The sequence below is a fragment of the Rhinolophus sinicus genome, chromosome 10 (assembly GCF_057876585.1).
Source record: "Rhinolophus sinicus isolate RSI-liver-muscle chromosome 10, RSI-T2T, whole genome shotgun sequence".
Classification (NCBI taxonomy): Eukaryota; Metazoa; Chordata; class Mammalia; order Chiroptera; family Rhinolophidae; genus Rhinolophus; species Rhinolophus sinicus.
Window position 1 is genome coordinate 9136987 of NC_142510.1, and position 138178 is coordinate 9275164.

At 44.0% G+C, this 138178-nt stretch overlaps 1 long non-coding RNA gene and 1 pseudogene across 1 annotated transcript; both read left to right on the forward strand.

Moving 5' to 3' along the window:
• The first annotated feature begins 1862 nt into the window (after window positions 1–1862).
• LOC148756833 (uncharacterized) lies at window positions 1863–49512 on the forward strand. The gene is made up of 3 exons (XR_016022566.1): window positions 1863–2069; window positions 48188–48312; window positions 49014–49512. It is a non-coding gene; the product is annotated as an uncharacterized LOC148756833 (long non-coding RNA).
• Window positions 49513–50824: 1312 nt separating this feature from the next.
• Window positions 50825–88981, forward strand: LOC109438770 (thioredoxin pseudogene; annotated as a pseudogene).
• Window positions 88982–138178: the final 49197 nt, after the last annotated feature.

Consider the following 138178-nt stretch of genomic DNA (forward strand, 5'->3'; position numbering starts at 1 on the left):
CATCATAAACATTTCTCCCCTTGGATTGCCTCGAATTGGAAAGAGATTGGGGAAGCTTGTGACATCGCATGTAAAATCTTAGTGACTATTTCCCGTTTGAGCCAAACTTGGCCTAGAACAAAGGTGGCTCTTGGAGAAGTAAACAAACATCTTTGGAAGGTGAATCACAAACCCAGTCATTAAGTTATAGCTGGAACAACTTTTACCAAGGCTTTACAAAGATTCATTTCTATAGAGCAAGTGACAAGAGAGGCTCCACGTAATTTTTTACAGAGTAGCTTGTTCGTTTCCCCTTATTCACCCTTTGAGGAGAGAGTTGCATAGGGATGGAAGTGTTCTAAACTTGTTCTTAACATATGCCACTCCAAACAGAACACAATGTTATAAATACTAACTAATCCTAATTGCAAAGACAGTTTTTATTTGATTCAACAAACATCCATTGGGCATGTAAGAGTTGTCTGTGTGCTGGAGATAAAAGGGGAATAAATATTTTAATAATTATAATCACTAATATTTCTAATTATTAATGTTAACAAATTTAATACATTGTTATTAATATTTCTATTAATAAGCAATAAATATTGTTTTGATCCCTGCTATCAAAACTAATGAGGTAGACACACCCAAATAATATTAAAGCTTGTAAGTGCTCAGTATTAGAACTCCAGCTGAAATTCTTTCACCAGAGTCCGTAAATTCACATACGTTACTGCACCTCTGGTCCAAATCCATGGCAGGCATCTCTAATTGATCGCAGACTCTTTGGATGAACCAGACTAACAATTGATTAAGGAGAAACCATGGGCACCCCAGCTATCAGATGGTTCTCATTCTGTTGGTTTTCTTCAGCCTAAACTCAAGCCTTTAAACAGTTTCCACATCCAAAGTACCCTGGTTGATTTCATGCCATTTAATTCTTTGTTTGCTGTAGGCAGATTTGACTGTGTGTCTCCCTGCTTTTCTTCATCCAATTATTGCTGTAATTGTCAGTATTGCCATTGTATATGTCATCACTGTCACCATCATCACCATCATCATCACCATCACCATCATCATCATCACCATCATCGCCATCATCATCACCATCATCATCATCACCATCATCACCACCACATCATCATCATCACCATCATCATCACCATCATCACCACCGTCACCATCATCATTATCATCACCATCATCATCATCATTGCTGCTGTTTTCTGAACACAAACTATGAGCCAAACTAAATATTAAGGATATGTTAAGTATTTTCCTTGCTTTGTTTCAAGTTCTTAGAATATTCTGAATGGCTAGTTTTATTGTCATCTTATAGATTTTAAAAAACTGAGATTTAAAGGGTTAAAGTGACTTGTCTAAGTTCACCTAGTAAAAATTAGAATTCAAACCCACAGGTTATGACACCACAAGAAAAATTCTTTCTACGTCATGATGGAAAAAAAAATTTGTTTTTTCCATCTCAGTCCAAGTTTCCCAAACCCCCTGGACAAACACTGGCAGAATGATTATTTATTTTCTATTATTGTGACTTGAATTAGTGCAACATTTTGCTCATCAGGATTTGGACCGTAAGCCTAGAAGTCGTTTAAGAATATTGAAAAATCCCTTTGTTCCAATTCAGAAACATTCAGCCAGGATTGAAAATATGACTATAGCTTTGTGTGGATGTGTATTTTTTTTTCCCATGATAAATTCTGGGTCATGAGGGTTTCCTAACAAACTGGCTTCCCAACGAGCATTTCCATTTGGGTTTCTTTTGTGGTGTGCAGATGGTAATAAAATAAAGCTGCCACTCCCATCCATGCTTTTAACTTTCATCACTACACATCATAAATAGTGAAGGAGTTCTCACAAGGGACTCCTGGGGTATATATAAATTGCTGTTATTTCTGTGGTTTACCACTTGGACCTGGAGTGATTTATCTTTGCACAACAAGGGGCTGCTGTGGCATTCATCATCCAAGTGGAGGCAGAAAGCCTGTGTTCACTGAGCAGCTAAATGTGATGTGTGGGGCTGGAGCATTAAGCAGCTAAGTGTGAAAGGCATGGTACGCATGGAGGTCAAGGTAAGGCTGAGCAGCTCATAGGTGGGTGTGCCCACTGTGTGCATCCCTGGAAATCACAACCGCGAATGGAACACTCCAAAATGCAAGCTTCATGAGAATGGGGACTGTTATGGACTCAATGCTTGTGTCCCCCCAAAATCCGAATGCTGAAATCCTAACCTCCAATGGGACGCCATTAGGAAGTGAAGCTCTTGGGAGGTGATTCGGTCATGAGGGTGGGGCCTCATGAATGAGATTAGTGCCCTTACGTAAGAGCCCAGAGCGCTCCCTCACCCCTTCCACCGTGTTGTGGGTTCAGTGAGAAGGTCCCTCTATGACCCAGTCAGCAGGCAAAGCTCAGTGTACTGCCTTCTAAATACTTGAGCACACACATCGTTAACTTTGATCTTTGTTCTCAGTTTTTTTTTCCTTTTGATTGATGGAAATGTGCATACAGTATAGTATGCAAATCTTAAAAGTATATTTGCTGGTTGTTATGGGCTGAGTTGTGTCCCCCTCCCACCAAATTCATATGTTGAAGTCCTAGTTGCCAGCACTCCAGATGTGACTGTGTTTGGATATAGTGTCTTTAAAGACGTAATTTTGTTAAAATGAGGTCATTAGAGGGGACACTAATCAAATATGACTGGTGTCCTTTAAAGAAGGGAAATTAGGACACAGACACGTATGGAGGGGAGACCATATGCCTAGACTCTGCCCAGAACTGCTGTGGGGACACTGCCAATGGAAGAGCCAGGTGTCTTTGTCACAGAGTAGAGAACATGAAATAATGAGACTATGAGCTTTGGAGACGGGTCATCTGTGTTCAAATCCCAATTCTACTACTTAATAGCTGTGTGATCTGTGCAAGTCCTTTCAATTCTCTGCTTCATTATTCTCATGTGTCACAAGGATATAACACTAGCATCACGGGATGGTAAATACTAAGCAGGAACTGTATCTACCAGCGCTTAGCACGAGTCTGCTCATGACAAAGTCAGGAGTTGACACAGGATACATACAGATCAGTTATGTCTCCTTTCACATCTTCTCTCAGAGCTTCTCACTCTTTTCTCCCATCCAGTTTGCCCCTTAAACTCCTTCTTGCCTTCTGTAGAGAAACAGAATCACTGGCTACAACAGGGCACACCCGTAGCCAAAGGTATCCTTTGAAAGGCTCAAGGGAACCAAGTCTCAGGATAGACCGAAATTTGAAATCAGCTCCACTTCTCATCAGCTGTGATACAGGGGACAAAGAAGTTTTCTTCTCTGTAAATTAGAGATGATAACACCTTGCCCCACGGGGTTGTTGGGTGAGCCACGTCAAATGTCTAAAACACCTAGTGCCCAGCATAGAGTAGGTGGTCAGGAAAGGGAGTCCCTTTTGCTCCCCACGGCCTGAGGTCAGAAGGCATTAGGCATACCTGTCCCTCTGCCTACTGTCAGCTCTGCCCCTGACTCATCTGGGACCAATGAAAGCCTCTTAGTCTTTTGCTCTCACTCTTTAGACCATGCGACTCAGTCCTTTGACAGTCTGTTGAGCATTCAGGAGTCATGACTCCTTGTGTGTGATCAGGCCCCTGGAGAGAGTGGGCAAAGTGTAAGGTGGAGAAAACGACGGGAAGAGGAAAGAGAGGAAGAAGGATCCATTTAGCACCTGTTTCCATCCTAAGCCTCAAAGAAAACTATCCAGAAAGCGCCCTCCTCAGTGCCCCTTCCCTGTCATCATGTCACTAAGGCCTTCGAGATACATCCTGGGCCTTCCTTCTCTCTTCAGTGAAAGATAAAAGCCGCTTCACATTTAACAAATGATTCCTGTGAAATGAAAATAAAAACCTTTCATCCAGTAATCATTCCCTTTTATTATTATTATTAACCACTGGTTGACTCATGCTAATTGAGCTCCTCTGGATAAAAGGTTAACATTCCTTATTACAGGGCAGCCACTAACCCATTTAGCAATTCTGAGACCATGTTCTCTGTGCTTTGCCTAATTAAGGGAACCTCAGAGAGAGGGGCTCATGCATTGTCAGGGGTCATCTCGGAAGGGGGTAAGTGGCCCACCACCACTCATTGCTCTGAATTCCCCATGTCCATTCTAAATGAGTTCTCAAACCTCCACTTCTTGAAGCTGCTCAACTTAAAACTTATGCAATGATGACAGCTTGAAGTCTCCCACGGATTTTCACTGGATAACTAGGAAATGGGGCAGATGGATCTCTTCCAAATTGTACTCTTGGGTAGCCCCGATAGTTTAAATTGCTGGAGAATTGACATCTGTGGCCGGGCGGAAGTTTTGAAACGCAAATAAAACTACCTTTGAACTTCACCAGCTGTGACTTTTCTAGCTTGTGACCTCAAGCATGTAAGCGCTCAGAGCCTCAGTTTTCTCATCCGCAAAATGTAAATAATAATGCCAACTTCAAAGGCTTGTTATGAAGATTGGAGATGATACATGTAAAGCATCCAACACAGTAGGTAACAGGTACTCTCAGTGGAGATGCTATCGTCATCATCATCACCATCATCAGCGTCACCATCATCACCACCATCATCATCATCATCACCATCACCGTCATCACCATCCAGCAGTGAGTTCATGGGCTTTAACTGGCAACCATGTTGAATCCATGACAGTATGTAAAAACATTCCTTTGGGACTTCTCTCCAAGAGTGGGCCGAACGCCACATTTAATTCAAGAAAGGTAGAGATGTACATACACGAAGCATCTGTGTAAGGTTGATTTCTTTGTCCTTCTGCCTCCCCAAGGACTGGAAAGCCTGCGCAGCGACTTAATACGATTTATACATTATTTATGTGTGGGAAAGACAATGCTATTGTAAGCTGTAGCACATGGAGACATAAATAAGCCTTGTTAAGTCAGAACTCTGCAAAGGAGGGCGCTTGAACCTGGTTTTGCTCCCTCTGGGCACCAGAATTATGGCTGATAGTCAGGGGGGCTGACCCAGACCTGACAAGTAGCGTAATAATACCTGTAGGAATTCTGAAATTTGGGACTTTGAAGAGCTAAAGGATTTAGAGAGAAGGCCTGAGCCTTTTCACTGGCTTGTAAGGAGGTCCTGATTCCTGCCTTTTCTACACACCTCAGGGCACAGTGATGGGCAGTGAAGTCTCACATCCTTGTGGCCCAAGGAGGAGCTGGTCAAGTTCAAGGTCAGATTGGGTCATATTGCCCACGAGTAGAGGATTCAAAGGGAATAATGTTCATAACACATGTGGGCATTGTTCTCTCTTCTCTCACTCCTCACGTGCCAGAGTGGTTTTGACCAAAGGTCAAAACCTCAGTTACCTACAGGAGCCAAGCAAGTCACATAAATGAGTGACAGCACTATCCAAAAAGGGTAGCTATTACTCAGCGTCAGCCAATTGTTGCCAGGTGAGAATTTGCAGCATTACCAGATATCTTTTTTATTATTATTATTGGGGAAAGAGTGTGTACTTCCAGGATTTTTCCCAAGTCAAGTTGTCCTTTCAATCGTAGTTGTGGAGGGCACAGTTCAGCTCCAGGTCCAGTTGCCATTGTTATTTGCAGGGGGCACAGCCCATCACCCCTTGTGGGAGTCGAACCGGCAACGTTGTGGTTGAGAGCCCACTGGCCCATGTGGGAATCGAACTGGCAGCCTTCGACATTAGGAGCATGGAGCTCCAACCGCCTGAGCCACCGGGCCGGCCCAGATACTCCTATTTTTTAAGAAGAGTGAAAAGATCAAATTTTTGTAAAATCTTAAATTTTTTAACTATTGGCAAAAAAAATTTTTTTTAAACATGGTACAGGTCAAGCAAACATATTCAAGTGCCAGATTCAGCCTTTTAGACGCCAGTTAAGAGCTTGGTCACTGGAGTTCATCAGAAGCAGTGTCAGATCTCAGCCGTACACCTTATTTACGCGGTGAGCTTGGAGAAACTGCTTACCTGCTCTCAGGCTCAGTCTCCTCACCTATAAAGTAAAGGTAGCGGTGGGGCCCACTTCATCAGCTGGTATTCAGGTCCACTGAGATTATACTCACAAAGCCCTTCGCGTAATGCCTGGCACATAGAGTTATTAAACAGTTGATTAACACTAGTTTAATAAATCACATACAGCAAAATGGGGGGACGGAATTCAAGAACACCAGACAAAGGGAATCTCCCCAGACCCTACACGATGATTACTTGTGGAATGTCCAGTTTTATTTCTTAGTAACTTGACTCATATATCTCCAAGGTGGCAGAAATTCTGCGCCAGCATTGACCCCAAGAGCTGCCCGTGAAAAATGATCTTTCCCTCCTCAAATCGAATGCAGTTCCATACCAATCAATGTGGCTTATATCTGCGCCTTTGGAGATAAAAGGAAGGAATGAGTCAGTAGTGGGTCAGCTTGAAAGGGCCCCAGAGTCCTGGATTTCCTCCGGGAGCTTTTTCTGTCCGTGTTTTCATTCCTATTTGTCCCTCTACCTTCATTGACCTCTCTGGAAGCAGAGGTGCTGGATTGGAACAAGGGACAGTCCCCCTGGCTGTCCAGGCTCCTCTGCAGACACAGAGAAGAGGCATGGCGGGGAGAGGCTGCTCATGGGTCAGGCAAGGGGAGGAATCTCTCTCCATCAGAATTCCTGAAGCTCAGTACTATTAACATCTTGAGTCAGATAGTTCGCGGTTACCAGGGCTTCCTATGCATGTGGGATGTTTAGCAACATCTCTGACTTCCACCCACTAGATGGCAGTAGAGCGCGAGAGAGCGCACAGACACCAGTCATTACAAACAAAAGTGTCTCCAGACATTACCAAGTGTCCCCTGGGGAGCAACCTTGCCCTTGGTTGAGAACCATTGCTCCAGATACACACTCCTGCCATTCCGGAGAAATCACTGGTCAAAAAACCTCCCTGCAATAAAACTACCCCGCTGCGTGTGCTCCCTGTGGAGACTCTGCAGTGGAGTTCCTTCCAAAAGGAGACAAAGATCATAAGAGAGCACCTTGGAAAGAAGGATGTAGGGAAAGACGTAGAGTGGGCTTTGGGGTGAGGCTGGGATTCTGGTTCCTCCTCAGCTGAGTGACTTTGAGCAAGTTCCTTCACCTCTCTGAGCCTCACGTCCTTCCTCTGTAAGGTGAGGATGATGGTTATTGTCTATACCGGATGTGATCGTGTCAGGAGTATGAATATCTTTATATCATTGCGTCCTATAGTCCTGCTAAATAAACAGAAATGACTATACCCCTTCATGGGGAAGGTGCAAAGGCACTTTAACCTTCAAAAAGAAGTTAGAGGATTCTGTTCAGTGTCTTATGTATTGGGGGGATTTAGACCTGGTCCCACCAAGTCAACAAATGGCCTAGTCACAGCTAACTTGAAGGGCTGTCTCTTCAATGAGATACCGGGGATGCCAAAAAAAAAAATGTATACACATGACTTGTATTCATCTTTTGTTATTGGTATATATTATTACAATTTTAATACATTTTTTCCTTATAATGTGTATACATTTTTTGGCACCCTCTGTGTATGTGTTATGCACACTAATCTTACTTCTGACTTCCTCTTCTTTTGCTTACATTTACTTTTCATTTCCACTAATTTACTCACTAACATAAAGTTGTAATCTTATATTGACTCTAATCATATTTTTCAGCAGAGGGTTTTTTAATGATCATAGTGTATTATAATTGACATTCTACTTATCTGTTTTCCCTACTGGTTTGTAACTTTATGAAGAGAAGACAGTGACATCTTTTCATTTCACTGCCTCAAATGCCTGGCAGATAGTAGCTCCTCAAAAATACCAGCGTGCCCAAAAAAATTGTATACGCATGACTTGTATTCATCTTTTGTTATCAGTACATATCGAGTATTACAATTTTAATACAGTTTTTTTTTTTTTCTTAAAATGTGTATACATTTTTTTGGCACCCTCTGTATTTAACAGGTTACTGGTAACCTACAAATGGAACTCTGAGCTTCCTAGTGGCCAAAGCAAAGAGAGAAATAAGAAGTTACTGGACAATTTGTTGTGGTCAGCAGAGAAAGAGTATATAATCCTTCAGGGGACTCAGGGAAGACATCCTATAGGAGGTTATGTCTGGGATGACTCCCAAAGCACAAGCAGGAGTTATGCATCTAGATAAAGCAGGAGTGGTTGATGTAGGCAGACATCATGGCACGTGCAAAGGCCTGGAGATAAGGTAGAACATAGCACACTCTAGGTTTGTGAGCAAAGCTCAGGATTCTCTTACTCTTGCCCTTTGCCTTCGCTTGATGGGATGGGCTTAGTACCAAAATTCCCTAAAGAATCATGCCAGCAATCTGCCCTTGCTGTTCCCACAGCAAGTCACTTAAAAAGGTGAAATTCAGCAAGAGCTGCATTGGTTGCAGAAGAAATGCACATTCTGAAATTTTGATTTTTCTTTTTTGTTCCTGGCTCGGCAGAGTAAGAGTACACAAAAATCAATTGAGAGGGAAATGTCCTGCTGACGAAGCATTAACACTAAGAGAAAACCACTGGCAGGCTCCTCTGACTGTCCCCTGTGCTACCTGGATCGCAAGTTCCCATCGTTACTGAGGGAAACATCTACATGGGTCTGCGTTGCCCACTGACTGCCCTGCGTGTCCTCTACCCGTGCCCCTGAGAGCCCCTGAATGAAAGCCGTGCTGATCGTGTGACAGAGACTTCTGCACCTCACTTCATGTGCGTGCATGTTGCCCCAGCCAGCCAACCAGCGAGTCCACCCCTGGAAGTCACTGACGCCTCCTTTACGCCAGGTGTGGTGCTGTACCTGGATCATGGAATCCTCATGTCATGGATCAGCTTCCCCAGGAAACAGACTCTGAGCAGAGATTTGCATGCAGGAGGTTAATTGGGGAGTGCTGTCAGTACAACACCTGGGAGGAAGAGAGGGGAGCCAGAAGGGAGGGGGGAGCAGGGGAACAGCAATGCAGTCACGACAGACCTCAGCTGACCCCACACGGGGCGCTGGAGCTGTTCAAAATGGGAGCAAGGGAGCCAGACCTTTGTACCTCCACACTACCGGTCACTGGGTGGGGTCTTCCCCTGCTGAGGGCCATAACCTTGGACAAGGCAGTGCCCTGTCTTATGGAGGGACTCAGCTGTGTGCTCCCAGCAGCCAACACTCCCAGCAGGTGGAAGAACGAAGGCCTTGGTCTTGCAGGCGTGTGGGGCAGCACGCCACAGCGTCCATTACGCCATACTCAGGAGCTGGGATCTTACGCTCAGAATAAAGAGGTCATTGGGGCCGGCCCGGTGGCTCCGGCGGTTGGAGCTCCGTGCGCACCCTAACTCCAGAGGCTGCTGGTTCGATCCCCACATGGGCCACTGGGCTCTCAGCCACAGGGTGTCGGTTCAACTCCTGGAGTCCCACAAGGGACGGTGGGCTCTGCCCCCTGCAACTAAGATTGAACACGGCACCTTGAGCTGAGCTGCCTCCCGGATGGCTCAGTTGGTTGGAGCGCAGGGCTCTCAACCACAAGGTTGCCAGTTCAATTCCTCAACTCCTGCAAGGGATGGTGGGCTGTGCCCCCTGCAACTAGCAATGGCAACTGGACCTGGAGCTGAGCTGCACCCTCCACAACTAAGACTGAAAGGACAACAATTTGACTTGGAAAAAAGGCCTGGAAGTACACACTGTTCCCCAATAAAGTCCTGTTCCCCTTCCCCAATAAAATCTTTAAAAAAAAAAAAAGAGGTTATTGATGTGTTGTAGGCAAGCAAATGGCATGATCTGATGTTTGTTACTAAAAGATCACCCCAGCTGGGAGCTGAAGTGGAGGTGGGCAAGGGTGGCAGCAAGGAGACCAATTAGGAAGCAACTGGAGACGTCTGCCCTGTGTCCCCAAAAATAAGACCTCGCCAGAACATCAGCTCCAATGCATCTTTTGGAGCAAAAATTAATATAAGACCCGGTCTTACATTAAGAAGACCGGTATTAATATAATATAATATAATATAATATAATATAATATAATATAATATAATACCGGATCTTATATTAATGTTTGCTCCAAAGGACGCATTAGAGCTGATGGTCTGGCTAGGGCTTATTTTCGGGGAAACACAGTGACCAGAAAGGGTGATGATGCAGTGGGAGCGGATGGTCTGAAACAGCGGGACACAATGAATGGTTCACTGGGCAAGTGGGGGACGCTCTGGCTTAAGCACCTGGGTGGATCACAAGATTGTTGACCTTGAAAAGTCAGATTTCAGAAGAAGGCTATGTACGCCTCTGGGGCAGACTGAGTCTGAGGTCCCTGGGAGAGGTCCAGAAGATGTCATGTAGTTTGAGTATGGAGGTCAGGGGGAAAACCTAGGCTAGAGACATAAAAGAAGGGAAGCCCTCAGCACAAAAATGATACCTGAGGTTCTGGTGGTAGATGAGCCTTCCTTGGAAGAATGCATAGCTTGAAATGGAAAGGGAGCCTGTGAGAGAACCCTGGGGAAGCCCAGTTTCTAGGGAAAGAGCAAAAGAGGGGAGGCCAGAAAACCAGTCTAAGAAATAAGCTGTTGGTATCAGTCACACACCAGGAAAATGTGGCAATAATACTTTTTTTCTTTTAAAGGTTACCAATCTTTCATTTTATTTTATTTATTTATTTATTTATTTATTTGAGATTTTATTGGGGAAGGGGAACAGGACTTTATTGGGGAACAGTGTGTACTTCCAGGACTTTTTTCCATGTCAAGTTGTTGTCCTTTCAATCTTAGTTGTGGAGGGCGCAGCTCAGCTCCAGGTTCAGTTGCCGTTGCTAGTTGCAGGGGGCACAGCCCACCATCCCTTGCGGGAGTCGAGGAGTCGAACCGGCAACCTTGTGGTTGAGAGGACACGCTCCAACCAACTGAGCCATCCAGGAGGCAGCTCAGCTCAAGGTGCCCTGTTCAATCTTAGTTGCAGAGGGCGGAGCCCACCTTCCCTTGCGGGACTCGAGGAATCGAGCCAGCAACCTTGTGGTTGAGCGCCCACTGGCCCATGTGGGAATCGAACCGGCAGTCTTTGGAGTTAGGAGCATGGAGCTCTAACCGCCTGAGCCACTGGGCCGGCCTGGCAATAATACTTTTATTGAATGCTCTTATGCTGGGCAGGTGCTGTGATCCTTGCGAGGATTATTTCTTTTTATGTTTGAATTAGGCACAACTCCAGTCTTAACCTGACAACGGAAGTAACTGAGGTTTAGACGGGTGAAGGAGCTTGTTCAGGATTGTACCCGCAGTGAGAGTGGAGTAGGAGTGTCTCTCAGCCTCCATATGCAGGGCCCTGATTGGCTCCTGTACGGATGCGAAGACCGTGCAGTTTCTCAGGAAGGAGGGCACAGGTGGCTCAGTGAGGGCACTTCTCCTGGGATGGCGGACACAGAAGCCAGACTAGACTGGCCAAGGAGGAATGAGGAATGACTCAAGCCTTGTTTGGGCATAAGGTTCTGAAATGTGTTCATCCATCTTAGTAGATTTCCCAGTCAGCCTTTTACTTTTGTTTCTGGTTTCTCTGTACGTGGCTATCTTGTTGGCCAGAAAGTTCATATGAACCCTATAGGTTCATTTAACAATGTGTGTGTCTACTGAGAGGACGAGGGTGGGCACAATTAGTTCAGAGGACGGAAACTAATGACGACATTCAACCCCTCCATCCTTAGGATAAGGTTAGGAACTGGCCCACTGGCAATGGATTTCATAATAATATTCAGGCTCCCGTTCTATTGCATCTACTGTAATATTGCTTTGTTGTTTTCAGTTTGGAGAAAATTCTTATTGTTCTAATAATAGTAATAACACCACCATATGTGTTAATTCAGGAAATATTTCTAGAACTCCAATTGTATGCTCGCTGCCGGGATACGGGTTAAATCAGAGAGACTCTGTCCTGGGTGAGCTGATACTCCTTTTGGAGCAGAAAGGAACAGCAGCAAGTAAATGTAATACTAAGTGATAAGACACGGTGAGGTGAATTACGGGTTTGGCGGGGAGCTCAAAGAAGAAAATGAAATCAACTCTATTGCAACAGGGAGTAGCTGGACGGAGAAAGGTTGTTGGGGAACCAAGCTGGGTCTTGAATCATGGAGATAATACGATAGATGGAAAGGGGGAAGTGTGATGTATTTGGAACCTAAGTGGATCCACGTGGCTGAAACCCAGGATTGTGTAAGGAAATACCAGGAGATGAGGGCCCAGAGAGATGCCCCTCCCTGAGGAATAATAGGGTTTCCCAGTTTGAGAAGTTCCTTCCCCTCCATTATGTAAATGATTCTCCAAGGAGGAAGGAAACTTACATGGATTGAACGGCCTAATATACACCTAACATTGGGCTTGGAATTTTTAAGGTGCCCTGCATAAATCCCACCACATGCCTAACATGTAGGAACTAGTGGTTCTGCTTGAAAATTAAAGAACTTGAGGCCCAGAGAAGGTAAAGCCTTGTCCAAGTTCTGAACATGGAGATTTTAACCCAGGTCTCCCTGACTCCGAAGTCTGTTCCCTTTTTATTGCACGATCCTGTCTCCTTTCTATGCCTAAATATTCTTAAATACAGGAGGGAAACATAGTATTTTTTGCCTAAAGAGCGTAGTGTATCATTTATGGAGCTATAGCTGACCCATTCTTAGCACAGCTTGATTTCCTAACTAGTCTTTTTAGACAGGCTGATCTAGGAAACAAATGCTACTTCCACATTGATTTTTACCACCACTGAATATGAACAGTCAGGGTAGGGGCTGGAGGCAAGAGGTGGCAGGAGGGAGACTAGATTTCAATCCCCCGCCCCTTTTTGTTTGTTTGTTTAATTGGGGAAGGGGAACAGGCAACCTTGTGGTTGAGAGGACGCGCTCCAACCAACTGAGCCATCTGGCCACCCGGGAGCTCAGCTGCAGCTCAGGGGCAGCTCGTTGCCTTCATTCTAGTTGTAGAGGGCGCAGCTCGCTGGCCCATGTGGGAATCGAACTGGCAGCCCCGTTGCCCAGAGCTCGCGCTGTAACCAACTGAGCCACCCCGTCGCCCTTCAATCAGTGTTTGAACCTTGAATCTGAACGTACAAACTTGTGATATGGACTTTTAATGATACGGACGTAGGCCGAATTCCAAAATCTTTTCATTTTAATAGTCAATTTTGGGGGGACTATTTCTGAACAGGTTTGTTACATTCAGTTTGCCAGCCGAGAAAGAGAAAGATTGGTCAGGAGAGAGGACTCCATTAAAATGTAAAGTATTCCTGATATTATAACCAAGTCAGTAAGGAAGATTCATCATTCATTCATTCATTCATTCATTCATTCACTCATTCATTCATTCTTTACCATTCACTCATTTTCTCTGAGTCCTCCTGTGCACCTCTCAAGGGATCATTCAGTGGACAAATCGGACAAAAGTTCTGCCTCCCAGAAGATATACATCATGGCATTGCTGAAATGTGATGCTGTGATTCAAACAGTGGAAATGAGAATTAATGAGAATTCAGGGTTTCTTTTTTTTTTAATATATATATATGTTCCCCCCTTTTTTCCACCTACCCCCCTCACGCCGGTTCAAGCCGTTGTTTCTCAGTCTAGTTGTGTAGGACACAGCTCCCTGGCCCACGCTGGTGTTATGAGCCTTGCACTCCCCCGACTGAGGCAGTCAGTCGGTCACCAGTCGCGGCAGCACACAGCAGCCGGTGACAGCTGATGCCAACCTCCTGCTGCTCATGGCTGCCCAGCTCCAGGGAGAGCTGTTGTTCACAATCTTAGCTGTAGAGGGCGCAGCTCACTGGCCCATGTGGGAGTCGAACCTGCGACCTTGGCTTTAGGAGCACGGGGCTCCAACCTCCTGAGCCACTAGCCTGGCCCTCAGGGTTTCTTATCTACTTGCTAACTAGCTGCTGCCCTCTCCTGGTAAGACTACCTAACGTTTCCACTAGTGCATTTCCTCATCTGTACAGCAGTAACAACGCAATTTCTCTTTCCTATTGCACTGACTTGTCCGGCCACTAATCTACTTGAAAAACATGGATTGCTTTAGTCCTGAAGGTACCAGATAGAAGGAGAAGGCGGAAGAAGGAACAGTGGTAGTAGTAACTACACGAGCAGCAGAAAGACTGGTCATGATGGTAAATGCTCATCTTAAATGTCACAGGTTTAAACCCCCAACTTGGGCTTGGTTCCCTTTCACTTGTTGGACGACTGACTGTCTCCCAGTGCCAAGAACAGGACTTGGCAAAGGGCATGTTGTCAACATGTTTCGTGAGTGAACCAACAAGTAAATAATCCCCATTATGATTGTTGCAACATCATTCGCCCTCCTGGGGTCTCAGATCCCCGATACTAGCACCCCCTTCTGTGGGATTTTGTTCTGTTAAAATTTCTGCTCTGCTGTCTTGAACCTAGCTTGTTTAAATTTGACTTCCCTTCCACTGTCCCCAGACTCGTGTGGGACAGAGCGTAATGAATGTACTGGACTTGAATAAGCTCGATTCCAAAGCAGCTGAGGTCCCTTCAGTAGCGGGGTAGCCGTGTTATGAAGGGAGTCGCTGTGCTGTAACAATTAGTAGTGCTGTTATTACCATGTGAGGCAGAAGGCACCCAAGCCATTGCTGGGAGTACGGCAGATACAGAGCCTAGAATGTATCTGAGTCTGGTCCTGGTTTTTAAATTTTGCTCTGAAGCCTTCCGCTATCTGATTGCCCTGAGATGACAGAAGGGCCCTTGTGAAACCTTGTCAACCCTGAGGTGCCTCATGACTGACAGCTCTTTGCAGATAAGGACCAGCAGCCATCTGCCAAGTGGCCTGTGAGGCCTCCTGCCAAGAGAAGAGAGTCTCGAGGGAGCAGGAATTGAAAGGAACTGAGTTTACACACACACAAGCCCACACACATACAGTCTTACCAATACCCTTTGCAGGACTGAGATGTTGAGCTATAGAGACAAAATCCTCAAGGGTATTTCAGAAATAATTGCACTGAAGCAAGCCTGCTGGGTCCATGCCCCTTAAAGATAAAGTATACGTTGCCCCATCACGTACATCCTTATCCATAAGCAGTTGGCAGGGAGCTCATAGAAACCCAGCCTATATTTATACTGATGCTTTGCTCTTAACAGGACTCTCCATTCCCTGGTAGCATTTTCCTTTCCATTAAAATTGACTCTTGGGCTTGGGATGTCTGAGAAACAGCAGGAAAGATGGACAGGACTTTCTCCAACCCTTCTGTGCACTGTTTCCAATTCCCCTGGGCCCCACTGAGGTGCCCACTGCAAATGGATCATGCTGAGTGTTTTACAGATGTCCTCGTGGCTGCCACCAAAACAGTGGATGGGCCAGGTCTCTTGGGCTCTTCAGACAATGCTGAGAACACAAACGAGTCACTTTCATATTTTCTGCAGAGTTACTGACCTGCGTTCAGTACTTCCTAAAATCATGGAGGCAGACAATTCCCCTTCTCCAGCAAGACCAAGAGAATCAGGAAAATAGTATTATGTACTTAATGCTTCTAGGGTTCAAGCAGTTTCCTAAGCACTTAATAAACTTTGCCTTTCGTTCAAAAGAGCCCTGCAAATTATATATTTATTGTTGTTAATGTTGTCATTTTATAAGCAGGGAGACTGAGTTTCAGAGCAATTAATTAACTTGCCCTTCCATTGCCACGCAAATGACAGAGCTTTATTAGAGCACATATATTGTGACTCCTTAAACTGAGCCCTTAAAAGTATCATAAATAACAATAGCTGACATCTAATGTTTACTTTACTATATGCCGGGTGTTAATCTAAACAATTTCACATGCCTTTCTCACTTCTTACCTACAATTATCCCAGGAGTTATGTATCACTGTACCCATTTTAGAGATGAGGTCACTGAGGCCCAGAGCCGCTAATCATGTGGCCTAAGGACTCATGACTGGTGAGTAGGAAAGCAGGTCTTCAGAGCCCCAGAATCTAAGCTCTTAACCACAGCACTGTGGAAACTTTTACAAAGGTTTCATAGAGCAAGTCTGGCCCACACTGAGGGGTTATCTCAGACTGTCTCTTCATGAGGCCCAAATCCTATCACCAAGAAAGTTACATCCGTTAAAAATATCAAGTCAATAGCAAGGGAGGCAGAAAGAGTTTGCTACTTGTATTCTCAACAGAACAGTTCAAATCCTTGTCTTAGTCTTAAAACATTTGACAATATTCAGTACCCTCCAACGGAGCTGTCTAAGCCCCCAACAGACACAGCTGTTTCCATACTTCTGCCTTCCAACTATAAGTCTCAAGGACACTTGCCTTTTCCTCCAGCATCTCCTATGAGAATCCCAAGTGACTCGAGATTTCTGTAACACTCAGGAAAGCAAGGTACCTCTCTTCTTTTTCAAACCTATTACCCAGTCACAGGTTCTAGAACCAGTTCCCAATTGAAAGAGGACACCACATATCTCCAGACCGTGTCTTGGGTGAATAGATGTCAGCCTCATGCTGTGCTCCTCAGAGTTCCAGGAGCCCCCCCAAGGTCAAGAACATGTACAAGCCTTGATAGACTTGAAAAGAAAGGAAAGCAGTTTAAATATCACAGGTCTGGCAGTTTCTTGGAGCAATGGAAGTCCTTTGCACTGACACAGGTCTAGCGCCAGCAGCTGCCTCTGCTCGGGCTGCTCGGCAGGTCTTGTCTCCCTCTTCGCCTCCCCTCCTTCCTCATCCACTTGTGAAAGCTCCTGTCCTTGCACTGAGGAGCAGGGACCAAGGTCTCCGCCATCAGACAGACCTGGGGTCAGTCTGAGGCTCCACCACTTCCCACGTGTGCATCGTTGAGTTAGTTACTTCATTTCTCTGAGCCGAAGATGCTCAGTGTAAACACACAGAGCATAATCATGGCATCTCCCTCTTGGGTTGTTGTAAGGATGAGATAAAATACGACTGAAAAGTTGGTCCTTCCTAAGGGTTAGTTTCCTAAGCACCCCTCCCCCCCCCGCCAGCACAGTGCTCGGTAACCATGAGAGTGATGATAACAGCAGTGTCACTAAGTAGCTCCTGGGTACCAGGCTGTGCGCTAAACGCTTGTCTTACTAATCCTCTCACCAGCCCTGTGACAGAGGTAATATCGGTGCACTTTTAGAGGTGAGGACACCGAGACCCAGAAAGCTTATGTAATGTATCCAAGGACACAGTTGGAAAATGGCTAAGTGGGGCTTCACACCAGCTGTGTAATTCCAGACCCCTGCTCTTCACCACCAGCATCATGGCCCACAAGGAGACAGGACTCTCTTCTCAGCCCTTCCTTCATTTTCTTTCATCCTGGTGATTTCCTCTAAGCTTCCTTCTTTCCGCGTGGTAACTATTGACCTAGTAGTCCTTTATACCTATAAAGCTCTTTGGGATTTTTTTTTTTATGTAACATTACCTTATTCATCATTCATTCAACATACGCACTTGAAGTAAACATCTCCACGCTGCTGGGTGCTGTCCAAGGTCCTTAGTGCCATCTCAGCCCCCACAAGTCTGTCAAGCAAGCAGAACCAAGCTCAATATCCCCACTGAACAGAATTTAAATAAAAGCTGAAACTCAGAGCATTTGAGTGTCTTACTCAAAGCCACACAGCTAGAATTTGCCAACTTTATAACAAACCCGGATGCCTGGCTTTCCTCTCGGCATTTGTCATATCCAGGCCCACACAAATGAGCAACAGCAACATAAACAACAAGGTCAGCTAAGCATGTTCAGCATTTGCAACGTGTGAGAACTGTTCTAACTACTTTAAATACACTATTCTCCCCCAAAAGAATTCCAGGAGTTAAGTACTCTTTTCATCCCCATTTTGCAGAAAAGGAAACAGGCTCAGAGAGGTTAAAAGCTAATAGGTTACATGGCTAATAAGGGATGGAGGGAGTATAGTCAATAATATTATAATCACTATGCATGTAGATGGGCACTAGCGTTATTGAGGTGCTCACTTCGTAAGGTAACAAGTATAACTGTCGAATCACTACATTGTACACCTGAAACTAATATAACATTGATGTCCACTGTAATTGAAAAAATTTAAAAATCAATAAATACAGTACATATGAATATTTTAGGTCAGAGTAAAAAGGTTTTTTGCATTGTCGATAAAATAAAAATAACTAAGTATTTAACAAAAAAAGGAACCAGGGTTCAAACCACATTTGTCTGATTCAAAAGCTTATCCTTTTAACCTCTAAACTCTGCTGCCTCTCCAGAGCAATTAAATAAAAGGTAAGGCTACCACTTAGTAAGTGCGAAACGAGGAAAGAGGCAATTTATACTCTGAAAGTTCAAAGAAAGGAGACATGAGTGAAAGATGGAAAGAGCTGGAGACTTGCTCCATTCCCTGGGAAATTTTATTTCACCTCAATGATCCTCAATTTCCTCAATCAAGAAATGGAAATAATGGTGTCCATCTCAGAGGTGAACTCTAGGACTTAGGAGGATAAAATAGGAAGAAGCACAGAAGGGCCTGATGCATGATTTTTACAGAGAAGATTGGCATCGTTGGACCCTCGCTCTGGTGTAAGGAACAACTTTCCTTTCGCCTGCCTTTCCCGTCCTGTGGTTGAGTCCAAGTTCAGGATGAAAGGAACCCTAAGATGCGTCTGAATATGGAGATGTGCCGATTGACTTTCTCAGCTCGCCTGCGGGAACAATCTGAAGGCCTCAAATAATTGTCTCGAAAGAACCAATTCAGAGAAAGTACATTACAGGAGGCAAGAGAATTGCCTAATCCCGGTGCTGCTGAGTCCTCAGTTTGCAGGCGCTCAGAATCAAAATAATGAGGAAATGAGCACTGGGGCCTTTCCAGGCCACTTCCCCTGTGAATGCCTGACTATCAGTCACTTACTGGGGGGCTGCACCTTTCAGGGTGGAGAAGTCCTCAAGGCCACCTGGGAGCAGATATAAGGTTAAAAAAAAACAGAAACAGAGTGAGAGAAGCACACATAGGGACAGCAGAAAGATTCGGAGTCCTGGGGGCTAAAAGTCATCCCTCAGCCACTCGCCAGCTGTGCGATCCCCAGATAATGCTCTCCACCTCTCTGGGCCTCTCCTAGAAAGGGTTCTGGTGCTAAAACAAACGAGGACCCCTAGCACAGGGTTCTGGTGGCTGCTCAGTGATTAAGAAGAGAGGCGCTCAGGGCCACATTCTGTTCCACCCCCGATTCGTTATCAACTTTGGGCAAGTCACAAACCCCGCTGTGCCTCAGTTTCCTCATCTGTAGAAGGAGGGGATGATAGTAACTACCTATGGGTTGTTGACAGGACTAAAGGAGAAAATGCCGGTAAACAATTGATCACAATGCCTAGCACATTACAAGCAATCACTAGACGGTACTTACTGTTGTTGCTGTTGTTGTTTTCATTAACCGCGGCATCTAAATTTCAAGTACGTTCAATTAGTGGTAAGTACACTGATTTTGACATCAGATCAGCCCAGGTTTGACTCATCACTTCCTAGCTGGGTGGATAACTTGGGACAGTTAGCCTTTTGGGACCTCAGTTTCCTCATCGACAGGGGTGGAAATGATAATATTCTTACTACATTGTGGGGTTGCTGGGAGACTTTCATGGGACAATCTGTGAGAAACCCAGTGTCTACGACATGCTTACTGCTCAATAGAGGGTGGCTGTTGATGAGAGACGGGCTGCCGCAGGCGATTCAGACCTCCTAAGCGAGGTTCCATGATGAGGGGAGAAAATCCAAATGACATTGGGGTGGGACTCGGGAGGGCTGATAACAGGGACAGGGCCAGAGCGCCTGTGCTTTAGGAAGTAACCACACTGCACGGCGCATCTGCAGCTCAGGTCAGCAAACATGTACTGAGCCCTGACTGTGCCTGGGTACAAAGACGGAAACAAGAAGCTCTCAAGGAGTTCCCAGAAGCTTATGGAAGCACTGAGACCACTACAGACTGCAGGGCGGAGGCAAACCGGCACATGCTGGGGCCACTAAGTGCCTTCACCCTGCGAGGTGCTTTATGTACTTTGACCCCTGAATTCCCATCACAACCATTGATGATGGTGAATTCTTCTCCTGGGGCTGTCATAACAAAATATACCTGGTGTGGCTTAAACAACAGATATTTATTTTTCCACAGTTCTGAAGCCTGGAGTCTAAGATCCAGGTGCCAGAGGGCCGGTTTCTCCGGAGGCCTCCACCTTGGCTTGCAGACGGCCATTTCTCACGGCGACTTCCCGTGATATTTCCTCTGTGTGTGCATCCACAGTGTCTACTGTGTCCTCTTCTGCTCAGGACACGAGTCAGATTGGATTAGGGCCCACCCTCGTGACCTTGTGGAACCTAATGACTCTTTACAGTCCCTGTCTCCAAATACAGTCACAACCTGAGGTCCTGGAGGTTAGGACTTCAACATGAATTTGGGGGATACATATAATAGATGCATCACAGGAGATGGTAAATACTGTTATTCCCCCATTTTACAGATTGAAAACTGAGTCTGGGAGATGCATAGGAACTTGCCTACAGTCACACGGCTGGAAGTCACAACCAGGTTTTTTGTTTGTTTTTTTCCTCACAGCTAGGTCTTTTTTGGATGATTTCAACTCTCAGAATTGTTCTCTCACTTCCTCACTGTCCAAGTATGAAGGTGAATGAGATAAATGTTCTAAGAGATGTGTGAAGGGCTCTGATCTGAAAGGGACCTGAAGAGCATTTCTTCTCCCCAGTGGCTAAACATGGGACCTCAGACACTTCCGTTACTGTATTTTCAGGGACTTCTAATTCACTGGGTGATATCCCAGAGGAGGCACCAGAGGGCTGTCCATGATTACTCCACGGACAGAGAGCTCATTTCCTCACAAGAAATAGTTCTGCTATCTTATCCCAGAGCCCCCTGAGAAATTATAGCGTTTAACTAGGAAACTCGCCACCCTCAGCAGGTTGTCACTCATCAACACCCCACACCTCATTCAGCAATGGTACTTTGTCATCTACCAGGGAAGTGTGGCCCCAATAAGATTGTACAGAGCTGACCATCAAGCCCTCCTCATGTGAGAAAAAGCAGATGCTTGGGAGCCAGAACCACTTGGGACCAAATCCTAGCTTTCATCCCATGACCTTCCTAAATTTCTGTTTTCTCACCTGTAGAATGGAGCTCCTACCTCCTGGAATGAGAGAGTGAATTAAATGATCTATTGGAGTTAAAGAACTTGGCAGAAAGTAAATACTTCCGCCTCCCCCACCATGCAGGCTCTCTCCCTCCCCTCTTGCTCTTTTCTTTGTTTTCTCCCCACCCCAGGCTCTCTCTGCCATCACTTCTCTGCTCACACCACACGTGCGTATTTCCTCAGCAATCCTATTGCGTTTCTACTTTCTACTCTCCGATGCTATCTGAACATTGTGCTCGGCTCATCGAGAACCATTTTAATCTCTCTATCACAGGTACCTGGGCTGAGATATGAATTTTGGAAAGTAAGTGGAAGCAACGGGGATCCAAATCACAGAGGTTTGAAGGAGGGTCTTATCTTTTATCATGTCACAATGACAGACATTTGAAATAAAGCTAGGAATGTATTTTTTAATTCCGTCAACAGAGATATGAAAATTGATTTAGTGTCCAATTAAAACCCCATATGTTCAAAGTCCTACTCTTTACGGGGAAGTTTTTCAGATGTGTATTTAATGCATAATTTAAAGAAGAGTGGTATGATTTGTTTGTGTTTATCTGTGAGAATAGGCTAAGAAGGAGCTACTTTAAACAGTTTTACGGCCTTGAAAAATAAAAGAAGCTCAATTTATATATTCATCATTAAAGGGTGACCGATGGCTGAGCATAATGGAGACACAATTCGGCCCATTCCTGTGGTTTGTGAGGAACAGACCTTCAGGATTCCTAGGAGTTCGGAGACAGGTTCCAGACGGCTCCAGGCTGACAAGTTACCAACGGACATCTTGTGGTGCCTTGTCAAAGCCTCTTTACCAAGAACTCTGGGAGCGAATTTCAGAATCTGAGGCAGGCAGGTATAGTGGTTAGAAGTTAGGTCTGCAATAGTAGTGGTGCCTGGATCTCGTAGAGCAGTGGTGAGGATAAATGGCACAGCCTAGGCGACGCGCCAGTGAGGAGCAAGCATTCAGTAAGTGTAACATAGCACTTGGAAAGCTGGTGGCAGTACCAGCAGCACCGCCCCCTTACCCCACCATCGTAGCATCATAGTCAAGGGCAGTGAACATGTCCCTGGACTTGAGCAAGTCCGGGATCCTGTGCCGGTCCTTGAAACTCCCTCAGTGTCAGTTTACTCATCTGTTCAATGGGGTAATAATAGCACTTGTCTTGTAAGATTATTGCAAGGTCTTATTTTAGGTCTCCCAACAGCACTGTTATTATCCCCACTTAGCAGAGAATCAAGCCCAGCTCATGCCCACGGTTCTGGAATAATTTTTAACATGGTACTCCTCCTGCCTCCTGTGCCCCTGGCTGGATGATAAATCATATCATATGAGTGTCCTCCAGAGGAGAAATCTGAGGTGAGAGAAGTAACTTGCCCCAAATCACATGTCAGAGCCAAGGCCACACCCTGACATTCAATTCCACTCTCTCCCCTACCCACTAGACTCTCCTGCCTCTGATTCTGACATTACCTCCCAGGGTTCTCGGTACAGAAGCTCTGGCAGGGGGCCATGCAGTGCCAGTCACCTGGGAGCCACGCAAGGCCATTCTCAGAACGGCTGGGAGTCTAGACGTTTCAGTGCTCACAAGCTACAGGGATGGGCTGGGTCATGCCTACATGATGCTCCGCCATTTCTCACCATTGAATTATGGACATGCAAACCAACCCTGATACAGGATCTGGCTGCAATGCCTTTATTTGGGGGATGGTCTCAGGAATCTCCAGTGGGAAGTGAGGAAGTGACTTGGGGAAAAGAGAAAACCAACACAGGGTGCGTCCGTGTGTGAGCTGTGATGGGCTTCTGGGGCTCGTCCCACTGGGGAATGTCTGAAAACCACATCAGAGTGAGCCCACTGAGCCGTAAGGGAGCCGGGCTGTTTATCCACCAAACTCCCATCACTCACCCATTGGGAACCGCTTTTTCTTTTTAAACAACCCGCATTGTTCAAGGGTCAAGTTCCAAAGCCATACTTCAAGCGGGGGCAAAGTTGCCTAACCCCTCGGAGACATTTGGCGATGGATATTCGGATATCGTTGGTCATCACAGCTCTGAAAAGGAGTGCTGCTGGCATCTAGTGGGTAGAGACCAGGAATGCTGCTAAATATCCTACAGTGCACAGGGACGCCCTCCTAGCAACGCATGATCTGCCCAAAATGTCAATAGTACCAAGGTTGAGAGGTCTTTCTCTACAGAATTATAGACCACAGGCCACCTGCCCTGCAGACCCCAGACTCCCGAGCGGAAGGGATCTGAATGGTATGAGGCAGTGGGGTGTGACTTCCTGGTCAAGAAGACCTTGGCAGGACTAAAAGAGGGGGGTGCCATACAGAGTCCCACAAAAGGAGAAGGAAGGAGATGAGTGTGAGACAGAGGTGGTCAGGGGTCCCCAAGTCATGGGTACAACAGCAGCTAACAGCCACGATGGGACAGAGGGACATAATGCTGGATGGGTGACAGCATAAGGTAGGACTTGAAATATCCTAAGAGGCAACCTGGTCTTTTTCTGGGTCCAGCAGAAGGCAAATTGCTTTCATCTCCATTTGATTCGTAATGACTGCCTGGCTCAACGGTTGAGGTCACCAGGCTAGTGCCAGGATAGATTAGTGATGCCTGTCACAGGCATTGTGCCATTTCCTTGTCTCTACATTCTTAAACAAAGTTCATTTTCCCTCTTTGGGCAAAGGGCAGGTGTAAGAGACGGGACAGTGGTGATGACTTCACTGATTTATTGAGAGGATCCAATGAGAACATGCATGGGGAAAGTACACTGTAAGCTGGGCTGTAGAAGTGCTGAGTTATCCTTACTAGGAACATTCCAGAATCTCCCACCCTCAGATATCAGGGCAAATAACAGAAACTGGGAGCCGTCATGGTTCGAGATGAGTCAGGGTAAGATGAGCATGTCTGCATCTCTGCCTCTGTGCCTTCTGAATTCTGCAATAACACGGAAATGCCACCTCACTCCAGGCTTAGGAGAAACGGTACCGCTCCTGAGGAACCACTGAACCTCTCTTTCCCCTGCTCTCCCTTTGTAACTGTCCACTGCATCGTCTCTCCTTTCTCTGCCACAATCGCTCCCTCCCCTCCTCTCCCACCTCCAGTAGCAGAATGTTTATCATAATCTCCCTGGGCCCTCCTGGGACAGGATCATCTCTGCTTCTTTTTGTCTAGAATTAGATGCAATACGTTTGGAAAGATAGTCTGTTTGATCCTACATACGAAATACTTTCCACTCACTCGTTAAGTTCAGAGAGTGTGAGCGAGAGAGAAGGGCTTTTTTTGTTTAATTGCTTGCTGAGTTCCTAAAGTGTCATCCACAGACCACCTGCCCCCTGCACCCCAGACTCTCCAGGGTGGGACTCTAAATGATTTGTCTCTGACTTTTCTGGCAATGTCCAAGCCCCCCACCTCTCCAGAACACTCCCCAGGTTGAGGATTTCCTGAGACCATTCTGACTTCATTCATTCATTCCTTCTTTCCAAAAACCAATATATGTATCCCGTGCTCCATTCCACACTCCCTACAGGGTGCTGGCCTCAGACTGGTCCCAGCCAATTCCTCCTCAAAGAGCCCACAGGTCAGCAGGGGTTCAGAAGCTGACACACCTCCCCCCTGGGAAACGTGCTATGGCAGACAGAGGCCCAGAGGCTGTGGGAGGAGGACGGGGAGCTGGGGACGGTCCCTCGAAGAAGCAACTACATCCGGCCCTCAGGCATGCCCAGCACTTATCCAAGTGAGGAGAAGCAAGGAGGAAGGAAGTTGAGCAGGCAGAGGGAGTGGCACGTGTAAAGGCTCTGGAACATGAAACCCCATGGCATTTGCTGCCTCTCCATCACTATGGGACACTCATATGCGGAAGACCATTCAATATACACAGTCGCCAAGGGGCCGAGGGCTCGGGGGAGTGAAACACCTGGTGATGACCCCCAGACACTCACACCTCCACCCTTGGCAACACACTCGCCTTCCTGGGACCCAAAAATCAGGAGGGTGAGTTTGGGCCTTCCAGGACCTTCTGGAGAATTCATTCGTTCATTCATTTACCCAACAAATAAATATTCACTGACGTTCTCCTACGTACCAAGCCCCATGATAATTCTGGGGATACAATGGCAAGATGCGTCTTCAAGGAGTTTACTGTGTGTCCTTGCGTCCCATCCAGGACAAGCGCATGTGCTATGCCAGACCCCTCTGAGCTCCCAGGAGAGGGGAAAGGGTGGTGGCCCTTTGGGAACAAACTGCTAGTGGCGCTAATAGGCTTTGTGTCTCCTGCTCCGGCAGCATATCCTGCTGACTCAGCATTTCGGCCAGAGAGGGATCAAAGGCTGCCACAGTGGGACCAGGCGTGAGGGACAAATCCTGCCTCAGGGGTGTCCTCAAGGTGTCCTGTGTAAATGCAAAGGGCTCAGGACAGGCCCCTGCTCCGAGTTCAAGCCGGAAATAATTAGTCAAGTCCCAGGCAGCCCCCAGCCTAGTGAGAATGCAGAATAAAACTGCCCCGAGGAAAATAAAACGGCACATTCTAGCTAGTTCCAGGAGTGTTCTCAGCTCCAGAGAACCATAAACCCGAGATGGTTCAGACGCAAAATGGCTTTGTTCAAACCTCTGTTTCCAGCGTTTCTCGCTTGCCCCTTCAAAAGCAGAATGGTTCCTTTGTTTGCAGAGTTGGCTTTTTTAAGATGCAAATCTACTGTCAGCATCTCTGCGATTAGAGGCTTTGCAAAGGCGGCAGAGGCAGCTGAACTCTCCAAGGATTGTTATTTCCTTGCAATTCCCCAAACCTTAAGGTGGCTTGGAAGTCACTCGTGGCTTCCTTTTATCCATTGAGGGAATTCACTGGAGGGACTCATGCATGCTTCTTCACAAATATTCTTGAACTCAGAGTAATCATAATTATCATAATCATAATAATATCATCAGGGACCATTTATTGAGAGGCTAGTATGTGCCATGCTCTGTCAACCACTTTGTGTACCTTATGGCACTGAAGCCTCCTAAGGACCCTGGAAGGCTGGTATTTTTCGTGGATACTGTGGTGTGTGCTCAGATCTCTCCACCAGGACCAAGACACCCATTCCTCCAGCTACTAGGAGAATGGCTGGCTGACAACTCGCAGTCAAGTTCATCCCTGGCATTACACCCACCTGGTAGAAGAGAGCTGCCTCTCCCACAGGCACACGTTTCCTCCCTGGGAGCAGCCTGCTCTCAATGCCTGGCCCTGGCCTCTTGCTTCCATGCAGGACAACTCTGCAGTCATGGCAGCTCCAGGCAACTGATGATACTGGGATTGGCTGAGGTCTCAGTTGCAACTGCCCAACAAGTCCCGCAAGGGATGGTGGGCTCTGCCACCTGCAACTAAGATTGAACACGGCACCTTGAGCTGAGCTGCCTCCTGGATGGCTCAGTTGGTTGGAGCACGTCCTCTCAAGCACAAGGTTGCCGGTTCGACTCCCGCAAGGGATGGTGGGCTGCGCCCCCTGCAACTAGCAACGGCAACTGGACCTGGAGCTGAGCTGCACCCTCCACAACTAAGGCTGAAAGAACAACTTCACTTGGAAAAAATCCTGAAAGTACACACTGTTCCCCAATAAAGTCCTGTTCCCCTTCCCCAACAAAAAATCTTTAAAAAAAAAAAGAAAATGCTCTGCAATCCTCAGGTGCAAAATGGTCACCGAGAATGTTTAGGGCAGTGAAGTTACTCTGAATGATACTATGATGGTAGGTACATGTCACTGTGCATTTGTCCAACAAACCCAAAGAACGTCCAACACCATGACTGAACCCTGTTGCAAATGTCAACTGGCAAAAATAACTCTCGAGAAAATCCACCAAAAGGGTGGTTTATTCGGAAAAAGAAAAAGAAACAAAAACCACCACCCCAGTGCGAGAATGTACACCTCCAACCTGGGACTCCGCCGGCTGCCCACATGAAGAAGAATAATCCCAGTTCCAAGATTGCTACTCTATTTATTAGCACCCCTCCCCCGGAAGTTACCACAAAGTTTAACAGAAAGTCAGGGCTAGAGGGTTAACAAGGGGCCCAGCTCTGCCCATAGTCCTCCAAGCTCTATGGCTAAGCATCTTAAGATGCCAGTTTACTTTTATCACAAACTATGGACTTTGGGCAACTATGATACATCAATGTAGGTTCATCAATTTGTAATAAATGTACCACTCTGGTGAGGGACATTGATGGTGGGGGTGGCTGCGTATGGTGGGGCAAGAGGTGTATGGAAAATCTCTGTACCTTCCTCTAAATATTGCTGTGAACCTAAAATTACTCTGAAAAATGTCTATTTTAAAAAAAAAAAACTGTAGAAAAAAGAATGAAGGGTATTTCATTGATAATGTTTTTATATGTTGACTCCATGTGGAGATGATACTATTTTGGATATCTAACGCTAACTAAAATACATTATTTAAATTCATTTCATCTGTTTCTTCTCACTTGTTTTCATGTGACTACGAAAACTTTTAATTATGTAAAATTATATAATTGTATACAGTTATATTCCTGTTGGGCAGCACGAGTCTGAGCCATTGGTTTCTGCAGAGGCTTTCTAACCACCCCGAGGCCCTGCAGAATGCTGGCTGTCTCACTCATCTGTCACCCAGATTCAAGCACAGTCCTGGGCACATAACAGATGTTTTAGTCATTACTTGCTGACTGAACGAGAGTAAATGGGCGAGCGCTTGACCAGGTTGGGAATGGCTCTAAGATGCTGCAGCTCTCGCCCTCTCCCCTCTGAGCCCTCGGTCCTCAACTCATGTCCTCTCTGCAAAATCAGCATTCTGCATCCGGGGGGATGGACGGATATGTTGACATCCTCCTCAGAATCCATCCTGGAAACATGTCCCCCACTGCTCTGCCCCAGGAGCTTCCCATGGACATTGCTGAAACCCACCCCCCACCTCCAACAAAGCAGCTCCCCAAATGACTGTGTAGCCCCTTCATACTCAATATTCCATCAATGGTCCTTTCCATTCTCTTTACCTTTATCTTTAACTGCATAGAATTCATAGCTCTGCTTATAGTAGGTAAAAGGCCTAGGAAAAGAAATATCAAGGAGCATACTGCAAGATCACAGAGGATATTGATTTCCCAGACCCCCCGCTCCACTTAGAAATGTGGTCATCTTTACTCATCCAGAGAAGGTAGAGTGTAGTAAAATCAAGATTCATTTTGCTTTATTGGATTTGGATTGATTTTATTTTTCTGATTATAAAAGTAAGACATCATTCATTATAGAAAATTTGAAAGGTAAAGAAAAATGTAAGAAAGCAAGAAAAAAATATACCCTCAATCCCATCATCCAGTCACAGTTAAATAATGGCATATTTCCTTCCAATCTTTGTGTTTGGGGCTTGTTACATAAAGTATTTTTCACAAAGCATTTTTCACAGTTTCCCTGTCCTATTTTTTTCATTCACTAATGTAGCATAAATATTTAGAATAGAATTGCACATTCTTTATGGGACATGTGAAATGCAGAGGAATCACAATTAATATCATTTCATCAAGATTGTGGGTCCCAGAGTTGTTTCCAGCTGACCAGCTTGATAGAGCCTAGCTCAGCACCTTTATGGATAAATCTTTGTTCCAGTTTGTTCTTTTTTTTCAGAATAGAGATCGAGAATTAGAATTACTGAGTCAAAGAGTAGTGATAAGTGTGAGGCCCAATAAGCCTTACCAAAATCTGCTGGTTGTCACTTTCTCGCCTCCATTTCCGTCGTGGAGGAGGCCCTGGAGCCTCAGAAAATGTGTAAGAAGCCACTAATTCTGCCTTGTCACAGGCCACACACAAGTCTCCTGAACTGCTGGGCTCAGAGCAGATCCTGAGCAGAGAACAGTGTGGGAGGCAGTGTCCAGCCACTCTCAAAATCGACAGGGAAATTTGTCAGAAAAATCATCTTCTTTTTGCTGCTGGGAATAGAACAGTTAAGTCAAACCATCCAAAGGGGAATGGAATTTATTGATTCAAGTGGTTTGAAAAGGATACTTTGGAAAGAATTGAAGGAAAAGCTACAGGGATGAGGCCCCCAGGCAATGACTGGGCCTTGGCATGCCAACCTCTCTCTCTCTCTCTCTCTCTCTCTCTCTCTCTCTCTCTCTCTCTCTCTCTCTCTCTCTCTCTCTCTCTCTCTCTCTCTCTCTCTCTCTCTCTCTCCTTCCCCCATCAATTTGTCACCTCCCTTTCCTCTCCATAGTTTCATTTCATTATCTTACCCTGCAGACAAGTCTTCTCCACACGAGGGGAAGAAAGATACCTCCCAGCACCTGCAGCTTCCAGCTTCCTTTATATTTCCAGCCAAAAGCAAGAATGTCTTTCCTCCAGCATATACATCAATTCCAGGGAAGAATGCTCATTGGCTCTGCTAAGGTCACATGCCCACCTATTCAGCCAATTACTGATGCCTGAGGAATAGAGTTCAATGATTGACCAGACAAGAGTCATATGCCAATCTAATTGGCCAGATCTTTTGTCAGAAGAAGCGACATGCAAAAACTTGCTGGATAGTCTTTCTTAAAAAAAAAAAATAGCTATTTCAGTTTAAAATGCTCATCTGCCCCCAGAAGCTCCAAGAACACCAGGTTATGAAAGTAAGGGCATGGACATTTGGTGAGAGCTGTCAAACCTAGAAGCCATTTTTTCAGGTAAATCTGAATTTCTTCTAAAAACAAGAAGATGATGGGGAGATAACTGATAAACGTCAGGCCACCTACCTTTGATTGATTCCAAACAGATACACATAATTATGTTTTTACCTAGAGATCTCATATGCCAGACGACAAATGTTTCTCTACAATTATCTGAATTTGCGTTGCCTAATTTAGATGTTCAAGTTGTCAGGAAAGAGCACTTATCCATAAATATAAAATTATGTATGTGTATCATCCGGGTATAAGGCAATCAGTAAACAGGGTAGTTAAGAAAAGTGTACAGTAATTACTAAGGCACACTGTTTGGAGCGTATTACCTAACCAAGTAATGAAATAGCTGAAAACTAGTCTCTATTTAAATGTCATTCATCAGCGGATAGGAAGATATTCTGCAATTTTTAATTAAGTCATGGAGAGCTCAGCTTTGCTGTGCATTAGGTGGAAGGTAGTTCTAGTTCTTTCTCTTTTACAATGGGATGAACTGAGGTTTACTTCTCTGGCCTGGAAACTGGAAATAAAGGTTATGAAATCAATAGAATTTCCCACATCCCTTTCACATCTGCCTCATATGTCAAATGAAATAAAATGTATAAACATAAAAATTCACTTATAGGTGACCTCAGAACTTAGAAACTAATGTTTATTGAGTGCCTACTATGTGCTAGGTTTTGTGCAAAGCACTTCCAATATTTTATCTCCTTATAACCACCCTGCCTTTTGTAAATGATGAAACCAAGCCTCAGAAGCCTAGCTTTGTGTGCCCAAGGTCACACAGCTTGAGTAGCAGAGCTGGTATTTAAAATCAAGCCCATCAGACTCCACAGTCCACGTTCTAGCTGCTACAGCATGAACTCAGAGGCTGGCAGCTGAAAGGGAGAGATGCCAAAGGTCCCTTCTAACTGTCGGGTTCCGTGATGACAATTTTTGTGGCTCTACTCATAAATGGCACGAAAATAGCATCTGGTGAATCAGTGCTCAGGGGAAACAAATTCTGCCAGATAGTTCTGTCGTCTGTTGTATTTTGCAAGGCAAAACCTGTAGGAGATATTTCATTTGCTCCTTCCATTGAGGATGGCAGGAAGCACAGCCTACTATGTGGACCAGAGTCCATAGAGTATGGATTATAGACTCACACCATCCAAATACAGATTCCCCTATTTCCCAACTGAGGCTACAGCTGGGAACACAGGCAAGTAATTTATGCCCTTGAAGCCCCAGAACTCTGGCCTTTAAAATGAGATCAAATATATTAGCTCACATTACTACTCTGAAATTACTACATTTTATTAAATATATTATGAACTTGTCACAGAGCACAGTCCTGTCTTCATGAAGCTTACAATCTACCTGGTGAAAGAAATGTATTGGTTAGAAATGTATTTGGTATTTGGGGGTTTTTTTAAGTCTAACACTGTCTTAAACTATAAGTGCATTTGTGGCTTGCAAAATTAGAAGTCCATAATAAGGAGACGTAGATTTGGTTCAATGGATCAGTGATATCGTGAGGATCCCTGGATCTTCCTGTCTCCTGTTACTCTCAGCGTGAGAAGGGTACCTTGCCTCTTGGTCACAAGAAAGCTGCCACAATGCCTAGCATCACATCTCCACATAGGAGTTTTCCCCAAAATATAATCTTTCTTTCATGAAGGAGAAAAATCTTTGCTAGAAATTCCTAGTAGATTTCTTCTTAAATGTCACCGGCCAGAAATTAGTCAGATGCCCCCCCCTAAACCAATCCCAGGCAAAATGAAATGGGATTTCCACAAATAACTTGGACAAATTTTGATTCATCTTCTCTCTCTCTCTCTTTTTTTTTTTTTTAGCAAAAAGAACAACAACAACAAAAAGATGGAGGAATGTTTGTTGGGTGAAAAAAACCCAGCCTGCCACAACAGGCTGATGAGAGGTGTCGGATGTATCCTGAGTTGGGAATAAAGAGTTTACCTGGAGATTCTGAGAAATGGGCTGGCTGAGGTGCCAAACGCCCAGTGAGAAAAGGAGCCAGAATAGGTACGTGGCAAAAAAAATAAAAATAAAAATAAAAGGTAATGAGACATAGAAGCAAAAGAATAACACATGAAATCTCAAACTGAAATGCCCCCAAGGGGTCAGATTAGTAATTAAAATGGCAAAGCCTCCTGGGTAGAGGTCAAGACAAATGGGAGGGTTCATGCCCCATCTGGGTAAAGGGGACAGCCACCACTCAATAACGGGAATTCTGACCTAGGGCAGCTAGAGCTTCTGAAGTTTCCAGAGAAGTCAGAAATCTAGATATCTAAAGGAAGTCTCCCAATTTTTCAATGTTGGCAATGAATTTAAAATAACGTTAATCAAATGGTGGCCCAAAGCAAATACGTGCCAGCCAGCTTCTCTGTGGATCTCCAGTTTGCAGCTTCTGGGGTGATCTTGTCTTATCTTTTCCAGAAGGTACTCTCACAGCAGAGCTGAGTGTGTGGGCGCTCATTCCTGCTTCCTAGCAACTTAAATGCCTCGTCGTGTTCCTGCCCCGATTGATGGCCCTGCGGTGACCTATTTCCACTCTTTCTAGCACCTTCCAGCCACAGAGCTACAGGTCGGACAATTAAGTTCGCGAACTCATCCTAGAAAAGGTACTACATACCTCATTGCTGAATATCACTACGGTCACCTTTGAAGTACTCCCCTTGGGAAGCTATGCACCGACGGCAGTGCCTAGTCCACCCTTCAAAGCATTTTTGGAACTCTTTTTCTGGAATGGCCATCAGAGCTACCGTCATACTACCCTTGATGTCCTGAATGTCATCAAAATGTCTTCCTTTCAATATTTCCTTTATCTTCGGGTAAAGAAAGAAGTCACTGGGGGCCAGATCAGGTGAGTAGGGAGGGTGTTCCAATAGTTATTTGTTTACTGGCTAAAAACTCCCTCACAGACAGTGCCGTGTGAGCTGGTGCATTGTCGTGACGCAAGAGCCATGAATTGTTGGTGAAAAGTTCAGGACGTCTCACTTTTTCACGCAGCCTTTTCAGCACTTCCAAATAGTAAACTTGGTTAACTGTTTGTCCAGTTGGTACAAATTCATAATGAATAATCCCTCTGATCTCAAATAAAAAGGTGAGGAACATCTTTGCAACACGTTCACGACCTTAATTGTCAGACCTCGCACTCCAGTTCTGGATCTTGCTTATGCTTACACCCAGAAGGTCCAAAAGGAAAGTCCTGGAGGCCAATCATAACAAACTCCTGAAAAGCAAAGAAGTTTTTTTAACTGTGTTCATCATTCATTTAACAAATACGTATACTTGCAGTGCCCACTGTGTACCAGGCACTGTCCCGGGGGCTGAAGAGGCAATAAAACTGAGACAGATGGCCTCTTCCCCAGCAGAGATTTCCTTCTCTCTCTGTTTGGGGTCCCCTGCCTCTGTCTCTGCTCCCTCTTTCCCATGTGGTATGGTGCCCACCCCGGAACCCCAGGCGCTGGTCCTGACTGTCTCCTTGCTATCCCAACTTGACTTCCTGAGTCTGATTTCACGGAGAATTCTTCACCTTCCCGGCCACCTATCTGTTCTCTTCTTCCTATCTGGGAAAGCACGAAGTGAATGTTTAGGCAGGAGGTGAAGTTTCTTCCGTCCACCAGGCCTCACTCCTGGGTGATGCCAAGCCACGGGGGCCATCGTTATTCGGAAAGGACGTCCAGCAGAGTCTTCGGAAGAGGCTCCATGGTGTGTGCTCCGTGCCAGCACCGCTACAGCTGTGCGGGTGTAGACCTGCCACCCGCTGTCGATTTAGTAGAGTGCTGCTGGCAGAGTGTTTGCATCTCACTGGGGGCTTCTCCTAAGTAGGCTTATTCCTAAGTACTTTATTCTTTTGATGCTCTGGTAAATGGAATTATTTTCTTTATTTCTTTTTCAGATAATTTGTTGATAGTGTATACAAATATAACTGATTTTGTATAGTGATTTTATATCTTGCAACTTTACTAAATTTATTAGTTTTAATAGTTTTGGGTGGAATCTTTACTTCTAGATAAAAGATGATGTCGTCTGCATGCAGAGATAATTTTATTTCTTCCTTTCCAATTTGGATGCCTTATATATTTTTTGTTGTCTAATTGCTCTGGCTGGGACTTCCAGTGTTGTGGTAGATAAAAGTGGAGAGAGAGAGAAAACACATGCTTTCACGTCTTGTTTCTCATCTTAGAAAGAAGCCTTCAGCTTTTCACTGTTGAGTATGATGTTACCGTGGGGTCTTTATTATGCTGAGGTTCATCTCTTCTGTACCTAATTGGTGGAGAGTTTTTATCATAAAGGGATGTTGAATTTTTGTCAAATGCTTTTTCTGCATTTACTGAGAGGATCACATGATTTTTATCCTTCATTTTATTGATTTCCTTGTGTTCCAGGGGAAGATCCCCCTCATCGTGACGTACGATCCTTTAATGTGCTGTTGAATTTGTTCTGCTAATATTTTGTTTAGGAGTTTTGCATCTATGCTTATCAGGGATATTACCCTGTAATTTTCTTTTCTTGTGTTGTACTTATCTGGCTATGGTATCAGAGCAATGCTGGCTTTGTAAAATAAGTCTAGAAATGTTTCCTCATTTTCAATTTTTTGGAAGTGTTTGAGAAAAATAAGCATTAATTCTTCCTTAAATGTTTGGTAGAATTCACTAGTGAAGCCCTCTGGTCCTGAACTTATCTTTGTTGGGAGATTTTTGACTACTGATTCCATTTATTTACTTGCTTAACTATCAATATTTTTAGATGGTCTGATGTTGGGTGCATATATATTTTAAATTTTTATATCCTCTTAATAAATTGACCCCTTTATAGTTATATGATGACCTTCTTAGTCTCTTCTTAAAGTTTTGGATTTAAGGTTTATTTTGTCTGATATAAATATTGCCACATCTTTTTTATTATTATTATATTTACATATTTACACGGAATATCTTTTTCCATCCCTTACGTTTATTCTATGTGGGTCCTTTAAGCTGAAATGAGTCTCTTGTAGGAAGTAATGGTCAAGTCTTGTTTTTTAATCCATTCAGCCACTCTATATGTCTTTTGTTTGGATAATTCATTTCTATTTAAAATAATTATTAATATGTCATGACTTACGATTGCCATTTGTTAATTGTTTTCTGGCTGTTTAGTAGTTTCTTTTTTTCTTTCTTCCTCTCTTGCTGTCTTGTTTTGTTATTTGATGATTTTCTGTAATGGTTTGCTTTGATTTATTTATCTTTTGTGTATCTACTATAGGCTTTCGTTTTGTGGTTACCATAAGGCCTACATAAAACATTAGTTATAATAGTCTTTTTTAAACTGATGATAACTTTGATTGCATACAACAGTTCTATCCTTTTTCTCCCCACCTACATTTTATATTTTCTTTTTTATATATATATATTTTATTAAATTTATTGGGGTGACAATTGTTAGTAAAGTTACATAGATTTCAGGTGTACAGTTCTGTATTACATCATCTATAAATCCCATTGTGTGTTCATCACCCAGAGTCAGTTCTCCTTCCATCACCATATATTTGATCCCCTTTACCCTCATCTCCCATCCCCCACCCCCCTTACCCTCTCGTAACCACTAAACTATTGTCTGTGTCTATGAGTTTCTGTTTCTCATTTGTTTGTCTTGTTCTTTTGTTGTTTTTGGTTTATATACCACATATCAGTGAAATCACATGGTTCTCTGCTTTTTCTGTCTGACTTATTTCGCTCAGCATTACACTCTCAAGATCCATCCATGTTGTCACAAATGTTCCTATATCATCTTTTCTTACTGCCGAATAGTATTCCATTGTGTATATGCATCACAACTTCTTTATCCATTCATCTATCGAAGGACATTTTGGTTGTTTCCATGTCTTGGCCACCGTAAACAAAGCGGCAATGAACATTGGAGCACACGTGTCTTTATGTATAAATGTTTTCAGATTTTTTGGGTAGATACCCAGGAGAGGGATTGCTGGGTCATATGGCAATTCTGTTCATAATTTTTTGAGGAACCTCCACACTGCCTTCCATACGGCTGCACTGTTTGCAAAAATCTTCTCCCATTCAGTTGGTTGCCTCTTTATTTTGTCGATGGTTTCTTTTGCTGTGCAGAAGCTTTTAAGTTTCATATAGTCCCATTCGTTTATTTTAGCTTTTACTTCCATTGCCTTTGGAGTCAAATTCATAAAATGCTCTTTAAACCCAAGGTCCATAAGTTTAGTACCTATGTTTTCTTCTATGCAGTTTATTGTGTCAGGTCTTATGCTTAAGTCTTTGATCCATTTTGAATTAACTTTGGTATATGGTGACAAATAGCAGTCCAGTTTCATTCTTTTGCACGTGGCTTTCCAATTCTCCCAGCACCATTTATTGAAGAGGCTGTCTTTGCTCCATTGTATGTTTTTAGCTTCTTTGTCAAAAATTATCTGTCCATATTTATGTGGTTTTATTTCTGGGTTCTCAATTCTATTCCATTGGTCTATGTGTCTGTTTTTCTGCCATTACCATGCTGTTTTGATTATTGTAGCCCTGTAGTACAAGCCAAAGTCAGGAAGTGTGATACCTCCATTATTGTTCTTTTTTCTTAAGATTGCTTTGGCTCTTCGGGGTCTTTTGTGGTTCCAAACAAATCTGATGATTTTTTGTTCTATTTCTTTAAAATATGCCATTGGGATTTTGATGGGGATTGCATTGAATCTGTATATTGCTTTGGGTAATATGGCCATTTTAACTATGTTGATTCTTCCAATCCATGAGCACGGAATGTCTTTCCATTTCTTTGTGTCTTCTTCAATTTCTTTCAAAAATGTCTTAAGTTTTCAGCACATAGGTCTTTCACGTCCTTGGTTACGTTTATTCCTAGGTATTTTATTCTTTTTGCTGCAATTGCAAAAGGAATTGTTTTTTGTATTTCTTTTTCTGAGATTTCATTGTTAGTATATAGGAAGGCAATGGACTTTTGTGCGTTGATTTTGTAGCCAGCAACTTTACTGTATTCGTTGATTGTTTCTAATAGCTTTTTGTGGAGTCTTCAGGGTTTTCTATATATAGCATCATGTCATCTGCAAAGAGTGATAATTTAACTTCTTCATTCCCAATTTGGATGCCTTTTATTTCTTTCTCTTGCCTGATTGCTCTGGCAAGGAATTCCAACACTATGTTGAAAAGCAGAGGTGATAGGGGACAGCCCTGTCGTGTTCCTGAACGTAGAGCAAAGGGCTTCAGTTTTTCACCGTTAATTATGAGATTAGCTGAGGGTTTGTCATATATGGCCTTTATTAGGTTAACGTATTTTCCTTCTATACCTATTTTATTAAGTGTTTTAATCATAAATGGATGTTGTATCTTGTCAAATGCTTTTTCTGCATCAATTGATATAATCATATGATTTTTGTCCTTTATTTTGTTTATGTGATGTAACACATTGATGGATTTGCGGATGTTGAACCATCCTTGTGCCCCGGGGATGAACCCCACTTGGTCTTGATGAATAATCTTTTTAATGCATTGTTGTATTCGATTTGCTAGAATTTTATTTAGGATTTTTGCATCGGTATTCATCAGAGATATTGGTCTGTAGTTTTCTTTTTTTGTGCTGTCCTTACCAGGTTTTGGTATCAGGGTGATGTTGACCTCATAAAATGAGTTAGGGAGTACTGTCTCTTCTTCAATTTTTTGGAAGTGTTTGAGCAGGATTGGTATTAGATCCTTTTTGAAGGTTTGGTAGAATTCACTAGTGAAGCCATCTGGTCCTGGGCTTTTGCTTTTGGGAAGGTTTTAATGACTGATTCAATTTCGTTACTGGTGATCGGTCTGTTTAGATTTTCAAGTTCTTCATGGTTCAGCCTTGGAAGGCTGTATGTTTCTAAGAACTTATCCATTTCTTCTAGGTTGTTGAATTTGGTGGCATATAGTCCTTCATAGTATTCTTGGATGATCCTTTGTATTTCTGTGGTGTCTGTGATAACTTCCCCTTTTTCGTTTCTGATTTTGTTAATTAGTGTCTTCTCTCTTTTTATCTTAGTGAGTCTAGCCAAGGGTTTGTCAATTTTATTAATCTTTTCAAAGAACCAGCTCTTTGTCACATTAATTTTTTCTATTGTCTTTTTGTTCTCTATTTCATTTAGTTCTGCTCTAATTTTTGTTATTTCCTTTCTTCTGCTGACCTTGGGTTTTACTCGTTCTTCTTTTTCTAGTTCTTTAAGGTGTAACATGAGGTTATTTATTTGGGAGTTTTCTTGTTTCTTGAGATAGGCCTGTAATGAGATAAATTTCCCTCTTAAAACTGCTTTCGCTGCATCCCCAAAATTTTGGTAGGATGTATTTTCATTCTCATTTGTTTCTATGTATCTTTTGATCTCTCCTCTAACTTCTTCTTTGACCCAGTCGTTCTTTAAATGTATGTTGTTTAATCTCCATGTATTTGTGTTTTTCCTGTTTTCTTTTTGCAGTTGATATCCAATTTCAAAGCCTTGTGATCAGAGAATATGCTTGGTATGATTTCAATCTTCGTAAATTTGCTGAGGGTGATTTTATGTCACAATATATGGTCTATCCTTGAGAATGTTCCGTGTACACTAGAAAAGAATGTATAGTCTGATGTTTTAGGATGAAGTGCTCTATAAATGTCAATTATGTCCATTTCATCTAATGTGTCATTTCGGGCTGCTATTTCGTTATTTATTTTCTGTTTGGATGATCTATCCATAGCTGTCAATGATGTATTTAAGTCCCCTAGTATAATTGTGTTTTGGTCAATTTCTCCCTTTAGTTCTGTTAGTAGTTGCTTGGTGTATTTCGGTGCTCCCTGATTGGGGGCATAAATATTGATGACTGTTATGTCTTCTTGTTGTATAGTCCCCTTCACCATTATGAAATGTCCATCTTTGTCTCCTGTTATCTTTTCCACCTTGAAGTCTGTTTCATCTGATATCATTATGGCTACACCTGATTTTCTCTGGGTACCATTTGCTTGGAGTGTCAATTTCCACCCTTTCACTTTGAGTCTATGCTTGTCCTTGTAGCTGAGATGTGTCTCTTGGAGGCAGCATATGGTTGGGTTTAGTTTTTTGATCCAATCTGCTACTCTGTGCCTTTTTCTTGGTGAGTTCAGTCTATTTATATTTAGGGTGATTATTGATATATGAGGATTTCCTGTCATTCTATCTTTAGTTTTCTGGTAAAGCTGTCTCTCCATTGTTTGTTTGCCTTTTTGTTGTTGTCTGTTATTTCTGTGTGGTGGTATTCTATGATGTTTCCCTCTGTTTCTTCTTTTATTACAGTATATATATATATATATAATTTTGAGAATCAGAAAACAAAATTGCTTGCCACTACATTTTTAATTTAAAAAGCTTTGTTAGACGTGATTTGAAAAAATAATGAGCAATAATGATAGTAAATGAAAAGCCCCAGAGCGTAAAAAATATTCCTGTAAAATTTAAATGTGCATAGTCATAACATTACCCAGATATACAGTTGGAGGAAGGATGCATTTTGACAAGAGAAATTTAATTAAGTGTTTTTGTCTGGAAAATATGCTGCAAAATAATACTTCTACTGCGTCATTCCACCTTGCATTTTTGGGAAGTACATGATAAATAAAAGTTTAAAGTTTCGCATGATTTATGTCATAATATCCACAAACATTTTTCACTCTCTTATTTAAGTTTAAGTCCAGAAACACTCATTCCATCTTCAATTAAACAAACGTGCATGCATAATGCAATGGTGAATCTAAACTGAATTGAGCTCCCTTAATCTGAAAACATGCCTCTTATTTTCCCAGTTAATGCTTTAATATTTTTCTGAAATAAAAAATTGAGACTAATTTATAAATTTTAATGTAAAACCATATCTGGAAGCTTTTTGTTTATGCTTTCCCTAAACATCCATTTTCATTTTTCAAAGAAGTATGATTCTCCCGACGCATTCTCCTGCCTAAGGATGTAATTTATAAGTTTATCAGTAATTGTTCTAATTTTCCGTTATAGTTTCCTCCTCAGGATGCAGCTGTATGCAATGGCATCAATTCTTCCATGACCTCAAAGCATCCTTCCAAACTTTCAGACTACCCCTCCTACAAAATGGTAGCTAGAAAAGCAGAAGTCACTCCCTGAAGAAAATTGAAGGTATTATTATCAAATCATACACTGATGTGAAAATGGATACAGACCTGTTTATTCTTCCTTCATACACAGCTAGATTAAATGGATTTTAGGCACGGCCATGCACTACGAGTGAGTCACAAAATATGAGTAGAAGCGCTGGGCACTATTTCTAGGCTTGACCCATGAACCTTCCTGTACACAATTCTCCATATTTTTTTTCCTTTCTTTGGACATGATCTAATGTACATGAAGCCCAAGGGCCAAAAATCAGAGACTCAAAAAGGAAAGAAACGCTGATTTGTTAACCACTACTAGGAAGAAAGACACAGGCCATGCTAGAACACCAATTTTGGAATTTACCTGAACAAAAAATAAACTTTGCTCACATTTTGAGCATCTGCACATTTATTTATAAGAGCGGCTAGCAGTACATGAGCTTGTACCGAAACTGGTAACTGGAAACGGCTCGCTGCCTTTACAGGCACCTAGACTATGTGACATTGGATTAGCGGTGGGATGAAGGAGATTGCAAATCGTAAAGCTGAAGATCTGTGTTATGTAATGGCAAAATACTTGGTAAAACGATTGCTCTGGATCGTTGGAAATTTTGAAAACAGACTATGTGCCAACTAACCCTGACTTCAGCGAAATATAGTTCAAACAAATATACTGTGTATTAGCTATGATTGGTAGTTTTTAGCAAGGCATTATGAGATAGGAGATCAAGCAAGGATTAACTGGCTTTCAACTGTACATGTGAGTAGAGAAATAAAAGAAAGTTGTGGGTTTTAAGAAGGCTTAGCAATCGAGGTGCAATAAGATTCCTTCGTTGGACAAGTGTCTCAGTCCTGAGATAAAGATAACTCAAGATAACACTGCCCCACCTGAATCTTTTCCTTCAGTTTCCCTCAAATTAGCAATTAAGTGGGAAAAGAAACATAACATTAATGAAACAAATAAATAAAGCAGTCCTGAGAATTACACACTGAGACAACTTTTTTATGAATTTTCTGGCACATTTGAAATGCCTGCAAGCATACAGATCAAAAACGTACCATATTTTGAGGGAATTGTCACTGAAACAACAAATCCAGAATAAAAAAAACCCCTTTGACTTTTTTACTTCAAATTGATTCTTGATGTTCAGTGTTGCACAAGTAAGAACACTGTAAAAACTGGACACTATCACATAGGTCATTTTCTCCAAATTACACCCACTTCAGATGTAACTTTGGAGAGGAACAAACAAGGAAGAATTTGCCAGAAAGAAAGAAGGTTGAGAGAGAGAGAGAGAGAGAGAGATCAACAATCATGAAAAACAATATACAAAGAGGAAAATTAGGGTCTGATTAAGGTAATTCTCTAATAGTAAAAGCAGAAATTCTTACAATGCCTGGTCTGTAGGATTTTATTATTTTATTGCTCCAGAAAAGTGATTTCAATGTGTCTCTCATTCTCTACTTATCCAGATGAGAATTTCTATTATGGTTATCCAACCCCTGCTCCTTGGGTATATAAACTGAGACATGTAAAAATCAGATATCTTTTGGTTTACAGGTTGTCAGATAATTAGGAACTCACCAAGGCCAAATAGATAGCCTAGATATCGTGAACTTTGAATTGGGTGCAATAATTGGATGTTTTTACTTATCTTCTTTGAAAAGGGACGGATTTTGTTCTCTATTTGGGAACAAGGGTGAATCTGTTTTGTGACCAGTTCGGTTGTCTGGTGGCAGAGAGAAGATATGTGTTTACTAAACCCATTTCCTCCTCTTGGAGAACCCATTATAGAATATCTGCTGGACTTCTTTGCATTTGGATGTAATTGGAGTATAGCCAATGTAATATACACAGCACTAATGTGAATCAACTTTAGGACTGGACTATAGAAACCTTCTGTGTGCATTCTCCATAATTTTTCTCTTCTTCTGTCAGGTTAAGTAAGAAAAGCATGACAACCTTGAAAACCACAGGTTGAAAATGGTGGGCCTAAAAAATAGAAACATCTTGCTCCTTGAATTATTACTTTAAGAAATACCCATTGTAGTCTTTACACACATAAAGATAAATAATAAAAATAAAATATAAATGCATAATTAAACAAATTATAATTTTAAAAAAAACTATAGTTCTGTGTTCTTACCTGTGATTCTATGTTCTTATACATGTTTAAGTGTACTTACAATCTTCTTGCTTTACTTAGCTAGCTTACATACATAACTGCCAGACATATGAAACATAAAAATGTAATATATGATGTGTAGTTATGTCAAAATTGCCTCCTGATAAATGTATAGATTTAATCTAGTTTGTTGTTCCATAGATTATCTTACATTAACCCATGCAATTAAACAAATAACTCTGAGTTGCTATTTATGTCTGATGCCAGGATAGTACTGGAGATAAAGCACTGAATAAGACAGAAATCTTGTCTTGAAGAAGCTTAGAGACCAATGGAATTCAGAAAAATAAAAAATAATAATAAAATCTGAAAAATGCTACTGTGAAGTGAGTAGGAACAGCATCAGAATAAGTGCGAGATGGTAGAAGAGCTTCAGAGGGAAATGACTAAACCTGAGCATCAAGAATGAGTAGAATGGGGGCGGCCGATGGCTCGTTGGTCAGAGCGGGAGCTCTTAATGACAAGGTTGCCAGTTCAATCGCCACATGGGGTGGTGGGCTGCGCCCCCTGCAACTAAAGATTGAAAACAGCGACTGGACTTGGAGCTGAGCTGTGCCCTCCAATATTCCCCAATTGAAAACAACAAACAAAAAAAGAGTTTAGAACAAAAAAAAAAATGAGTAGGAGTTATCCAAGCAAGGTTAATGGAGAGTAGGAGGGAGACAGTAGGTGTAAACACCTGTAAATATAACAGAAAATTAGATCATGACATATTTTATGCCTTATTAAAGAGTTGTGATAATTTCTAAAGACAAAGACACCATTTGTAGGTTAAAATCAGAAAAGCAACAATATTGAATTAGTACTTTAGGGAAAACAATCACTTAAACTTTTTGGATTAAAATGTTAAGTCTGAATTCTGGATACAAGAGAATGTTAAAATTCCCTGTGGGAGAATCTGCATCTAAACTAACATAAGAGTAGAGGGTAAAAGGAAAGCAGCGATATTCAAGAGTTGTAAGGAAGAACTGTCAATGGGACAAGGTTGTTGTGTGTATAACTGACGGGCATGCTCAGGGTGGAAAGTAATTAAGATGTTCTTTCCGGCATGATGTTACTCATTGAGTTAGAGAAAACAAGAAGTGGAAATGGTTTTGGGATAAAGACAAGGTAAGTTTGGGGTATACTATGGAAGTATGTATTAGCACTCTGGAAGAGCTTCTGGAATTATTTTACAGTTGCTCTGTGTGGGGACAGAGCCCCAAAGAGCAATTTCCAGGCTCTCTGCCTCATATGGAGGGGTGCTGGCTCGGGTGGTCGATGGCCGTCAGCTGTGGCTGGTTGGCCGTCAGCTGTAGCCATTGAGCCATTGGCAATTAATATAACTGCTGCGGCTACAGAGGAGGAGAGCCGAGGAGAGCCGAGGAGAGTGGAGGAGAGTCGTCGGTCGGTTGGCAGAAAAACAGACAGCAGGTCGCTCGTCCGGTGGGCCCAGCCTCCAGTGAGACCACAGAGGTATGACTCCCCTACCTATGGTCCGTGGGTGTTCCTTTTTGGCCTCACCATATCCTGCGTTCTTGTGTGGGGAGCGTGAGCAGGGACCCCGCAGGCCTCCCTGCATGACACTCTGGAACTTAGAAATTGCTCTTGATTGAAAATAACTATGACCAGAATTGAGTACACCAAGGGTATAGAAAACAACAAAAAACTTTCACAGTATATTATCCTGTAATGTAATATATGTGACATCCTCAAAATCAATGTTACAAACGGTGCAACTAAGATGATTTACTGTTAAATTTAATACTTTAATTCTCATTCCTCTGAGGTTAATTCCATGAAAGTGTCAAAGTTGAAAAAGTACATTTTTTTAAAAAAGGAATGATATAAAATTATGCATTTCTAACGGTTTACAGTTGTGGACCAACCACTTGAGGCATTAAATATTCTCAGTAAGCAAATTTATTGCTCTCACTCCTGAAATTTCTGTGTTTCAAGTCCACACTGTTTTCTCTCAACTGGGTACTTCGTGTTCTCTTGAAGTCAAGTGCTAGATGATCTGTTAGAACTGTGATGCAGAGTTGTTTATTTGTATGTATAATAACCTCAAAGGAAAACCCATGGAAGTGCAGTGTTTCTATCTTGTGAAAGAATTACTAAAATTAACAAAGTCACTGATTACATGTAGTAACTGTGGTCGTGGCACAGTATGTCTGTTTACAAAAGGTTCATATTAAATAACAATAAGGCAAAGGAGAAAATTGTGAAGTTTTCATTGCACAAATGCTAACAAGTCTACTTTGATCTGAAATCCAGTAATAAAAATATGTAGATATAGTTCAACATATTTTAAATTAGATATCATTAAAGTAACTGTCCATGCACAGCACAGGTATTACTTATTTAAAAAGCCTAATGCATTAATCAATTTCAGATATAATACACAAATCTATTGAATGTAATTTTGAAGCCATATAATAGTCTAAAAACAAATCCTAGCTAATATAACATTTGTGACTGCGTTCAAACCGTGAGAGAGTTCAGATAGATCTATGCTGACTCCCCCCTTGTCTGGTTTCTCTTCCCAAACCAGGGGAAAGATTTCACCATTAAGATTTATTTTATGTGGCTCTAGAGTATTTTACTACTTATTTATTGCTGTGGTTCTCATTACTGTACATTTATTATTATCAACATATGCTTTTGCAAGTACTGCATTTTTATGTTTGGGAATGCTCTATGTACGTAACTAATGACGTTTCTCAGGTATATTATTCATAGGAATTTCTATCCTTACTGAATGGCAAGAGGTATCTCTAGGAAAGATAGAGACCTGTTTATTGGTATCATTCGTAGAGTTGCCTCCAAAGAATGTCAGAGTAAGGTTAGTCCATGTTGTATAGACTACAGGAAGGCCTTAGACTGCATAGCTCATGGAAAACTATCAGTTGCTCTGAAAGAAACGGACAGCCCTCAGCATTTCATCGTCCTGATGCATAACTTGTACTGTGGGCGGGAAGCCACTGTCAGGACAGAATATGGAAACAGAATGGTTTCCGACAGGTAAAAGTGTCAGACAAGGGTGCATTTTATCTCCCTGTTTGTTTAATCTGTACACAGAACATATTGTATGAAAAAGTGGGCTGGACTCAGAGGAAGGAGAAGGGTAAATTGATAGAAGAAATATCAATAACTTAAGATATGCAGATGATATCGTCTTGCTGGCAGAAAGTAGCAATGATTTGAATCAATTTCTGATGAAAGTGAAAAAAAAAAAAAAAGGAAAAAAAAGATGCCAAAGCAGGACTGCATTTAAACATGAAGAAGACAAAAAAAATCATGATTACAGAAGAAATACACAACTTTAACATAGACACGAAGACATTGAAATTATTAAAGGTTTCGCTTGCCTGGTTTCATTTATCAATTCAAGTGGAGACTACAGCTAAGAAATCAAGAGAAGTCTGAGGCTTGGAGGCGAGCGATGGAAGAATTGAGCGAGACCACCAAGAGCAAGGAGGTGCCATTAGAAACCAAAGCTAAGATCATTCACACCCTTGTATTCCCAACTAGTATGTATGGACGCAAAAGCGGGACTGTGAAGACAGGAAACAAAATAATTCACTTGAAATATGGTGTCGGAGAAGAGCTGGGTGGATATCCTGAAGCACCAGGAAGATGAACAAGTGGGTCCTACAGAAAACTAGGCCCGAAACATCACTGAGGCAAAAATGACAAAACTGCAGGCATCCTACATGGAGCACATCATGAGAAGGCAGGGTTCTTTGGAAAAGACAGCCATGCTGGGAAAAATAGAAGGCAGCAGGAAAAGAGGAGGGCCAAATATGACATGGATTGACTCCATGAAAAAAGCCAGAGGAGTGCGTCTCCAGGAGCCCAGCAGGGCTGCTGAGGAGAGAACACGCATTCACAGGGATGCCAGCAGTCAGAGCTGACTCAATGGCATTTAACACACACACAGTTGCTGAGAAGTTGCGATTTTTACTAAATCCAATTTTTCAAAATAATAGAATGTAAGCTCACACTGTATTTGTGCAATTGAAGGATTCTAGAAAATTCCTGAAATAACGTATACTTTTAGAAACAAGTATGAAATATGAAAATTATAAATATTAAAAGAGTTTTAAATTAAAAATAAAAGTTAGAAAGCTGTATGTCAGACTCTGTACTTTGTTTATATCTGATTTCACTTTTAGGTACATTAACTGAAATATATTATTTTCAAAGCTACAATCATCGATATTGTTTCATTATTTTAAACTACTCAATTTGTTTCCAGTTTTTTCCATCTTTGTGTGATCCAACCTGAAGTATACCATAAAGTTTTTAAATGACCATATTAAATGTAGAACAACAGTGCGTCAGTTTTTGTGTCGTAACTATACATTTTGCATTTTTGAGATAGCTTGATATCCTGTGATGATGCTAAACTCAGAAGTTAGAATAATGTTCAAATAGCCCTATAATGAATTCATAAATTACTATTGGACATTTTCCTAATAATGTTTCTCTTACCAATGTTACAAACATGCATATTCTTTTGTGTATCCATTATTATTTGCTATTTAAGCTATAAACTGATAGTTTCTACAGGTCTTCTCTCAAACTTGAATCTGTATAATAAAAATTTAAGAAATCAATACAGAATCAAAAGACAGGGCCAAGTGCTCGCCACGTTGGCTGATTTGGTTGTGAACGTTCTTATTTGCTGAGCCTCATTTGTCAGTAACAGTGACAATTACTGGACTTAGTGAAATAGAATATCAGCGTGAAGATTTCTTCCAATTCTAAAGTCTCTATTTTTTTTTCAGCTGGAACTCTCCATACATTTGTTTTTAATCTGTTAATTTATGGACACATTCATTATTTTTATAATTATGATTGTTATTTATTTTCTCAGTGTTATCTTTCATGAGATGATGCATATCAATATTATTTTAGATGAGAATACATACCGTGTTTCCCCGAAAATAAGACTGAGTCTTATACTAATTTTTGCTCCAAAGACGCATTAGTTCTTATGATCAGGGGATGTCATCCTGAAAAATCATGCTAGGGCTTATTTTCCGGTTAGGTCTTATTTTCGGGGAAACACGATATTATTCTATACTGTATAAGTTATGTAATTATTTTACTTCTATATAAATTTACCTGTATGAGAAGCTGGATGAGAGAGAGGGAATCTCCAACCAAATTAGACATGTGCTCAAGGAGCTTCCACAGTAGCAAAAATAGATATGGAAACACAGCACACGGAATAAAATATATTTATGTTGAGTATGATGCTAGTCTGCAGCATCCACTATAATTGTACTGATAACACAGAAAACAGTTCAAATATGACTGAAATCGCTGAAAATATGTTACAGAGGAGAAGATAACTTTTGAGCTGCAACTTGTTGATAAACTTCTAACATGCAGGATTCTTTGGGACAGTATTTTAATGAGAGAAAATGACTATGTTCAACCTTCACTTGGTCTTTCATTGCCAAAAATATTGTGACAAACTTCCTAAGTGCAAAGTCACTAATGACTTTATATATTATTGATAATGTCAAAACATTGATAAGTGTGAGATTGTTTATTAAGATCTGACAAGCCACACCTAAGTGAACTAAGTTGTCACAATTTTCAATGTAGGCAAATACAATGAATTTACCTGGGAAAGGTAAGCATGGATGGTTAGAATTGTAAGAAACCAGAGAAATCACCAGGTTTAAAATTCAATTCTTTAGTAAGGAAATCTCCACACCCTTGACACTTCCGTCTTGTGTTCTTACTCTTCTCACCTTGAATATTTTGTCCACTAAACGTAATTGTTCGAGGTCACCATGCAGTTTTCTGACAATTTTGTGCTGCTTTATGACTCCATATCTCTAACAAACTAACTCTTTAGAATATAGTAGTAACATGGAGGCAGAGGCTCTCGGGAAAAATCATAAAATTTTACCGGGCACATTTTGAGCATCATACCCATAAACGCCACCCAATGGACTAAATTTGTCACAGAGAGTATGATTGTCTTCTCTAACTTCCTCTTAAATACTGTTCTCACCCATCATGGCAAACCTTTATGAAAAGTGGGGGGAAATTTCTGTTACTGACCACTATATTAAATAGTAGAGAGCTTTGTTTATTTTATTTATTTATGTTTTTCCAGGAACCATTCCAGGAAAGTAATGTCCCCTTCTCCTCCCTAAGGAAGATTTGTTTTCCTTCCAGCATAAATATAAGGCCTCTTTTTCTCATTTGCGGGGAGAACAGATAAGTCACCAGCAGGTCTAGGTAAGACCAGCATTGCCTAATTCCTGAGTTCTTCTGTGATGCACCCCACTTCATGTGCAGGTACCATCAGTCTCTCACCGAGTCTCTGTGTGGAGATCCAGGCTTTAAAAAACAATGTCAGATATTGCTCTGGCTACTGCTTTTATCAGAGTTATAACTGGTCTTTGTCTCTGACACAGGGTTCCCATATTTTGTCAGTACAGTTGACCCTTAAACAACACAGGTCTGAACTGTGGATGTCCACCTATATGCAGATTTTTTTTCAATAAATATATTGGAAACTTTTTTAGAGATTTCCTTACTACCAATAAGCAATCGCATCAATTACACTAGGCAATCATTAAGCAATCATATTGCTGCTTTTTTGTTATCGGTTCATGAATTGCTATACTTGTAAATAAATATGAATTTGTTTTTCACAATTATTTTTATTTTTCATGTCTAGTGTTTGTAATAGTTATAACATAGTGTTTTGTGTCATATAAGACAATATTGATGTAGGTATTGGCAGACAATTCCTCCTCTAAACAGGTGATGTAGACCTGTAGTATCAATAAATATATACTGTACATAAATGAATTTTCTCTTCCTTATGATTTTCTTAATATTTTCTTTTTTGGAGGGGGCATATTGGGGAACAGGGTGGTTTTCCAGGATGTCAAATCATTGTTTCGTGTGTTTTCTTTTTTTTTTCAATCTAGTTGTGGAGGGCACAGCTCACTGGCCCACGTGGGAATCAAACTGGAGAACTTGGTGTTAGGAGCACCGCACTCTAACCACTGAGCAAACCAGCGCCCAGCATTTTATTTTCTCCAGCTTACTTTATTGTAATATAGTGTATAATACATGTAACAAATAAAATATGTGTTAATTGACTGTTTATGCTATCAGTAAAGCTACTAGTTAACAGGAGGCTATAAGTGGTAAACTTCTAGGGGAGTCAACAGTTAGTTATACATGGATTTTTGGCTGCACAGGGGATCGGCACCCCCACTCCCCACATTGGTCGAGAGTCAATTGTATACATATATATCATTCAGACAGGCTCACATGTTAACTTGCAAGTAAGCCAAAATCTCAGACCCTTCAGTTTTTTATTTAATACCTACGTTCAGGATGCTTTCCAGATCCTTCCAGGTGTGATCTTTAAATCCTCTGGGATTTTCTCTCTTCATTCGCTAATCTATTTTTGTTGTTGTTAGATATACTCTCACTGAACCTCTTTCCCAATAGTAAGCTACTGGAAGACAGAATTATATTGATGATGAGAAATACGTCCTTTCTCTTGTCCTCCACACATTTTCTGGCCCTTAGGAAACATTCAATAAATGTTGAGTTTTCTTAATATAAATTGAACTTGACTTCAAAGTGTTTTTAGAAGTCTGAAATTTTCTCCTATGTTTTTTCCTTATTTTCACTTTTCTTTGAGTTTTAAGCATTTCAATGTTATATTCAATGTTATATTTCTTTATATCGAGTACTTTTTCCGCAATTAAAAAGTTAAAAACAAGCAAGGAGTTTTGCATTTAGTAACATTTGTTTCGGAAGATGAATGTCTGGCACATTTGTTCTTGTTTTAAATAAAAGTTAATGGTTTTTCATCCTAATCAATGTTTTCTGACGTAGCTGTAATGTGGACCTGACTTTTATCATTTTTTAAATTATCTAAACAGGTTATATGTTCTAATTCTTGTATTGTATGCATTGTTTAAACAATCTGAATAAAAATCCTCTTATAAACCAATCTGTTTGTATGATAAGGGATTGAAATCATTTATGACAATTCTTACTGACTTCAAATGCTTTGTCATGACATTTGACCAGAACAGTTGGCTTTATGATCAAATATATCATTATGCAGAAAGACTCTGAAAAATAAATAAATGTACTTAAAAGTATTAAAATTTTCCTCTCAAGATACTTTTTGTTTCATTTTTAAAGGAACCTATTCCTTATATCAGGTCTAGCAAATCCAGGTCTGCTGAAGTTGTTTTTTTTTATTTTCACTGCCCATTTCTAACTTGCTCCCAAAATGAGAAAGTAATTCCAATTCCAAAAGTTCCATCTTCCTCCGCCATTTCTAACTTGCTCCCAAAATGAGAAAGTAATTCCAATTCCAAAAGTTCCATCTTCCTCCGCCATTTCTAACTTGCTCCCAAAAGTGAGAAAGCCAATTCCAAAAGTTATTCTTCTCCCCTTTTCCTGCCTCGGAGTTCCCAAAAGTGAGAAAGTAATTCTTTTTTCCCCCCTTTCTGCCTCCCTCGGCTTTCAAACTTGCTCCCAAATGCAATATCCAAAAGTTATCTTCTTCTCCCCTTTTCCTGCCTCCCTCCAGTTCGGCTTTTCAGTTTAAGCCATTGTTTCAGTCTAGCTGTTGTAGGACAAGCTCCCTGGCCCATTATGGGCCCAGCCGGCCATTTGCTCTCACAGCGCTGCCCACGCTGCCGCCGCCCAGTGGCCGCCCAGGGTAGCGCAGCAGCAGCCGCCCAGCACCGCACAAGCACCGCACAAGATGGCTGCCGGGCCGGCCGCCGGCCACTCAGGGCAGCACACGGCAGCCCCGGAAACACACAGTAGCACAATGAAGGCTGCGGCCGCACGGGTTGCCGGCCACTCATGGCTGGCGCACGGGAGCACTCAGCAGCCGCTCAGCTGCACACGCAGCGACACACACTGGCTGCTGGGCCACTCGTGGCAGCGCACGGTAGCTCACAGCTCCCCGGCAGCTCGCGCAGCTCACTGGCTCTGTGGGAATCGAACCAGCGGCCTCGGCATCAGGAGCCGGAGCTCCAACCACTGAGCCATAGGCCCACCTGGATACTTGGGCCCTTTTTTTTTAAGTTTTATCATGAAAGAACAAGCAGAAAATGAGTGCATAGGGCGCATATTTAAATGTGCGACCTCTGTTGTCTTTATATCCTCCACTGTTGTGAATCTAATGATAAAATAGGATCACTGAGATGTGATTGTGAAAGCATTCTGTAAACGTAAATTATTATGGAAATATGTTTACTGAGAGCAACAATAAGCTAGTGCAAACAGTGCAGGAATCGAACCGGCGGCCTGGGCATTAGGAGCCAGAGCTCCAACCACTGAGCCACAGGCCCGCCCGGATACTTGGGCCCTTTTTTTTTAACTTTTATCATGAAAGAACAAGCAGAAAACGAGTGTATAGGGCGCGTATTTAAATGTGCGACCTCTGTTGTCTTTATATCCTTTACTGTTATGAATCTAATGATAAAATAAGATCACTGAGAAATGATCACTTGGTACGTTCCCAAGCAAAGAGTCAAGTGATCCATCAAATTAGGGATGGAAGGCAATTCCCCATAGTCCACGGTCATTCACCAGGGCTGTCCTGGGGGTGAGGGACGACCTTGACCTCACCCGCATCTCCCATGGAGGACTCAGCAAGCCTTTCCTCCTGGGACAAGTCCCGCTTCTGGGCTACCTGAGCAGGAACTTCCCGGCCCACAGGGTCGCAATGACCTTTGCTTTCTCCGGCCTGTGCTGGTGGGAGAACCGTCCACGTCCTCCCGCCCCTCCACGGGGGTCCATCTCTCCAGCAGCTGCATGGCTTTTCCTGTGCTGGTGGGAGAACCGTCCACGTCCTCCCGCCCCTCCACGGGGGTCCAGCTCTCCGGCAGCTGCTCCTCCTGGTCTTCCAGAGACTGAGTGTTCATACACACAAACTGCTCCACCGTCCTTTGGAGAGCTTTGGCTGGCACCATACCCTGCCGACTATGCCATGTGTCATGAGGGAGACCCTGCTCACTGCACCATTTGTCATGCGGGGAGGCCTGCGAGGTCTCTGGTCCCGCTCCCCACAAGAGAACGCAGGATACGGTGAGGCCAAAAAGGAACACCTGCAGAGCCATAGGTAGGGGAGTCATACTAGTATATTCTTACTGGCGGCACTATACTCTCACTGGAGGCTGGATCCACGCTGTCCACAACCAGCTATCCTATCTGCAATCTGCGCTTGCCAGCCCAGCCACCATCTTCTTGCTAGCCCCCTTTCTTTCTCTTTCTGCTAGCATAGCCACAGCAGTTATATTAGTGGCCAATGGCTCACTGGTTACAGCTGACGGCCAACTAGCCACAGTTGATGGCCATTTACTACCTGAGCCAGCACCTGTCTATGTGAGGCCGAGAGCCTGGAAACTGCTTTCTGGGGTTCTGTCCCCACAGACAGCAAGAGCCCTTTCATGGGTGGCTATCCCCTCTGGATGTGACACAAAGTGTCAAGTCATGCATTTTGGGGCCACAAGGTCTTTTAACCTGGAGTACAGAGTATCCACCCTTAGAAGGGCAAGTGAAAAATGGAAGGAACATGGGTCCATTTTCATGTTGTTGAATCACTGAAATAAACAACCCTGGAAATAAGAGATCCATCCCTTGTTCGGTGACATAATATACAGCAGGTCTTTGGATAATGTCATTTTGTTTAATGTCATTTTGTTTTAACGTGGATGAGGCACTGTAGGAACTTAATGTGTGTCTATATAAATTAGCTTGTGGGAAATGGCTCGTAACACGTCGTGTCTGCATCTCCAGAAACCACGTCCTGGCTGCAGGACGTCCTGTGTGTCCCTTACCACTTCTGATCGGAAATTCCGTTTTCTGCTCCTTTAAACCTAAAGAAGTTCCAATTTTTTGCACTGATGCTGAAAGCGTGTCCTTTAGCTACAGTAGAGTTTCTTTTTTTTTTTTTTTTTAATAATTATGACGTGAGCAGTTTACAACCCTGGAAATACTCCCAGGCAGCTCCTGTGTGGGCTGGAAGCCCCAGCTTTTTTAAGCGCAAGAGAAGAGAGAAATGCGTTAATTTGTTCATTCAAATACAAGGAGCTGTTGCGCTTCCACTGTGTCCCAGACACTGTTCTAGGAGACAAAGAGACAAAATGCCCTGTCCTCACGAGAAATAAAGCCAGGAAGACAGTGGGATGCGGAGAAAGTACGTTACGTTTGACGTCTTGGATGAGATGGTCAGTGAGGGCTTCACTGAATCGGAGACTCGATTTTGTGAAGAAAGAAGAAAGCGAAGGAGACAACCACTTAGGTTTCTGAGGAAGGACATTTCAGGCTGGCCAACCCACGTGGCATATTGGTTACTTTTAATAATTTACTTTAAAAGCAGCCAGTGCCTAAAAGGCGCTCTGACCCTCCCGTGCCTCTGAAGGCAGGAACGGGCCCCTTCCCACACCAGGAGGAAGGAGAGGATTATCGCCAGGCAGAGGGGACTCAGGACGAGACGCCAGATTTACAACCTTGTTACCTGTTACCAATTCACTACCCAAGCCCAAACTCTACTTAAGTCCTTACTGTTGAAGCCCCCGGACCTGAGTTTCTTCATCCTGTCGAATCCTCACGCATTTACTGTTTCTGCGTCTTAATGTATAAAAGCTGCTGGCTTCAGTCATTTTTGTTTCGTGTCCATTTAATTCTTAGGCTAGCCAGAAGAACCTAGAAGGTAGAGGAAAACTTTCTCCCCTGCAACGGTCAGTAGCAAGTGTAAAGGCCCTGAGGTGGGCATATCCTGATGCCCAGGCAGAGAGAGACCACAGGAGCCGCCTCAGGTTGGGCTCGGAGGTCGGTCAAAGGACTCTGTTTCCACTCTGAGAAGGAAAACTATTGGAGGGTTTTGTGCAGAGAAGTGATAGCTCTGACTTCTGTCTTAACAAGAGCACTGTAGCTGCTGCATTGAGAAGAAACAGAAGCGAGATGAGCAGAAGCCGAGGCCAGTGAGGGGACAGTCCTACTGTATATCGAACGTGACAGTGGTGTGGCGTGTGAGGCAGCCGGGGGGGCCGCTTACGTTCTGGTTACCCTTTGGAGGTAAAGCTCATAGGATTTCAACTAGAGGAAGCAAGAAAGACACCAAATTTCTGGCCTGATCTAAGGAGGTGCCAGTTCTTGAGCTCGGACCCAGTTGTCAGGGAGCAGGTTTCGGCCGAGTATCACCAGCTCAGGTCTGGACATTTATTTTGAGATGCCTCTTGGGTCTGACTGTAGATTTCAAGTCAGGCAGTTGGATACCTGTGTTTGGAGATTAGGGGAGCATCCGGGCTGGAGGTTTAGTTGAGTCATTAACATAATTGAACGCCACCGAGATTGGATGCAATTATCATGGGGAGTGAGTGACCATAGAAAAAGAGTCCCAACATTTAAATCAGGCTGATGAAATGGGAGCAGTTAGAGTGGGAGGGAGTGTCTGCCATTGCAGGAAGAAAACCAGGCCAGCGTGTTGTCCGAAAGACGGGAGAAAACAGTGTGGACAACCGCGAGACGCTGCTGAGACAGCGGGACACGGGGACTCGGTCCTTGGCATTTGCATGGCGGTTCCCAGCGAGTCGGGGGACTGTTTTGTGGTGTGTGGGCACCTGGTGGGAAGAGAGAAACTGCAGACGGCCCTCACCGGGTCCTGAAGGAGAGAAAAGAAATGGGCCCTGGGGGAGAGGACAGTCCACCATAGACGCTGTGACCGGGGTGAGGGGCATGTGGCCTGTGCTGGAGCAGTGACCTTCCATCTGCAGCCAGAGCAGCGGGAGCCAAAGGCGGGACCGCGGGAGCGAGGCGCAGCCTCCCTGGAGTGGGGATGCGGAAGGCGCGTGGGGTGCAGGACAAAGGCAGCCTGCACTGGTCACTAGTGGGCAGGCGGAGGGCGGCTGGGCGGGGGGCGAGGTGGGGGTGCTTGGGGTGTAAGGAGGCTGTGGCTTTCCAGGTGAGTGGGGAAGGGGAGGACCAAGGCGGAAGCTCTAACCACGCGGTGAAGGGCTCATCTAGGTAAAGCCCAGACTGTGCCATGTGCTGGCGGCTGCATTTGGCGCCGCCCCCGCCCGGGGGTCCCCCAGGTCCGCCAGCATCGGGCTGGAGGCAGAGCGCTGCCAGCCTTGAACAGTTCACCCTGTGTGGCCATGTCACGCCTGCAGGAAACATCGTGACAGTTTTCCGGTGAAGACTCTGAGGATGGCATAAACTACAGTCATTTTCCATGAAAACTGCAGCTGATCTTCCTTTAACAAATCAAAGGGCACCTCACAACATTTTGTGGTTTGGGTTCATTTTTGGGGATCTCAATTTTCTTATCAAAATGGAGTTAAAATACTTCTGGGCCCTTTAGCCGCACAGGCCCAGCAGGAAGTCAGCGGCCTGAGTGTATGCATGACCCAGGGGTACTCGGTCTGAGAACCAAAATGCCCACGGTGCCAGCAGCAAAGTTGAGAGTGAAGCTTTTGGGGTCGGGGCCATACTCTCCTCAAGGAGACATGGGCTTTTCTGATTGCTGCCATGGGCACACAGGACCAGTGTGGCTGACCCTTTTCAGATGAATTAATCCAGAAAGCATGACTTTTATATGAACTATCCAATTTTAAAATGTTGGTGGCAATAAATGAAAGCTAAAAACATTTTTTTTTTTTTTTTTTTACGGACACACCAGAAATTTCTGTTGTAAAGCATTTATAAAAACCTTTAAAATGCTAATCCTGGGGTGAGATTGCTACTTAATCTCGGCAATGTTTCCTCCTAGAGACTTACTTCTGAGAACTGGCTCTGCTTGGTGGAAAGTAGGAACACCATGACACTTTGTGTGGCTGTCCCAGGCCCGGTGGGCTGACTGTCACGTCCTGGACACAGAGTCTGCTGTGCTGACAAAGGAACCCAGGGAAACGCCCCTACAGGCCAGCAGATTTTATTTACAGAAATCCCTCAAAGGTTGTGCTTCTTCCGTTCACCCTTATATTACATTTCATTCTTTTATTTATACAGAGATTCAAAATTTCAGTTACGTACAATGAAGCGTCCTGAGCATTTTCCTAGAACAGACTGACTGCCTCTATTTCCTGTGCCCCACTTTGGCTAGAGGACTATCTCATTTTCCCGCTGAGACATCTGATCACCAGTGTATCCTCAGCAGTGTGAGGACATTAGAACAGCTCCCAGCAAAAGAGTTCCATGCTCCCCGAGTGGGAGTAAAGAGCAATGGGCATATGAAGGTGAGCGGCCAGGCGGCTACAGCTGCAGCCCGTCCACGCGCCAGAGGTATTGCATGTGGCAGACCGCTTCCTTAGGGTACCTGCGTGCCAAGTCCGCATAGCTAGTGGGCATGATGGCTCAGGGGGCCCTCGTGTCACCACAGCAGGCCCGGCAGCAAATCAGTCTTTTTGTACCAAACACGATGCTTATTTTCATATCATGACTGGCAAATTCTGCTTAACAGCACTGGCCTAGGGGAAAACGTACCCTAGTACATGTCAAAAGAAATAAGACTACTTACTGCACTAGGTTTTAAGGACATTTACTCATGCACACTGCAAGAAATCTCCTTTGACACAGAAGAGAACTGCAGTGCAAACAGGGGAAAGGCACCAGCAGACGTCACGTCACAGAAGACAACAAGGCTGGGAGCGTCTATGAAACGAGCCTTCGTAGCCTCCGCCTGGCTTTCCAGACCTGGCACACAGAGGTGCTCAGTAATCCTTAGAACACCTGGGCGAATCCAAGTGTTTCGTGTAGAGCTCTCCTTGGTGGGCTCTCCACGCACTGCACACACCTGGACTGTTCTGGACCTGCTCACGTGCGACTGTCTGTGGCATGTCATTGTCATGTGTGTGCTTAATGCACATGTCATCCCTTGTCTTAGAAGTAGCTGGACACCGGCCAGAAACCAAAGGACAAAATTAGGATGTGCCTCAAAAGGTGGGAAGTAGGACGTGAATACGTGGCCTTGGAGAAAGAACACGGTGGACGTAGCCGCTTGTTAAAGGGAAGCTGGGAAGCTGTCACAAGGCCCTTGGGACACTGTGAGCTTGGAAAGGAAAATGTGATTGTAACCAAACGCCGGAGGTTTTTCTGAAAAACAAGATAAAGGATATTGAGACGTAAAATCTCATGTTTTCATTAAGTCTTCTGGATGTTTGCAGAATTAAATAGGAGAAATGGCTAAGTCATAGCCTCAGGGATGAAGCACGGACAGAAGGCTTAAGACGAGCCCACAAGAGCAGATGTGGCATCTGCAGACGGCACACTCACTGCACATTGCTGGACGGAGGAAGAAACAGACGGCCCGGAGCCCGGTCAGGAACAGCGCCCAGCTGGGGCCTCCTGAAGCCACAGGCCACCCCACGCTCCCCAGGCTGGCCCCTCGGAGCGGGAGGCCCCGACTTCCCGCAGCGTCTGTGCTCCTTCTCTGAGCGAGGTGGCCTGTCTCCCTGCCCCCAGAAGACGCCTGAACAAGGTCCTGTGCTGTTGGTCCCCCTCCTCCCTCCTCAGGTATTAATTTTGCCCGTGTTCCTTGGCAGCGAGACCAGGGAGACGCTACTACTGGCTGAAGCTTGTGCTGTGGTACTCGTGGGGTCACTGGAGGTCGGGTGCTGGTATGAGGGGGACAGCCAGCAGGAGGGGGCTGCACGCAGCAGAGCACGGCAGGCACACACCTTGAGAGAGCGCTGAAAGTGTGGTTTCAACCGCACAACAAGGTCATGTGGGGGTGCGGGTGGGGAGCGTGTGTGGAGCCCAGACACGCCGTGCTTTGGGTCGGGTTAAGGAACAGATGGTCTCCATGAGTTCCTAGGCGTTAGGTCCTGAGGTCAGCCCACGGTCTAGCAGAGCAGGGTCATGGACACATCCCGACCCAGCGCCAGAGCGACAGCAGACAGACAGCCGCTCCCAGGCAGGAGTGTGCCTGGCCCAGTGGATGGAGAGGTTCCCGCACAAGCAGACCAACAGCCTAAAAGTACGCTGAAAACACCGATGACCATTCTCTGTGCCACCCGTCCTGCAGTCAGGACGATGGCCGGGGTGATCCTCAGAGAGTCTCGAGGCCGCAAGCTTCCTGCTGTCACTTAGAGTTTCCGTGTGAGCTGCCCAAGGCGGCGTGGATCGTAGAGAACACACTGAGGCCTCGCGTGTCACACGTGTCACATCGGACTCTGATCACGCCCACACACATAACAGCAGCAGACACTTACGTCACCTCTTCACTGACCTCAAGGGAAGAAGCCACAGCACAGCGGGCTCACGGCCAGCTGGGCATTTCTCTGAGCTCAGGGTTGGGCTTTTGTTGGTGTCGACACAGTGCAACTATAAAGGCCGACGCCTCCCAGTCTGGGGTCCCCGGGGACATGGGACTGAAGGGCTGCTTCTGACAACTGCTGACCTAATCTCTCTTCACACACACACAAAGCACATACTGTTAGGTGTGAGTGGCCGGGCTGCTGTGCACAGTGACACCCACAGCGGCCACAGGACTCATTCTGAACCAACACTCAGAGGAGAGTCGAGGTGGCTGGGAACGGCCCTGCTGAGCCTGCTGTGGTCACCAAGGAGCAGGCTCACGCCCTGGGTGCTGGCATTCCAGTTCTGTCCAGTTATTCAGACACTCAGTCTCTCCAGCGGATAATACACAGGTTATTTCCTCTTTCCAATTCTTGCTCAAGGGAAGATGTAAAAATCATATAAATACACGGCTCGGCTGAAAGAGCTAATGAGTGCAACGTACATACAAAGATGACTCTTCCTGAATCATTGGGAAAGCTTAACGGCACACATGCTTGTTTGGTTAAAAAAGGAATCTCTTTATCTAATGGGGCTAGAACCAGTGATGCACAAAATTTCTTTAGTTCAAATTTTAGCTCCGGGGCAAGTGTGTGGTGAATAGACCTACTAAACAAAGGCCTGACACAGCTCCCACTGGTGGAGGCGACTCAGGTCAGGGTGCCAGCCTTACGGGGAGGGCGCCTAACAGAATAAAGTTGGCAGCTGGCCGGCAACTTGGCTCCGCTGCCATTTTTATTTCCTATATTACCTGTAAGTCTCCTTGAGCTGAGAGTTCCTAGGTTCTTTCTTCTGTGATGTGAAGGCAGATTTTCAAAACTATCTTGCTAATGACACCTATGTTTATACCATTAGGTAAGTAATCCTTCCAGGGGAGGTTTCATTAACTGATGCACCAGTTCTCTGAGTTTCTTTTATACTTCCTTTCCTTTCATTCTTCTGCTTTCCCTATTGTGACAAGTGGCCTGTACAAGCTGTTGCTACAGACACTGATTACAAAAGGCGAGTAAGACCTGCAGAAGCAAGTGAGGGGAAACAAGCCGCCCTGGGACGGCCACGGCCCCAGAGAGAGGGGCGCTGGGAGTGGGGGGGGGGGGAGGCGCTGCACAGCACGGGGGCCAGGGCACATTAGGAAAGTACACGAAAACCCACGATTAAAAGGCTGCCAAATGCAAATCCACTGACACCCAGGACAGACGACTGGAAGTTTTTAAAAAATAGTTACCGTCACACTCCGTTCTTGAACATAAAACTGTTTTCTAGAAGGTTTCAGGAATGTGCGCAGTGCACATGCATTTCATGTTTCCTTTTGACCGACACACTTACAATTGGGTGTTATGTTTCTAAGATTACGTCATTACTGGTTTCAAGTCACACTGTGCTCCAATAACCACAAATGCACAGTTAAAACAGGTACATGGTGTGTGCTCCGTGCCAGCACCGCTACAGCTGCGCGGGTGTAGACTTGCCACCCGCTGTCGATTTAGTAGAGTGCTGCTGGCAGAGTGTTTGCATCTCACTGGGGGCTTCTCCGAGTCAGCAAAGACTTAACACAATAGATTTCAATGCTGACTGCGCGTTGGAATCCATAACCAATGCCCCCAGCCACACCAGTGAAATCAGAACCCCTGAGGGCGGTGCCTGGGCATCAGCATTGTGCTACAGCTCCCCAGATTGAGAAGCAGGTTGTACACCCAAGAGAATGAACCTGGGATGAAGCAGAAGCTCCAGTACGAAGGAGACATTGACAGACTGGAGGTTTTCCATCACCAAGTGCAGTTATGAGGTCTCCGCTGGCTTCTCATGGACTCAGTTTTACCATCTGTAAAGTGGGGATAGTGATAAATACTAACTACCTTGCCAGATTAAATGAGATGATGAATGGAAAGGTCTTGGCTCATGATGGAAGCTATTATTAATTGTTCATTAATTGCTTATCTTGTTATTCTCTTTATGAGGAATTATCTGCTGGGTAAGACCACCCCTGATTCCCACCCACATGACTTAGGTGTGAGTTCCAGATTCTGTGTGTGTGTGTGTGTGTGTGTGTGTGTGTGTGTGTGTGTGCGTGCGTGGGGGGGGGGCTTTTATTCCTCTCTCTCTCTCTCTCTCTCTCTCTCTCTCTCTCTCAGTCCTCAACCAAACTTTCATCAAGTCCTGTCACAGGGAGATGTTTTGACAACCTGGACGATCCTCGTAATTTAATATGGCCACTGAGATACACAGCAGAATTAGGAATGCCTGTTCCCCTCCATTCAAAACTCTTTCTAGACTGTGATTGTGTTGTCTTTAAAGTGAAAGGTGTAGAAAATAGCAGCTCAGTTATTTGTAGTCACACCTACTGTCTGGAGAAACCGAATGCCTTTGTCACCTCCAAGCAGAGCTAAGAGAAACTGGTCCTCTTCCAGAGTGTCCTGTGGTGGCTGGAGCTGACAGTTTATAGCCAACAAGGTCTCTGCAAGTGTGTACTGAGTGACACAGTTGGGAAAAATGCCGTTATGAGAGGCCTGGTGAGGGAATTTTCAAAAAGAAACATAACAGTGTGAAATAAAAAGAGGAAAGGGAAGACTAATAGACAAGTTTTCTGGACTCCCCACTGCCTCCAACGACGACTCAGTCCATTTGGTGAAAAAAAAAAATCAGAATTTGAAGTTGGCATTCCAGAATTTCCATAGTCTAAATGCAGAATGTCCACATCCCAGAGAGCCACATGGGGTGGTGAGAGGCAAAAAGCACGCTGCCCTTGGAGACAGACAGGCTTGGATTCAAATCTCAGCATAGCCATGGACTAGGCCAACCAACTCATCTCTCCAGACTCAGTTTCACCATCTATAAAATGGGGTTAGTAAAGGCATACCTACTTTCCTGGATTAAATGAAATGGTGAACATAAAGGCCTTGGTGATGATTAACTACTCATTTGTTCATTTAGTCAACAGATAATATTGTGGGCAGAGGAAGAGCAGGGAGGGGGCTCATGAAGCCAGTTGGCCCTTTATAAAAATGTGGGCTCTGCTCTGAGTTGGGAGCCAGTGGAAGAGTTTCAACATAGGAGCAGCGTGATCTGCTTACATTTTCATGTGGTCTCTCTGGCAGCTTTTGGAGACTAGAAAGAAGGTAAGTACGGGAGGAAACCATTCCAATAATCCAGCCGACAGACGGTGGGCTGGACCAGGGTGGTAACCGAAGAGGTGACAAGAAGTGGCCCAATCCTGTCATCTCTTTGAAGAGGGAGATGACAGACAAAATATGAGATATAAAAAATAAAAATTAAAAAAAAAAACAGAATAGTCAGAGATACAGAGGAAAAACTGATGCTTGCTTGTTGCGGGGGGACATGGGGGAAAAGGTGAAGGGATTAGAAAGCACAAATCGGTAGTCACAAGATTGCCACGGAGATATGAAGACAGTTTGGGGAATATAATTAATAAAGTTGTAAAGATTTTGTAGGGTGTCAGAGGGACACTTGTCTTATTAGGGAAACCACTTCATGGACAGTGTAGATGCTTGATCCCTGTGCTGTTCACCTGAAGCTAAAGCTGAATAATATTGAATGTCAACCATAATTTATTATAGTCACGGGATATGGAGCACAGCATATGAGTAGAGTCAATGGAATTGTAACAGCTGGATACGATGTCAGAGGGGTAGTAGATTGGGGGAGGTGGTTTATCACTTTGTGAGGGGTGTAAATGTCTATTACATTGTTTTGTACACCTGAAACTAATTTTTAAAAAAAGTTTAAAAAAAGAGAGAAGTCAAGGTTTAGGGGCTGTTGGTGTTGTTGTTGTTGCTTTTTAAAGTATTATTCAGAAAATGCATAACCTCAAAATAAAGGACAGTCCTTCCCAAAGAAAGTTGGTAGTCTTATGCTAGCATCCATCTGTTCATCTATCCACTTACATACTTATCTGTCACCTGTTTATGTATCTGTCGATCTATTTATCATCTATCTATCCATTCATCTATTTATCCGTTCATTCATCTATCTATACCTATCTATATCTATTTGTAGATATAAATTATTTTTCTAGTTGAATTGTGAACTTCCTGAAAACCAACAGTAATAAACTAACCTTTAATAAACTAAAATTAATCAACAGACCACCCTTCTCCTAAACCTAACAATATTTTTTTCCTTGAGCAGTAGATTCTAGGTGGAAGAGTTGAGTGGTTTCCCCTGGGTGTAGCTTTCTCTCTGAGTGTGAATTTCCGTAGAACTCCCTACAGGAAAGTTAGAGTTCTCTGCTATTCCAGTAACACCTTTAGAAACCCTCATGAAATAGTTCTGAGTGGAAGAAAGGGCACCTCAGAAGGCAGCCACAGGCCCATATACATCTCATTGCACGACTCCTGGGTGCCTCACTCAACCTCATGCCTCACTCTCCTCTTTGGTAAAAAGGTACCAATGGTGTAATTCCTCATCTTAGTGGAAAGGTAGTCAGCCTCCAAGATGGCCCCAATGAATATCATCTCCTGATAGTCAGGCTCTTGTGGAGTCCCCTCCCACACTGGATAGGCTGGCCTGCGTCACCAAGAGGTTATTGCAGAAATGACAAGTGTGACTTCTAGTGTTAGGGCATAAGAGACCTTGAAATTTCAACCTTGCTCTGTCTTCGATCACTTGCTATAGGGGAAGTCAGACATCATGTCATAAGGACATCCAAGCAGCCCTAATGCGACGGTCCATATGATAAGGAACTATGCCCTCCAGCCACGTGAGGGCGCTCTCTCGGAAGTGGATCCTCCAGCCCAGTCCGGCCTTCAGATGATGGCAGCCCTAGCTGACATCTTGACTGCAGCCTCCTGAGAAACCCTGAGCCAGAACCACCTAGCTGAGTCACTCCCAGAGTCCTGACCCTCAGAAACCCTGAGATAATAATAAAGATTGATTGCTATTTTAACCTACTAAGTCTGAGGCGTAATTTGTTAGGCATTAATAGAACCAATATAGGCTTCCATCAATAAGCAATGAAGACACACTTCTTAGCCTGAGACAGAAGCCTCGTCCTGAATCACATCCCCTGCCCTCTTCCGTGGCCTCATCCCCCAATGCTCCCCATGTGTGTCCCCTGTTCCTGCGCCACCACACTTCCTCAAATTTTCTGAATGCAGAGAGCATGTCTTACTCACCTCTGTACTCTCTCAAATGCTACTCCCCACCCTCTGCAACTCCGTACCCCAAGCCAGGGAGCTCCAACTCTTCCCTCACAATCCGGCTCAAATGACACCTCCCCAGAAAGCCTTTTCCAGGAGAAATGCATCTTTCCGTGGTCCCCTAGCACTCCGTAAACACCTCTATCGTGCCCTGATCACTGAATACCATAATTATGCATGTCTGCTTTCTGCACATGATAAGAACTGTGTCTTACCCATCTTGGTATCCCTCCCCAGGCCTGGGGAGTGACAGCCAGCCACATAGTGGATTCTCAGAAAATGTCAAGGCTAAAAATATTCAGTTACCCCTTGCTGAACGCCTACTGTGTGCCAGCACATAACATCTCCACCCCACAACCCTTTGAGGTAAGACTCTCATAGGTAAAGAAACTGAGGCTCAGAGAGACTAGCACTTTGTCCAAAAACTCACAGCTGCGTGTGTGATGCATCCAGAATTGAAACCAACCGAGGGAACAGAATGGATTTTCTCCAAGCACTCTCGGCTTTCAGGATTTTACTCTGATTCATCTCTCTCCACAACAGCCCTACTGTTAGCTGGCAATCAGATGAGAGAAATGTATGCACAAAACATTTGCAACAATAAAACCTGGGCAAAGGCAAAGGGTGATAATTGCCCTTGACAATCCCAGCCTTCTTGGTACAGACCCAGAGGCTGGGATCTGAATTCCCCAAGGCCTTGTGTTTCCAAATGTCTTCAAGCCCCGTCAGGTTCTATGTTGCAGCGACCCCTTAAAACAGGGCACTGTGACATTTTGGTGCCACCCATCAGATGAGTTCTCTGCCTCCACGCCATCTGCAGACAAGCAAAGGGAGCCAGAGGGAGGCGTCCCGTCAGGGCGAGCACTGTTTGTGTAACACTAATTTATTGTCCTGCCACTGTAGTTTTAATTGGTATTCACCGTGATGGCCTCCGTCCTAATGGATTCATCTGGTAATAATGTGGATGTCATCTGCACCTATGCTCCACAGTGCTGCAGCATTTCTGCCAGCAGCGTGGTGACACGCTCACCAGGAATGGGGCCAAATTTACAAGAGGTTTTGGAGGGCTTTTTCCACCTTTTTCAGATGACGCAGGCATTTCTACTGAGCAGCTGCTTCTTCTGCCTCTCTGACCCATAACCATTTTTATTTTCATCTTTCGTCTGACAAGGCCCCTGTGCCCACCTGTTGGTCCACAAAGAACGTACTTTGGGTGGCTTCTTCTAAAATAGTGCCGCCTAATAGAACGTTCTGGAGTGATGGAAATGTCCTGTATCTACACTATGCGAGATGGTAGTCAGTGTCCACCGTCTGTGGTTACCGAGGACATAAAATATGGTTCACGTGACTGAGAAGCTAACTTTCAAAATTTATTTCATCTTCACCAATTTGAACCTAAATAGCCACATGTGGATAGTAGTTACTATCTTGGACAGCACAGTTCTAAAAAGAGAGATCAGAGCTTCTCAAACTTAACGTTTACACAGATCACCTGGGGACCATGTTAAAATGTAGGTTCCCATTCAGTATGTCATGGATGGAGCCTGAGATTTGCCTCTCAGGTGACGTCCATGCTCCTGGTCCACCGACCACACTTTGAGTAGCAAGTAATCTGGGTGGTGGTTACACAGGTGTTTGTCAGTGAAAATTCATGAAGCCACACAGATGACATTCACGCACTTTCCTATTTTTATGTTGTATCTCAGTCTCTCTGAGGTTGCAGTATCTTCATATCCTAAGTTCAATGGTTCTGAGCATTGAGTGCACATAGGTTTGAAAGAGAACATTCTATCACTAACAGGTCCCAAATATTGCAGGAGATATACTAACACATTGTTCATTGTTCATCTGACATTCAAATTTAACTGGATGCATTGTGGTTGTTGTCACTGCTGATTTGCTAAATTGAGCAATCAGCCTTGCGCATTGAAATCACCCCACCCCATGTCAGAGATCCCAGTTGGTCTGGGCAGAAGGAGGTTTGAAAGCTCCCAGGTGACTATAACCTACAGCCAGGATATGAAGCACTGGTCTAGGGCAGTGGTCCTCCAATGTTAGCAAACATTAGGACCCTCTGGGGAACTTGTTAAAGTATAGACTGCAGGGCCCCACCCCCAGAGTGTCTGAGTAAGTCTTGGGTGGTGCCTGAGAATTGCATTTCTAGCCAATTCCCAGGTGACCCTGAGGCTGGTGGTCCAGGGACCACACTTAGAGAACCCCTGGGTTCTCTGCTGACCTAGGGATGAAATTCACCCAAACTAGAAGCAACCTAGTCCTCAACCCCTGATTAATCAGCAGATACAGAAACAAACGTCCAATACAACCTGAGCTGCCTGGAAAGTCAAGGGCGGAACTCTCCTAAGGAACTCGCTCTGCTTCCTCCTCCAAGGTGGTGAGAGCTGACCAGAAGCTAAGCAGCCGTAGGGGCAGACGGACCTGGCCCCACCACTTAACCTCTGGACCTTGAGAGGTGTATGTCCACCCTTGGAGCCTCATTTGTAAAATGAGCGTCTACGGCTTGCGTTTCTTGAGAAGGCAAAATGGGCTATGGTGTGGCAGGTGACCATCTGATCCAGTGGGGTCATCACTCGGAGGAAACCTCAGCTCTTGGGCAGCTCCAGCCAGAACACTGTAGACCAGCATTATCCACCCTCATAAATCTACGGCTGAAAGAGAACAAGCTTGGCTAGACCTGAATCTTAACCCAGGCCAATGATATCCAACTTGGGCTGCTGTTAGGATCCTCTGGGGAGACTTTTTCAAATACTGACCACGCAGCCCACACCCAGAGTTTCTGTGTCACTTGTTCTGGGATAAGGCCTGGGCATTATTGTCTTTGAAACGCCCCATCTGTTTCTCGAGGGCAAAAAAACACTGAGAAATACTCATCTGGGGCTTGTTTGATTCTCAGTCTTTCGGCAAATTGCATGACCTCTCTGCATCTCTGTTTCATCATTTGCTTTCACGGCACATAAACAAATCTTCTGGACAGTGGGAGAAAAAAAATGCTGAGCTGACATCCAAAGAAGTCTTGGAGATCGTCCTCTCCAGCCTCCTCGTGTCACCAGGGGATAAAGCTGAGATGCAGAGAGAATGAGCAATTGGTCCGAGGACACTCAGCCGGGTATTTAACTCCCTCTCTGAACATGGCCCAGTTGTGGTTCAAAATCGATTTTTATTGAACAAAACTTCTAAGCTTACTATGTTCAAGACACTATTCTAAATGCTCTACAAATATTAACTCCTCTAATCCTCACAATAACCCTACGAGGTAGGTAGTGGTGGTGGTGTTCCCATTTCACAGACTAAGCAACTGAGGCCTGGAGAAGTTGCATAACTTGTCTGCAGCCATGTTGTATATGGGAAGCAGTGGGAATTCATTCAGAACATTGAGATCAGCAGTTCTTTTATAGCCCACATTTACAGGGATGCATAGCTTAGCGTCTTTGTTGACAAAGGACAGAGATCCTAGAAGGCAAAAATATTGATCACTTTCTCCTCTTCAGCAACAAAACCAACTATAAAGTAACTGGGATGAAGGTCTCTAACTTTTCCAAGGACAGAAATGTCACGTCTCAGTATGCCTGCCTTCTCAAGTCATGGCTTTGAAATGCCCTTCTAATAAAAGAAACCATAAATACTTCTTTGTACCAACAAAGCTTTGTACCAACAGCTTATCACTGTCTCTGTTGAGATGATTGTCTAGCTAGTTCACTACTTTTTACTCTTACTGTTTTATAAGAAGTGACTGAAAGAAAAGTCAGAGCACTAATATTAATGATAAAAGGGAACGAATCTTGACTGAGATGGAAATGAATGGGCAGGCCCCCTAAGGGGAGTGTTTAACTTCCTCAATTTTATTTTTTATTTATTTATTTTTTTAACTTTTTTTTTTTTTTTTTAACTTCCTCAATTTTAGACTAATCGTGCCTTCAATTGTGCAGGAAAAGACAAAATTAAAGTATATATTGATGCTGGAAATATTGCTTCCAAGGGTATTTAATGGACAAACTGCAAAACCATCATGCTAAGTGAAAGAAACCTAACACAAAAGACCATGTGGTATTGTATGATGTCATTATATGAAATGTCCAGAAAAGGAAAATCTGTCAAGACAGAAAGTAGATTCGTGGTTGCCTCAGACTAGGAGACGTGCCCTCTACACACACACACACACACACACACACACACACACACACACACACACAAGTCCATAGTCCTATAACATGTAAGTCTGCTGCCTGATGTCTATATACTTGGTATTCGCAAATGTTGTGTAGGGAAGTATTTGCATTGTCTTGGGCTGTGAATTTCTGGAGGGCAAGAATCCAGCTTCTGAAATTCTGCATCCCTATCCCATTACTGGCACGCTGGTAGTGTTGTCGAACTGATCTGCAGATAAAGGAACTCCCTTCCTGCCAAGAACTGCTGGCAGAGGAGGACACTTGCCTTCAGGTCTTTCCGTAAATGGTGAGTTTGCAAGCACAGACTCCTGTGGTCACTATTTGGCGTCCACATACTTATTCTCAGTGGCTCCCAAAACTGCTGTGGACTTTGGGGGCCTTTAGCGTGCTTTGTTTATTTTTCAGGGGCACCCACACTCCTAGTCAGGCCAGCATTACCCTGAAAAGCCCATCCACAGCCATGCATGCCCCATTAAATGGTGACTGGTTATAAAGGGACCCAGCTTAACTCTCCACACCGTGCACCATGAATTATAGTCAGAATGTGCTCACGGGGGCTTCTGGCCTCATTCTGTGGGAACTGCTCTAACTGAACATTAGGCTGATGTGGAGGGCAGAGCAGTTGGTAGGAAGAAGCGTACAGAGTTTACTCGAAGGATTTACAAACGTTAGCTCAATGTAAGGAAAAGGCCTCAAAACAAACAGATCTGTCTGAAATCTCAGGAATGCAGTGCGGGGACCAGGACCCCAAGACGTGTGTTCCCGAGGCAGTTTCCAGTGTGTGTTCCACCAGGTGACGGTGGAGCACGACAGTTCACATGACTGAGCCTCGTTCTCCTCCTTCTAATGAAGGTGACGTCACAGCCTCTGGGGGAGGCCTAGCTACCTCTTCATTCCTTTGTTCAAAGTGGGGCAATGTGTTTAGCAACAAACCAGTTACTTCTCTCAGAGGATCAGCAGGGGATTTAGCGCCAAGAGATTTATAAATGTCACGGCTCTATGCTCAGCAGGAAAGAACCTGGGCCTGAAATGTGACATCTACAGACTCCGCGGGAGTCTATTCCACACACGTGTGCAAGCAAGGACTCCCGGGGGAAAATATTTGACTCAAACTCAGAGTCACTTCAGAGAGACAATTTGCCAATTAAGTAGCTTATTTGAAATAAATAATGATAATAAAAGCAAACATTGATTATCTCCTTTGCACATGCCAGGCCTTGAGCACTTAATAAGCATTCTATCATTTAAACCACCCAGGTGACAAATACTCACAGAGGGCCTACGTTGTGCCAGGGCCCATGGCTGAGGGTGCAGCCATGAATACAATAAATAAATATTCCTGCCTTCCTGAAGATTGCATTCTCCTGGTGTATTACAGGAACGATGGAGGGAAGAGGAGGAGGGAGCAGATAATGAAGGAAGTGTATATAAAACAGGTCAAATTGTTACAAATACTAGAGAAAATAAAACAGGAGAGAGAGACAGGCAGTGAGAAGTGCAAGTTTAAATAGGGTGGTGGGGCAGAGACCTGGCGGAAAACGACTCCAGGCAGAGACACTACAGATTCATGGAGTTGTGTGACCATCATCACAATCAATTTTAGAGCATTTTCAACACCTGAAAAAGAGACCTCATATTTAGTAGCCATCACTTCCCATTTCCTCACTCCCATCCAGCCTCTGCAACCACTAATCTGTTTTCTGTCTCTATAGATGATTTTTTAGATTAAATGATGACTCTGGCTGATGTGTAGAGAAGAGATTACAGGAGGTGCCAGGTAAAAAGTAGGGCACCATTTACAAGGTTGATGTAGTAAATCAGGAGGTCCTGACTGAAATCCTATGGGATGGGGGCTATTATTATGCCCGTTTTACAGATGAGCAAAACGAGGCTCGGAGAGGTTGACTTACCCAGTGTCATGGCGGAAAAGGGAAGTGCCAGGAACTGGAAGCCAGTCTGTTAACCTGGGACACCCAACTATCACGGGTCCTGCCTCAAGGGCTGCAGTGGACTAGATCTATGCTCCCTATTTCTCCCTCCCTCCCTTGGTCATGTGACTTTGCAGTACCTCCAGCTAAGAGAAGTGGAGTATGTTCTCTTGCCCATTAACTTGGGTTTGGCAATGTGACTAAATATGGCCGACAGGCTGTCAGGCTTTACAAATATTTGTGTAGTTGGTTTGTCCTCTTAACACTTCCCACCGGCACCATGAAATGAAAATTGCAGGAAGCCACTCCTCAAGGAGAACAGTAGAAACACAGACAAGACTTGGATCCAGCCTCCAGGACGGAGGCAGGCCCAGCTGAATTCAGCCTCAATTCACCAAACCCCAAACGACCTATTCACTCAGGAATGAGAAAAATTTTAAAGGTGCTAAACCACCGAGATTTGGGGCATGTTTGTTACATATTGTTATTGCAGTAGATACTGACTAATCAAAGAACCAACCCCAAATCTTTGCAGCCTCATCTGAATAATAAAACTACTAGCTTGCTAGTGGTGTTTTGTTTCCAGAGAGCTTTGGGGCCCATTTTCTCATTTAGCCTTCACAACAAACCTATGAAGTAAATGCTTTATTCCCTGTTTTATAGATTTGGATGCTGAGGTCTCACAGAGCACAAGAGCTTGCTTCGGCTCATACAGGTGGAACGGGCGACCCACGTCTTTAACTGCACATCTTTCAACCTCAAGTCCAGCCCTCTTCCGCTTTTCGACCCCTCTCACCTCTCCTGAACTGTTTATGCTAATTATTTTACAATTAGTGAAAAACACACCAAAAGAAATCCATGAGCAATGTCAGATGGCTCAGAATTTAACAGCTCACACTAACCATCATCATCGAATGGGAAAGTCACCCCCCCGCCCCCGCCCCACCAAGCTCCCTCAGCTCCCTGAGGATTTCTCAGCACAACCCTTCCTGGGCTGCATTTTAATTGCTTCCATATCCACATGCCCCATCAGACTGGGAGCTTTTGCAAAGAAAGGCCAAGTACACTTCATCTCCAATAACCTGTGATTTTCACAGTGCCTGACCCAGAGAAAGGACCAACTATGATTTTTTAATAAATCCACACAAAAGCAACAACTGGTTTTCCAATATTCGATTCATCTCAATATGCATTTAATTAAGTATCATTTATAAGATGGTGAGGGGGAGCTGCACACACCATCCCAAAATGTGCCACTTTGGGACATGGATTGTATTTGAGCTGAAGGCAATTAAGACCCAGCAGACTCAGGAAAAATCTTTTTCCTGAGGGAAGGAGGGAGGGAGGGAGGGAGAGAGGGAGGAAAGGAAGGAAGGAAGGAAGGAAGGAAGGAAGGAAGGAAGGAAGGAAGGAAGGAAGGAAGGAAGAAAGGAAAGAAAGAAGACAGAAATCCTGCCCTCACTTGCATTCTGGTAATTATTTCTACCATAGATTACTGGTAGAAAATAATCAGCAACAAGCAAAACTAACACGGCAAATGACACACACTAGAATTGGTAATGGACTGAAAATTGACAGAAGAATAGTAATGCTGATAAAACTTAGATCTGCACACCTTGACCTGGGAGATTTGAACTTGACAGAAAAAAAAAAAAAAAATGGCCAGAAAAGAAACAATGAAAACCAACAAAAACCTCAAAAGAGCAGAAGTTACCATGTTTCCCTGAAAATAAGATCTAGCCAAACCACCAGCTCTAATGCATCCTTTGGAGCAAAAATTAATATAAGACCCGGTCTTATTTTAATATAAGACTGGGTATAATATAATATAATATAATATAATATAATATAATATAATATAATATAATATAATATAATATTGGGTATAATATAATTAATATAATACTGGGTCTTATATAAGACATATTAATTTTTGCTCCAAAAGATGCATTAGAGCTGAGGGTCCGGCGAGGTCTTATTTTCAGGGAAACACAGTCTAATCACCAGAAAGTTGGTGTAAGGAAAAAGATTGATGAGTCAAATGTCTGTTGTAAAATTTAAACAGAAAATAATCGATGCTATGAAAATAATTCTGTTATGAATAAACATGTTAATGGAAAAAAATGGAAATGATTTAGTTCAGCTGTATAGCAAATTAAACCCTGGATTAAAAAGACTTAATGGAATTTGCTCCATGAGACAGTTTGCTGCAGAAAATCAGTGTCCTGAGAATTCTCTCATTGATGTGTGCATTAAGAATGTACACGAGGTTGAAACAATGAGGTAAAGATGGGGGCACAATATTCTTTCCCCGTGTCACATAATTCATTGATAGACTCAGTTCTAGGTCACTGAGCGAGGTACGAGAGATCCTTGGAACACTCACAGCGCCAGACTGGAGCCGGTCAGAGGCTGCAAGCTCAGCTTCTCTGTTCAGCGCTTCTCAAACATTATTGTGTGTTTGAGTCATTCAGGGACCTGGTTAAATGCAGATTCTAAAGCAGCAGGTCTGCGTCCAGAGTGAGGTTGTGCATTTCTAACAAGTTCTTGGGTAATGCAGACTCTGCGCTGCAGACCACTCTCTGAGCAGCGAGGTCTCTGCAGGCACTGCAGCTCTGGTGTGAGAGCACTCTTCTCCCCTCCCAGGCCTCAGATGAGCTGTCTGCATTGCATCGTCCCTTCCTGGAAAGGTGCTGCGGTGTGGTCTTGCCTGCTTTGAAAAATATGCACTGCGACTTGGTCAGCACTGACAAAGCCTGGCTGAGCCTGCCCCTGGTATGATTGTTGATCCAGCCATTTTCCTTGGTTTGGGAACCCTCACACATCTCCCAATTAGAGAACGTTTAGCGTCACTAATGAAATCCTCTTGATAATTCCCCAGGGAGAGACGGGGCTTCATCCAAAGGACGGAATCGCTAAGAGTAGATGCTGCCTGACGAGATGGAATAAGTCTAAACTCTGAAAGCTGAGAGTTGTAAGTTCAAATGCTGACTTACTGGTATCTGGCAAGCCAAGTGTCCCCTCTGGGCCTCAGGGTTCTCATCTGTATAATGGGAATCTGAGGCTAGAATGAGAACTGTCATGTAAAACACACAGCCCCAAGCCAGTACAATGTTCTGTACATTGTGGAATTCCTGTTTCTGCAGTGCACAGGGTGGGATATTTGGGAGGCTGGGGGTTTCCTGGCACCCTTTCAACTGCATTCGGAGGCAGATGCCAGTGACTGAACCCTCGAGTCCCAGAGGTCAACACTGCAGAAGAACAGGGCACAGAAAGGCTTTTAAAGACAGGACTCACTTGGTCTTTGCAAGGGCAAAACAAAGCCAGACTCAGCAAACATCAGTGGCCCCGTCTCCAGAACAGAACTGACTGGTCCGGGGGCCTTGCGCTTGCCACCAAAATGCCTTTGGAGTCTCCTTAAGAAAAGAAAAGTGAAAGAGCAAGTCAAGCACATTTCCCCCTTTCTCAGCTGCCAACGAATCTCAAATGAGTTTCAAAGTACTTAGAATTCAGAAAGGTGGGAGCCTCAGAGCCCTTGGCCGTGGTTCTGAATCTGTAATTTTAAGACACCCGTCCCAGGGGGCTGGCCCCGGCCATAGGTGCAAAACAAAGGCCGTGCTCCCCTGTGACACTCTTGCTGAGAGTATCCTCTATGGCCCAGAGAAGGACACATCCACAGCACAAACTGGAATCCACTGGGCACTGATGGTGACATGGGACTCCAGGCAGGAGAGCAGACTCAGAGCAATGCCTGTGGTGCTACACCTCCTGGGGCGCAAACCCAACCCTGCCATGTCCAACCAGTGTGACTTTGGCCTACTCAATGTTGAGCCTCTGTCCCCACATCTATAAAATGGAGAGAATAGATTCTACCTCGTCTGGATTCCAGTTTGTGCTGTGGATGTGTCCTTCTCTGGGCCATAGAATTGGGGATTAGAATTCAATGGGTTATGACCACAGACTGAATGTTTGTGTCCCCCACCCCAAATTCATGCACTGAAACCTAATCCCCAATATGATGGTATTTGGAGGTGGTGCCTTTGAGATTAGGCCATGAGGATGGAGCCCTCAATGAAAGGGATTAGTGCTCTTATAAAAGAGCTCCCAGACAGCTCTCTCGATCCTTCTACTATATGAGAAGATGGCCATCTATGAACCAGGAAGTGGGTCCTCACCAGACACCAAATCTGCCAGCACCTTGATCTTGAACTTCCCAGCCTCCAGAACTATAAGAAATACATTTCTGTTGTTTAGAAGTCACTTAGCTTACGGTATGTTTCTTATAGCATCCTGACGGGAGTAAAACAATTATTATACGTAAAATGCTTTGTATAGCACCTAGTCCATGGAAGAAAGCTGCCTTAGCCAGGGTTCCAGCTCCACCCTGGGCAGTAAACCCTGAGACAAGAGCTTTTGGGTAGGTAGTCTGTTTGGGGAAGTGACCCCAGGGGACAGAAATGGGGGACAGGGAATAGTGAAACAGGGAAGGAGAACTATCCATGAAGGGTGTGTCCCAGGTTGATCACCACTGTGAGCTGATGGAGCCCAATGTCACCAGACCAGCCCACTTACTGCCAATTAAACCCCCCATCGATGGATACAAACCTAGTGTCCTATTACTTCTTGGAGCCTGCAGTTTCACTCACACCCTTGATCTTGCTATCGGCTCACCTCCAGAATCTGCCTGAATTCCAACAAAGATGACAAAGAGGGAAAAGATAAATAATGTGAATTGAGCATATGACCATGTGCTAAGTACTTTACGTGTTTAGCAAAATGATATGAACAGATCTGTCATGCACGAACAGACATCTCTCTAAAATCCCTGCCAATCCTTCCTCCAGCCCAGGAAGCTAGGGCTTTCCATGTACACTGCTCCAGGGAAAAGAGGTGATAGCAGAAATCTGGGAAGGGGAGAAGAATTGGTTCTCTGCTTTTGATTTTCAAGACAAGCTTTTGAAACCCATGGCAGAAACAAGAGTCCGAGAGAATCTTTTTCGGAGTTTCAAAATCCTAACTTTGGAGCATCAGAAGCCAGGGTTCTAAAAGATTCTGGGCATAGAAATGATGCCATTAATAATAGATTTGGGAGAATCTGTAATCAATCAGAGTGAGTTTGCCTGCCTTAAAGGAGCTGGAGATCTCCAGGATTGAGGGGTTCAAGGAAGAACTTTACATCGCTGTTTCCCTGCCCATCACTTGCCCAGGTCAAGTCCCAGGAGAATATGACCAAAAGAAAGAGGACAGGTTTGGGGAACTGAGAGCAGAGACCTGAATCTTGTTCCCCAGGTGAATGATGGTTAGGGGAAAGCAAGTCCTAAAATGACCCCCAATAATTCTTGCCTCCTCAAGTTCATACCCTTCTGTTAACCCCGCCCCTTGAGGGTGGGTTAGAATTACTGACTCACTTCTCATGAACAGGATATGGCAGAAGCAATGATATTGCCACCTCTTATGGCTGGTTACTAAAGGACTGCAGTTTCTGTCTTGTGTTTTCTCTCTCTCTCTTTCTCTCTCCCCCCCTGACCCCGCCCCCCACCATCACTTGCTCTCTTGGGAGCCAGCTGCCATGTTGTGACCTGACCTATGGAAAGGTCCATGTGACAAAGAACTATCTGGCCAATAGCCAGCAAGGACTTGAGGCCCTTAGTCCAATGGCTACATGAATGGATTGGAGCAGAAGTTTCTACAGCTCCAGCTGACACCTTAATTACAGCTTTTTGGGAGACCTTAAGCCAGAAGCACCCAGCTAAGCTGCATGCAGAGGCCTGACCCACAGAAACCATGAGAAAATCACTGTTTGGTTTTTTTAAAAAAACTCATAAATTTGGTGCAATAATTTATACAGGAATAGGGAACCAATACAGCATGAAAAGTATCCAGAGGCCCCCCAGAGCAGCCTCCAAGCCCCCATCTACCACAGTTTGGCTCTGGAAGTAGCCAAATCATATCCTTTGGAATGAGGTCAGCATAAACATGTTGATCAGAACCGGAAACATGGAGAGACTAGTATAAGAAGTATGCGACAGAGACTAGATTGAAATATGGAGAGGGAAAAGGGTTGTATTTATTGCATGGTCAAGGCATGGCCTTAGATTTCCCCCTGCCACAAAGATATCATTTCTTTTAACACCCACTACAGTCCACGGAAGTCCGTTTTATCATTTTCACTCTTTTAACCGAAGGGAACTCTGCTCAGAGAGTTAAAGCAATTTCCCTAAAGTCATACAGCTAGAAAGTGAAGAGCTATGATTCAGCCTGAGGTCACTTGGCTCTGAACCCAAGCTGGGACCCATTACACCATGCTACTCCACTTTCCTTCCCTGTTTCTCTGACACCTAAGGGGTGAGGCTCAGATCTGTCTTCCCTACTTCTGTTTCTCAGGGTTATGCATGGACTCAGTTGGGAATCCCCCTTGGGGGTACCAGCTTAGATCCAGGCCTAAGACTCCCATTCTAGCTCGTCTTTTCTGGAATACTTATTTACTCACTTGTTAGCAAAATGACAACCCCCCCGCCCTTGTTTAGAAAGGAAAAATCAGCAACTTCCCAGATGCTTAGAGATAAGCAGTTGCCTGGTTAGAATAGTAGTGGTCTATGAACTCATTAACAGGGGACAGATCCAAACTGTCTATACGAATGTCAACATCACAGAGAACTCACTTGGTCCCTCTCTCCAAGTTCTTTTCTTGCCCCTTTATCAAAAGCTGCCTTTTCTAATTTTAGCAGTTTGCTGATGGAACATGGTGATAGGCTATCAAGGCATTTTAGCGCTACTCTAGCTGCAGAATGAAACATGCAGAGCTTTCAACTTTGTTGGACAAGAGCCAATATACCAGAGGACATCATAAAAATGGCGGCGTAAGGTGAGCCTCTTGAAATCTCCCCTGGAATTTACAACAAGTTGAACAACTATAACTCCACAAAGGACTCCCTGCACAGCAGACAGACAAGACTAAGAGACCCACTACTGAATTCACCTAAAGGTGGGCAAATCGCATGGGGGGGGGGAGGAGGGAAGGGAGAAGTGTGGAGATGGGGCCACGTGGGCACAGAACACAGACAAAGGAAAAGGAAGGAGGAAGACAAATATACGATGCAGGATGAACAGGAGAAATTTGGGGAAGGGATAGCGAGTGAAGTTTTTAAGAGAAATAGGGGTGGGGCAGGCATTCCAGACATGGGGGATCGCATGGCCATGTTCAGATAGCAAAGATTGTGTTCAGACCCATGGTCAGACATACTGCATTCGGGTCTCTGATACTATGTTTGATAGCACCTCCCCTACATCACAAGGTCTAGCACAGTGCCAGGTACGTAGTAGGTGTTCAATCAATACACATTGAATTAAATGAATGTGTCTCCCTGTGTCTCATATTTATCCAGAAGGTTCTGATGAATGACTTTTGTGTTATGGCCACATAAAGGATCCTGAAATCTCATGAGTCAGGCCTTCACTATACTGCAAGTTGTTTCCTCAGGTGTTCTCAGCAGGTGGGATCTGGGGAAGGAGGGGGACACAAAGTGCTCGTGTGAGCATTTCACAGCATTCTGAGGCCTCACCTTGGGCAATCTCCCCATTCCCAGGGCCTCCCTTTCAGAAACTCAGCACAGAGCATTAATGTATTTTCCTCCTGCAGAAAAGTGATTAATTTCTCCTCACCTCAACCTGCATGTTAAGCCTTTTGTATCTGTATTTGCTGCAATTAAACAGAGAATGTATTGTTTAAACAGTACTGCGATTATGATACAGACAGGGGAAATATTCTAAATTCAATCACACTTAATCTGGTTATCCAGGAAAGAAAAGAAAAAGAAAAAAACAGTTGTCCAAAAAGAAAGAAAAAGTGTTTTAGCTGCAGAGGTTAAGGAAACCGTTTTCATCAATGATTTTTTTAAAACGTCTTAAAATTATCCTTATCAGGAATAAACCCAGTTATTTCTTTGGTGCCAGGAGTAGACTAGAAAGTCTGCTTCACCTTCTTCTGGACAATAGAGAAAGGCAAACACATCACTTGATTATTTAAAGGAAAAATATGTTACCCTCCAGACCAAAGGGACCCAGTGAACGTCTGTCTACCTGAGCATCCAGATAAGGACTAACCTCTGCTAAAGAAGTTATCAATTTATAGCAACAATAGATGTAACGGTGAGGGGAAGGTTTATTTCTTGTTTAGAAGGAAAAGAAACCCCGGCCCTCACATCTTAATAAATTAGGAGTGTCTCTGTCTCCCATCCCACCACCCGCCCTACTCCTTACCTTACCTTTGCCATTTCTGGGCCATGTTCCTTACTCAGATTGTCCAGTACAGGTGAAAAGATGTCACTGCTTTAAAAGAAAGAGATGGAGGGGAGGAAGGAAGGAAGGAAGGAAGGAAGGAAGGAAGGAAGGAAGGAAGGAAGGAAGGAAGGAAGGGAAGAGGAAGGAAGGAAAACAGAGGAAAAGGGTGGGAAACCTTACCATTTTTTAAGACCTATTGAGAACCTACCAATTCAGAATAGAGAGATAGTTCTTGGCCCAATCTCCAAATGATCTGCCAATTTCTAGTTGGTGTCAAATGAGTCAGTAGCATCAAGGCTATAAATGTTTGATGGGTGTGTGTGCACGGGCACCGCACACACACTTCTTTAATAAAAGTGGATACACTTAACACCGAGCACAAGATTAGCGCTCTGCTGTCACATCCATCTTTCTCACAAGACTGGGAGCTCCTGGACAATGAGATGATGGTCTGTCTCTCTGTATCTGCTTGATTTCTCTGAACATCGCCTCCAGTCCACATCTCCGTGTCTTAGCACTTGCTGATGCCCCTAGCTGAGCTGATTTCCTTGTTCCTTTCTTTGCTGCTCAACTTTAAATTTCAGCTCAGGCATTGTCAGTTCTTTGGGGGAAATCCATTCTGAAGTTGAGGCTGGAAAGTGCACCTTCTTCTGTGCTCTCATCCCACATAATGCATCAGGGTGATCTATTTGCAGCTCCATTACCCTAACAGATGATGTTCTCCGTGACAGCAAAGGCTGAATTCTAGTTATCTGTGTGTGCATCACTCCTTACCAGTTTGAAGCATAGGCAGATGCCTGATAAATATTTATTGAATGAATAAATGCTGTTCTTTTTGGATGTTATTTTTCCCCCCAACTTTTATATTTCCCTTCCTCTTTTCTCCCTCTCTTTCCCTCATCAAAATCAACCTAAAATTATCTTTGTTGCAAAATTTAAATTTGAGACACCTTCTCCAATATCTTTAGGCCCCCGTCATTGGGGAGCTGGAGGCCTTGTTTTTTCACAGGCTTCGTTCATTCCATGAAATACTCTCTGTTCAGGCTGATTGCAGGAAACTTCTTATCACCAGCCCACTTCTGCTTAGAGGTTCCTCTAGCACTATAATTACTTTACAGCATTTTTCTAATCAACCTGGGACCCACTGAGGGCTCATAAGTGAATGGTGCTTGCCTTCATGTTGCTACTTTTCTGAGTTTTCAGAATTAACTCCCTCTTGGAGCTCCAGACCCTCAGACCCTCATGGGGAAGAGATTCCCCTCCATTGAGTGAGAGAATAAAGGTTAATCAGTAAGTGGTTTTGTGAATTAAGAAGATATTCACACGGAGAAAGAAAACAGAATCCACAATACAGAGATTACATTTCTAGATTTATAAACTTCTGCACTTGCGAATGTCAGAGAAATGGTGATATCAGTAGTCCTTCCTGAATGTGTCTGAGAGATTTGAATGTAGAAATTGTAGTAAAGTTAAAGGGTGAAGGAAGGAATTGAGTGGCTACTAGGTGCCACACTGAGTACAAGCTTATGGACACTATTTTATCTAGTTATGTGTGCCAGCCACCGAGATGGCCCTCAATGATTCTTTTTTTTTTTTTTAATTAAAGTTTATTGGGGTGACAATCATTAGTAAAGTTACATAGATTTCAGGTGTACAATTCTGTATTACATCATCTATAAATCACATTGTGTGTTCACCACCCAGAGTCAGTTCTCCTTCCATCACCATATATTTGATCCCCTTTACCCTCATCTCCCACCCCCCTTATCCTCTGGTAACCACTGATTCTTGCTTCCTGGTATTTAGGCCCTTGTCTAGTCCATTCCCATATTGAATAGGCTGACCAATAGGATTTTGCAGACATTATGGTATATGACTTCTGAGGCTGGGTCATAAAAGGTATTGCGGCTTCTCCTTACTTTCTCTTGGATCACTCACTCTAAAGGAATCCAGCTGACATGTTCTGAGGACCCATAGCCCTGATCCCCTTTCTATAATGATCACACCAGGAATAGAGTCAAGCTAGGCCAAATGGATTCTCTCCCCCAGGAATCTGGATTTCGGAATAAGTGACTGCAGGAGCGGCCATCTTCTGCTGATCGTGAGAAGAGAAGAAAGAGCTGGTCTGTTAAGAAAGGAAAGAAGGAGAGCAGCTCATAAGGAGGAACAGGGCAGCAGCCAGGAAGAGAGGCCCGCTGGGTCCACATGCCTTGAGTTCCTGGCCCCAGACCCTCGAGAAGCCTTGTTAGGCTGGGGTCCAAGAGATTTCCTGGGATCCTTCTTTGGATGGCAAGTGATAAAACTCAAACCAACTTAAGCAAAAAATGAGAGTTACTGATTTGCATATCAGTCAGTAGGGAAACGGAGGTGGCCTCAGGCATGACTGGGCCCAGAGAGGAAACAATATTATAAACTCCGTCACTCACTTACTCATCTGCCACCTTTCCAATACCTGTATCTGTGTGTGGGCTTCATTCTCTCTGCAAATAGATATGCTTTTCCCACATGGTAAGAAACAGGCTGCAAGCAAAAATTCTTCATCATATTTGCTCCAGGACCCCAAAGGCAAGCCCCTTCTCCAACTCCACATCAAAAATATCCCAGGAAAAGTCTTTAGGCCAAAATTGAATACATGTTCACTCACCCCCCCCCCCAATCTCTGTTAGCAGGGAAATGGTTTACTGTGATTGGCTAGGCTTGGGCTACCTGACCGATCTCCATGGAAATGGGAGCAAGGTCTGTGATTGACAGCCTCACCAGAGTCACCTAACTGAAAGAGAGGAAATGGAACAGGAGGTGATGGACAGGAAGCGTTCCGGGGTTTAATTCATTCCTTACAATCATAATACTTTAACTGGGGGGGGGGCTATGAAAGGACATCAGGACAACAGGCAGAATCCTTGTGATGAAGAAACTGTTCTACATCTAGATTGTATCAGTGTCAATATCCTGCTTCTGATATTGCCTTAGTTTTGCAAAGTATTACCACTGGGGGAAGTGGGGGGAGGGTATATGGTATCTCTCTGTATTATTTCTTACAATTGAATGAGAATCTAAAATGATCTCCAAGAAAAGTTTAATTTAAAAAAAGAAAGCTAGAAAATAAAGGAAAACAAAATCTTGACGAAAGATGACCCTGCCACTGAAATTAAATCTGAGCAGGGGTTAGACGCTTGATGGAATCCAATGGAAGCCAATTCATAGGCAATAGAACACCGCTAATTAGTCATTCAGCCAATATCTTCAGAAAAGGCACGTCCATTTTCTCCTAAATCTTTATTTTAAAAATGAATCCTGACAGGCTCCTTGAATAGCAGCCTAGTTCACATCCACCCGGCAATAATTAGAAAAGTTCGAGAATGTCCTGAAGGCCACAGTTCCCATACCATAAGACATGCCAGAATATGATAATCAGTTCAGAATTAGCACTAATTCTTCAAAAGTTTCTAAGCATATCAAATATTAAAATACAATTAGGCACTGTGTAAGTGCCTAAAAGTTTTGACATTACCTTTTCCTTTAACTAGGTCAAGGACCCAACTAATAGAAGAAATTTAAACATTGGTCATGAAGGACCAATTTGTCCTTTTCCAATTGGGGGAGTTGGGGGGTTGGGGATAAGTGACAGCTTAGTAGTATGGAAAGGCTTTGAAACCAGAGTCCTGATTCAAACCTCAACTCTCCCCTGAGTAAGTCACTTCTATGACTCTCATCCATAAAATAGACGTGATAATAGTGCTATCATACGGCTATTGTGTGCATATAAAGCAGGTAATATATGTAAATCACCTGGCACACAGTAGGTCCTCAGTGACTGTTAGTGTCCTTCCCACTGAGAAAAAGCATGAAAAGTCTTTTGGTGTGATGAATGTTTTATGAGGACATAAAAACTGGGATTGCGCTCCCCATCTAATTAGGAAAAAAAGTAAAATGTTCCTGTGGCAGATATTCAAGTATATGACATGAAATATTATGGCAATTTGGTCCCCTCCTCGTGAAAAAGAATGAAGGAGAATGTGCCAGTTAGAAAAATTAAGGGATTATAAATCCTTCCAAATCCCTGAATAGCCATACAATTGGCCAGCGGAAAGGTTCTTAAGTTAATATCCTTTTAAGAAATTAAATGGTTGATGGATGATAGAGATATCTTTGTGGCTGACTTATTTACAGGGGGAGAAGCCACAGGTAGAACTTCTACATACTTTTGTTGTCCCACAATTTTATTTGAAGCACTACAACTGAAGCAGTAACACTCCTTTTTACCCCAAATTAGTAAAGAAAGGAAAAGAAAAGGGTGGCATCATCCACAAACTATTTTCAACTCCTTGCAGCTTTGTGCTATAAGAAATATAATGAAGCAGCAGGAAAGAAATGGCTTAATACAACATTCATTCCCCCCCTTCTTCTAATTCACTAATAAAGCCCCCATTTTCTTCAGATTGGCCATCTGCCAGGTTTAAAACTACATTTCCCATCCTCCCTTGAGGATGGAGTGACCATGTGACACAGTCTAACCAATAAGAAGTAAGCAGAAGTTAGCAGGTGGGTGTGTTAGTTATCTATTGTTGCATAACAAATTACCATCAAAACTTAGCATCTTGAAACAACAAGCATTTATTATCTCACAGTTTCTGTGGATTGGGAATCTGGGAGGAGCTTGGCTGGTTCTTAAGTGGTTCACATAACTAATAAGTTAGAGAACCTGGATTCCAACTCATCCATCTGACTGCAATGTCTGTATTCTTTCTACTACACCAAGCAGTTGGTTTAGGGTTGAAATTAGCATTTATCAATAATCACAATGATTGCCATTTGTTGAGCCCTGCTATGTGTCCAGTTTAGTGGTTCATTGTTTGATTTAATGCTAACCACGACCCTGTGAAGCAGACACTATTTTTATCCCTATTTTGCCAATGGTCACAGAGGCTTAGATGGGTTAAGTGAATTTCCCAGTTCTCACAGCTTTGCAGCGGTGACTCTGGGATTGGATCCAGGTCCAGAATGCTCATGGACCATGACTCGTGTCTCCCTTATGTATTTGGGATGTGGTAGTGAGAGAGGGACAAGAGGAGGTGAATGGCTGCCTAGTGTACAAGCTGCAGCCAACGGGGCTCTTTCTACATGGTGACCACCTGTTTACTAAGGACCAAACAAGAGGTCCAGGTGTCCAATCCAGCCCTAGACCGTACTGGGAAATCGCCAAGACCAAATCTTAGAATATGAATTTGTATAAGGTAGGAAAAGAACTTGGCTATAAAGAGCTTTGGGGGTGGGGGGAGGGCTGGTATTGGCAGCCCTGAAATTTGACCTGCCATTGGCCACCCATATCTAAGCAGCACAGAAGTAGACCCCTGAAGACACTGAGGAAACCCAGGAATGAATTCAGCTCCTCTAAAAGGGCATTTGAAAGTAGGCACTTTAGCAGACATTCGTCTCTGGCTTTTTTTCTAGCCCATCCTTTCCCCATGATCTACTGGAAGCCTGTTGGGAGGAATTCCCAATCATGTATGAATTCCATCCCATTACAGAATCCTGAGATGGGGTGCAGATCCAGCTGGCATGTCCAGGGGTGGGCTCTTAAACCAAGGCCAGACAATCTTATTCTTACCCCTGGAGACAAAAAGCACATCAAGGGTCCAGGTTTAGGAGCGTCTCCTGCACCTACACATTACTGTGGCCTCCAAAGCATCCTTGGTTCCCATGTATGTCTCCACTTGTCCCTCCCATTCTATAAGCCCCCAGTATCCTTCCAACGGTTACCCTCTGTGCTTAATTCAGCCAGAAGGTATTTCTGTTGCTGGCATCCAAGGATGCTGGCTGACAGACTATTGATGATGGACAACACACTTCTTCCTTCTGGAGAGTTAATTCCTTCTAATTGGTGATGACACCGCTGCCACTCTCCCACATGAACGAGTGGCTGGGTGTGTTTTTCAAGGCTCTTTGGTTGCACAAACTAGAAACCAATCCAAGCAGGAATAAGCACAAATACACAAAGGGAACAGTGGTATATCACGGATGCCGAGGGATGGCAAGTCTTCGAAAGCTGTTCAAATAAGACATCACTTAAAGGTGAATTTCACTCAATGTTTTGCTTTGGTTCCACCACCTCCAGGAAGTCTTCCCTGACCTCAGAGTTTCTCTTTTCTCTGTCATGCTTTGGATACCTCCCTGTCCATTCAAGAAAGCACATGGTCTGTTAACTCATATGTATATGTATGTGTGTGTGTGTATGTATGTGTGTCTATGTCTGTATGCATGTATGTGTATACATGTGTGTATGTGTTTATGTGTGGTTGTGTTTATGTGTGTATAATCTCCATCACTCACTCATCTGCCATCTTTCCAATATGTGTGTATATGTGTATGTGCATATTTGTGTGTGTGTGTGTGTGTGTGTGTAGCTTTGTGCTTGCATTGTCCAAATTACCCTGTGACTCTCTACAAGCCAGTTTTCATGAGAAGTGTTTCAGGCCTGTGACACACACATGAATAGCATTATAAACTACGCAAAGTATGGCGAGGGAAAGACACAGTGGGCTCTGGGAGCCTATAACAGGAGGCCTGGCCCAGTCTAAGGGCTGAGGGAGCCTTCTAGGAGGAGGTGAGGTCCCTACCGAGCTTGGCACACCAGGTGGCGGGGGAGAGGATTGTTTCGCACAGAGGAGATGAATGCTGCAAAGGCTGAAGTGTTAGCGAGAGAGCCAACTGCGTGTTTCAAGCTGGAAGCAGTTTGGTGAGGCTGGTGCCCAAGGGAAATAGAGCAGATGGGGAGGGAGGCCAGCCTGGGAAGGGTTATAGGTGCCGTCAGGGGAGTTTGGACTCTATCCCGGGGTCCATGAGAAGCCTGCTTAACTGAGGAGCAGCACACGAATGTTGCACCCACTTGCCATTCAGAGGGTGGGTGAGAGGGGAGCAAAGCTATAGGGACCCAGTGGAACATAGCACCTCCCAGGACCCAGATTGGAAACCCCTGAAGGGAGGGCAGGGACTGTGGCCCCCGCTCTGGTGGGTTCCATTAAATATTTGCTGCCCCTGTTGTGGAAACCCGTAGCAAATGTCTGCCTTGTCCAGAGAGAGACCAGGACAAGCCCTGCCCCTCTTGAGAGAAAAATTAAAGTCGATGCCACTCATTGCTCTTTCCCGAGCATCTCTCATTAGGGACGGGAATGAACAGCATCTCTCCTCGGCTACCGCTGGTACCCAAGGGAAAAGGAGAAGCAGCCTGCCTGCCTCCCCCACGGCTGAGGGAGAAGCTCTCCGAGCCTGCTGCTTTTCAGCGTGCCTCTAATCCTCCACACCCACCCACAGCCCAGGCTCAGGGGCCCCGATCTGGCTGCCGGGGCCCAGGCCTCAGCTGCTCAGCTGGTTGCTTTTCACCTGAACAGCGTATGTGATGTGAAGACTGTGGGAGGAACTGGGGTGGGAAACGCAGTAAGTGATATGACAGGAACATGTGTCAGAGCACCTGGGTTCCAATCCCAGCTCTGTCACTAATTTGCTGAGCGGACACCCTTTCCACCCCTCCATTTTCTCATTTATAAGATGGGGATGGTGACGGTACCCACCTGCGACATTGTTGTACAGACAAAGCAGGCTGTACATGGAAAACACTTAGAACAGACCTGGCACTGAGTAAATGCTCAGTAAATGCCAGCTGAGGGAGGGACGGAGAGAGATGGGGGGAAAGGCAGAAAGGAAGGACACATGAGGATGATGTATATTGCACTAAAAAAAAAATTACTTTTTCCATCACATCAGATGTTCACATTTTAGTTCAGTGAATATCTTATTGAATATCTACTGTGTTTATAGCTATTATTTAAGTTATCCTTCTAAATAACACCTGTGGAATGCGTTTTATTATTTCTATCTTAACCCATGAGCAAACTGAGACAGGTCAGGTGCCCAGGGTCCCACAGCTTCATGAGGTTGCACAAGGTGGCCTCAACCTGCAGAGCCTGGTTTGTGTCCTCTGTGGCTTAAAACAGAGAACTGACACCTAGATGGCTCTCAGCTCTCAGCAAATGAGCAGGCATATATTCTAACCTGCGGTTTGTCACCGGGATCGCTGAGCACCTCCTCTGCCCACTTACTGAGCTGCATTGCCCATGAGGTCTCTCAAACCCCACACCCAGACCATGAGCAAGGCAGGGAGCTATGATTTTTCCATCCTGAATCCCCTGGGATCTCATACAAGGTAGTGACTGAATCAAGGTGACAGACTTGACTTGAAACGATCTCTTCAGAGTAAAGCAAGCAACAAGGGCCACCTGTCCATTTGCCAATTACTGTGATGTGACCACTGCTACTGTAGCCATTTCAAGCCACTTGATTTTCATATTTACCAAGCACCGGTCGTGTGCCTGGTTCTAAGACACAACAGACAGGTGTCTAGCTTCAAGAAGACACTGGGTGACTAGGGAGGGGAACCTGACTTGTAGCATTTGCGTTTCCATGGCGTAAATGTCACGATGGCCATTTCAAGCCTCGCCTCACCAGAAATGGAGTTAGGAAAGATGCTCGTTCCAGCATAGATCTGCTTTCCAGCCTTGTGGGAGGAGACAGACAACAAACAAGCAAGCGAGGAAATTAAATTAAATAACAACTGACTGGTTCTATGAAGAAAATAAACAGGGTGATACGACAGAGAGACAGGGACATGACATTTAAGCTAAAACCTATGCATATGACTCTACTTTTCAAAGAGGCCGTAATAGAGTTTTTCAACCCACATGACGCCCTGGTATTTTTCACAGAGACTTATTGGAACTGACAAATCCTTCTCGTATCCTCCCTCCAGGGCCATCTCTCTAGGAGCACTGTCATTGAGGACCTGCTACCTGGGGGCTCTGTCCTGCCAGAGACACTGTCGCTTCTCCACAGGACTTGGCAGCTGACGTAGGTTAAACTGATTAAGTCCCCCCCCCCCCCTTGCTCTCATCCGATAATGTCTTCCTCCCTGATGGCCACTGTCTGGGGCTCACAATGGATCCAATCAATAGTGTCACCAATTAGGCTGATGTCAAACGTGGGCAGAGTTGGTTTTTCTTCCTCCACTTTATGTAGCTGTTGGGTCCCAAAAAAACATCTCGTGCGATTTATGTATTTACTAGCACTGGGAAATGTCCCTGTTGGCCTTCTTCTGTTCACATTAATCCAAAATGGAGACTCGGAGAAACAGCAGAAACGCTGGGGTTCTTAGTCTACTGTGAGAGTCAAGGGCCTGAGCAGCTGTTCATAGGGACGCTGCACCCGACTATGTGGGTTTCATTCTGGCTCTACCCCTTGCTCACCGTATGAATCGGGGTCATCGTTTCATAGCCCCACGCCTTTATTTTTTTCATCTGCAAAATGGGAGTAATAAAATCCACCTCATAGGACCTGCTGTGAAGATTATATAATACATGCAGACTCCTTGAAAGAACCCTGGACATATTTTGCCCTGTTGTTATTTTCCATTCTTCGGTTTCATTTCTTAAATACCTACTATGTGCCAGGTCCCAAGCTAAGAGCTTTGCTTAGGGGATCTTACTTAAAAGTTCAGTATTTTGCTTATCCTGGATAGTTCTGCATTAACTTTGATTTGTCAAAAATATCACATTAAAATGTCGTTTATTTTGATTGCTGAGTTTTGGGGCACCCCTTAAATTTCGCACCCAAGGCACGTGCCTCACCCGCCTCACCCTCGGCCCCGTAGGTGTACAGGGAATGTGAGTCCTCGTGTTGGTGTCTCTCCCCAGCTGCTGTCTACTCAGAGTTTTATTAATCACACCGAGTTCTGGTATGAAAATAGAATCAGCAGTGAAATTAGAAAACATTCATCTTTGGTTCCCTGCTCCCAATTTGTTGCTAGGAGCTGCAACCAAGGGTGGCTTTGAAGGGACAACCCCTGCTTAAAGAGTCTCCTCTGTTCTGATAGAGGTGGACCTCACACAGAGAGACATTCCTGGGGAGGGGGTGGGGCACAGCCCTCCCTCCACGGGGGTGCACGTGCAGGAGGCTCAGTCATCTCTTTTCCCCTGTCAGTTATAGATGGCATGGGGCCAACGTCATGGCTAAATTAGGAACATCAGACTTCTTAGGAGGAGAAGCAATGGTCGTAGCCAACAGTGGGGGCTCATTCATTCCTTCGTGCTTTGTTTGGTCCTCCGTAGAATGTAGGTTTTGAAAGAACAGAGACTGGGTCTGTCCTGTTCACCGCGGTAGCCCCTGCCCCCCTGTGACTATCTAGCCAGTGGCGTGGAGCAGAAGCTCAGACAGTCCCTGAGCCAGTGTTGAATGAATTCGTTCATCAACAGAAAGTAAAGAGTTAAACAAGGGCTTAGATCATGCAAGGCCACTGAGTGGAGGGCTCAGATGGTCCCTCAACATCCCACCACACACACCTCCTGCCATCTCATCATAGGGTCTTGTGTGGAGAAGGGCATGAAATGGTGGGAGAGGCCTTGGGAACTGATTAGTAATTAGGACATGTCTAGTCCTTGGGAAAGCCTCCCTCTCTCTGAAGTTTAGTCCAGAACACTGCTTTGATTTCCCCGGTTGGGAAGGTCATCATGCAGCCATTAGACCTAGGATTCTGCCACGTCTGCGTTCCATCGATATCTGAATTCTTCTGGGGAAATAATCTGTCTTCATTTTTGAGACTCCACTATCTTGGGGCCAGAACCATAAGACGGAAGGGGGAAGCTTACTACGGCCCTTGGCATCCACTTCCATCGCTTCTTGCTGTCACTCGTCAGACGTCAGCCACCAAAACGGTGAAGCAGATCAAGAGCAAGCTGGCTTTTGAGGAAGCCTGGAGCAGTGCAGGAAATAAGCTCGTAGTCGTTGACTTCTCAGCCACGTGGTGTGGGCCTTGCAAAGTGATCAAGCCGTTCTTTCGTTCCCTGTCTGACAAGTGTTCCAACGTGGTCCTTGAGGTAGATGTGGTAACTGTCAGGATGTGGCTTCAGAGGGTGAAGTCAAATGCATGCCCACCTTCCAGTTTTTTAAAAATGGACACCCGGCGGGTGAATTTTCTGGAGCGAATAAGGAAAAACTTGAATCCACCATCAATGAATGAATCTAATTATGTTTTCTGAAAACATAACCAGCCATTGGCTCTTTAAACTTGTAATTTTTTTTTTATTTACAAAAAGAAAAAATCAAGTAGAAAATTATGCTCAATTGCCATCTAATTATAAATGAGAATAAAATATTAATGATACTGTTTAAAAAAAAAAAAGATGGGATGGATTTCGGTGGCGGCAACCCTGGGTGGACATCATGGGTGATTTTGCCCACCTTTGAAAGGCATGAGTTTGAGCATGTGTCTCAATGTAGGTAAATGCACCAAGCTCAGCGTTGGCCTCAAGATTGATGAGGCTGGCCGTTCACACTCTCATGCAGACAGTAGGTGCTCAGCAGATGCTTGGGGAATGTATGCGTTATGAGTTCAGTCATATTTCCACAAAAGACACGTTGAAGCCCTAACTCCCAGTACCTGTAAATGTGACCTTATTTGGAAGCAGGGTCATTTGGGATGTAATCAGATTAAGATGAGGTCATGAGGGTGGGCCCTAATCCTATATGACTGGTGTCCTTATAAGAAGAGGAAAATTTGGACACAGACGCGCAGGAATAATAATGCCATGAGACGACAGAGGCAGTGATTGGAGGGAGTGATATGTCTACCAGCCAAGGAACGCCACTGATTTTCCAGTGATATCAGAAACAAAAAGAAAGGCATGGAATAGATTCTCCCCCAGAGCCTTCAGAAAGCGCATGGCCCTGATTTTCAGAAAGTCCTGGCCTCCAGAGCTGACGTGAGCGGGACGTGGCTGTCAAAGGAGCAGTCTCACACATGTTGGTGTCTTCCCACAATGTCAGACTTTATTAGAATAAAGCCTTGGATCTAGTCCTCTGAACATGGTGTACCGTGGGCAGTAAACACGGCTCTGGCCAGAGGAGTCTCCAATAGTCAGGGTAGAGCGGTTTCACACAAGAGGGTCACATAGGGTTGCAAACAAGAGTTAGGCAAGGCAAACAGACTCTCACAAAAGAAGGACGAGAGACCAAGTCCAGTGTTCAGCGAGAGTCCCTCGGTGCTGGGGTGCATAGCATTGGGAATCAAGCTGGGCTGGTGAGACCGTCAGGACGCGAGGTTTCAAGTGCTCTGTCTGGGACCAGTGCAGCTGTCAGCTGGTCAGTTGAGGCCCAAGCGATGAGCTGTCAGAGAGCTCTGGTCTTATACATGACACTAGATGCAGTGCCCCCATCTGCAGTCTGATCAAGGTTATCTGTAGTCCAATGAAGCTGTCCAGGTGGTCACACTTCACTCTGTGTCTGGAGTTATCTGCTTAGGGCCTTCACTGGGTGTGCCTTTCACGTGACACTCTGGCATGACTGTCACTTTGTGACTGACACAGCTATCAGAATTATTAGAGTCCATTTTGTGTTCATAATTAATGCTCTACATAATAACTCGGAGAGAATGCAGGTCTGTTGTTTTAAGCCACCCAGTTTGTGGTCATTTGTTACAGCAGCCCTGCGAAACTCCTAGAGTGTAGTTATTATTATGTTGTTATGGGTTGCATGTGCAATACACCTTTGCTGCTCCAAATAACACCCACAAATAGTAGGACACAAATATTCACGTCTTCAACTCCCCCCTCACTTCGCCCACCACCTCGAGACTTCGATTCCTGACACCAAAGTTAATTTTACCTTTTAACCTGCATGAAGCTATTTTTATTCCAACCGCCTGTCCAGGTTTTGTTGAGCTGCGATTAATGAGGTGGCTGAGGGCTTCCGGAAGGTCTCGACAGAAGTGCATAATTAGTCTCCTGTGTCTGCTCCAAGCAGCAATACACAGAGACAGAGACTCTAGCCTCAGACTAGCTCTCGTCTGCTGTTCCCTATCTTGGGTCGGGGGCCATTTATATCAGCAGCCTCTGGGGTACACACTGAAAGGGGAGACCACTGTCTGGATTCCCTGAAAGGCAACTGCATTTTCAATGGATTTCCAGGGAGATTCTGCTGCTGACAAAAGGACCATGTTATTAAACCCTTAGACACAGAGGTTCCTATGCCTGGGGGGATCTGGGCTCTGGCTACAGCTAATGCACCTATAGAAAGGGGAAGTCTCCCCAGTTTTTCCTCCCTCCCTGTGGTTCTGGAGTGGACACAGGGATAGGCTATTTCTGAGGTGTGACCAGAGTTCCCATCCCAAGTTACATTGGGAGGCTAGGGAGTGTTCAAGGTGAGATGGAGGGAGATGGTAAAAATGGGCAAACGTCAGCAAGACCATCTCCATTCCTGTCCAGCCTCCTTCTGGGAGGTGAGGCCTCTAACCCCAAGACGATGCCTTTGCCCTGTCCTTACAACCATCCAGTAAGACTGCTTTCCAGATCTGGCTGATTCTTTGACCAGATCTCCCAGTATTTGAAGGTGTTTCTAGCAGTTGGGAGGCTGTTTGTTTTGGTGTCATGTCTATATGCTACTGTCTACGTAGGGCAGAAGAATCCACTCGGTAAATCCACTCACTTAGCAAATACTTATGGAGGATTTGACAGGACTGTCCAGCTACTGTGGAAGGAGAGTGAAAGATGGACCATGCCCCTGACATACTCGGCTTTTCCATTGTTTGGAAAGAAAGACAATAAGTGTGGCAATATATGAATGGCCTGATTTCGGTGAGTGATAAGGGCTGCAAGAGGGGCTGGGGTCATGGGAGGGACAGTCTAGACAAGCTGGTCAAAAGGGTCTCTCTGGAAAAGTGGCATACAACAGAGACCTGGATAAATTGCGTATGGGGCCCTGGACATACCTAGTTGAAGAGAATTCCAGCACCAGAGAACAACCAGTGTGAGGGCCCTGAGGAGAGAGAATTCGGCATGTTTGCCAACCACCAAGCAGGCCAGTGTGGCTGGTGGGGAGAGAGCAGTAGGAGGTGGGAGTCAAGAAGTGGCAGAGGTCAGACCGGGTTGGAATGTGCACTTCTCCAGGCCACAGACTGTCCTGGACGAGGCGAGGATGCAGGTGGTGGAGAGGTGGCCAAATGCATGGGTTCAGGATGGTTCTTGATTTGACAGGATGACAGGACTCACAGATTGAATGTGGGAGGACAGCGAGGGAAGAGTAAGCAATTATAGTTCCTAGACACTGACAGGACGTTGGAGATATTGAAGAATTACTGATTTCTTAGATGTGGCAATGGTCGTGTGGTTGTGTATTCTTAATCGCCCTTACATTTTAGGGATCCATACCGAAAGCATTATAAATTAAACAATATAATTCGAGGATTCTCTTCAAAATAATGTGGGAGGGGAAGCCTTTGGTGGGGGAGGGGAGATGAAACAAGATTTGCCAAACACGGATCATTGCTGAAGCTGGGGGATGGGTTCGTGGGTTTTCAAAGCACCATTCACTCCTCTGTTGTATATGTTGGAAATTCTCCATTTCTTCTGGGATGCTCAAGCCTGAGGAAGGACCAGGTGTAGGGCAGAAGATGGTCTCCTGTAGCATAAATTCAAATGCTAGCCCCAGACCTGAGACGTCAGAGAAAGGATTCCTGTTTTCAATCCGCGGTGGGTTAAATCCACTGATGTGAAACCGCAGACAGGAAGGGCCGATCGTATTTTGGGGGGAACAAAATCCACCTACAAGTGGACGTGTGCAGTTCAAACCCGTGCTTTTCAAGGGTCAGCTGTATATAGAAACATGTAGGGGGGGAGCTCAGGTTACAGAGCAGGGAGGGGTTTACTATCAGAAGAAGGCTACACAAAGGACTCAGCAAATTTTTCAAGGACAAATAGATATTTGTCTGGTGAACTAAAGGGATGTGTATTCGGACCGCAGGAACACCAACCTCGAAGGCGCAGAGGTGAGAAACGGAGGTGCACAGGTGAGCTGGAGGGGCGGGCACGCCAGCCTGGGGGCCTTGAGTGCCAGGCAGAAGTACCTGCTCTGACCTCTGTAGCACTGGGCCTCCGGGAAAGGGATCTGAGCTGGGCCGGGTCAGGTGGGTGCTGTGTTTGTAGGGAAAGCCCTCTGCCGGTCACGTGTGGAATAAATTAGAGAAGGCGAGTTGTAGGCAAGCAGATAGCCTTAAAACACAGCTTCACGGGACACGGGACTGATGGACAGATGTCAGCCCTGGGGCACGCGGCTTCCCCTCCCTCCCAGGCCACGAGCGCGCGGCGTGGAGTTGCGCTGGCATCATCATTCACCAATCACAGTAGGGCCTGTAACCAGCGATCAAGGTGTCCTGTCCAGGTAAGGAAGCACTTTTTGCTGGACACCGACAGTCGCCATAGGCTGCTGGGGCAACCTCCAGGTGCATCTGATACAATAAATAGAGAATACAGGTTTGGAACGGCGCACAAAGGCGAGCAGTGGGCGCGGTGGGGGGGTGGCTGTCAGGCTGTGCCTTCCCAGGAAGAATTCTTGCTCCCCACCCACATTTAACCAGCCCTCCTGACTATTCTGCGCCTAACCAGCAGCACTTCCAAGAACGGTCTGTGATTCAGGGAGGGGCTCCCAACCCTCCTTGTAGCAGCTGTGAAAATGGAGGCCCAGTTGCTCATTTAGGTGGTGATGTGTCATCCGAGGTCGTGGAAAATGCCACATGTAGCTATTTGGCACAGAGGCCTCGAAGAAAAGCCAAGATGGAGAAGTGTCAGGCAGTGATTTTTTCCGGGAGAGGTATTGTCGGTGGGAAGCTTTGCTCTGCCCTGAGACACGCTAACTTCATGAAGTCATATCTGGTGGCCCTCGGGGTGCGGGGGTGGGGGTTCTTGCTTGGAGCCACCAGTTGAGAGGGTGCATAGGGAGGGGCCCACAAGGATTAGACTGGCAGTGTCCTATGTTATGGGCCTGGATAAAGGGAGGAAGGAGCGGGCACCAGGGAGTAACAGTCATCCTGGGAATGGCGACAATACTGCTCTGTTATAACACCTTCCATGAGTCCAGTGCAATGCTTACTGGTGCCAGATACCCGGACAAACACTTTACACAAACCCTCTGTCTTGGTGTGTTCAGCTGCCGTGACAAAGTTCCACAGACTGAGTGGCTTAAACAACAGAAATGTATTGTCTCACAGTTCTGGAAGCCAGAAGTCCAAGATTAAGAGGGGAGGAGGGTTGGTTTCTTCTAAGGAGTGCGAGGGAAGGATGTGTCCCAGGCCTCTCTCCTTGGCTTGCAGATGGCCGTCTTCTCCCTGTGTCTTCACATCGTCTTCCCTCTGTGTCTCCTCTTTTTAGAAGGACACAGTCATGCTCGATTAGGGCCCACCCACATGACCGCATATTAATTTGACTCCCTCTGTAAGACCTTATTCCAAATAAGACCACACTCTGAGGTCCTGGGGATTAGGGCTTCAACATAGGAATTTGAGAGGACACAATTCAGCACATAATGTCCTCTTATTTCATCCTTACAATGATGGCAAGAGGAACCGCTTATCAGAGTCATTTCAAGATACGTAAATGGAGGCTCAGAGAGGTTGTGATGCTGGCCTGAAATCACACCAGTCTCACTTCCCTGCTTTATTTTTTCTCTATGTACATAGTACATATGCTACTTGTCTATTTTATCATATGCTGCACACACACACACACACACACACACACACACACACAAGAATTCAAGCCCCATGAAAGGAGAGGTTTTATCCATTTTTTCACTGATGTGTCTCTCACACCTTGCACAGAGTCTGGCTCATAGAAGGAGGAGCTCAGTAAATAAATATTTGGAGAACACTGACATCACACTTACAGACCAAACTCCTCACCAATGCCAATTTGACATTTTCCTCCCACCTCAGCTGCATTCCTCACCGTGTCCACAGTCACGGGCCCCTCAATACTTCTCAAACACACCAAGAGCGTGCTGACCTCAGGGCCTTTGCACCTGCGGCCTAAACATTCTCTTTCCCTGGTATCCTCATGGCTTATTTGCTCCCTTCATTCAGGCCTCTAGTCAAAATCACCTTGTCAGAGAAGTGCTCCCTGACCCCCATGTCTAAATAGCCTCCCACCCACCTCACTTCTTCCCCTTTCCTGTTTTATGTTCCATTCTAACACTTACCTTTCCCTAACCTTATGGCATATACTTAATATGTTTGTTTACCATGTCTCCCCTTTCATTCTGTACTGGAGATACTAAAGTAATAAGCTTGCAGAATTTCTCATAATAAAGTGTAAGATGCCAAGACTCCAGAACACCCCAGATAGGGCATCTGCCCTTACCATCACTTCCGTAAATGACATCAGGGAACAGAGTGTCTGAGCTTTGCTGCACCAGCCTCTCCTGGGCACTGTTTGACCCACCCCATTTGACAGATTAAGTCAGCATGGTCACATGGAAAGTGATCCAGTGCCTTTTTGGCTACTTCTGCAAGATTGCCCAAGGGCCTCTGGCAGCCGCAGTTCAGCCCCAGCCATGCTGAAATGCGAGCACAACATTGCTAGATCTTTTGGTTTGTTTTTTTAAAAGAAGTTGTCTGGAGTTTTAGGTAGAAGTTCCTAGTTTTTAAGGCAGAGACTATACCCTGGATAGCACCAAACAGCTGGAGCTGAGAGCTGCTACAGCCCACTATGAAAAGGACGTGAACTCTTCAGTTTAACACAAACCTCACCCAGAATGTTTTGCATATTTGCCTTACCTGTCTGGCCTCTGACACTATTTGGCTTTTCAGCTCCTGGTTCAAGGATCTTAGTCAATGCTAAGCTACACATTAGTAGCAGTATAAAGTGGCAGCCACCAAAAAATTAAAAATTAAAATATTTAAAGACTTATGTTATCTAAGGTTGCATCAACAGAGGTACATTGCTCAGAAGAAAGGAGGTGATAGTTCAAGTCTGGTTCCCTGGGTGCTCTCTCACGCCTAGAGTGAAGGCCACTATTTTTAAAGCGATAAAGATTATTGGAAGTTGTTTGTAGGAAAGCAGACAGAAAGATTGAAGAACTGTCTTTACTTTTTTACCTCCAAAAAAAAAAAAAAAAAACCGCTAGGATATCAGCACTGTATTCAAATGTCTGAGAAGCACTCATGTAGAAGAGAGACACGATCTATTCTGTGGGGCTAGTAGGGAGTACAGTTAGATCTAATAGATGGGAGATACCGAGACATAAATTTCACATCAGCATTTAAAATGTGAATTTTCTCATTGTCAGAGCCAAACTGGAATTCAGTGAGGAGTGACTTCCCTGTCGCTGGCAGTATTCAAACTGAGGTTGGACAACATTTAGTGGGCTATTGTAGAGATGATTTAGGCATCAAAAATAAGGTTGCGGGAAGGACAGGACAAGGAAGAGGAAGAAAGGAAAGAATGTGGGGAGAAGTACAGAGGGATGGATTTATTGAGTGCCTACTACATACGTGCCTAGCATTCCATCTATAGCTAGATAATCTTTCCTTTCCCTTCCAACATGTAAACTCTGGATCAGATCTTTTCCCAACTGATTGCAATTAACTTACAATCTCAAGTGAAAGCACATCCCACATAGCCCATCAAATTGCAAATACAAATTATACACAAATTCCAAAGGGGTTGCAGTTAGGTTTCTTTCTCAAAGGGCCATGGGAACCAGAGCAGGAAGCAGATCCAAAAGGTCGCCTCTGCCTCGCCCCCTATTCCCACCTCTGCCTCCTCCCATGACAGCAGGAAAATTGTTGCTCGCTTGAAAACAGGGCTGGCAGAGACACTGTCAAAATGTTTCATTATGGCCACACGTGGTCCCCCTCTCACTGCAACCCTGAGCTACATTAATGGGGGGGAAATTGTCTTGTTTTGTAAGACAAGCTTGACAGCTGTTCATTGTCTGTCTGCAAGAAGAGGTAATGAGAATTACTCGGCAATTGAGTGTTAACTAAAGGAGTCTACAGCATAACAAGAGGTCCCCGCGATTCAAGGGGAGAAAAATTGCATCTTGCCAAGCCTACTGTGCATCTCGCTCCATCCCCAGTGGAGACCTTCGCCTCGAATCATGAATTATAAAAAGGAGGCGGACCACTGCAGTTGTTCCCCCTGCAACTGTTTCACCTCCCTACAAGCCATGCTCCAAATCACTGCCAATGGGATCCTTGAAAAATGACTATCCGATGTCACTCTCTGCTCTAATTTTTTTTCTGTGACACTCAGGATTAAACCCAAACTCTTTCATCTGTCTATGAAGCCTTTCCTGCCAACGTCAGGCCTTTTCTCCCAGGCCACCACTGGCTTCAATGGCGTCTGTCAGAGTTTGGGTTCCCACCCCCGCAAAGCAGACCCTGAGAGAAGGATGTAGGCATAAGTTGTTTATTTGGGAGGTGATCCCAGGAAGCAAACTGAAGGAGTGGGAGAGAGAGAAGGGAGAACAATCCGCATAGGATGTGTGAATGAGGAGGTTACCCTGTGAGTACCTGGGGCTCAGTCCTGCTAGAGACCATCGCAGTGACTAGGGGACATGTCCTGAAGTTGCCCATTGAGGGACGAGAAAGCTGGGATATTTACCCACTGTATCCTTTTCCTCCGCTGCCACAACCAACAGGGGCTTAAGACAACAGATAGTGTCTCTCAGTTCTGGAGGCTAAAAGTCCGAACAAAATCAAGGTGTTGGCAGAACCTTCTGAAGGTTCTAGGAGAAAGTCCGTCCTTCCTCTTCCAGCTTCTGCTGGTTGCTAGAAATCCTTGGTGTTCCTTGGCTTATAGCTACATCACTCTAGTCTGTTTCTATCATCACATGTGCTTTTTAGAATGACATCAGTCAGTAAATTCCAGGCCCACCCTATTCCACGATGACCTCATCTTAATTAATTCCATCCAAAAAGAACCTATTTCTAAATATGGTCACACTCGGAGGTTCCAGATGGACATGAATTTTGGGGGGACACTATTCAACCTGGTACTTCTACCAACTCCCTTCACCCCTCATCCAGGCAACGTCATACAATGCACAAGTCCAATGACCCCAGACGGACCCCCTCATCCACCTGCTCTAGCCGGACTGGCCTCCATCAGTGACATCGAGCTTTCTCTCACCTCAGCCCCTAACACACACTGTTCCCTCTGCCTGCAACACACTTCCTCCCAATATCTACATGGCTAATTTCTACTGTTTTGTAGATCTATAGTCAGATACTCGCATATGTAACGGAAACCCCACTCAAGTGAACTTAGCTCCCCTGAAGCAGGAAACCCTTCAGTCCATGTAACTAAAAGGTCAGGCTGGTGTGGGATTTCAAAGCATGCCAGTGGGGCTCCGACACAGGCCCAGCCTCACACGGCTGTAGGTAGGACCACACTGGAAAGGCAGCAACCTCCCAGTTGGCTCTGGAGAAAGTGCTCAGGGAAGATTCTGGTTTCTCTCAGACCACGTGCATACCCCTGAACCATCGCTGTGGCTAGAAGATTAGAAGATTCTGATTGGCCAGGGCTGGGTCACATGCCACATCTTTGACTAGGGGACAACCACATCCAACCCACATGGAGTGAATGGGCTTCCGCCCAAAGAAGCTCTGTTATCAAAGTAAGGGGTGAGGGACAAGCAACAAAAGAGGTGTCAACTAAAAAGTCTCCACTCGTACAGTATTTCTTCATAGGCCCTTCCCTGAGCCCACCCCTACACCCAAATTAGACTTATGCTAGTTTCCTCTTGAATCCACTTCTTTGCCCTCACAGCATTTGTCATTTTCTTATTATATGTGTATCTATCTCTTTAATATTTGCCTTATCCACTGGACTATGAGCTCCCTCAGGGCAGAGACAATGCCTGTCTTGTCACATCTGGACCCCCGTATCTGTCAGTACATGGCTTGCCCACAACAGCTGCTCAATAAATACCACTGAGTGACTTTTGTAACGGAATTCGGTGATTATTCATTCCATCGAGTCACGAAGCTGGGAGTGGCAGGCCAGAGAGGGGTAATTTTCAGAAACAGCCCTCCTGATCATGGCGATGGTCAGCATAGCTGGAGTCATGCCAGAAGCCAACCTGACGGACAGCTCAAAAGACCACCTGCGACTGTCGCCCGTGAGGTTTGACCTCCAACTTTCACCTGTCTCTTCTCGTTGCTCAGCCGGAGTCAGTCCGGCTTAGCACAAACATTAGAGCTTTCAGCAGCCAAAAGAACCAGGTTCAAACAGCCGCCCTGCTACGTAACACTCCCATGGTTACAGTCAAGCCTCTTAAAATGCAATGAGACTCCATTTCTGCACTGCTTTTTAAAAACTGTTTTCTCTACCTTTACCTTTCATTGCGATGCTGTATTTTATAAATCCTTATAAATAAAGCCTCCTATAAACTTTCCTGGAACATGGGGGGGGGGTATAAACAAAATGTATCTGCAAAACAGAGATAGTATTTACCACGCCAGGCTGCTGAGAGGATTAGAGATGACATAGGCAAAGTACCTGGCACCAAGTAGCTGCTTTTGTCGTTGTTGTTATTTCTCGTGAGGTTGAACCTCAACAAATAACCTCCAAGACATCAAGCAGGAAACCAATTTCCTTGAAAATAAATGTCACAAATATGAAAGGCGTATCCAGAAATAACTGAATAATCTCTAATCGGGATGGGTCGGGGTCTAATACGGTTAAGTCACTGAAGAGGCCCCTCAGGGTGGTCACGAAGGGGGACTGAAGGTGAAACTCACCTACCATACTCTTTGAATTGCCTGTGACCTAGCCAGAGAGACTTCTAGACTGAAGGTGAACAAAATGAAACAGGAGCAATCAACATTGGCAGGTGACCACACAAAGAGGTTGAGAATGAAATTGCTTGGCTGTCAGCACAAAATATGATGGGGAATATGCCTACAGAGCAAAAAGATAAAAAATTAAACCAGATTTGGCAGCGGCAGACTGGCCCAGCTCTTCAGTAAATGTCTAGGTGGATTCAAACTTATAATTAATAAGAAAATAAAGAGCATGAGCCCTATTTCCCACAAAAAGTGGGGGAGAGGAATAAATGGAGTGTGATGGAAAGGTACATATTTTAAATATCAATTGCAAGAGGAATCAACCAAGGAAACAGAAGATAAGTTCTTTATAATCACCAAGAAGTAATGGAGACAAGAGATCGCTTAAAATTAAAAATAAAGAAAAGTTTATGGAACAGCAAAAGTGGAAAAAACAAAGGATCAGGAAGAATTTTTTAAAAAATGGTAGATCACATTTTATCACCATGATAAAAGCCACTTGAGAAAAAATTAGAACAATGTGACTGAAAACAAAGTCAAGGATGTAAAGGAGAACTTGGATGTGACAAAGAGGAAACATGCCAAAATTTTAATAGCGGTACGTGGGCAAGCATGGAGACTGAGATCTGTTGGAGCCAGACCCTTTCTCCCACCCACTGGACGTTTTCAAAGTAAGGAGTGGCACGGGAAGTTGGGGACTTGGCTGGAAAGCAGCTAGATCTTGATGTTCAAGTTCTTAAGTCACAAATATCTTCTGGTCCCACCTTCAAGACAGTTAATCAGAAGTGAGCTGAAACTAACTAAAGCAGCAAACCAGCCCCAACTAGCTCAACTTCTGACTAAGTGAAGAGACTAACCCCTTATGCTAGCTGCCTGAAAGAGAAGAAACTGAGCCATTTCTGGTATAAATTATTATCAACTTCGGTCTAGTTCTTATACCCAAATTCTGGTATATAATAAAAAATGTCAGGAAGTGGTTTTTTTAAGGCCAAAAAACAGTGAAAGAAAATCAAGAGAAAAGTAGGTGACTAGACGCACACCAAGACATGGTACCAATAATGAGAGTAGTGGACAGGACTTTGAAATGACTATTATAAAATATGTGAAAGAATTTGGAGGAAAATATTAACACTACGGGTGCAAATATGGAGAAAAATTCTAAAGATAAATGTAAACTCTAGAAAAAGAAACAAAGGGAACTTCTAAAAATGAAAACTACAATATCTGAAATGGTAAATTAATTCAGTGGGCTTACAAGTGGACTGGACATGGTAAAAGAAAGTGAAAATCAGTAATAGAAATTATCCAAACTTAAAGGGACAAAAGGAATTTTTTAAAAAAACAGAAAGTTGCTGGTTATATAAAGAACTCTCAAAACTCAAAACGAACAAAAAAACCACTTCCAAAAATAAGCAAAATAGTTGAACAGACACTTCCATAAAGAATAAATACAGATGCAAATAAGCACATGAAAAGATGCTCCATGTCATTAGTCATTCAGGAAATGCAAATTAAAACCACGAGATGCCACTATTAGAATGGCTAAAATTCTAAAAACTGACCATATCAAGTGTTGGCAAGAATATAGAGAACTGGAACCCTCCTATATTGTTGGTTTAAAATGCTAGAAGTTTAACATGCTACAACAACTTTGAAAAACCGTTCCTTACAGGGCAACAATAATCAAAACAGCATGGTATTGGCAGAAAAACAGAAACATAGACAAATGGAATAGAATTGAGAACCCAGAAATAAAACCACATAAATATGGACAGATAATTTTTGACAAAGAAGCCAAAAACATACAATGGAGGAAAGACAGGCTCTTCAATAAATGGTGCTGGGAGAATTGGATCGCCACGTGCAAAAGAATGAAACTGGACTGCTATCTGTCACCATGTACCAAAATTAATTCCAAATGGATCAAAGACTTAAGCATAAGACCTGAAACAATAAACTACATAGAGAAAACATCAGTACAAAACTTATGGATCTTGGGTTCAAAGAGCATTTTATGAATTTGATTCCAAAGACAAAGGAAGTAAAAGCTAAAATAAATGAATGGGACTATATCAAACTGAAAAGCTTCTGCACAGCAAAAGAAACCATTGACAAAATAAAGAGGCAACCAACTGAATGGGAGAAGATTTTTGCAAACAGTGCCTCCGATAAGGGGCTAATATCCAAAATATACAAGGAACTCATACAACTCAATAACAAAAAAACAAACAACCCAATTGAAAAATGGGCAGAGGACCTGAAGAGACATTTCTCCAAAGAGGACATGCAAATGGCAAATAGACATATGAAAAAATGCTCAACATCACTAATCATCAGAGAAATGCAAATAAAAACCACAATGAGCTATCACCTTACCCCAGTCAGAATGGCTATCATCAACAAGACAAATAGTAACAAGTGTTGGAGAGGCTGTGGAGAAAAAGGAACCCTCATACACTGTTGGTGGGAATGCAGACTGGTGCAGCCGCTATGGAGGGCAGTGTGGAGGTTCCTCAAAAAATTACGAATAGAATTACCATATGACCCAGCAATCCCTCTCCTGGGTATCTACCCCAAAAATCTGAAAACATTTATCCATAAAGACAACTGAGTTCCAATGTTCATTGCAGCTTTATGCAAGTGGCCAAGACATGGAAACAACCAAAATGTCCTTCGATAGATGAATGGATAAAGAAGTTGTGGTATATATACACAATGGAATACTATTCGGCAGTAAGAAAAGATGATATAGGAACATTTGTGACAACATGGATGGATCTTGAGAGTGTAATGCTGAGCGAAACAAGTCAGACAGAAAAAGCAGAGAACCATGTGATTTCACTGATATGTGGTATATAAACCAAAAACAACAAAAGAACAAGACAAACAAATGAGAAACAAAAACTCATAGACACAGACAATAGTCTAGTGGCTACCAGAGGGTAACGGGGGAGGGGGGTGGGAGATGAGGGTAAGGGGGATCAAATATACGGTGATGGAAGGAGAACTGACTCTGGGTGGTGAATACATAATGTGAGATATAGATGATGTATTACAGAATTGTACAGCTGAAATCTATGTAACTTTACTAACAGTTGTCATGCCAATAAACTTTAATTAAAAAACAAAGAAAAAGAAAAACCATTCCTAAGTTTCTGAAAAAGTCAGACATGCCCCTAACATGACTCAGCTATGCCCCTCCTAGGTATTTACACAAGAGAAATGAAAACAGATGTCCATACAAAGATTTTATACAAATGTTAATAGCGGTATTATTTGTAATAGCCAACAACGGTAAATGGGACTGCACCACTGATTCACATCGTGAAGAGTCTTTAATCTCATGGTGCCTCAGTTTTGTCATCTGTAAAGTGGAAGCAACACAAACACCTAATCCTTTGGGTTGAAGTGGATTGAAATGGGATGGTGTGTGTAGGTGCTGAGCCCAGTACTCTGGTAGTAAAGAGCCCACTGAACCGTGAAACCCTAGATGAAAATGATGCCAAAACTTCCATGACACTCTTAGCTCACAACACACGAGACATAATCAAATCGTATTCAAACGTAAAGAGAGGAGCTATGGGCAACTTAGTGAAAGAAATATCCACCTGGGACCAAGAGCATCTTCAGAACGGCGTCCCATCCACTTGGGGGCGCCAGAGGTGAAGATCCCCATTTTCTCTGGATTCTTATTTCTTGGATCATTCGCAGACTTCTGGGAGTTGTCATGTGCACACTTCAAGCTAGGGTGTGACAAGTTCCCAACATGGGTGACTGGCCTTGGCATACGCAGGTATTTTTAGCAGCTGATTTCCAAACACAGCCAGATGTTTCTTTGATGTTCACAGTGGGCTGTCTCTTTGAAGACTGCCCTGGAACCCACACTGAGTCTCCAGAACAACTTGGAGAAGAGTGACAACCACTACCTTAGACAATTGCAATAATTTTGACTTTGGAGCAAACTGATTTTTATTTATCTCCATATAGGTTGCTTGTTGCCTTAGCAAGTTGGTATATTTCAGGAAAATGATCCATAAAGTAAATCAAATTCTTCATTTACTTTCTTATACAATTGTAGATAAGTTTGCCCTGAAGAAACAAAGCAATTCAACACTGGGGGGAAAAATAGCATGGGTGACCAGGTCCCAGGCTTTCTGTTGGCCGTGTTATTAGAACAAATAATTTTTTGACGTTTTTAGAGCTTTGCAGCACTTTGCATGAATTCCAATATCCCCTTTTCCCCTCTTCCCAGGCAAGAATTATCTTCTTCAGGCAACAAAATAATCTCCCTGGCCACATAATCTCCTGACATTCCGTTTTCAAATTTTGAAGTTCAGCTCTATTTCTTGATATGAAAATTGCTAGTGCGACTAGAGGTGGGCGGCAATATTATACTTTGCCAGTAGGGAACACCTTGTAAAAACGTGTTCCAGTCCCAAAAGTTCTTCAGTGTGTAAAAAGAATTCTAGGGCTTAGTTATCAATTTCACATGCTCAGATTTCTGTATAACTGGTTTTCTTGAAATTAGGAGTATATGTGCTTGAAAATGTTAGTAAGAAATTCAACAGAGGCTTAGTCAAATCAAACATGGTAATAGCAGGCATCCAAGGGCCTGCTCTAGCCCAGGACTGGGCGTGCCAAGAGAAGCTAAGCAGAGACTCTCCAGGAAGAGAAAAGATCTCAAGAGCTCCCCGAGTCCCTTTGGTTCTGCAAACAAGCTGTTGGACGCCTTCTGTGGCAGGTGGAGGGGAAAACAAGATGGCAGGGAGACAGATGGTGAACACACGAATGGAAACTCTGTATGTTGTCATGGGGAAGGTAAGGGTGTTATGGATTGAGATACCAGCTTCCAGTGGCGCCAAATTACAAGAATGGACAAAACTACGAACGGGGTGTGATACAACAAAGGAAGACTTCTTGGCCCCAAGTAATTCCCCCACCGACGGGCCACAATATTTACAATTCTGCCTTTCACGAGGCAGAGAGGAAACCAAGCACTGAACCACACAAAAAACCTCAGAAAACAAGTGAAAGGCAAATACCAGAAGGGAAAACTACCTTGCTCACACACCACTATGCATCCTGACTTCATCCTGGTTCCACTCCAGTTTGAAACAGTCTCCATTTCTCTAGCTGAGATGGTCTCTTATGAAAACTCACTCCAAACTCATGCCAAGGGCCACATGAAAGGTGCCTGGCTGTGCTCTTTTAATGGGTCATTTCCATTCCTTACTCACTCTCCCACCCTCCCTTCATCAAACTTCTTCCAGTCCCCTGGATTCCATGTGTCATGTGTACGAGCCGTTCTCTCTGTCTAGAATGTTCTACCCTCCTTCCCTAGTTCAGCACTCCTTCCTCCTCACATCTTCCCTGACCACGCTTCCCACTGTCAGAGATACACACAGCCAGACAGGAGTTGAAGCGGTGAAAACAGAATTTGCTCGGTAACCACTGACAAAAGGGGAAACGGAGTAGAGAGAAGGGATGGCAAGACCTTGAGCAGAGACGGGGAAGTAAAAATCTACAAAAAGTGAAACTCAGGGTTGGTCCGTGTAAAACCCTGGGTTTGCTCCATGGCGCTTAAGGAAGTCAGCCTCCTGCCCTCCCACGGAGGCTGGGCGATGGTGGCCCTCTCTTCAGTGGTGGCTGGAACAAACAGCAAATTCTTTTGGCCGATGTGAGTTCTCCTAGGCAGTACTTTCAAGAGGACTGGAGTCATCCGAGGAATGCAGCCTGGAGCTATTAGAAACTATATCACTGCTTGTTCAAGTCCAAGGCCAAGGTTGCTCCAGTTCAAAGCCAAGGTTGAGGCCTAGTCCAGAAGAGGGCTCAGAGGAGACTGGCTAGAGTTCAGAGAGCAGAGGTCTTTGTCACCATCTCATCTGAGTTCACCGCCTCCCCTCACATCCCAGCCCCGTGTTCCTCTCCTGTGTTGTTTGCCCTGTTCCCATCATTCTGGGCCATGATGGTCTGTAGACATTGCAGGCGTTTTACTATACCTTAACCCCGGAGAGTGGGGGTGGGCGCGACAGGTGGCGGGCACTGGGGCTTGTTCACTATTCAATTCCCCACTGCGTGGCCCATTAAAAACCTTCCTTCATTTCTCGTTGAATATACCATCAAGGTCACACACACAACCAATGCATACTCCCCAGTGTTGCTACAGGAGTTTCCCTTCCCTCAGCCCCACACCCAGCCAGCGACACAATTTCTCCTTCAGTCCTTCCATTGTCCCCACTTGGGTCCCACTCTGTTGACAGCAACTTCTAGATGGAATGGTCTGGAAGAATCGAGGCCAAGTATGTGTCCTGGGAGAATTATAGCTTTATTTTATTTTTTCAGCTGAGATGTAAACATTATGGTGAAACTGTCTGACAGATCCAAAAGGGCCCAAGCTCAAGGAGCAGAGAGGGGCTTTCTGCATTTTAGAAGACCCTGAGACATCCACGGGGGCAGACTAAAAACAGGTCTGAAACAACACCATATGTCTCGGTTAAGAAGGGGGACTTTACTGCAATTTTCAGGAGCCAAAGCTGAGAGGCTCTCCAAGGTTAGAAGCCCTTAAAAGGCACATGTTCATGCTGCCTAGAGGACAGCCTGGGGACAGAAGCTTAGGCTGGGCCCTAAGGTGACTCTGCTGTGCATTGTTACGGTGGTCTGCTCTGTTAGCCTCCGTGCCCCTCAACGGGAAAGAGACCAATCATTATAAAGCTGCGTGGTTGGGAAGATGTTAAGAAATGAAAAGTATAAGGCACCCAGCACAGGGACGTCACTTACCTTCTATCCTTCCGTCTGCCCCTCTGTCTCTTGACAGATTCCCAGACCCAGCTCCCCCATTCCTTCCTCTCTAGAGTGCCTGGGAACTCAGCTTACCTTCTTTTCCTTTAAGGAGAGGGCAAGAAAGAAAAGAGGGAGGGGGAAGAAAAGAGAGTAGAACAGAGGAGAAGTAAAAGGACAGACGGAAAAGAAAAAAACAACGAAGAAATGAAAGTGGAAAGATTGATTTATTGTGTTTTCCCTGGTTTTAAAATATCACATTGCTTATTTGAAAATTAAAAATATACTAAAGAAAACAAAGTCACATATAAATCCTTTATGTATTTTTCTGTACTCCCTTCCCACCTTTCTAGTCACATGTAAGACCTTTAATATGGGTTTTTAATTTGCATGCAGCTCTTTAATCCGTCTGCAAATTTATTTTCTATGCAATGAAATGGAGCTCTAAATTTTTTCTAGCAAATAACTATATGTCTGTACTATTTGAATATCTTTTCTTTTGTACTTTTTACTTTCCAAAAAAATATCTATGGTGCTACCTTGAGCATCAACTGCATTCTTATGTCCCCATATTCTTTTCTGGTTTATCTCCTCTACGTGGTAGGCTAGCAATAAAGAACAAAACTCTAGAATCAGATAAGCCAAGGCTGGAAGCCCAGCCCACTTCCGAGCTCTGTGGCTTTGGGCATCTCCTGTAAATTCTCTGAGCCTCTGTTTCAATACTATGTAAAATGGAGCTAGTGATAATTCTTCATAGGGTTACTGACAATTAAGCATTTTGTACAATTCCTAGCACGTACTGAGAATTCAATAAATACCTAATTCACTAATGCTCTTATATCCCATTGCTCTATTCTAATCATTCATTCAAAAAATATTCTTAAATACCTACTATGTGCCAGATACTGTGCTGGGCACTGGTGTCACAGGAAATAACAAAACCGTTCTTGCGCAAGCTTGGTGTCCATTATCCTTTTATTATTTTAGAACTGCCCCCACCCCCCACATACATACACTCTATTCCTTGGTAATTCTGCTTCCTACTGGAACTTGGCCAAAGTGGAACTAGGGTGTCCCAGCTATTGTGAAGAACAGTAGAGGTTTTGTTGCCAATCTTTTTGGAAAAGCAGATGGAAAGTAACCATAAGAGACATGGGCAGTGGTAACGTTTCCAGAATCCTAGATATTATTGTTACCATTGTCCTGTGTGTAGCGTTTCTGGTGCCCTGGCTCCATTGGAGCCAGAAGCACTAAAAATAACTTCTTCCCCTTTCACTACCTCCCCCCCCCCCCCAATAAAAACACCTTCTCCTGCAAAGATTCCACTCTCTGGTACCTATGCTGAAAGAAACGGTACAAAATGAGCCTGATTTTCACCACCCCCAGCCCCAAAGGAGTTCCGGCCTGATTGAATCCCTTCTGCCTGCAACCCTGGAGACCAGGAACTTATCTCTGGGTCCCAGGAAAGATGACTGAATGGCACTTCATCCCACAGGTACCCACAACTCACACACACGGCATAGGTTCTCTTCCTCCTTTGGGAGAAAAGACACCAGCTCTCGTCTCTTCCTGTTGCCATTTTCCCAGGAAATGGCGCCCCAGCACTAGTTCCCACCATCTGCTATAAATTGACGCTTAAAGTCAATGCAAATATGAAACCCTCCCGTGCAACCTTTCCCTCGGCGTCTCGGAAACTCACAGGCTCCCTTCTCTCCCCGTGAAGCTCTTGTTTCATGGAATGAAACAAGACTGGAAAAGCAGTGCACGTCCCCAGAAGGAAACCTCCATTGTTCTGATTCATAGTCACCAAAAAGCCTAGTGGAATAAGGCTCAAACTTGCCGTCAGATTGACAGCTGCTGAGCTCAAAGGCACAAGCTGGACACAGGTTGTGCACAGGTCCGGTCATGTGTATGGGCCCCAAGAATTTGGATCCAGAGCAAATTTCTGCCCTACCCAGGACATACAAAAGAAATAAACAATTGAAAAGAATCAATTGAGTATCTTCTGTTTTCCCGTTGTAACTTTTCACGTTATAGCTCATGTAGAAACGTATGGTGCCTGGCAGTCCTGAAGCCTGGGGGAGTGATAGCTCAGGGTGAGATTGCAATGTCCTGGGGCATCAAGAGAGGGGCTCTGAATACACCAAGAAGGAAGAGAGAGATGAAAAAAGATGTGTGCTCAATGAGATTTATAGATGATGTAATACAGAATTGTACACCGGAAATCTATGTAATTTTACTAACAATTGTCACCCCAATAAATTTAATAAAAAATAAATAAATAAATAAATAAATAAATAAAATAAAATAAAATAAAATAAAATAAAAAAGATGTGTGCTACTACTCAGCCTCTCCCTCGAGCACCTGGAAGGAGACATTTACACTTATGTTTTCTCATGGATTCCTCTTAAGGACCTTACATCGTGAGAAAACGAAGTGCAGAGACGTTAAATGTTAGTCCTCCTGTGCCCTGTTTGGTCACCTGGAAACGTGTACTCATCTTTGAAGAAATCAGTTCAAACAGCCCTTCCCGGATTTACCTGTCGTCCTTAACTACACCTCTATCATAACCCCGGCTGTGTAGTAGGCTGACCGCCTGGGTTTGAATCTCAGCCTCACAACTTCCAAGGGATGACTCCTTGAGCGAGTTACTTAAACTCTGTAGTTTCATTGTCCTTAACTAGGACAAGAGGTGATAGTGATAATTCCTGTCTCGTTGAGTGCATATGAGGATTTGTTACATGTAAATTAACTAACTAGTTACATGTAATTAATACATGTAACGTATTTAAGACAGTGCGTGGCAAATAGTAAGCATTCAGTAAATGATGACGATGATGATGGAGGACGAGGAGGAGACGGCAGCCCCCGTCTTGCTGAGTTCCCTGAAGCTAGGAACCATGTCTTATTCGTGAGTATAAGACCTTGTCCATCTTGCAAGTGCCTGAAACAGTACCTCTCAAGAGAAGGCATTAAATAAATATCTGTTGAATCACTGGACAAATGAGTTAATGAATTTATCTCTCCCTCTCCAGCTCCCAGCTCGATCAATGTCAGTTGACTTATTAAATACATTCATAAATGACCAATCCCATGTGTGCTTTCAGCTCCCATTCTCATCCTGGTAGTTTCTGGTCAAGAAGGGTACAGACCTCCGTCGCCTGACAAAGCATTCAAAAGAAACAACAGGCGAGATTTATGGATTTCCAAAGACCCAGCTGTGAAGAGCACCCCCGTTTTAATAAGCACCCTTGAGTCCAGCTCAAGTTCCTCTGTGAAAAGCCAAAGCTAATTTGGTGCTCTTTAGCCTTCTAAATACACTTTCAATAGAAATAAAAGCAACTTTGATTTCCCCTCAGACCTATAAATAATTCAGTCCCATTTGTGTGTCACTGGCTCTCTTTTCGCAGGAACCGTACAAAGGTCAGGGCCAAATAAATGTCTCTTCCATGTTTGTGCATAATGTCAAAGACTATTTTTAGGGCAAATGGTGTTCCAAAAACAGATGAAGAGAAACCGTGAGGTAATTGTGTTCATGCACAGATATTCCTAAAGGGATTAGTGTGGGTTCCCCTGACAGCCCCCGGAGCCAGACAGCTCTTGCCTACACTGCCGTTCTTACAGCGGAATGGTGCGGCTTAAGCTTTTCCTACACCCACAAGTGGTGCCAGCACAGCTTTCATCCTAGTTTCTTAAGCCTACAAATTTCTAGCAGGACTTTAAAAAAAAAAAAATATAAAAAACAAAATAAAATAAACCAGCTCTTCCTGCGTATGATTTACTGCAACAATTAACTACCTAGAGAGCACAGTAGACAAGGTCATGTGTTTGAAGCCACACAGCCAGACATCGTGGCTCTGTCACTCCCTGGCTGTGTGATCTTGGGCAAAGTACCTGAACCGATGGGCTTCAGTTTCTCCATCTGTAAAATGGGGGTAATAAAGGAATCTACATCATGACGGTTATTAGGAGGATTAAAGTAAATAATGTAAGTACAAAGCTGGGCATGAGGTCAGCACTCCTTAAAACTGCAGATTCTTTTCAGTATGTTTTAGGAGGTGATTTCCAATGGCTGTTTCTCCAAATATGTGATCTGGTTGTGAACAGTCAAGAATTCCTGAAGAAATCTGGTTTTGTTGATGCCACTCTTTCTTGTTTCCCAGTCTGTTGCTTTATATGTTCTCATCTATGTCCTCTGTCTCCCTCTCCCTCTCGCTTGTCATTTCACGGGAAATTTGGCCGAGAGGAGAGGCAGGTGAGTGGGCTTATTCCTCTCCCTCGGTGCTATCTCTTAAAACCCATTATCCAGGAATCAAGGCCCCACCTCAAGGTAAGCAAATCCCATGCTTAGCAAGAACATCAAGAGCAAGGCACCCACTTTGCAGATGAAGACATAGAAGCTGAGAGAAGCAATGTGACGTCCTTAAGACAATCCAGCTAGTGCAGGGTTTCTTATCTTGGGGTCCACAGACCCTCATAGTGTTCTGATAGCATTTAGGGAGTCCATGAACTTGAATAGGAAATAATGAGAAAAAGATCTTCAATAACCTCTAGCTGAAAGTTTTCATTTCCTTCAACTGAATGTGGACACCCAAGTACAGTGGCACTTAACCTTATTGGGGCTTTGTCACTGAGGAAAACCACAGATATTTTCCCATCACACCACAACTGTGGTAGACCTCACAATTCTGAAATATTGATAATGTGAGCTCTGCTAATAGATTTAGTGCACTCATAAAGTATGTGTATTATCCTATCACAAATTTGTGTTTTTTAATATCTTGCCAACAATAAAATCAATTCCCTTTGCAGTGCTAATTATTTTGTTTTAGGCATTTAAAAAAAATTTTGGAGGAGTGATCTATGTCTTCACCCAACTTTGCTTTGGCTCATGCTGCAAAAAAAGTTCAAGAGAGCTAGAGAATGGCAAAGCTGCCATCCAAATGTGTCTGCCAGAAACAATGAACACAAGTCCCCTCCCTGGGGAAGGCTGGAGTCTTCCAATGAGGAGGAGAAGGTCAAAGAAGAGCAGGAACAGGAGGAAGAGAAGGAAAGAAACAAGGTCAACAATGGACCTTGTTCTTCCATATGACTTAGTTCACAACAACCCTCTCTAGGAGGTACCGAGGATTAGAGAGACCAACGCTTTTGTCCAAAGCCACACAGCTAGTGAAGAGCAGGTCCAGGAGTCAAGCCCAGCCTGTTGACTCCTAGACCACTGCTCCACACTGTCCCATGCCCCTTGTCCCTGACAGCCATGCCCATCTCCAACAGCCCACATAGTCTTTTCCCTTAGCAGCCACACTCCCAACACACAATTCCACTGAAATTGTCTTATCTTTACCCAAGATAGTTTCTACTGTGCAGTTCTCATTCTTTCAGTTTTATGGAGAAGTCTTAATGTCAAGAGGCTCCTGCCCATGGGACTTGGGCAGGAGACTCCCTTGCTGGTTGGGGGAGTGTATCAGTTAGGATGGGCTAAGTTATGCTGCAGTAACAAATGAGCCCAAAAGCTCAGTGACTTGACAATAACAAATATTCGTCTCTCACTCATCCTACATGTCCATCAGGGCCAGTCGTCGCTGTGCTCCATATCGCTTCTCTCTGGGACGTAGGCTGCTGGAGCAGCCACCATCTGAGACATTGCTTTGGCAGAGGGCAAAGCTCTTAAATCTTCTGCTTAGAAGTGACTCATGTCACTTCTGTTCACATTTCATTGGCTGAAGCAAGTCAAAAGTATGATGTCACTGAGGGAGGAAGCAGCATTCTCCTTCAGGGAGGGGGAGTGGATACTCCAGTGACTCATTTAACAAGTGTAAGGAAAGGCCCATCAAAAGGTGCTGCCTTTTGACTACAGTCTCTAAATGTCTGCAGGTTTGACTCCTGATGCATCAATCACGTATTTACAAGACTGCCCCTTGTCTCCTTTCACTTGTATGCATCAGAATCTTAACAATTGTTATGATGAGAAATTACCTTTTAAAATTATTGAAAAGGGGCCATTTTAGAGAGTGTGTTTAGAGGAGAAACTATAATTTCCTGTTCCCTTCTCCCTGCAGTTCTTGCCTCCAAGAGTCTGTCACTCTTCGATCATATTCTCCATTATCCCAACCACAGCCAAGAGCAGCTGGTCGGTATTCAACGGAGACACAGCCACTCGCTCTGAAATGCTGCTGAGGAGGGAAGATCATGTCTGCTCAACCAACGCAGGGAACAGCAAGGCAGCCTGAAAACATTTCCCGAACCCTGCTCCCTAATGAAAGGACTGCTCTGGGCCAATCTTTGTCCCCTCTGAATTTAAATGCCATGTGAAAAGAGACTGCCGATGTGGCAAGATGCGTTAGCAGAAGGAGCTAAGGAGCTGTGTCGCCAAAATGGTTTTCTTCTTTCCCTTTGATTCATGGAAAGGAGGCCAGACTCACTTTTATTTCTGACAAGTCATGTTGGAGGAATGTTAATGATGTTATCAGGTGATGAATTTTCTCATGCCTTCCCTCACTGCACCATGCCAGATCTATCAAGCCCTGTGCTAAGTGGATGGAAGAGCAGAAACTGACTCCAGGAACAGAGCCCTTCTAATCAACATGCTGAGATGACACCATGTGGTGGGGCTGGTGGGGGAGGGTGACTGAGGAATGCAAAAGGCAGAGACATGGAAACTGGGGCCTAGGAGTCAGCTAGCCCCTGGGTGTGTCTGTGTGTGTGTGTGTGTGTGTCTTAAGCCCATACACAGGTTTTTATTATTTTGTTGTTGTTTTGCTTATTTTCTCCAACATTTTATTATGAAAATGTTCAAATGTACAGCAACACTGAGTCACGAACATTTCATCAAGGTTAATGTATCACATCTCTCTCCTTCTATTCATTCCTCTACCCATTCATTAATCCATTTTATTCTTAGTTCAACTCAGGGTAAATGCAGACATCAGTAGACTTCCTCTTAAATACTTCAGCACGATTGCCATAAACTAGAGCTCAATATTTGTTCATAGGTTTTTTGTGTACAGTTTATATACATTGAAATATATGCTTTTTAAGTAGATATTTGCGAGGTGTGGACAAATGCACATACCACTATCATCCAACCCCCTACAAGATGTAGAATATTACTACCATGCCTGCAAGTATCCTCACTCCTTTCCCAGTCAATCCCTGCCTCATTACGGGTTAATTTTGCTTGTTCTAAAATTTCAAATAATAGGGGCCAGCCCAGTGGCTCAGGCGGTTGGAACTCCATGCTCCAAGCTCTGAAGGCTGCCGGTTTGATTCCCACATGGTCCAGTGGGCTCTCAACCACAAGGTTGCCGGTTCAATTCCCTTCCAGAGACTCCCACAAGGGATGGTGGGCTGCACCCCCTGCATCTAACAACGGCAACTGGACCTGGAGTTGAGCTGCGCCCTCCACAACTAAGACTGAAAGGACAAAAACTTGACTTGGAAAAGTCCTGGAAGTACACACTGTTCCCCAATAACGTCCTGTTCCGCTTCCCCAATAAAATCTTTATTAAAGTATTAAATAAATAAAATAAAATAAAATTCCAAATAATAGACACGTGCTGTATATGCTCTTTAGTGTCTGGCTTCTTCTGCTCAGCACAGAGTTTCTAAGATTCATTCATATTTTATGCATCTATCAGTAATTTGTTCCATTGCTGATTCATAGTGGGTTGAATAAATATTCATTTGTTTCATGTACTATCTACAAGGAAACTTTTAGAATTAAGTGCTGAGTAAAGAACACATACTGATTGCTTTTATAATTTATTGTCATTTAAAAATTAGAAAGTTTCACATAAAAATCTGGATTCTTGGATCCTTTTGAAAATCTGAAGATTGGGCAACACTGGACTCACCTTTCAATAACCGTCTGGGCTGAGGCACAGGTACCAACTTCAGACATAACATGTGCTCTTTCATTTGCTACCATCCTCGCCACTTCCTAGTGTATCCCATCTGGGCAGCTTCACTCATGTATGTCATTTGCCTGTCCCCAAAGGTATTAAAAGGATTTTGTGATTCCTGTTAATAGTGACCAAGTGCTCAAAAGTAAATATGGAATGAAATAATGAAGGAGAGAATCAGTGGACAGAGTGGGATTTCATTGGCTGTCGTGTGTCTGAGATGCTGCTCTACAGAATAGAGAAAAGTCCTAGCTTTGGAATCAGTTATACCTGCGTCCCAATCCCTTCTTTATTTTGCATTGTCCCATAAGTTCCACTTCCCTCTTATGTAGTATAGGGATAAAAATGCTAAGTTTTCAGTTGCTGGAAGGATCAATAAAATAACATATTTAAACTGCCTACCTAGCACCAAGAGTATGGTAGCTATGACCATCAATATTCTTATTATCACCATCAACTGGTTCTCTACTAGAGGTCAACTCATTTTTCATTCCATCTTTGCACTGGAGCAATTTAAAACCACTGACTCTTGAGGGAGTATGATTACGCCTAATAGTGGGGAGGAATTTCCTGATTCTTATGTCCATCTTTCTAATTAGTCACCTTCTCAAGCATAAGTTTAGTCCCAAATAGAACCATCACAAAAGTCTAGACTCTTGTCAACTGAGCAGGCACTTCATTTCTCATGTTTTGGAGGACCTGGGACAAAGAGCATTGGAGATCTCCAAAGACCAAATATATGCCCCAAAGGGTAGAGAATTACAGAAGACAAAATCCAGAAATAGATCCAAATACATACATGCTGTTAATATATAAAGGCATTGCATCCATATCAGTGGGAGAAAGGCAGATTACTCTATAAATGGTAACAACTGGGACACCATCTGGAGAGATAGAAAGTTGAATCCTTATTTCATACCTTGCACTAAAACAAATTCCAGATGGATCCAAAATTTAAACATAAAATAATAGAACCATTAAAATACAAAAAAAATAGTGGTGATTTTTGTTTAATATAAAATCTTGATGAAGAGAAAATTTAAGGTCTACTTAAAATTCAGAATCCATATATGTCATAAAGGTATACTTGAACAAATAAAATAACCAATGTCTGCCTTTAATAACCATGAAGTTTTAAAAGCTACAACACACTGGGGAAAATATTTGCACAAACCCGAGGAAAAGGTCATTTCCTAAAAATAAAGAAATCCTATAAATCAATAAGAAAAAGACCAACAACTCAATACAAAAAGGGGCCAAGTGTTCACTGTATATAGACCACATTTCCCTTATGCATTCATCTGCTGAATGGATTATCCACCACGTAGGTGGTTTCCATTCTTGGCTATTGTAAATAATGCTGCAATGGACATGCAATGGATAACGCATGCATGGATAATGAAAGTTCATGTTATCTCTTTGAAACAGTGATTTTATTTCCTTCAGATATCTACCCAGAAGTGGGATATCTAGATATATGACAGTTTTATTTTTAATATTATAAGGAATCTCCATACTGTTTTCCATATTGGCTGCACCAATTTACATTTCCACCAACCGTGGCACAAACTTTTAAAATGCAATGTGCACATACTATGCGACCCAGCAATTCCACTGGAAAAAGTTATGCTACAGTCATCCTTGGACTTGTGTGAAATGCTGTAATACAAAGATTATTTGCAGTATTCCTCGCAATAGTGAAACAGTGGGGATAACCTTATAAATAAGTGATTGGTACGAGAGATTACGGTTCATTCTTAAAGTAGACTGCTGCTTTCGTAGCAATATAGAACAGTCTCTGAGATATATTGTTAAAATTGACCAGGGACATGGGGGCAGGTACAGAATGGTAAATAGAGTAAGCTAGCACTGATACAGGGGGTGGAGGGAGGGAAGAAGGTAGAGCAAAAATACATAGATTACATCTGGAAGGACATACAGGAAACCAACAGCAATAGTTAAATCTGGAGAGGGAAACTGCATTGCAGAGGCCTTATACCCTTTTAAATGTTACCCCACATACATGTATTACCTGTTACTTTTTTTTTTTTTAATTTAAAAGGTAGTGCAATTGCCATTCCTGGGCATTTAAACAGGGATAACTATGTTAGAGAATACTTAAGCATCATTAGAATGATTCAAATAGACTCCCTTTTAACACAGGAATTCTAGGAATTTCCTGAAATACATCCTCTCTAGCTCATTTCATTGCGTTCAAGATGACGAAAGTATTTCTATTAGATTTATAGAAGCACAACATGCTTTTGACCTTCAAGTCCCAAGTCTATTCACAAACAGCAGAAGGGAGACTCTTTGGGTCATCCAGCCTCCTGTCATGGCCTTGGGGACAAACAGGCTTCCTTCCACCTGGCACTTGATGACCACCCAACTCCCAGAGGCCGTCACACACACAGGAATGGAGAACAGAATGTGGTTCTTAACATAAATGGAATTTGGATCTATTTTCAAAGCTAGAACGCATTCAAATCATAATGTGAAGGCATATTTAGCTTCCAAATGGTAACTGACATTTGAGAGTTTACTATCTGCCAAGTCTTCACATGCGTTTTCTTCTAATCCTCATCAGGACTACAGGAGGCCGCTCCTGCCATTATTTCTATTTACAGGTGAGGAAACTGAGGCTCAGTGATGTTTGTCCAGGGTCACAAGGGGAGACTCAAAGCCAGGCAGTCTGACTCCAGGAAACCTCTCCTCTATCCAGCCTGCACTATTTTTCAAACCACAAAGCCTTGCCTCTCACCTGCCACTCACGCTCCACACACATGAATTATATTTATTTTGCTGTGCTTTCTTCTTGAACATTAGATGGTGTGGTAGGCAGACTAATGGCCTCCCAAAGATGTCCACATCCTAATCCCCAGAACCTGTGAATATTTTGTTACATGGCAAAGAATTAAGGTTGTAAATCAGGACCTTAAAATAAGGGGTTGTGGGGGTGACCGGTTAGCTCAGTTGGTTAGAGCACAGTGCTAATTATACCAAGGTTGCCAGTTCAATCCCCGCATAGGCCACTGTGAGCTGCGCCCTCCTTAAAAAAATAAAATAAAATAAAATAAAATAAGGGGTTGTCCTGGATTATCAGGATGGGCCCAATGTAATCACAAGGGCCCTTAAATGTGAAAGAGGAGGTCAGAGAATGCCCATGGCCAGCTTTCAAGATGGAGGAAGGGGCCACAAGCCAAGGAATGCAGGCAGCCTCTAGAAGCTGGAAAAGACCAGGAAAAAGATTGTCCGTTGGAGCCTCCAGAAAGGAACACAGCCCGACTGAAACCTTGTTTTGGCCCACTGAGACCTTTGCAGACTTCTGACCCCCAAAACTGCACGATAACAAATTTGGTTTTCACCACTAAGTTTGTGGTAATTCCACCAGCCGTAGAAGACGCGTACAGATCGTGACAAAGGTTACAGAGGAAAAAGTGGGGAACTCTGAAAAGACCACAGGTGAGTGACTTACTAGACAGCTCCATAAATAAGAGAAGTGATTACAGCATAGTTACCATCTCCATAAAGAACAGACAGGATGTTGAGCTAGGACCCATTAAGAACTTGAGGTTGGAGGGTGATGTCATAAAAATGGCTGCAGCAAGGTGGTCTTCTTGAGTTCTCCTCCGGAAGTTACCACAAATTGAACATCTATAACCCACCAAAGGACTCTCTGCTCATCACACAGAACAGCTAAGAGGCTCATGCAAGGATTACTTGAAGGTGGGCAAACCAGGAGAGCAGGGAACTAGAGAAGGGAGCGGAGTGGAGACGCAGCGGGTCCCAGGACAGAACAGAGACCACAAAAGCCAGGAGGTGGGCGCTTTCCCTGCGTCCCACAGCTGATCTCTCCTGCCCAGAGAGCAGTATATCCAGCATTTGAGGCAGTAATCTCAGCTGAGACCTCCAGCAGGAACCTAGGTCAGACAAAGGAAGTAAACACCATACCTGGTCCCCTCCCCCCACTCTCCCAATCCTACCTCCACCCTTCCAGAGATTCAAGCTGGCCCCTGAACTGAGAAGTAGAGTCAGATTACAGAGGAGCCCTGTGCTCAGGATCTCTGGGAAGACCCTACTTGCAGCTCTGACCCAGGGAAGAGGCTGGGAAGAGTGTGATACTACTGGGCTGGGAGAGACAAGACTCCTCCATCCCCAGCCACTTCCTTTTCTGGCCTGCCTAGGGCAGGGCAATTACAACTGCGGAGACACTCCCAGGGGTCAGCAGCAGGGCAGAGGCAGCTCTGGGCTTTCAGTTTAGCTCAGAAATCTCACCCCCTCCACAACCCCCCCAACCGAAGAAGTGCCCTAAGATTCAGGAGACCTGGGCACAGGCTGGTTGTGTTACTCTCAGTGCAGCAGAAACTGCACTGACTTTGTAAAAACTACCATCCAGACCCCATAGCCCCACTCAGCTAGAACTGCAGTCCCAGGGTCACTCTGGGCACCAGGTGGCCAGCTCTGCCTGCACAAGACGCAGAGGACTCTTTGTACAGCAGAGGACAACCTGGACATTGCTCTGTGGACTTAAGCCAAGACTGGTGCTGCTTTTTTTGTTTGTTTTGTTTTTGTATTTTTGATATTTTTGCCTGTGTTGAGTATGGGTTATCGATGTTTTTACATGTGAATGTATTTGATTTTTTCTTTCTTGTTGTTGCTGTTGTTGTGCTTGGTGATTTACTTTGTTCTGAAATTGCCCCACCAGGGCCCAGCTTAAGAGGCACAAGATTCAATACACCCAGAGGCCAACTCCAGACCAAACCAGAATATTACCAGGTTTGACCTACAAGTGACACACCCAGAGGGCATTCTCTACAGGCACAAGAGCCCATAGGCGCCAAGCCTCATTTGAGCGGTCACCCCTCACACAGATCATCCACCATGGGCAGAGCCAAATCTCACAACTAGTCAGCCTCGGAGTTAACCCCACCTACTCACAAGCCAAAAGCAATTAAAGCTCAACTTTAACAGGACAATATACACAACACAAGGGTCACCTTTGGAGCACATGCACGGGAGAATAGGGAAGTGGTGCAAGTCAAATATAAAGGACACATATTCCATAAGATAACCCAGCAAAAAGCAAGAACCCTAGAGGAACTACCTAATACATCGAAGCAAACACAGAGAGTCAGCCAGAATGGGGATACAAAGAAACATGTCCCAAATAACAGAAGAAACCTCCAGAAATGGAACCAAATGAAACAGAGGTAACCAACCTATCAGAGACAGAGTTCAGAACACTGATGATAAGAATGTTTAAGGAGCTTAGAGACGACATAAAGAAGGATAGAGAAATCACAATGAACAACCAGTTAGAAATAAAGAACTCACTTGAAGGAATTACCAGCAGGTTAGATGAAACAGAGGATCGAATCAGTGACTTAGAAGACAAGTTAGCAGAGATCACCCAAACAGAACAACAGAAAGAAAAAAGAATAAAAAACAATGAAGATGGTTTAAGAGACCTCTGGGATAACATCAAGCACAACAACATGTGCATCATAGAAATACCAGAAGGTGAAGAGAGGAAGCAAGGGATTGAGAACATATTTGAAGTAATAATGTCCTAAAACTTCCCTAACCTGGTGAAGGAAACCGACATACAAGCCCAGGAAGTGCAGAGAGTTCCAACCAGGATAAACCCAAACAGGTCCACACCAAGACACATTATAGTTAAAATGGCAAAGGTTAAACACAAAGAGAGAATCCTAAAAGCAGCAAGAGAAAGACAGCGGGTTACATACAAGGAAATTCATGTAAGACTATAAAATGACTTTTCTACAGAAACTTTGCAGGCCAGGAGGGAGTGGCAGGAGGTACTCAAAGTGATGAAAAACAAAGGCCTGCAACCTAGATTGCTTTATTCAGCAAAGCTATCATTTAAAATTGAAGGAGAAATAAAGAGCTTCCCAGAAAAGAATAAGCTAAAGGAATTTATTACCACCAAGCCTGCATTGCAGGAAATATTAAAAGGGCTTCTATAAGCAGAAGAAAGATTAAAACAAGCTAACTACAAATAAAAAATATGGCAATAACTATGTACCTATCAATAATCACTTTAAATGTAAATGGATTAAATGCTCCAATCAAAAGATGTAGGGTGGCTGAGTGGATAAGAAAGCAAGACCCTTGCATATGCTGTATACAAGAGACTCACCTCAGATCAAAAAAAAAAAAAGGCTGAAAGTGAAGGGTTGGAGTAAGATATTTCATGCAAATGGAAATGAGAAAAAAGCTGGAGTTGCAATACTTATATCTGACAAAACAGACTTTAAAATGAAGAATATATTAAAAGACAAAGATGGGCACATAATAATAATAAAGGGATCTATCCGACAAGAGGACATAACTCTAGTAAACATCTATACACCCAACATAGGAGCACCTAAATATATAAAACAGATATTGACTGACATAAAGACAGAGATCAACAGTGACACTATCATCGTAGGGGACTTCAACATACCTCTGACTACAAGGGACAGGTCTTCCAGACAGAAAATCAATATGGAAACAACAGCCTTAAATGATACATTGGACCACTTGGATTTAATTGATATTTTCAGAGCATTTCACCCCAAAGCTGCAGAATACACGTTCTTCTCAAGCGCACATGGAACATTTTCCAAGAGGAAAGTGCACATGTTTGGCCACAAAACAAGTCTTGATAAATTTAAGAAAATTGAAATCATACGAATTATCTTCTCTGACCACAGTGCTATGAAATTAGAAATCAACTACAGGAAAAGAACTGGAAGACACACAAATACATGGATGCTGAATAACATGTTACTAAATAATGAATGGGTCAACAATGAAATCAAGGAAGAAATCAAAAGATATCTCAAACAAACAAAAATGAAAACATGACAACCCAAAATCTATGGGATGCAGTGAAAGCAGTCCTACGAGGGAAATTCATAGCAATGCAGGCCTACCTAAAAAACAAGAAAAATCAATAATAAACAGTTTATCTTTACACTTAAGGGATCTGGAAAAAGAACAGCAAAATAAGCCCAAAGGGAGTACAAGGAAGGAGATAATAAAGATCAGAGCAGACATAAATGAAATGGAGATTTAAAAAAATAGGAAACTTGGAGATCAAAATGGCGGCATGAGGTGAGCCTCTGTAAATCTCCCCTGGAATTTACAACTAATCGAACAACTATAACTCCACAAAGGACTCCCTGCATAGCAGACAGGCAAGACGAAGAGGCCCACTACTGAATTCACCTAAAGGTGGGCGAATCTAAGGCACATTGTATTGAAACTGTCTAAACTCAACGACAAAGAAAGAATCCTCAAGGCAGCCAGGGAAAAGAAGACGGTAACCTACAACAGAAAGCCCATTAGATTATCATCAGATTTTTCAGCAGAAACTCTACAAGCCAGGAGGGAGTGGAACCAAATATTCAAACTATTGAAAGAGAGAAATTATGAGCCAAGAATAATATATCCAGCAAAGATACCCTTTAGATATGAAGGAGGAATAAAGACCTTTCCAGACATACAGAAGCTGAGGATATTTTCTAATACACGACCTGCACTACAAGAAATACTAAAGGAGGCTATTCGACCACCATCAACAACAGGGACAATTTGGTGGCAACCAAAACATAAAAAGGGGGAGAGTAAAGTCCTGAACCAGAATATGAAACTAATTTTAACAAAATAAAAAAATAAAATAAAAAGAACTTGAGGTTGGACAAAAGGTCTAGATGTGTGTTGTCCACTAGAACTTTCTGGAATGATGGGAATGTTCTACATCTACATGTGGCTACTGACCACTTGAAATGTGGTTGTTCTCTCCTCTTCACCATCCTAAGTGTTTGAATAGAATTGAACCCATTTAAGTCTGAATACCTTTAAATGCTTAATGTAATACGTGTGACTTGAGATATTAAGTGAGCTGTTGGGAGAGATGACTTTCTGTAGCTAAAAAGCTGAATCACGTGAAGCTAGGGGTAGGGTGATTCAAAGACATCTGGAAGCTCTCCAGTTTCCTCTCACAGCAACCCCACTCCAAAAGTTACCTCTCCTGCAAGCCCGTACCTATAACATCTTTAACAGCAACAAATGTAAACCTTTTATTCCACAACTAGCAAAGATTATTGAGCACCTACTATATGCTCAGCATTTTACTAGGGGCTGTGGATGCAGAGAGAGATTAGAGGTTGTCTTAGTCCATTTGGGCTGCTGTAACAAAATACCATAGACTGGGTGGTTTAAACAACAAACATGAGTTTCTCACAGTCCTGGAGGCGGGAAGTCTAAGATCGAGGTGCCAGGAAATCCAGTGTCTGGTTTTTATGCAACTGTCTTCTCTGCGTCCTCACCTTATGGAGAGAGAGGGAACTAGGCCTCTTCCTCTTCCTCTTCCTCTTCCTCTTCCTCTTCCTATGAGGACACTAATTCCATCATGGGGGCTCCACCCTCATGACCAATAGGCCCCAATACCATCACATTAGGGCTTCAACATGTGAGGCTAACAAGCATTCGATCCCTCGCAGAGGGAGCCCCTGGCCTTGGCAAACTCACAGCCAAGAAGAACACAACCTCCTGTCCTTTCTGATGCAAAGCACGCCCCTCGCTCCCACTTTGTCCCTCACAGGGAAATGCAGTCGGTGTTGTGGTGGGGAGCCCCTAGGCTCCCCCTTGAATTCCAAACCCATGTTCCTGTCTGACACAGCTTCCTTCTCCACCTCACTCACAAAGAGGAATGATTTGTTAGGGCCACAGTTCGTTGGATCTACAAATCACTGCCAATCTCAGCCCCTCACCCTCCCCACAAAGCCTCTGAACGTTAATTCCAGGCAGATGGGAACTGGTCAGCCTTCAGCCATTTTCAATCTTGGAAACCTCCAAAAATAGCTCAACTCTAATGCATAGTTCAGGTTAGACTTGTTTATTTTCCCTCTCTTCCCAGCCAGAACTAATTTCCCCAGAGGAGGGAGGTAAGAAAAGACTGTTGCCAGAAAAAAAGAATAATCGGCTTTGGTTTCTCCCTTGATTGCCTGTGAGGTGACGCCCCCTGGCTCCATATCTCAGTGCTCTCAAAGAGGCCCAGCCAGCAGAGGCTTTCTTCTCCGTGGGCAAGATGTTCAAAGACACCCAACACCAAAGTCCGGCAGACATCTGACTCTGGACACAGACTTCCAGTTCCTCTCAGCTTACAAGGGGAAAGCAGGATGCAGCAGCTGGATGCCAGCCTTGGTCCTTTCTCAATAGCCCAGAGGGAAAAACAGAAAGAATCACTGTGGTTTAAACTCTAAAGTGCGGAAGGCCCCTGCTTTTTCCTGCACAGTCTCTTGAATTCACAGAGGTGAAAAAGCAACCAAAGCCACAGGGATCTAGAGCTTTCTTTTTTCTAGAGATGTCCTAGAAGGCATGACCTCTGAGAACAAGTGCTCTAGGACATTAAAGATAGGAGCAAAAAACAGGGTCATCTTGCTCTAAATGGATGTGTCCCTTCTGAATTCATGTTGTTGAGCACACACTATGGGGATTCCACATAAGAGGTATTAATATTCTACTTTTGGCAAGACCTTGTAAGTTAAGAAGCTTTTCTATTTTAAGTTGTAATTTACACTTGAAGAAAATTAGGCTCAGAAAGTTCACATGACCTGTCCAAGGTGACTTAGGTAATAAGGGATGGAGTCAGCATTTGAATCTACATACAAAGTTGAATGAACTCGTTCCACTATGCTGCTCTAGAAGAGATGGAAATCCCAAGGGAAATCACTGCACATGGCCATTTCTTTTACAGTTCTGCCAAAAGGAGGCATTTGCTCTTCTCTCTCTTGTCTTTCCTCTGCCTGAAACACTCATTTACGTGAAGTCTTCAACAATACCTCAGGCTTATCCTTTTAGGAAACAGTGGAAGATGGAGAGCCTACCTTTTCTGGAGCCTGCCAATGTTTAAGTCAAAGTTTTTCCCCCAGTGATAGGTTATCAGGATGAACCTTGTCCAATTCTTTTTTCACTTCCAGGAAAGTTGGTGTCTGTTCCACCTGCCCTGTTTTTCTGGACAACTTCCTCTTGCAGAAGGGATGACACATAGGTGTGTGTACGCTTTCTTCCCCTCTTTGCCCACGGCAGACATTTCTAATCAATCTTGGCACTCCCCTCAGTCTTCTCTATTTAGTTAAGTTCCAAGCATCCACTACCAACCCAAGGAAATCTGCTTTCAATTCCTTTTTCTATAGCGATACTTCATCTTACTGAGTTTCCACACCAATCTTTTGTACTGGAAGAATGCTATCAGCCCTTTCCCAGTTGATCTGCTGAATGCAAGACTCATTTCAGAAAAGCCACTTCCTGTTATAGAATCTCAATGTGGTGTACACTGTTAAACTGTTTAACCTGACGTTGTTAATTAAATATGAGCAGGATTGGTGAATTCACCATTGCATTCCATGTGATGTCACCTAAGTGTTTGGATTTCCTTTGAAAATTTGAGGAGAAATTCAAAACATTTCATGAGATAAAAGATGATTTCCAGGGGTACTTTGAAATCCAGGGTACCAATTATGGGTTAAATTAAAATATGAGTTGTGTCTGACTCTCCCTACCACACAGGTCTGCATTAAGCATCAGTAAGTTATGTGATGCAGCAAATTCTACACGAGCTCCAAAACTCAAGGGCAGAAGTGGCTGCATTATTTATAGTTTGTGTTCAGTATTCCTCACAGGCGGATGCACCATTCATGGTGACCTGTGTGGGGGCTCCCTGCCTCCTCTCTCAACTGTAGTAAGTTGAGAAAACAAAACTCCAGCAATCAGGACTTGCCACTGCGACTTAGAAGAGACCAAGAAGCCAGAGTTCCTGGAGATGGAAATCATAGAGTCAGAAAAAGCTGTGACAAGACTCAGCTTCATCAAAGCCCACCAGACACAGGGGGGTGCCATGACAAAAAAAGAAACAAAGAAAGAAACAAAGCCACTCCTCTCTTTTGAGTGTTTGGCTCAGTAAATTGTGTGCTTTTTCTCTTTCTTGCCCCTAGGGAGTTCTAATCAAGCTATAATTTGCATATTGCCTAGATTTAGCCACATATGTTCAAATTAAAGATAAACTCCCTTCAAGGGGAAAACATCCTTTCAAAAGTAGAAGCTTGCTTGGAATGTATATGTTGCTTCAGTCCTAACTTAAATAATTCTTCTGCCTCATATTGGAATTTAGTCTGTTCCTCCATGTGGCACGTGTACCCACACTCCTATCGTGTGCCCCAGGCAGACATCATTAATCAATCATGACTCTCATTCTGAGGTGAGAAGCAGCCTCAGAATTGCCCTCTACACAGGGCTCCAGAAAGCCACTGTTAGTGAGTTGGCATATAAAAGCTCTTTGCCATTCTGCCATCTAGAATAATTTATGTAGATGACATATAAGCTCTCTTCCTTCTTCCACACTTGTCTATTGCAGTCTTTGGCTACGCCTCAATACCAAGCACCATACACAGACTGCTGAGGGAGGGACCCAGATCATTCCTGCTTTTTCCCAGCTTATCCTTGAATCTGTCCAGCCTCATCCTATTCTATTGACAGATCTCCCTTGTCCCTAGGCTTGACACTTTCCCAATTTCCTTTGGTCCCTTTGCATCCTAACATTAGTACTCTCTAAGTGTCCTGTAAGACCCCTTGCAACTCAAACCCTCGTGGACTTGTCCTAACATTCTTGGAAAAAAAAGATTTCAACAATGTCAGCCCATTCTAGGAACATGGTAATGACCATTGAACTCCTAATCTTTGCAAAGCATCTTTACATCCACGATCACAGGTGATAATCCAAATAACCTTGGGAGGCAAGGATTTAAAGACCATGAGGCTTGACATCAAACAGGAATAGGTCCCAACCTTCGATCTGCTAATTACCAGCTGGGGGACCTTTAACACATCATTTCATCTGTTTGAGCCTCATTTTCCTCGTCTGGAGAGCGTATCAGTAGCTACCTCGTAGAGTTGTAAAAATTTGCCTTGCACGTGGGACAAGTACGCTACCTGAGACCACAGGGCAGAGCTGCAGGATCTTTGCAGACCGAAGCTGTTGGCAACATGAGCCGAGTACCAAAGCCTCTGCCACAGATGCAGGAAGTAGAGGCCAGGAGGTCAGGTGGCAAACCCAAGCTCAGACGAATACAGAATGGCAGGGCAGCAGGAAGAAAAGGTATTGTTCCAGGTTCAGACTGGAGCTGCAGCACTTGCTCGAGGATAAAATGCTATCAATACCTGCCTGGTCCTTCATTTTAGGGGGAGTGAATTGTACAATGTATGTAAACCACCTAACACAAAGTGAATGCTCAAGAAATATCGATGGCGCCAATACTGTTCAGGGAACTCTTCCTTTGCTTCTGACCACAGCATTCTCCCACTAGGACAGGCGGCATCCCCAACAGGCAGTGGAACTTGTTTTCTCCAGCCAGCCATCTAGTAGCTGTTGAATATCTCTTCTATACCAAGCCCTACGTAGGAGACGGAGATACATTGGTGAGTAGACATGACCTTGGGTCTTCTCCTGGTCACAGACAAGCAATCACATAAGTGTAATAAAGGATTGGAAGTGCTTTAGGAGCAGTTTCTACAGCAGTGGTTCTCAAACTTTCATATGCCTGTGAAAGACCCAGGAATATTACTAAAATACAGATTCTGACTCGGGGTCAAGGATGGGGCTTATGGTTGTATATTTCCGACAAGTTCTCAGCTGATTCTGAGGCTGCACAGTTTGAGCAGAGAAAGTCTTCAGAGCTCGTTAGGAGAGCAGAAGAAGAGGAATTCATTCATTCTTGGGGAAAGATGCCTGCTTGCTCAGGTTGTCTTAACATGGGTCTCCTCTCCTTCTCGAAAGAGAAAATTATGGAGTCAAAGAACTGGAAAGGCTCCTTCAAGATGATTTAATCCAGACATACTGGAAGATGACTCTCTTACTATCCCCAAAAGAGAGATGTCCAGTGTCTTCATGAAGACACCTTGCCGCCTCTGGATAGTGTATGAATACTTGAATGGCCGAGAAATATCTCCATGGTCCCACCTCTTACACGGAAGTGAGTAGAGAAAACTTTATAAAACCAGCATGCCTCCTAGAAACCTGCTGTAGTCTCTTACCCGCAACTGTGGGACCAGAATCAGAATGAAACAGTTTTTGTAACGGGCATGCTGCTGAGGTTACAGCTACTAAAAATGTAAGCTGGGTAATGAGGTGAGCAGAATTCACCATGCAGATTTCTGATTCATCCCATTTTTTTCTTCCTGAGAAACTTTTCAGTGCCTTCCCTTTTCTGGAACACATTCATTTAATTAAGCCTAAATGAGCGACCAGGAAGATCATGCAAATGGGGTTAGATTTCATTTGAAGCTCCCGCAACCCAGACATAAGACAAATGTGAGCTACCAGACAGGTTGCAGAGGCCTCAAGGGTCAATGGGTATTTTTAAAAAGCAATGTGTGTATCATTATTAAACACGTAGTCATATAAGATTGTCATGTGTGGAGAATAAGGGACGAGATCAAGAATTCTATACCCTTAGAATAAATCCCCTCCTGTTTTTCTTTTTCTTTTTTTGCTCAAACTAGCTTGTTTAGGTTTCCATTGCTTAAAACTAAAAGACTCTTGATTAAAAGACAAGTTTCCGAAAGATCTAGGCCAGACGACATTCCCAGTTCAAGGAATATCTGTTGATGAATGAATGAGCAGTACGCTAACCCGAAAGAAAATAATTACGTGGAATTTCTGGTATCAGGAGACAAAGGAGGACTTCCCTCACGCCTATTATCTTACTCTGCTGATGGCCTCCCAGCTTCTGACAAAAGAAAGATGAGAGATTCAGCACTGGCAAAGAGGAGAATTTGATGTTTGGAGAGAGCTTTGAGTACACAGGTGTCAGCCTGGGGTCCAGTCTCTGCGCCACTACCGAGTAACCAAATACCCTTCCATAAATCACTCAGTCCTCGGTTTTTCCTATCCATCTGGAGTGAAAATGCACTGGCTGCCTGGATAGCGTCTGTACCCTCTTCCCTCTCCCTAACAGCATGAATATGCTTTAGGGAAAATTGACCTCAAGCTCCGAAACAGGTGTAAGCTCTGACTGGCTAAAGCGAATCAGCGTCTTGTGGTTCCCCCAGCCACAGTCCCCAGTTCACGAGTGGGCATTTGACCAATGGAGGTGCAATTGAGGCAAATCTCTAGACTCGTACATGAAATGTAGAAACAAAAGTGCTCTTTCTGCCCCGTGGATGTGAATGAGAAGGCATGAAGCATTGTTTGTTGTAATCATAGTACAATCATGAAAAAAGCCAGCTTGACAAGGAATCTGAATTGCAAAATAAAGTTACAGAGAAATTAAGCCATAGCAATGATCATATTGCACCCAAAACTTGTACATATTTCCTGTGGATGTTTCTGTTTTACGTCAGTAAGTTCCCTTTATTTTTATGCTCACTGGAGTTGAGTTTTCTCTTACTTGAAAATGAATACATCCATCTATGGATTCCCGGTTTGTAAAAGTGCCCTTCCACATCGCAGGATGGCTTGTAGTGTGTGAACAGAAATCCTATGATTTGTATGAAAGTACTTTGCAAATCCTAAAATCCTGTGGAAAGCTAAGGGAGTATTGCCATTGCCCTGAAAACATCTGGAAGTAAAAGAGTTCACCCTTCTCCTGAGACCCAAAAGGCAATTTAGTTAAATGTAATAAAAGAGGCAGAGGGAAGGATTCGTTTTGATAACAACTGGCTTTGAGAAGCAAAAGTCAATTATTCCGAGCTTCCTGCTTATTTATTTGTTTCGTTTTAAGAGGATCCACCAAGCTGAACAGGATTTGCCCTAACAGGATGGGTTCACAGGATTTGCCCTAACAGGATGGGTTCACAGAGAGCCATGAAGCGGCAAGTTCACTCTCTGGAAAATTCCATCTCAGTACAAGCATTGGAGTAGGTGAGGAAGGTGAGGAAAAGTTCATGCTCGGAGGAGGCCCCAGGGATGGCCCATCATCTGTGCTGCTCGGGGAAGCTCTGGTCTAAAGATTGGGCAGAAAACCAGTGGGAATGGGTTTGCCGTCTGTCCTCGTTTTGGTGGAAAGGATTCTGGCTCAAGTCCACACTCTGTCACTAAACCTGCCTGACCTTGGGCCTCTCTGAGCCGCCTCAGTGTCTTCACCTGCCGAGTGAGAAGGACAGCAGTTACAGTGGTACCTCGGTTTTCAAACATAGTCCATTCTGGAAGATCGGTCAAGTTCTGAAACGTTCGAAAACCGAGGCACAGTTTCCCCATAGAAAGTAATACAAAATGGATTAATCCATTCCAGACCTTTAAAATCAACCCCTAAAACTGCAAATTTAGCATGAATTTTCCTATGTAATGATGCTATAGATCCATAAAATTTATGGCGTTCGTAAACTGAAATGTTAGTCAACGGAGAAGTTTGAAAACCGAGACACCACTGAATTCTGCTTGGCTACAGGATGGGATGTCTTAGCTGGAAGTGGGTGTAATTCTTGTTGCCATTCCATGGCCACCAGAGAGGGGCAAGACGTACAAATAAAATTCACACGGGGAAGTGGAGGACACAGGTGACAAATGGGTGGGTTTTGCATTATACCTTGAACAAAACTTTCTGCCATGGCCTCTTATATCATTTAGGCATTCGAGTCATGTGACAAAAATCGACTGAGTGCCTACAGTGTGCCAGTCACTGAGTATAGACAAGGTCCCTGCACTCACAGAACACATTCTAGAGGGACAAGACAAACAATAAATATATCAACAAATAAAAAAGATTATTTCATATATTGAAATCATCCTTGCTCACATCTCATCTCTGAAAGAGACTTACCCCCCCTTTAATATGCACCCCTGCCCCACTGGCACTTTTAATCCTCTACTTTTTTTTTTTTTTTTTTTTTTTGGCCATCGCTCATAACGCCTTCCAACGTACCAGAAAATTTGTCCATGTGTGTATTGTGTATGTCCTGTCTCTGCTGTGAGAATGCAGGTGCTATAAAGTCAAGGACCATTGCTTTGCTCATCGATGTAGCACAAGTCCCTAGGACAATTGCTGGCACATAGTAGGTGCTCAGTAAGCAGTTGTTGAATGGACTGGTTTAATACAAAGTGCTACAGAAAAATAAAGCAGGGTAATGGGATGGAGAGCGATGGGCGAGAAGAGGGATTGAGAGCCTAGTTTAGATGAAAGTCCAAGAAGGCTTCTCTGAGTAGGTGGTCTTTCAGTCGAGAACTGTATGGTGAGAAGCCGGCAGCAGATATGAAGATCTCGGGAAGGCATCCCAGATGGTAAGGGTAGTGTATGCGAAGGCTCTAAAGCAAGGAGGAGCTTGGCGTGTTGGAGGGCTAGAAAGCCAGGGAGACTGAAGAAGGAAGGTGAGAAAGTCTATGTGGTGGGTAAGCTAATGGAGACAGGGCTACACAGGTGCGGAGTCGACGTGAATTTGGAACCATGCTAGTTGAGTACTCTACAAATTCTTATGCTTATCGAAGTGCCTGGATTATAAAGAGAAGGCTCTTTGATAAATATTCATTAGGTCCAATTGACTCTCCTTTTCTGCGGTGGGCAGTTGGCGAAAGAATCAGGAGATATTTAGCCTTTCAAAGAGATGACCCAGATGGGTTATGATCACCATCTTAACATAACTAAAGGGCTTTCATGGAGAAAAGGGATCAGAATTGTTTCATGTAGAAACTGAGTCCAATGGGTAGAGACCACACGGTGAAAAATTTCAGCCCATTATGAGATGAGCTTCCTCAGAAACTCCCCAAAGGTGAAATTGGGGTAGTGAGTTCCCCATCATTGGAAGAGTTCAAGGTTGAACTCTCACTTGGTTGAATAGGTAGAAGCAGCCCAGGCGCTGGGTGGACTAGATGACCTCCCAAGCATGAAGTCTGATGATTTTATAGTAATCTCTTAATCTTGCCATCTAAACACACTACTGTGTGATTTCACCTTTGTTTACAAACCCATCATTAAAATCCTCACAGAACACATTTAGTAAGAAGGTAGCAAAAACTGGAATGCCTAATAAGGGATGAATGCACCCATCCTTTGTTCACTAATATGTACAATATTTTTCTTGAATAATGCATTAGTTGCTTTTCATCTCAGAAATGAGAGAGTCTATAATCCCACTGTGCGTCAAGTGAATATTTTTAAACATTTATAAATGGAAGGTGAAGACAGTGGTGAGAAGCCTGGGGACAACAAACACATGCGTAGGTTGGTACCAGCATAGGCAGGGATGCTTCCATTAGACTCACAGAGGAAAGGAAAGAAGCTGGGAGGCCACCATTCCATCCCCTGCTGTTACAGTACCCAAGGTCATGCAAACAAAGACAAGAATCCCCCAGGCCATGCTGATTTCCCATCTCCAAAGAGAACTGGAAGAGAAAAGTTGAATATCAGCCCTGAAGTTCAGCGCTTGGTTCCCAAAATGTTTTAAATTCTCTCCCTAACCTGCACCCGCCACCCTGGCTTGTCTGTGTGTTGGGTAAGCTTGTGGGGACAGTGGAAGAAATGCAAGTATCTTTTGATTTCCCCCCATTTGCTAGTATTGAACCTAGAGTCAGCACTCAGCGAAAAGACTACATTTCCCAGAGGCCCTTGCCAGGTGTGGCCCATGACCACATTCAGGCTAATAAGACGCAAACAGATATGGGGCAGAGAATGCAAATGGGAGACTTCCAGGAAGGCTCTCTTAAAGGAGTTGACTACCCCCGAGCAAGCCCTAGTTCACAATATCCACCCTCTCCCTTCCTGCTCTGCGTGCCCATAAACAGGAGCAGAAGGCGAGGAGGCCAAACGGCAAGTGAGAGACAGATCATGAAAGATTTCGAGACAGGAAGCCAAAGAGTTCGGCATTTATTTTTTGCTGGTTTCTTATACTAATGACACCTGCCATCCCATCGGAAAGCATTGGCCCACCTGAATCTTCTTTTCTCAGTGAAGAAGATGGCAGCGTAAGGTCCTGGTCACCCTGGGGCTCCCAAGGCAAATGAGAGTGAGGCATTTCACTTTGAATATTGTTTTGGTGACCTCTGTGTGTTCCATCTCAGAAGATCTTAGCAAGACAGGCCAAGTAACAGTTGGAAGTAGGGATTCTTGTAAAAAAAAAAAAAAAAAAAAAGACATAATAACAGCAATATGTAAGCCTTAAGCTAAGACCTTGTCTGACATGCATTTCATTTCTTCCTTACAACAATGCTGTGGAGAGGTGGGATGGTCTACCTCTTTTTACTGCTGAGAAAACAGGCTCTGAGAGGCTCTGTGTAGTAACTGAGAGCACACAGGTGGGGCTGGAGAGCTGAGATGCAAACTTGGTTCTGTCTCGCCCTACAGCCCTTTCTTCTAGCCGCATGCCCGCCTCTAGAGCTCTAACTTGTCTGTGTGTGAGCAGAAGAGCTGTGTGCAAGAAGAGAGACAAGAAGACGGTTGGATTGGCCAGAGAGAGGATCACACATCACCCCTGAGCCAAGGTCTAAAGGAGCCCTAACCTCTCAGAACAGCAGGAGGCAGAGTCCGTACCTCCAGGCTACAATGTGGCCACAGGAAAAATCAAGGTGCACTTGGGAGAAGGTCTTCAGCCTCTGCTTTACACACATGGCATCATTTCAGGCCTGCTCACTAATATGACTCCGGTACAGGCACCGTGAGGTCTGCAAGTCCACCCGGTGGTTTGGTGGCCCAGCAGGGAAAGGATGTAACATCATTTGAGAGCTGAGAGGTAACCAACCAATATTCTCCAACAGAAAAGCCTGCTCTATAGTTACCAAGTTCTTCTATAGCTATGAAGATGCCCCCCCAAAAAAATAATATTAATAAGTTACCTACTGTTGAGTAATGCAGGCCCTTCATATATTCATTCAAGCTTCTGAAATCCAGTACATTGGGTAGTATTATCCTAATTTAATGGACAAGGAAGATGAGGCATGATGAGGTTAAGAACCAGTGGTGGGTGAGGGATTCTAACCTGACATTGAAGTGACAGAGCCATGAGCTGGACAGAGTTAACATCTCAAAGCAAGTGAGAAGTGAGAAACTGGAAATCAGACAAAAAAAAAAAAAAAAAAAAAAGAGTGGTCCCTTGAGCATGTTTTCAACAAAACCGTTTTTCATTGGAGGGGCCCAAAGTCAGCAACACACCATTTCCAGGCGCACTCGAAGGGCCCCACCCACCCTTCCCACAGCAAGGTCTCCTGTTCAATCTAAGTTAGCGTTTTAATTAACAGAATTTGTATGGTATGTGAAGCCCACAGCAAGCACAGTTCAGGGACCGTAACGACAATGAGAGGGGGGAAAGAAAATCAATAATGTGATTGATGTTCATTTTTAAAAGCCAAATCTCAATCCTCCTTCCTTCTAAAGCGTTTGACTTCATTAACCCCAGCAAGCCTTGTGTGGATGTCTGAGCTCTAGTCTTTCATCTACCTGGCTCTGAGGTTTTATTTCTTAAGACTAACACCTGCGTATCTGAAAGCAAGAGGTTGAGGGAGATGATTTTTCAGCCCAAACTCTAGGACATCCATTCAGCGAGAACGGAGGGTTGCAGGTGTCATGTCAGCTCAGTGAGAATCTTATATTTGGGTAAGGAATGAAATCATATGAAACCAAATCATAAAACAGAATTCGTGTTTCCATAGTGCCGGCTCTTCCCTGGGTCAGGAAACCTGCCTTCAACTGGCACAGAGGTTAGAGCGCCTTTATCTCTGGGCTCACAGAGAATGGAAGGACACACCTCTGGTCATCCCTTGTTCCCCTGAACCCCGATTTCTTGAAGAGACATAGACTGGTTTCCCTGGATGGTGGCCAGCCCGTGGAGGAAGGGTACTCTGGAATGATACAACTTTGGAAGTAGACCACAACGCCTCATATCAGCTTTGTGACTTCGAAAAGTTATGCAGCCTATGCACACCTCAGGTACCTCATCTGTAAAATGCCCAGAATAATCTCATTCCCCAACTTGCCAGGTTAAATGAGATACCGTTTCTTAAACATCTAGCACCATGCCTAGAACACAGTAGCTGCCCAATTAATAGTATGTATTATTGCAATTATTCTCGGTATGATCTCCCTTTTCTTTACTTCCAAGCTGGTTTAGTTTAGAAAACATATTATAAATAAGCCACATATGTAAAACGATTTATAAACTATACCATGCTGTGCACACATAATGTCTTCGTACTGTTTTATGTGAATGGGGGAGATAAGATTTCCGTCAGGATAATGGGAATGGAATAAGCATGAAAGACAACCTCCAAATTTTGCATCATTTATTGGAGTCACTCACGTCTGACCTAAGATCCCTGGGCACATGTTCTGCTTGAGTTGAGTTGAGCTGAGCTGAGATGAGTCGATTGTGTTGAGCTGAGTTGAGTTTAACTGAGTCAAGTATTTGAGTTGAGTTGGGGCAGGTGATTCCTAGGGCTTCAGTCTTGTGGGCAGCATGATCTTGTAGCCAGCCGACAAAAGGGTGGGCATAGAAATCAAGGTCAGGAGCCCAGCCTGCCATCCTGAGAAGCTGTCTCTGGTAAAGCAGTTCAGAACAAGGAGCTGGCCACCAGACTACCAAATTCATAATCCTGGCTCCACCAGGATTGTGCAATCCTGGCACAATAACTCTATGAGGTCTGGACACAATTATTTACCTCCATTTTTACAGAAAAGCCATCTGAGGATCAGAGAGATGAAGTCATTTTCCCAGGAAGGCACAGCTTACAAGTGGCTGAGCCAAGATCAAAATCTAGACTTGCTGAGCTCCTGCCTTCCACTGCCCTGCCTCTCTGAATCAAAGCTCATAGTTCCATTTTGCAGATGAGAAAGCTGAGGCCAGATAGCATTAAGCAACTGACAGCAGTCTCCAAAGCTACTGGTCTCTTCCCTACACCCCAACTGCTCCACATATTGGTGTAATGCACCCCAACCCAACTCTCAGAGGCATGGGTGATGTTTATTCTCCGCCTGGGGTTCCTGAGCAAGAGTGGGAGGCTGGGGGCATGGAGCAAGCCTCAGAGAGAGTGGTCAGCTTGCAGCAGACGAGGCTTCTATCCCCTGCCATGCATAGTGATGCTCCAGGAAGCAGGACCTCCTTAGCAGTGAGAAGCTGTAGCCACCGCCTTGTGGGCTGGCTGCCGAGTAAGCTGGTTTCTGCAGCAGGCTAGAATCCTGACCCCGCCTCATCCACAACCTTGCCATCTCAAAGCTTTTTCTCTCCCTTTCTAGAAAGATCCATGGGACCCCAGAAACCACTGCCAGAGAATTTAGTGAGTTACAATCCGGGCCACTGCCTCTAAGTCTCCTACACACCAGGTACCTCCAAGGCACTTAGCAAGCATTCCCTGGCTGAGCAGCTGATGCAATGTCCATGCATCTCCCATATAAAATGCCTCACGATGGTACAATAAGTCTCAATTTCCAAAGCACTCTCAAGGGTCTTCAAAGCTGGCTACTCAAAGTAAGGACCAAGAACCTACAGTATCAGCATTACTGGGTTCTCATTATATAAAATGCAGAGTATCAGGCCCCACACCAGACCCACTCACTCAGAATCTGCATGGTAACAAGACCCCCATGTGAGTTATATGCATGTTAGAGTTTAAGATGCATGGTCTTAGAACCCTTGGTCCAATCCGCGGGGAAGAAAGTCCTCATTGTAACCAGGGTTGTTCAGTGACCTGTCTAAAGACACAGAAAAACAGCAAGCTCCCCTGGCTGCCCTCCTGAGCATGTGTTTCATTGAGAAACTGACTCGTCTAGCGGAGCCTGCTCTCATCTTCCAAGTAGAAAGAAGCAATATTGTTTCTTGGGGGACGATCAATTAGCCTCATTAGCCATCGAGGAAATAAAATAAATGGTGGCACTTAGCAGGACACGGTGACCGAGGCTCTCCAGCAAGACAGGCAGGGGCTTGGTCATTAAAAGTTCAGCTTCCATATTTCCAGGTCTGATTGTATGTAATACAGTCGTACGTATCATAGCAACACAGAGATAAGCTGTGTCAGCATTTCTCAGGGAACCTGCTTTCTCCAGGGATTATAGTGAACCCAGCATGGGACAAAAACAAACCCACCCTCTCCTTCTCCGCACCTGCTGTTGAACTACTTAGGACTGTTTATCTGCAGAGTATGGATAAGTAGCATTTTCCCCCCATTTTATATGTTTTTTTCTATTTGTAAAAGGAAAAGAAAAACTCAGGGAAATTTTTAAGTAGAGCAAGAAGTCTTGTGAGTGATTTTGAGTTTGACTGCTGCTTGGAAATCAGTCACAGGATTTTCAAGGTTTTCAGGCTGACTTGGCTGTAGGTCAAGCAATGAATTTGCAGCTTCCAACTGAATAAGAGAAAGGAAACTGCCCCTTACAAAACACCTGGAAGGAGCCTCATACTTCATTATTTTTCATGCATGTAATCAATCCTCCCAATAAGATCCCTTTTTTTTTTTTTTTTTTTTTTGCAGATGAGGAAACTGAGGGTCAGAGAGGATACGCAATTTTTCCTAAGGTCGTTTCCCTATCTTCATATTCCTCCTCAGCTTTCCATTTCTTTCCCCCACCCCACTCACAGCTGCCTCAGCCAAAGTCAGCAAAACCCCATTTTCCACTTGTTGCTTTCCTGCCTGTGGAGACGGATCCCAAAGGGCAATTCCACCTTTGAGATGGACCTAAATGACTGATAAGGAGACACAGCCATGAGAAAAGGTTCAGCGAAAAAATAAAGCAATTGAAGCCTTAATATATAACAGAGCCAAACGCCCACCTTCCAGCCCCCAGGTCAGCCCCTCCACGTTGTGCAACGTTGGGCAAGTCATGGAACTTGTGGGGGCTTCGTTTTTCTCATCTCTAGAAGGGCGGTGGCAACGCCTACCTTATGGCATTAAATGAGAACCTTCGCGTAAAGGAACCACATGGCATCGGGCACACAACCATCATTCCCTGGACACCAGCTCTCTTCCTCACTGACCAAAAGCCAAAGCATGGGCTCACGCTAGCCCAGCGGCCAACACCGACCATGCAATTGATCTCCGCCCTTGCAGGGTCATCTCCGCCAGCCCACCAGCCAAGTCTATTCCAACCTATAAACCGATGACTTACCCAGAGCAGCAGAGGTTGGTGGCAGGAGCATGACTGGGACATGGTAAGATGGCCTGGTTTCTGCTGGGCCCCTCAGCCTTTCCGAAGGGATGGAGTGCTGGAGCTACCAGGCAGCAAGCCCGCACATCAACACAGTGCTGAGATGTGACCTTTGACCTCTGCTTTGATAGGCCCTGATCTCAAGTTTAGCTGGCATAGCCGTTGGGACTCACTTCACCTGTGTTCAAATCCCAACTTTGCCTCTTACAAGCTGTGGGACTATCAGCAAGTCACGTGGTTTCTCTGAGCCCTCATCCGTCACATCTGAATCCAGTGAGAATGTCACGAGAGCTATGTGAATACTGTAGCCACCATTTACATTTTAGCTCATGAGAATTAAAGAAAATTTAAAATTCCTTCCTCATTTGTACCAGCCACATGTTCAGTGCTCGGTGGCTCCCATATTGGACAGCACAGACCGAACATGTTCATCCTTACGGAACATTCTATGGGACAGCTCCGCCTCAGAGGTTATTGTGATGAGCAAGTGAATTGATGAACGTTTTGTGCTTAGCACCCTGCCTGGCAGACAGGAAGCACGCGATACAATGTAACTATTGTATCTTGTCACCGTCTGTAAGGCAGGTGGCTTTGCTCCCACATAGCAGATGAGAAAGCTGAGGCTCAGAGGAAACTAAAGAACTTGTGCAGGTTCTCACAGCTAGTAAGAAGCAAAACCTGATCAAAAGCAGGTGTGTTTTACCTGAAGCTGAAGGAGAGTAACATTGTATGTCAACTCTAATTAAATATACATATCGTCACGGGTTGTAAAGTACAGCACAGGGAATAGAGT